The 121896-nt window shown below is 60.4% G+C and overlaps 1 protein-coding gene across 8 annotated transcripts; it reads right to left on the bottom strand.

Moving 5' to 3' along the window:
- Positions 1 to 2406: 2406 nt before the first annotated feature.
- BRSK2 (BR serine/threonine kinase 2) lies at positions 2407 to 61817 on the bottom strand. 8 transcript variants are annotated; one of them, XR_013157471.1, is made up of 22 exons: positions 61714 to 61817; positions 25740 to 25834; positions 25364 to 25449; positions 24805 to 24945; positions 23992 to 24108; positions 22767 to 22800; positions 22542 to 22610; positions 22254 to 22400; positions 19970 to 20001; positions 19533 to 19697; positions 19216 to 19313; positions 18947 to 19097; positions 16515 to 16580; positions 14670 to 14730; positions 13731 to 13938; positions 13096 to 13144; positions 10125 to 10248; positions 8565 to 8745; positions 8389 to 8478; positions 8132 to 8226; positions 6615 to 6662; positions 2407 to 5073 (listed from the first exon to the last, which is right to left on the bottom strand). XR_013157471.1 is itself a non-coding variant. In XM_077115333.1 (21 exons), exons 1-21 carry the CDS (start codon positions 61814 to 61816, stop codon positions 5054 to 5056), a joined length of 2451 nt encoding a protein of 816 aa, XP_076971448.1. In that variant the 5' UTR covers position 61817; the 3' UTR covers positions 2407 to 5053. The 8 variants fall into 8 exon arrangements, 6 of the variants coding, with proteins under 6 accessions (XP_076971448.1, XP_076971454.1, XP_076971451.1 ...); XR_013157470.1 differs by lacking the exon at positions 2407 to 5073 and adding an exon at positions 5397 to 5448; XM_077115333.1 differs by lacking the exon at positions 8132 to 8226 and having other exon boundaries at positions 13731 to 14304.
- Between the last annotated feature and the right edge of the window lie 60079 nt (positions 61818 to 121896).

The raw sequence follows: 121896 nt of genomic DNA, 5'->3' as shown, positions 1-121896 counted from the left end.
TCGGCACCACCATAGCCCTGCAACCTGGCTGGAGGCCAGCAGCCCTTCCTTTCTTTCTCTGCCTCCCACAGTGTGGGCCAGGAGCTGGCCCCTTCTGCTTCCCAGGTGTCTGTCACCCCACTGGGCTCGGGCCCGCCTGCCTTCTCTTCCCCAGACTTTGCTGGTCTCCCTGCCCACTGTCAGCACCTCCCCTCCCACCCTAGAGAGGTCTGCACGCTGATCCTGACCATCCTGCCTGCTCAGGCCTTGGGGGCTTCCCAGAAAGTCCAGGTGTGGGCCTGGCACACCTCATCTTTACAGCCCAGCCCTGCCACTCCTCCTGCGTTTCCTGCACCCTCCAGCCCTCCCTGCACCAAGGGTCAGCTGGAGGCTTTAAACTAAATTCCCCAGTGCAGGCACCAATCCCAGACCCCTGCCTCAGTCCCTGGAGATGGAACTGGCACCAGAATTGTGAAGGCTGCCCTTTTGACTCCCGCACACACTGCCCCAGGGGCTCCATGTACCACCTGATGAGCTGCTCCTGCCAAGAGCCCGGGCTGGAAGGCACCCAGGCCCTCCTCCTTGGAGGCAGGCACCTCGGGCTGGGGGCTCTGGGAAGACGGGCTGTTTGGGTAACTTGTTCCACCAGCAATAGGAAGCAAATGCGGATTTCAGTACCAGGAGGGGGGTGATGATAAAACAGAAAAAATATCAGTGTGGCTTTGGAACGGGGCCCAGAGTGGATGCTGGAAGGATCTTAAGGAGTGTGATGGAAAAGGCCAAGGTGGCCTTGTACAGATTGGGCAGGAAACGGGCATTGGTGCCCCTTCTGGCTCCAGGGAAGCCTCAGTGCCCCCGGAGGGCCCCTGAAGTTATGAAGGGCGGGCGCTCCGAGGGAGCCTGGTGTGGGAAGGCAGGAGCTCAGCTCAGCCACACCCTGCACAGGTGGGTGCCAGGCAGACAGGCAAGTGATGAACTTGGGTATTTAGCTGAGATGACTAAGTAAAAGCACCGGAGGTGAAACATGTTTTTTTGTTTGGTTCCCCCCTCCCCCCACTTTTTTTTTTTTTGATGCTTATTATAGTAAAATGCAACTGGAAAGAGGTAAATTAAGGGCAGAACTTTAAACAGACAGAAACCAGGACTTGATGATTTGAGAAATTCTTGGCCTGTCCAGATTGCATAATGTCCTAAAATTAAGAGATTCACTGTCAGGAAATTGTGCTGTAGAGAAAAAGCCAAGCCGAGAGAGTCGCTGGACAACCTCTTACTGTTCAGGTCGAGAGGCTGGAGCGTTTGGTCACATGAAGTTTCCGGAGAGACACGGCCGTGACTGGTGGAGCCTGGAGCCTGCTCAGCAGGAAGCAGAGGCAGCGGGGGCTATGGGGAGCCCTGCAGACCAGCCTGGCCTCAAAGCGCGTGAATCCCCATGACACACAGGAGAGCGCAAGCTTCTTGCCCCTTGTGCTGCTGCTTTGTGCTTCACGGGATGGAGAGGAGGGAATGAGAAGCTGATGGACCCCAGGTGTACAGCAGGGAACAGGAAGGCAGGCGCCTTCAGCTGCCAGCGTGGCCCCGCGGGCAGAGCTTAGAACCCTGAAGGCTCACCCCTGGCCTTGAGACCTAGTGGGGTCGGCCCACTGCATTTGAAATTGCTCGGGACCCGCAGTTCCTTCTACTCTTCTGTTTCCTGCCTCGGGAGCTGTTGCCCAAGCCTACCCACTGTGGTACCCTGGGAGCAGAATTCTGGTTTCACCAGTTCACAGCTAGAGCCTACCCAGACGGCCCATGCCAAACCCACCCAAAATTTCTATCGTTCAGATGATGGCTTAGGGCTTCTGAAGTGATGGCGTTTAGATGAGGGTTTGGACCTGGGCGAGACTTTGAGGGGCCTGAAATGGGGGTGAGTGTACCTGCCTGGGAATGGAAGTGCATCCAGGAGCCAGAGGGTAGACTGTGGCAGGTGGAACAGTGCGGCCTGGAGGGCTGCCCTGGCTCTCCCCACCGCCGTCTTGGCTGGCCTGGGCGGTGTCTGCACTGCTTGCCTGTGCTGCTGGTCTGGAGGACTCGGGCTTGCCCCTGCACCCCCAGTTCTGACGCTGCTCCACTGTGCAAGGCGAGAGTCTGCGGGCCCCTCTGCTCCCTCCTCAGCACTTAGGGCAGACTTCCAGCACCCTGGCGCTCAGGCTGGGCTGCCCCCTGCGGGCTCCCCCTCCAGCCGGGGCCTCAGTTGCGCACGTGCTGGTGGTCTTCCTCCCCTGTCCATCCACACGGACCCTCCTCTGGTCTGGCGACTGAGCAGGGGGCTGCAGGCTGGACCCACCACTTTCTCCTGAGGCTCCATTTTAGTTTCTACTTTGTGGGAAACATGTAAGGACCAACTTGCTTATGTAACACATGCCCAGAACACCTGGGCCATAGCGAGTCCGTACATGTGCTGTTCATATAAACTTTATTTCATATTGATAAATAGTACTATTCACTGTTGGTCTAGACCAGCTTGCCTTGGTTTCCATTACTTGCACCCAAGAGTGTGCTTGGGGCCAGAGGTGGGATAGGGGTGGTGGCAGTCCCCGAGCCAGAGAGCTGTGGTGACCCGAGCAGATGGGGTGCTGGAGGTCTGTGGAAGCGCCAGCATGTGCCTGTTAAGGCTGACGCCAGACCTCCAGCACTTAGGGGCCCCAAAGAGGAAGTCAGGAGGTAAAGCAGACACAGAACCCTGGGCTGGGCCCCGAGAGCAGGTGAGCGTGCGCCTGGCGGAACTGAAGGTGCCCCCCTCACTCTACGTTCATGCTGAATCAGCTGAGGCGTCCAGTCCAGCAGGTGAAGTAGAGCCAGGCCCTTCCAGTCTCCCCAGAGTACCTTCTGGGCACCCATCTCTCAAGGGCAGCAGAAGCCCCGCGGCCCCTCAGCAGATGCTCTTTCAGCCCTGGCTAGGCAACCACCTGTGCCTGCAGGAGGGCAGGGCTCCCAGGGGCTGCTAGCCTGGGCGCACTGGGCAGTGTCTGGGTACACGCTTGGTTGTTGGAACTGTCAGGGTACTCCCGGCAGCTGGTAGGTGGTCCAGGAAGCCCACCAGCCACCCAGCCTGCGGTGCTGGGGACCGTGGCCAAGACTGGGATCATGGCGCTCCCCAGCTGCTTCACCCGGGAAAGCAAGAGCGTAAGAGGCTAAGGCGTGGCCCAAGGGCGCTGCCTGGCTCTCTGCTCAGACCTGCCAAGGACTGCCACTTGAGGCTGCAGCTGTGGACTTGGGGTACAGGCTGGACCCCTCCTTCGCGCTGCAGAAGTCGTCTCTGAGGGTGTCTGTGGGGTCCACAGCCCTGACCCCAGCTCCTTCTGCAGCGGTGGTGGTAGTGACACCACCCGCCTGGGCCCCTTGCTTCCGGCGCCCCACCCAGCCTCTGCTCAAGAAAGGGGCAGGGGCTACTTCACCCTGCAGGCAGAAGCCCTCCCGGCCCAACACGCTGGGAGTGGACACGGCACCTGGGTTGGTCCTCCTTGCTGGGCGGGGGTGGTGATGTCCAAGGCCGACTGGGCGCTCGCGCCCCTCCTCCCATGCCCTGGCCCGGACGGAGACTGCCTCGGTGTCATTGCCGAAGGAATTTATTGTTCCAGAACTAAAGGTGCTCACAGTTATTTGACAGGGGGTACACTGGATGGGGCTCGTCCGTTTGCGTGGACTTCTGCGTGAGTCCGCGTGAGTCCGAAGTACAAAAGATGGTGGCGAACAAGAGGTATTGCTTTAGGTGCTCCTGGCCACGGGAGCCCCTTCCTGCTCGTGCCGTGTGGCTTTGCTCTCATAGGCGTTTAAATTTGTTCTTGGGACCTGAATCCCAGCCTGTGGTAGAGGTTCAGTGTGACAGAGCATTAAAATCCATACATGAGGGAGAGGAGGGGGCGGGAGGACACCGAAAGCAAGACGGACTCGTCACAGCAAAGCATGCAGCTCGAGCTCGCCGGGCAGCTCGGGGCCAGCGGGGCCTGGCTGGCAGGACAGAGAGGAGAGCGGGCGGGCAGGGGACAGTGCCAACTTTTTTTTTCAACTTTTTTGTTATTTTAATTAAAAAAATTCCTGCAGTGCCCCTGCCCTCCTGGGTGGGCTCCTCCCGCCCCCTGCACTCCTGGGCACATAGCCAGGAGCACCCCAGCCTGAACTGGCTGCTGCGGGAGGCTGTGCACCCACCCCTCCAGGGGCCTAGGGCAGCACTGGCTACGTCACCCTCTAAATATATATGTATTTATATGTGTGTGTTTATAGAAATAACCAAGAGCAGGAGACGGAAACACAGAGTCCAGTCCTGCCCAAGCAGCCCCCCACACCCTTTACCAAAAACAACCAAGAAAAAAAAGTTTATAAAAATATCTTGCAGGAATTCTTTAAAGTTTACAGCAGCTTGCCTGCCTCCCTGCCCACCCCCGGCATGTAGACGGCTCCGTCCGCAGAGCGCCCCTTGGCCGAGACACCGCCCCTGCCCAAGACAGACAGACAGACAGCTGGCAGCACGCTGCTGCCCTGTCCCTGGACAGGGAAGTAAAGGAATTCAGTAGAAGCGGTGAGTAAGTAACACTGGTCTCAGCCGGCCCCAGCAGCGCGGCCGCCCTGGCAGCAGGCAGAGGGTCCTGGGCCGGGGAGAGTGACAGCCGCCCCCTTCCTGCCAGTGCCTGCAGGGTCTCTCTCCTCGTCCCTTGGCCAAGAAGGGGCCTCACACCCAAGCGCAGCCCCCAGGCCCAGAGCAGGCCGGCGGGAAGTGGACGCAGACGACAGACAGGGCGGCGGTGCTGGCCAGGCGGCGGCGAGGCGGGCGGTGTCTGCTCCCACTGCCTGCCCGGGGGCGGCCTGGCCGGGCTGGTCCTGCCGAGCAGTCAGGTCCCCGGGGCCCGGGTCAGCGGCTGGAGGGGCTTCCTCAGGGCTGCGTCCTCCTCGCGGGCCATGCGGAGCTGAGACCGGCGGGGACCGTCAGCAGGCGGGGGCCAGGACATGAGGAGGAGGAGGGAGGGAGGTCGCAGCAGCTGCCTTCGGTCAGCAAGTGTCCGGCACGGAGCGCAGAGGGTGGCCTCGTGGAGGTGACATGTTAACTTTTCGGGATAATTCCTGGTATCAGAGCGGAAACAAGTGACGGCATCAGAGACAGACAGAAACAGAGACCGCGCGAGAGAAAGCGAGAGCAGGCACCGCGCCGGTGCCCCCTTTCCTTTCCTCCCAGGCTCTGCGACAACAGTCTGGATGGCCAGAACCGGGCGCCCGGACACGCGGAGTGGAAGGCGGCCACTGTCAGTGCTTGGGGGGGGGTCTAAGGCTGCTCGCGGCGGGCGGCGGGCGGCCCCGTCCTGGCCGTGTCTTTGCCCGGTGGGTGCTCGGCGTCCCCTCCAGGGCCGAGACCGGCGGCCGCGGAGTCGCCGAGCGGGCCGTGAGCCCTCCGCCTGGCGGGCGTGCTGGGGGCCTGGGCCGCCTGCCCGTTCTTCTCGTCTGAAAAAAGTTGTTTAATTACGTCAAAGAAGTTACCCAGTGGGCTGCCTGGGGACACAGAACAGGAGACAAAAAGAAAAGAAAAAGAAAAAAAAAGGGAGAGAGAGAGGAAGGGGGAGGGAAAGAGAGAAAGAACAAACAGACGAATGAACAAGGAGGCCTTCAGGAGAGAAAGAAGAACCCGCGAGATGGGGCACAGGGACAGGTGCGGCTGCGGGGTCCCCCGTGCCCTGGGGCTGTGCAGCCACGGCCTCTGGCAGGACCCCTCCTCCCTCGCAGGCCAGGCCCAAGCTCCGGGCACGCCCCCGCAGCTGGCCTTTCGGTCCTGGAGCCACATGGCCTGGCTCACCCCGACCCCCTAGACCAAGGCTCAGAGAGTGGACCCCTCAGGGGCTGGTGCCAAGCGGGAGCACAGGACCCACTGCCGGCCACCCACAGCCCAGCACCCAGCTGCAGGCAGGGGGAGGCCCAGGCTCGGCATGGACACGGAGGCCAGAGCAGACAGACAGATGGACAGACAGGTGGACAGTCATGGGAATGTGGGTGTGGGAGGGGGTAAGCAGGAGGCCGAGGGGGCGGGGGCAGTGTGAAGGGAGGCCATGGTCCCAGGGCAGGTCCTGAGGGCAGGAAGAGCAGCAGCGCCTGCAGGGTGGGGCGGGGGGCAGCAGGACCCCCTGTGGACGGGGGCTGCTCAGCCCGATTTCCTGAACCCAGTCAGGGCGGAGGGACAGCACAGGGCATCCCACCCACCCGTGGGCAGAGGACACTACACTTGGTCCCACCCAGCCCGAGGCCAGGGCCCATGGACGGGACCCTCATGAGTCTTTCTGGCAGCGGGCACAGGGACTCCCTCCTGCTCCGAGTACTGGGGTCCCTCTGGGATTAAGTGTGTGCACCTGTGGGTCTGCCCTGCCTCTGCCAACAAGTGGGGACCACCCAGCCACGGGAGCCACCTGGAGGGGAGGGCTGGGTCCCTGGGAAAAGGCCCAATGCCTGGTCCCAGTGTCCAGCAGGGGACAGAAGGGAAGCGGCTGCCAGGAACCCTACAGGGGGGCTCCGGGGACTGCGTGTGCCAGGCAGGCTGGCTGTGCCTGGGTCCTGGTGTGGGAGGAAGCTAGCGCCCAGTGGAGCTGTGGTGGGCGGCAAGTGGGAGGGGGAGTTCTTACCACATTTGGAAAGCCTCCCCGTCATCACCTCCATGCAGTTAGTGGGGTCTGCAGCACAGAACGGAGAGAGGAGGGAGGCATGTGAAAGAGCTTCCTGGGGGGCTGGACAGCTGCCAAAGCCTCTGCTGGGCGTTCAAGGGGCAGGGCCAGGTGAGCCTGAGCAGGTGGGTGGAGCAGGAGGGCCCCAGCAGGGCAGGGTGAGGGCTCCCCTGTGCAGTGCAGCCTGGGTGGTGGGGCCTGGCCCAGCATTTGGGAGCTCGGCCCATGTGCCCTGGGCCCAAGCAGACCTGGCTGGCTCCTGATTCCTGTAACTCCTGGTGCGCTCCTGCCTGCCCCTTTCCCCACACCCTGCTGGCCAGATGCCCCCTGGGCTGCCCCGCTCAGGCTGTGCCCACATGCCAGGGCCTGGAGGGGGCTGGCGGCTGGTGCGGTCTGCTCTTCCAGGAGGGGTCCCAGGCACGGCAGAGTGCCGCAGCTGGCTGTCCTCCCTGGAACCCTCTCCCCTCCCAGACGGTGCTGCCAGCTTCTGCCCACCTTCTGCACCAGACAGGGCTCAGGTCAGTGGGACACGAGTGCTGGAGGGTGGGAACGGGTGCTGGGGAGGGCGTGGGCATGTGGGGAGCACGATGACAGGGACCTGCCGGGTCTCCCCATTCCCAAGGTTGGGCAAAGGTTAAAAGGAAAGTGTCCCCTGCTTTGGGGCAGGGGCAGAAGTAGAGGATGGAGCCCTAGGGCTAGGCCCGCGTCCACCGTGGTTCCCAGGGTGCCTGGAGCTGAGCACAAGGCCCTCGGGGGGCCGGGTGAGGGTGCTTTACAGGGCATGGTTCCTGCCGTGCCAGGCCAGAGGCCTGTGGCTCCCTCCCCGGGACCCTCAGAGGACCAGGAAACAGGAGCCCCTGTCCCCAAACAGAGGGCTGCAGGGGGGCTCACCCACCCATGAGGCGAGAAGGGCCTGCTGCGGTTGGGATGAGGAAGGAAACGAAACAGACAAATGGGATGAGGGTGGCAGGAAGTGGGGGACGGGTGGGGCTGCCCAGGCCTCCGGCACCCTGAAGAGCCACTCAACAAGGCCAACCCCGCAGACTCGACCCCCGTGATGCGTACCCTGCTTTCCCACGCGCCTGCACGGGCTCGTCCCCTCAGGCGTCCTCCCTGGGCCCCTGTGCACACGCACACACCGGGCTCTGCAGCTCCAGCCTGGCCGCCCCTTTCCCTGGGGGCCCCTCTCGGCCCAGGATGAGGACCCCCTGCTCTGCCCAGGGCCTCAGGCCCCCTCTGTCCTGCTCAAGGCAGAACTCCCCAGTGGGGTGGACGGCAAGGCCGTCACAGGGAGTCAGGGCAGTAGGCGCCCCACGGGGGGCCAGGTGGTCCCTGAAGTTGGGGTCGAACATCCAGGGCCAGCGTGGGCATCGGGCCCAGAGCCCTCGGGGCACTAAGGCAGAGGGAGTCCCAGAGGCCAGGCTCAGCAGAGCACCTGCCTGCCTCAGCGCCCGCCCCGAGGTGGCCGGGGGCCTTACCTGCCCGCGTCAGAGGCTACTCTCGTAGCTGGTGGCCACCCTCTGGCCCTTATGCTCAGCGCCCCAGCTGAGTCCTGGCGCGGGCAGGGGCGTGTCTACAGTGGACAAGAGGCGCCTCTCAGTTTGCTGCGCTGAGCCTCCTGCCCCGGGTGCAGCCTGGGGGGCCTGGGGGGCGTCAGAGGGGGCCCCGGGGCCGCGCCACGTCCCTGATTCCCGCACGCTCCACCCCACCTGAGTGGAGCCCGGCCAGGCCTCACCTGTCAACTGCTGGGCTGACGGCTGGTCATGCGAGCTCAGCAGCTGGGCCTGGATGGTCTCCACCACCCTCTTGAAGCGGCGGCTGGGACCTGGGGAGGGGCAGCCGGTGGGTCACAGCCTGCACATCAGCCTGCCCCCACCCCCACCCCGCCCCGCGCCCTGGAGCCCACCACACCTGACAGCAGCGCGAATGTGACCGAGTAGACGCCACTGTCCTTCTGGGCACTGCCACCCTCCGAGTAGGTGATGTCCACCTGGAACTTGACTGGCTTCTGGAACACGGCCGGGCCCCCCGCTGACTTGTACTCGGCCCGGAAGCTCGTCTGGGAGACGACACTGTGGCTGAGGCTGGGGATCTGCGGAGAGCAGGTGGGAGTCGTGGCTGCCCCAAGCCCACCCACCCTCTGCTCCGCGCCCTGTTCCTGCTGTGAGATGGCCGCAGCCCGGGAGAAGGTGCCGGAGCAGCGCCCGAAGACCCCTGAGCCGCCCACCCGGGTTTCTCAGGAGGGCAGACAGGACCTGGGTGCAGGCAGGGGGGACCTGTAGTGAGCTCCGCTGCAGGTGCTGGGCTGGGAGTGGCGGGGAGTGGACGGGGGCGCTAAAATATCCTGCTGTTAGGAAAGCATCCTCCCGCCCGGGAGTGACCTGAGGGCTGCCAAGGAGCTCGCCCCGGCCTGGACGCGGCCAGGGGCCCTTGGTTATGCTTGGCTGCACGGCAGTGGGGATCGCCACTCACAGCAGGCCTGGCAGAAGCCCCCCAGGGGCTCACGGCTGTCCCTGCCAGCAGAGTCAGGTCCCAAGGCCACCAAGGGACAGAGGCCGACAGGGCACTGGCTGAACCCAGTCATGGGGAGCAGATTCTAGAGTCCCAGGATGGCCTTGCCGGAGCTGGGGACAGCAGGGCGGGGCATGGGGGTGACAGGAGAACCCCAGCCGCGGTGGGCAGCAGAGTCCCTGAGGAGGGAGGCCTGGGGCCCTGGGTCACCAGAAGGCTCATCCCTGCCATCCCCTACGGGCACAGCCAGAAGGGCAGAGGCTGCGGGGGTGTGAGGGACCCTGGGTGGATGGCTGCAAGCCCCAGCCGGGGCCTTGGCCCACACGTGGGAGGAGCCCCACAGCAGGCGCTGGCCTCTGCCTGTGGGCCAGGGGTCCGCGATCCCAATGTGGGGGCAGGACCCCTGACCCCCCTGGGCTGCATGGGCACCAATGGAGAACGTGTGCGTGGCTGCTGAGCACCCCTCGGAGACGACAGCATGCTCCCCCCCTTCCAGGCCCCGTGCCCCTGGGTGGGGGGGGGCTGCCCCTCTACCCCACAGGGCCCCGGAGTTGCTCCCAGCCTCACGAGGGACCTTTCCGTGCACGTCTTTGAAGCGTCTCTCTCCTCACAACCCAGAGACCCCCAGTGAGACGAAGGAAGCCCACCCAGGGCCTCAGGGCAGTGGCCCCCTCCAAGGGGCCATGGGGTTCACACCAGCCCACCTACCCTGGGTTCCGTCCTGGAAACCTCGTGTGGCTGCCCCTTGCCAGGGAGTGGGGCGGCCCCTGGGCCTCCACCCCCGCCCCAGGCCCCTCCCTCGCAGACCGGCCCTGCCCTGTGACTGCCGTCTGGGCCCCTCGCCAGGTGGCCCTTGGGGGCCGGAACGCCCAGCTGGGGTCTGTGTGAACAAACGTGGGAGCGAGGGGGCGTCCGCTCTGCAGAGGGCCTCGGGTGCCGCTGGCTGTGCACAGCGCTCACCGAGAGGAAAGCGTGTACAATGTCCGCCTTGATGGAGCTCAGCGGCTTGTCCTTGATCACCATGAAGATCTGCTCCTCCTTCTCCAGGCTGATAAAGTTCCCGAACCATGACTTCTTGGCGAGCCTGGGGGCACAGGAGGGGGTCAGGACAGCGCTCCGCTCAGTGCCTGCAGCCAGGGGCTGGGCCCTCGTCCTGCCTCCCCCCGAGCCGGGCCGGCAGTGCCTTCTGGAGCCCCAGCCCGGAGGGAAGGAGGAAGCCCTCCTGGCAGCTCCCTGCTGAAGCCCCCGGCTCTGCAGGAGAGAGAAGACCCCGCCTGGGCACGTGGCCGTCCAGCCAGGGAATGTGAGGACAGGGCAGCCCCAGCCTGGACTACCCTGCCCGGGAGAACAGGGCGAGCAGCAGCATGGGGGCTGCTGGTCTGCCTCCTCCCTCACACGGGGTTCACGGTGCAGCCCCCGCCTCCCTGCCGCTACCAGGGGTCCTCTTGCGGCCAGGACCCAGGTGGCCGCATCTCCACCACACACGGCCGCAGCGCTACCTCCCCTGATGCCCGGCCCCCAGTTTTCCACGCCAACCATCACCTGCCTCCATCTCATCACCCCTGCCTCGCCTGGGGTCTCCTGCCTGCAGACCTGACTGCCCACGCACTGGCACTCAGGGACCCCTCCCCGCAAGCGTGGCCAAGACCTGGGATGGGCTTCCAGCCACCGAGACCACTAGAGTGATGGCACAGTGTACCAAGCCAGGTTCCAGAGACTGGCTGCACAGACTTAGCGAGCAGCTGTGGGGGACCTAGGACCCTCTCCTTGACCACCAGTGAGCTCAAGAGAAGACCCAGCCTGGTAGAGTCTGGAGGCTGCAGCCTGCGGGATGCGGCACCCGCACCCCTGGCCCGCCGGACCCAGCAGCCAGGAAACCCAGTCAGGGCGGGTCGGCGGCCAGCACACCAGGAGCAGGTGCCATGGGTGGGGAAGGCTGCACCCGCCAGCGCTGGGGTGCTCCCTCGTGGCTGGCTGTGAGGCAGCTTCCTGGTGGCGCCTCCCGCTTCCTGAGCTGACATTTGGGCCACCTTGGCAGCGCCCAGGCCTCCAGTCTTCTGGAAGCGCTAAGCCAGGGCGGGCTCCTCGCACAGGCTGGGAACCCGGCCTAGTGGTGGGCATGGTCCGGGCCCTGAGCAGCCCCGCCGGGCTCCCCGCGTGACCTCTTTGCCATCCTGCTTCTCCCAGGCCTGTGCCCCGTGTGCAGCCCGAGGGTACCGTCCTGCCCTCCTCGCTTGCTGCTGCACCCCACTAGGGCAGGGCGCCCAGGAAGCACTTGGGTAACATCTGTGGGCCAAATTACGGAGTGGCCAGTGTTTCTGGAAAGCAGAGGTGTCCTGTTTCTTCCTCGGTGGAGGATGAGAACTCGGTGACCTGCTTGCCGTCCAGGACCCCGCATCTGAGGAAGGCTGGTAGCCAGGGGGCCATGCTGGCTTCCACGAGCAAGTCCTTGGGGCTCAGTTGTGACGGGGGGACCCGGGGCTGAGAGGGCCAAGGAACACCTTCGAGGGGCTCAAGAATCAGAAGAGCAGGAAGAGAAGGCTGCAATGGGTCAGCTTTTCCAAAATTTACAGAAATTGTGCCACAATTACGTCCACAGAGGTTCTGGGAACAGCAGAGAACTGCACTTTAAGAGAAGCTGAGAGTAGAATTAAAAAACGCTCCCTCGTGCCCGGCCTTCAGGGCTCGTAGCAACACGCACGCCACTCCAGCCAGCAGGCAGGTGAGACCCAAGCCAGGCTTGATGCCAGTGGCCACACGTGGACTTCCGTGGGGTGGGCTGGGCACAGAGCAGGTTCTTCCTTCACAGGCCCACGTGGGCTCACAGCTTCTATACCTGTGCCCATATACAAGGCATGGCCTCGCCTGCCACCATGTCCGTCCACGTGGCTCAGTCAGAAGGGATCCAACCACCAGGAGCAAATGGACGGGCTACTTGGCACAGGATCTCCAGGGATATCTCTTGCCTCGCTGGCACCAGAGATGGGGTGGCCTCAGGCAGCGCCCCGGAGACACGAAGGCCTCTTGGCACCAAGAGAAGCATCTTGGCATCCAGCTCAGCTGTGTCGGGCCAGCCGCAGGCTCAGTGGGCAGACGCCGGCCCCAGTAGCTGCTCCACCTCCCTGTCTTTGGGAATATTCCTGAGACCCTCGTTTTCCATGGTCTCCTGCAGCGGCCAGGGCCGAGCCTGGGCCAGGAGGACGCACTTGCACTGCTGGCTGCCGTCCTCCCACGGTGTCGCTTACAGGCGACCTGTGGCCCTGGCGCTGCTCTCCCTGCTCCTTGGGAGACCCTCTAAGCTCCCGGACTCTCAGCCCCTCAGAGCTCTACTCTGCCTGGGGAGGCCTGGGGCCTCTGGTCAGCTCTGCCCAGGGCAGCCCTCTTGGCTCTTCCCTGCTAGCTTGCTTGGAGCGGCCCTACGGGCTGTGTCTGAGCCCAGAAGGCCCGAGCAGACTGTGCCCAGCCGAGCCTGCAGCCACTGCCCCAGAGCCCTCCCTGGCAGAGGCCGAGCCCCTTGCAGGCCAGTGGCCCTCTTCCCCTGTGACCGTGATGTGGCGGGCCATACCGTCCAGCCAGGGCTCCCCATGCTGCCCCCTCCCTCGTCTTTGGCTCGTCCCGGGTTCCCACCAGGGGCTGAGGCAGCAGCACGAGCTCTCCCTCCTTGGCGCCTGCCCCAGCCCCCCGCTTTTGGCCCCACCCAGACCTTCAAAGGTCAAGGAGACCGAGACCACAGGAGCGGCCCCAGCAGAGGGCGGGGCTCTGAGGGGCAGGACTGGAGAAGGTGAGCAGGCCCGGGTGGCCCATGGGGGCCAGGTGGGCAGGGGTGTATGCTGGAGACCCCGAACACCTCAGTCGGCCCCGCCACGGCCTGCTGAGAGAGAGGTCCGCCATGTCCATGGGGGTCCCATGGGTGTCAGGCAAGGGCACTTACTCTGGGGACGACTCTGGGGTCAAGTTGGACATCTCCTCTGGCGTTGGAACTGCACATATGGCGGACAGGGAGAAAGAAGCCAGGTGACCCTCCACCCTGTGTCCCGCTCCGCTACCCTCTGCCACCCGAGTCACAACAGGGGCTGCACCCCTATATCCTGCTTGATGGGAAGGGCTTCCTGAGGGCACTGCCCAGTGGGCTCCTGTCCACCCAGGAGCCACAGGAGCTGCTGTCCCCACCACTGGTGCTAAAGCCAGCCAGATGGGAGGCTTCTCTGGCTTCCCACTGGCCCCAGGCTCCTGCCACCCCATGGGCCAAGCCCCAGGAGATAGGTAGGGCCCCATCCCATAGGCCTCCTGTACCCCACGCCACCTGCCCCCCACCCCAGGCTGTCCTGCTGGTCAGGCGTGCGGCCCGAGGCCTCTGCTCTGGCAGGTGCGAAGGGGCCAGGAGCAGCCTCAGGCTGTGTGCACACCAGACCACGATGCAGAGCTGGGCACGCGTGGCCCGGGCCACCACCAGGTCCTTCCTGGCCCCGCAGCCTGGCTGGACACACGCCCAGCAGGGAAGAAAGAGAGGGCAGGGCCCTGGGAGGCCCACACAGAGACCCTCGCCTGCCAGCAGCCCCTGCTCACCCTGCAGTTTCCGGCGGTGGAAGCGGGGCGAGCCCAGGAAGCTGTTCTTGATGGAGTTGAGGCGTGCTCTCCAGGGCACCCCTCCCACGCTGGGGCTGGATGGCGGCGTGGGGTTGGGTGTGCCAGCTGGGCTCTCCTTGGGGGTGTGGACAGGCGTCCCCTTGGGGGTAGGGAGGGGGCTGCCCCTCGGAGAGGGGTGAGGGGTCACCTGTATGGTAGGGACAGACCTGGCGTTTGGTTCGGCCCCAGGTGGCGGCAGCTGGGCAGGGGCCGGCAGAGCAGGAGGGCCAGGGGACAGGCCGAGCAGGGGGCCAAGGACCCCAGAGGCGGGCGGCCGGGACTGGGCACTGGCTGGCAGGGGATGGGACCGGGTGCCCTGCAGCGGCCTGTCGGGCAGCTTGCCCTTGCACGGCAAGGTCTGGGTCTTGGGGTTGGGCCGCGTGGTGGCCTGTGCAGCGAGGCCCCGTCCAGGGCGGGTTCCCCGCCGTGCCTCGGGCCCTGCAGAGGAGGCAGGCGGGCAGGCCGCACAGGGGCGCTCGGGGGGCGGCGGGGGGAGGGCAAACTTCCTCACAGGCTACCAGAGGGGCCGAGCGTGCACGGGGAGGGGGACACATGCACCCCCCACATGCACACACGGCACCCAGAGACCCCAGAGAAGCAAGCAGGACCCACGGCAGCACCCAGGGCAGCAGGCGTGGGGGGGAGGCACAAAAGAAAACAAACACACACAAGAAAACAAACAAAACAAAACAAAAAACATGCAGTTAGCGAGAGCAGCCCGTGCCCGCCCAGCAGCAGCAGCCAGGGGTCCCCGAGGGCGCGGATGCAACAGTGCTTGGGGGAGGCCTGAGAACGTCCGCAGAGGCCCTGCCCCTCCCACCAGCACCCCAAGGCCTCCCTGTCCTAGCCTGGGCCTGGCCGCGGGGGTGGGGCACTCACCCGGGGGCTGCTGAGGGGGCTGGTGGACAGGCCGGAGGAGGCGCCGCTGATGGAGCGAGACCTGCGGACACAAGGCGCGGGGTGGTCGCATCAGCTCCTGGCCGTTCTCCCCGCCCCTCCACGGGGGTCCAGCCTGGCCAGGGGCCCCCGGTTGGCCTCAAGCCGGGCCCTGCCCCCCAAGCTCAGGAGCGCCCTGAGGCCGGCCTGCCTTGCAGCTCTCCACGGCCCACCTGAGACCCTGCAGGTCCCCGTGGACTGCCGGGGTCACACAACCCCTCGACAGATGCCCACAAGGTAGCCCCAGGACAGGACGTGCTCCCGGGAGCCCCCCAGCAAGGGCCCTTCAAGAGCGCAGATGGATGGACAGATGGACAAAGCACAAGGGGCTTGAGAATCAGACCCAAACCCTGTGATGGTCCTGTCGGGCCCCAGGAGGGTCCACCGCCTCCGGGCCCTGCCCACCCCGGGCCTGCCTGCACACTCGACTCCAGGGTGCTGGGGCCACCCGAACACAACTCCCTGGGCCCCGCATCCATCCCCCCGCCTGCCAGGCCTTCGTGCCACACCAGCCCAGGCAGGCCTGGGGCCAGGCAAGCCTCAGGGGCACTGGCAGCGACAGCAAGGCCTCAGGACTGGGCCCGCCCAGGGGAGTATACTGACTGGACCAGGAGCCCGGCTGAAGTAATGGCACACGGCTGCCACCCCACATGCCACCCAGCTGTGAGAGAGAATGCAAATGCCCCTCAGCTCTGCATGCTGGCACTTGTCCTTAGACAAAGGGAATTGGAGGGGAGGAGGCCCAAGTAGCCACTGTAAAGAGGACAGAGGAAGGCGAAAGGCTGACTGCACGCCCACACCTGACCGCCAGCTGGCCCAGCCATGAGGGGTCCCCGCTGCCCACCTGTCACACTGGGCCAGGAGAGGCAGCCCCTGGGCCCACATGGGCACCCTGTCCAGCCCCAGCCACAATCCTGAGCTCCTGTGGGCTGGAGCCCTGAGAGCACCCCACCTCCTCTCCACTTGGCCCCAGGCCAGAACAGCACCCCAGAAGGGCAGCTGGGAGTCTGGCCTTGACAAGGGAGCCTGGGAGGTCCCAGCTGGTGCTGTCCAAGCAGCCATAGGCCAGGGGCCTCCCACCGACCTGACCAGGGCGAGCTCCTTGGTGCAAGCAGAAGGAAGGAGAGAGGAGCGGGAAGTGGGAAGCCGCCCCCACAGCCTCCGCTCTGACCAGGGGCCTGCAGACTAAGCTGCAGCTGCGCCAGGCAGGCAGGACTGCAGAGCCCTGAGGCAACCGGCGTGGGAGAAGTGCAGGGAGAAGGTATGGTGAGGAGAGGGCAGGGTGTGGGGAAAAGGCAGAGGGCAAGGAAGCTGGGAGGGGTGCAGGGGGACAGCTCTGCAGGATGAGGCAGGGCTATGGAAACCACCAGGCCACCGGGGACCGGCCCCAGGGGGCGAGGACAGAGCCAGGCCCAGGCCGGAGGCTTGGGCACACCAGGCCCTGCAGGGAGACCCATCGCCACCCCACAGCTCGCAGGCGGGTGCAGGACACTGAGCTGCCGGGGGCTGTCGCTTCAACCCACCCCTGTGGGCAGGAGGCCGCCGCGCACCCCAGGCCCCAGGGAACCCAACAAGGCAGTTCAGCCAGGGGCACAGCCCACAGTGCACCCCAAGGTCTGCAGCCCCGCGGGGTCCTAGGCAGGGAGGCCCATGTACCATGGGATATGAACCCCTTGGCTGGGGCTGTGCCCGCCCTGCCCAGCACTCTGCCTCTGGGCCTCCGCCCAACCTGGCCCAGGCCCTTGTCCTTGGGGCCGGGAGGCATGGGGACGGGGTTAGTGTGTGTACCTGTCTTCTTTGCTGAATTGGGGGTGGGCTTCAGCGATATCCAGGCTTTTACTGAACACTGCTTTACTACAGCAGGAACAAAGCGAGAAAACAGAGTCACTGGGGCCGCTGCCCACCACCCGGGCCGCCAAGCAGGCCGGGGCCAGACTCAGGCGTATGTGTCGCTGCGGCTCGGCCCTGAGGCTGGGCCAGCCCAAGGGCACAGTGAGGAGAGGCTGGGGTGCACCCCCTGAGCCTGAGTGGCGCACAGAGAGGGGGTGTCGGGCAGGAGAGGCTCGAGGGCTGCCTGGGGTGCCTACGGGGTGCGGTGGGGCAGCCAGGTCAGGCTTGGAGGACGCCCAGGGTCAACACCCTGACCCCAACCTGGCATCCCGGAGACAGCCAGGCCAGGAGGGAATCTCAGTCAGAGGAAGGAGCAAGCGGCCCCCCTCCTACCTGCCCCCGCCCTGAGGTCCAGGCGCAGGAGGGGTGCTGTGGGGAGCAGGGAGGGGCTCAGCCTCCCTCTGCACACCCTGAGCAGCCGGAACCTGGCACCTGGGAAGCAGCTCTGGAAACGGGAGCTGGAGGGTCTGTCGGCTACACCAGCCAGATGCTCATGCCTCAGCTGGGGCCATACTTCCCGGAGGGGCAGCTGGGGGCGCACCACGACACGCACATCACAGGGAAAGGGTTGGGACGACACCCGGATTGCTGCCAGGGGGTCCTACTCCCACTCTCTCTGCATCCCGGTTTGGCAGGGCGCGTACGTGGCTGCTGACCAGGGAAGTGGGAAGAGGCTCAGGGCTGGGCACACTGGTTCCTGGAGGCCTGCAAGCGCGGGGCAGCCTCGGGCCCTGAGATCAGCACTGGACACAGCTTCTCACCGTCCTGCCACAGCCCCCAGCGGTCCCCCACATTCCCGGCAAGGTCCTCAGAAAGAAACCTGTCCTGCCCAGCACCTAAATGTCCCATGCAGGCCAGGGCGAGGCAGGGAGGGAGGCCCAGCCACAGGGACTGCCAGGGCCGCTGGGACTTCTCATCACGCTCCAGGGGCCCAAAGGCTGTCTTCAGAAACTCGCCACCCACCACCCCATGGTGCCCCAGGGGACCCAGAGGTGGGGCTGGCGGCAGGGTGAGGGTGGGCCTACTGGAGCCCAGTGAGACACACACCCCTCCCCACAGTCCAGCACGACACAACTCAACCTGGTCACCCCGACTCTGTGGCTCAGTCCAAGCCAGCACACCCAGCATACCCAGCCCAGCCCAGCGCACCCCACTCAACCCAGCCCAGGGCACCCTGCTCAGCCCACCTCAGGCCAGTGCACCCCACTCAGCCTAACCCATTACGCCCCGCTCAGCCCAGCCGAGGGCACCCAGCTCAGCCCAGTACACCAGCTCAGCCCAGTGCACCCTGCTCAACTCAGTGTACCCAGCTCAGCCCAGTACACCAGCTCAGCCCAGTGCACCCAGCTCAGCCCAGTGCACCCAGCTCAACTCAGTGTACCCAGCCCAGCCCAGTGCATGCACCCAGCTCAGCCCAGTGCACCCAGCTCAACTCAGTGTACCCAGCCCAGCCCAGTGCATGCACCCAGCTCAGCCCAGTGCATCCAGCCCAGGCCAGTGCACCCAGCTCAGCCCAGTGCACCCAGCTCAACTCAGTGTACCCAGCCCAGCGCATGCACCCAGCTCAGCCCAGTGCACCCAGCTCAGGCCAGTGCACCCAGCCCAGCCCAGTGTACACAACTCAGCCCAGGACACCAGCTCAGCCCAGTGCACCCAGCTCAGCCCAGTGCACCCCGCTCAACCCAGCCCAGGGCACCCCGCTCAACCCAGTCCAGGGCACCCCGCTCAGCCCAGCTCAGACCAGTGCACCCCACTCAGCCTAACCTATTATGCCCCGCTCAGCTCAGCCCAGGACACCCAGCTCAGCCCAGTACACCAGCTCAGCCCAGTGCACTCAGCTCAGCCCAGTGCACTCAGCTCAGCCCAGTGCACCCCGCTCAACTCAGTGTACCCAGCCCAGCCCAGTGCATGCACCCAGCTCAGCCCAGTGTACCCAGCCCAGCCCAGTACATCCAGCTCAGCCCAGTACACCCAGCCCAGCCCAGTACACCCATCTCAGGACAGCGTACCCAGCCCGGCCCAGCGCACCCAGCCCGGCCCAGCACACCCAGCCCAGCCCAGCACACCCAGCTCAGCCCAGTACACTCAGCTCAGCCCAGTACACTCAGCTCAGCCCAGTACACTCAGCGTAGCACAGTCAAATACACCTAGTTCAGCCCAGCCTTGCACTCAGTGGCCTGACATAGCCCCGCCCGGTTCAGGCCAGGACCCCACAGCCAGTGGAGCAGAAACAGCCAGGCCTGGCCTGGCACAGCCAGGGGAGGTGCCGACGCTGGCCGCCCCAAGGCACGGAGGGCAGGAGGGCGCAGCTGTCATGGGCGCAGGCGCACCTCTGGCTGTGCTGGGCCATGTCGATGGCCCTCCGCGCAGGCACCGGGGAGCCACCGTCTGTCATACTCAGCACCTCCATGGACTTGCGCTCCGGCCGCCGCTTGCCGTGCCGGTTCAGCATCGGGGAGTCCACGCGCTTCCGAGGGGGGTCTGCAGGCAGACGGGCGTCAGCGCGGCCGGTGGCCCTCTGGGCCCAGGGGCTATGGACCCCCTGGACCCCGACATGCTGGACAGCATGGGGTCTGGAAACCACCCCCTGCCCTCGTACCTATCTCGTTCCTGGGGGGCAGGTCCTCGTCCTCGTGGCTAGGGTACCTCTCCTTCCGGTCCAGGAGGAGAAAGTAGATCATCTTCTCCTGGTTCTCCCTGCGCACAGCAAGACGGCCAAGAACGTGTCGCTGCAGGGCGGCTCGGGGCCTGGGGGTGCTCCCAGCTCCCGCCCTGCCGCACCAACCCTGCCCAGGGGGAGCAGTGGAGGGCACCTGGCACCTTGGGGCGGCCTGCTCACGGGCCCCAGAGGTGGCGTGTGGGACGCGGCGGTGGGCCGTGGGCCCAGGAGACCCCCCAGGCGGGGCGGGGACCTACTCCTCGGACAGAAGGTCCTGCAGCAGCTTGTTGCGGTCGCGGAAGCAGCCCAGCGAGTGCATGCCATCCAGCACGTCGGGGTCCAGGTCCTCCAGGCTCGGCAGTGAGCGGATCTGCACCTTGCGCGGGACGGGCTGCTCCGGCTCCGGCTCATTCTTGCCCCCTCTGCGGACGACAGGCCCGCGCCGCCCCGTGACTCCCTCCGGCCCAGCCCGCGGCTCCTCCACCCACTCCCGGGGCGGCCGGGCAGAGTCCTGCCGCTCTCCCTGCGCCCGGCGCCCGCGCACGCCGGCCGGGGACCCCCCAGGGCTGGCCTGGCAGCCCCAAGGCTGGGGGCAGGGCCTGCCCTGGGTCAGCGCCTCCCCCCGCCTTTCCTGGTGGGTCCTCCAGGCCGCAGCAGGCAAAGCAGACGTTAGTGGGGCAGAAAAGCTACTTACATATACCATGTGTGTTTCTGAATGTGCTCTAGCTACAAGGAAAGAGAAACAGGGAGTTAGTACGGAGGAGAGGGGAGAGAGCCCACGTTAGGAGGTGAGAGGAAGCAGGAGGGGTGGGTGGAGAAGGAAGGGAGAGAGGACAGGGAGAGAAGGATGGTGAGGCTGAGGGAAGAGGAGGGGAAGTGGATGGCGAGAAAGAGGAGGGGAAAGGCGAGAAGAGAAGAGGAGGGGAGGGGAAGGATGAAGGGGAAGGAGGATGGGAGCAGGATGGAAAAGGAGAGTGGGGGCGGCAAGAGAGGAGGAGGATGGGTGGACAAGAAGGGAAGCAGGAAGGGAAGCCGACGGGAGGAGTGTGGGGAGAAAGACGGGAAGACAAAGATGAGAAAGGGAAGAGGGAAAAAGGAAGAAGGACTATGGAGAGAAGAAAACAGGGAGAAAGAAGAGGACGAGGAACGGTTGGGGAAGGGGAGGAGGGAAGATGGGGAGGGAGGAGGGGGAGGGGGAGCAGGAGGGTGGGGCAGGGAGACCGGAAGAGTACAGGTGGGAGGAAGGAGAGGGGGAGGGAGGAGGGGGAGGGAGGAGGAGGGTGGGGCAGGGAGTGGGCAAGAGTATAGGTGGGAGGAGGGAAGATGGGGAGGAGGGAGGAGGGGGAGGGACGAAGAGGGTGGGGCAGGGAGAGGGCAAGAGTATAGGTGGGAGGGGGGAAGATGGGGAGGGAGGAGGGAGGGGGAGGGAGGAGGGGGAAAAGAGGCAGAAGAGGGAGGAAGAGATTGGAGAGAAAGAGCCGGATAGAAAAGAAAGAAAATGGGGGAAAAGAGTGAGAAGGGGAGAGGAAAACAGGGAAAAAGGAGAATGGAGAAGCAAGAAGATAAGGAAGAAAAAGGATGGGGGAGGGGGAGGACAGGAAGGGGCTACCTTTCCTGAGGCTCAAGGCCAGCGCCCCTGCTCCCCCCAGGGAAAAGGGAAACATAAACCTAGAGAAGGAGAGAGGCCACGGGGTGGGGATGGGGTGGCTCCAGGCATGAGGAAGGGAGGGGAGAGGGAAAGAGGCAGGAAGAGGAGCCCATCTCCGCAGGTTGCCTTGCTGCCAGACCCGAGCCCTGAGCTCTGTGAAGGGACCCCAAGGGGACGAGAGCAGGTGAGCAGGCCGTCGAAGAAGCCACCTGGATGGCACAGGAGGGACTGGGGCTGCAGGTGTGAGCAGGGGGTGCAGGGGGGACAGCCCCCCGCCCCATGCCACCTCCTGGCTCCCTGGCCTTGGGAATGGGGCCACCTCCGGGGCGTCCATGGTGAGTCAAGGGTCCCCTGCCCCGCCGTCCTGGCCCCTGAGCCTCCTGGAGGAGGCCAAGACCATGTGAACTGGGGGCTTCCCTCAGAGTCCTAGGCAGGCGCCCCCAGCTAACAGAGCTGGCTGTGAAAACTGGTCTCCTTAGGGGCTTGCCCAGGGCGCCCAGCCCAGGAGGTGTTCCCAGGGCATAGCTGAGCCCTCCACCGCCACACTCACCAGCATGGGCCTGCATGGGGTCTCCCAGGGAGGTGCTCACACACCCCTGTACATAACCTGGCCCCCCAAACCCCCTCACAGGCGTGGTGGGGTCTCTGACACCCCAAACAGTCTTCCCGGCCGACTGCTGTTCCCAGGAGGTGCCTGGGCAGAGGAGAGTGGCTCTAGAGGGTTGGAGTGTCACCAAGACTGCAGGACTGCCCTGGGAGGGACAGGGGGGGCTGTTAAAGGAGGCGCCAGGGAGGGGGAGCACAGTGAGGGTGAAGACCACAGCAGACGGGATGAGGATGAGAGGGCCCTGCAGACCCTAGGAGGAGTGGATGTCAGCCTGCCCAGGAGAGCGGAGGCCATGGGAAAGGGCATCGAGGGGCATCAGGCTGACCTCGAGGAGAGGCAGAGGCGTGGGGGTGGTGGGGGCAGGTATCGAAGGACGGTGGAGGAGTGGGCACCTTTGAGGGGCATCAGAGGGCACTGGCGCAGCGAGGAGCAGCACAGGGGAGGCACAGGAGCGGCAAGAGGTGGTGTCAGGGGGCGTGGGTTTGGCGAGGGGCAGTGACGGGGGGCGGGCACTGCGAGGGATGGTGTCAGGGGGCGAGGGCACGGCGAGGAGCGGCCAGCGGGGACATCGGGGGGGCGTGGCATGGCGAGGGGGCATCCGGGGTGCGGGTGCATCGGGGTTGCTGGCGTGGTGAGGCGCGGCGGTGGGGGAGGACATCGGTGGGCGTGGCGGGGGGGGCGCGGGCGTGGCGAGGGGCAGCGGCGGGGGCACCGGGCACGCACCGTGAGGCGCCGCGCTGCGTCCACCTCAATCATGCCGCGCAGCAGGCCCTGGCAGTCGGGCGGGATGAAGTGGGGCATGTGGAACACGCCGCGCTTGACCTTCTCCAGCAGCTGCCGCAGGTTGTCGTCGTCGAAGGGCAGCGCCCCCTGCGGGCCGAGCGAGGAAGGTCAGGGCCCCGCGGGCAGCACCGCGGACAGCTCCGTGCCCAGGCCGCGGGCGGGAAGGAGAGGGTGCGGGGAGGGAGAGGGAGAGGGAGAGGGCCCAGGCGGGGCGGGGCGCGTACTTACCACCAACAAGGCAAACAGAATCACGCCACAGCTCCACACGTCCGCCTTCCGGCCGTCATATTTCTCCCCCTGCGGGCAGAAGTGGGCCATGGGCCCTGGAGCTCGGCAGGGGTGAGGGGCGGGGATCCGGTGGTCCGGGGCACCCACGCCCAGGCGTGCTCCCACCCCCCCTCCCTGAAGCCCAGACAGGGAAGTGCAGCAGGGTGGGGGTGCACGGCTACTCACACGGATCACTTCCGGGCAGGCATAGTGGGGAGACCTGAGAGCAAAGGCGGCAGGTCAGGCATGGGGAGGTCAGGGCTGGCTGCCCGGGCCTAGGCCGGGCCCCCGGGAAAGCCACAGGAGGTCACTGCACGATGAGGCCCCGCCCTGCTCCCCACGTCCTCCCGGAGCTCATCCCTGGCCTTGCCATCCCGCTGGCGTCTCCCTCTCCCTCTCCCCCACCGCACAAGGCCCTGGGATGGCCGCCCAGGGCCGGCTCCTGACACTGCTTCCTTGAGTTCAGGCCAATAGCCGCCACAGCCAGGGCAGGGCGGGGTCATGGCTGCACCACCCCCACCCGCGAGATCCTTGTACGTTTCCTGGAAACAGATCTGGGGCAGGGTGCTGCTGAACTAGAGATTGACCACCCCCCAGTCCGGTTCTAGGGAGCACACAAAGGAAGGTGCTCTAGGGCCACATCCTGGGTCTTAGCCCTTTGGGGATGGGTGGCAGGGCAACCACTGCAGGAAGCAGACACCCCAGAAATCTGAATGAAGTGGGGTACTGTATGCCAACTCTCACTCCTGAGCTGGACGAGGCTGACCGGAGGAGGGCAGGCCTTCCAGGGCTGGGGCCGGGAGACCAGGTGGGGGAGGGGCCTCCCAGAACTGTGTCCCAGGGCAGCGTCCTCCAACGCCTACCCCCTGCTCTACAGACAGGCCGGGGCCGCCCCTCATGCCAGGCAGGGCTGGGCACAGAAACGGGTTCCTGCTTCCCGGCCCAGGCTCGGGGGGTGTCTGGTGAGAGGGGAGACCCCACCCAGTCCACGCCCCAGTGGGAGTCAGGCAGGTTGGAGAGTGTCTCCTCACAGCTGGACTGGGCGCCACAGCCCTGAGCTGCTCCCTTAGTGTCTTGCAGGCTTGGCTCCCGACACCCCAGCCAGCCTAGCAGAGGCATCCCTGGGGGCAGGTAGGGGGCCTTGGGGCTCAGGAGACAGGGCCTCCGCTCCAGCGCGACCCTCCTAGCCTGTCTGGGCTCGGGGTGGGCAGCACAGGGGCCTCCTGAGGGCAGCGGCTGGTGGGGTCAGGGTGGGGTCAGGGCGGTCTCGGGTCAGGCAGGGCGGAGGTGGGCGGGAGGGGCCAGGTGATGGAAGCGGGGCCTGGGGGCTGGGCCTGGGGGCGGGGCCTGGAGGGCTGCCTGGTCAGGGCTAGTTGGGAGCAGCGGGACCCCCGTGGGCTTGCCCACTCACCCGCAGCTGGTTTCCAGCAGGCTGTCGCCAACCTGCAGCGACGCCATGCCGAAGTCAGCGATTCGGATGTTATTCTTCTCATCCAGGAGAAGATTCTCCGGCTTCAGATCCCTGTGGCTGGGGAAGGGAAGCCATCTGAGGTGGGGCCGGGCCCCCTGAGCACACAGCCCCGCCGAGCCCCCTCCCCTCAGCCCCCACGAGGGCCAGGGGCATCGGCCGAGGGGTCTTTGGGGATGGAACGGTCGCGTGTCCTCTTTCTGATGCCCCGGGCTCCCTCCTGATGCCCCTCACAGAAGGGCCGCCTGGTCCCAAGAGGCTCCGGGCCACCCTGGGGCCCCAGACACGTGGGGCAGTGAACACAAGGCTCTCCGGTCCTGGGAGCCTGTGAAGGCTGGGGGCCTCCCAGCACCGGTCAGTGGGTACCCGGCACCTCCTGATGCCCCCTGAGGGCTCACAGGGAGGAAAGGGCCACAGCGGGAGGCTGTGAAGTGGACCTCCTTGTGGAGGACAGGGTGCTGGGGTCAGGGAGTGCTGGGGGCAGGGGGTCTGGGAGTACCTGGGGGGGGAACGAGGGGTATCTGGGGTGACACGGCAGACTGGAGGTGCCAGGGGCCTGGGGTGACAGTCTGGGGGCTGGAGGAGAGCAGATGGGAGAGCTGGAAATACCCACGGAGAAAGGGTCAGGGAGAAATGGGGGCACCTGGGGTCACTTGTAGGGACAGAGCAGGCTAGAGATGCTAGACAGTTGGAGGGCTGGGCTGCCGGGGGCACAGGGCAGGCTGGGTACAGGGTGAGAGGGGAAGCTGGGCGCACCATATGGAGTGGCTATGGCAGAAGTCCAGCGCGGAGATGATCTGCCGGAAGAACTTGCGGGCCTCCTTGGGGGTCAGCCTCCCCTTCTTCACCAGGTAGTCAAAGAGCTCCCCACCAGACACGTGTTCTAGCACCAAGTATCTGCGGAGACAGGAGGGCACGTGGGCAGCCGGAGGCCCCCCCCACCATCAGGTCCCGCCCGCACCCCACCGCTGGCCTCGGAGCCAGGACCCCGCCCGCTTCCGCGTGTCCCCCAGGGCCAGGCACGAGGAGAGGCTGCTGGAGGCCGCCTGGTCCATCACCCCCACCCAGGGCTGGTGCGGTCCAGAACCTCCACCCCGCCCCGCCGGCCCCGCCTCCCCGCCCCTCTCTGCCCTCCCTCCTGCCCTCTGCAGGCGCTGTGGGCAGACCCTGCCCCCAAGCTGTCCTGCCTGCTCGTCCTCACCAGGACAGTCGCCTCAACCCCCCCCCACCCCACCCTGCTGCACCCACTGCCCAGGGGCAGGCTACATGCAGGGACCCGGGCCCCGCCCAGCTCTCCAGGCCCAGCAATACCTACAAATATTTTTTATTTTCATAAACGTCGTGCAGCTTTAAAACGTGAGGGTGTTCTATGAGCTTCAGAATGGCTATCTCCCGCTCCACCTGCGGGGAGCACAGACGGTCATGCCGGCCCGGCCACACCTGGGCACCACGCGCTGCTCCACCCTCCGGGCCCAGCCCAGGGCAGCCGCCAGCTGGGGCTCAGCCCCACCCCCAACCCAGCCTGGCCCTCAGCCTCCCCTAAGGTCCCTACAGACCCCGACGGACCACACACCTGGCACCGCCCACCTGCTGCAAACCTCCACCAGGCACACCTGGCACCGCTCCTGCCCCTCCACTACACGCACACGCGCGCGCACACACACACACACACACACACCTGGCTCTCTCACCTTCATCAGCACAGACTCGCTGAGCTTCTCCCGGTTGACGATCTTTATGGCAACCTTCTGGCACGTGACACAGTGGATACCCAGCTTCACCAGGCCTGCCAGGGGAGCCTCAGACTCAGGCCCGCAGGGGCACGCCCAGCGCCCCCCCTGCCGGCACCCCTCCCAGCCCAGGACCCCCACCTGCACCCCACCCCCGCCCCCTGGGCCCGCCCCCCCACCCCCCCAGCCCCCTTCAGCCTGCACCACTCCCACCCCGCCCAGCGCCCCCCCAGTCCGCACCACCCCATCCCGCCTAGCGCCCCCCCGCCCACCCCCCCCACCCCGGCCCACCCCCCTCCCCCGCCAACACGCAGTGCAGTATCTGCACGGCCGCTGCCTCCCTCCGCCTCACTGTCCAGACTGTGGTGCATGGAAGAGTGTCTCTGAGCCGCCCCCACATCCTTCCGCCCACAAAACTTCCCTCTAGCCTCCTGAGCCCCGGGCAGGCCCTGGCTCTCCCGGAGGGTCTCAGTACCCCCACGGCCCATGCCCGCTAAAGCAGGGCTCCCTGCGCTGTCACATTACCCATCGCCGGGAACTTCTCTAGAAACCCTGGCTATGTCCACCTGTCAGCTTGGGTCACTGCATCTGTCACAGCCCCACCAGTCCCCTCTGGTAGGCCCGCCCCCACTGCACCCCACCCCATCGCACTGGGGAGTCTGTGGGGGACCCCTGCCCTCAGTGGCCTAGGCCAGGCACAGGACGGTGGCACTGTCCTCCCTCTCCCCGTCCCGAGGGCTTTAACAGGTGCACAGAGTTCCAGAGAGGCACTGCCCATGAAAAGTGACACCCCAAAACTCAGCCCCACCCAGGCTGGTCCAGGGCCACCTACGATTTCAGTCACGGTGCCCTGGGCTCCGCCCGACTCCACCCAACACACATGCTTGTGCCCCGTCCTCCGGCTCTGCACCACTGCCTGCCCCGACCATGAAACAAAACAACTTCATCCTCTCCAGGAGCGTGTGCAGGTGGCCAGCGCCTCCGACCATCTCCTGGGTCAGGAAGGGGAGTGGGGCGTCCAGAGTGAGGGGCGCTGGCCAGGGCGGGCCTCTCTTACGCACGAGCCACGCCTGCACTGGCGAAGGACCCCCAGGCACCCACCCTCCTGAATCCTGGACCTCGGCCCCGGGACAGCCACGTGGATGCGCCCTGGCAGGATGGGGGCCACTGTCCCCGTCCTCCATCCTGGACCAGGAGCCTTGGGGGTCCAGCCGATGCCCCAGTTGGGAGGAGGCGGCGGCCCCAGGACAGAGGGGCCCAAGTGGCCGGGGGAGTGGCAACCCCAGGCCTAACTGTCCCTCCCCGCTGTGCGGGGCCCTGTGTACAGGCATTACAGGGTGAGGGCACCCGCACAGACACGTCCCTGTGAACGTGGCTTTATGTGCACGGCGGGCCCTCGAAGGTGAGGCCACACTGCAGGAGGGCCAGCCTGAGACTGGAGGGAACAACCACGTGGCCACAGAGACCGAGCCAGGGAGCTGTGTCCACAAGCCAGGGGCCGCCAGGAACCCCCCGGGCTTCAGGGCGATAGCCCCGCCAACTCCTGATTTGCCCTCTGGGAACTGTGAGGACGAGCCATGGGGCTGTGGCCCCCGTGTGGGGCCCCAGGACGCAGGTTCTAGCGGGGACCCAGCCCCTCACACAGCATCACCGGGCTTCCATGGGGGTCACGACGCTGGGCCCCTTCCCCGACCTCTGCACCCGGGGACGGGTGCCCGAGCAGCAACGCAAGGACAGGGGCACCCCCAGGAATGGGGGAGCAGCGAGAGGGGCACAGCTGGGCCTGAGGCCTTGCTGTGGGACCCCGGGTTGCCCCGGCCTCAGGACTCGCATCTGGTGTTCCTGCCCTGGTGCGGGTTCAGGGGCCCAGGGCTTGCCCCAAACGGCCCCGCCATAGCTACCCACAGGCCAAGCCCTGGCGCCCATGGCGGCTGCTTCCTCCAGGCTGTAGAGTGTGTTCCCAGCGCAGCCCGGCAGGGTCTGCGATTCAGCCACTTCTCCAGCACACACCGACCCGCCACCGGGGATCCACCCCTGGCCGCGCGCACCAGGACCCGCTTCCCGGGCCGAGCCTTCGCGCCCTCTTGTCCGCACCCTAATGCAGCCCCCTCCCCCTGCTGGGTGAGGCCCCCAACCCGGAGCTGCCCAAGAGCCCCCGGGTCCGTCCCTCGCCGCCTCATGGCTGGGAAGGTGGGCCACGTCACACCCAGACGGACGGACACGCTGTGACTAACCACGGGGCGCCCCAAGAGCCCCCCTCCCTGTCTCCAGGCTGGACTTGTGGAGCCCTGCTCAGGCCCAGGCCCGGCCCCCCCACCTGCCCCGATGGCACCTAACCTGGGCCGGAGCGGAGCTGTTAGGCTCAAATGACCCTGACCAGGAAGTGCTGTTGCCACATGTGGGGCCAGCAGGCCAGCTGGGATGGGGTTGGGGGTCTCTCCGGTCCCCAGCCCTGCAGTGGGGATGGAGGGGAGGAAGAGGAGGCAGGGACAGGGCAGCACGGGCCCCAGGGCCAGAGGGGGAGGACAGGGTGGGGCCCTGGGGACCCTAAGCTCCAGGAGGGGACAGGCCATGGGCTGAGGCCAAGACAGCCTGTGCTCACCCAAATGGCCACTCTCCTGACCCCAGACCGGGAAGGGCATGAAGGCCCTGTGATTCCAGGAAGTGGGGGAGGGACAGAGGGCGGTGGGGGCACAGGGGGACAGGAGGGGACGGGGGAATCCCGTCGCCTGTAATTCAGGGCAGGAGCAGGTGGCCCCGGGACCGAGACCAAGGGTTTACAACCTCTGACACCCCCCGTGCCCCAACAAGGGTGCCCCAAGCAGTGCCAGGGCAGCACTGGCCCTCTTGTCGAGCCCGGCTTGCCCCAGCGTCCTCGCCCTGGTGTCCACCCCCAAGCTGGAGCCTGCGTGTGTGCACACACGTGTGGGCAGGCTCTGCAAGAGGCCCAGTGTGCGTGCAGCCCACGCCGCTCGCCCCCGGCCTTTCCAGGAGGCCGCTGACCAGCTGGGCAGCAGCGAGCTGTCTCCTACCCTGCCAAGTCGGGGTGATGGTGCCCCCCAATGGGCAGCGCCTGGCGCAGGCCATGCCCGGTGGGCTCCAGCCATCTCCATCGTCTTCACCAGCAGCCGCAGCCCTCGGCACCCGGCCTCCGGCTGGTCCGGAACTTGCAGTGGCACCTGCCGGAGCATCGTAACCCACTCCCCAGTTCTGGAGGCTGGACCCCTTTTCCCATGAGCATCCTGACTCCAGCATCCCAAGGCTGCCCGTCCACACCCTCTCCTGCCTGACAAGTGACCACCACGTCCACGTGTTCCCTGCGGACTCCCAGGGGGAGGGGGAGGGGCACGCCGATGTCCTCGTGGCCGGAGCCTCTCTCAGGCGGCTAAGGGTGAATGGGGGGGCAGGGGGTCCCCCCGGGCTGTGCACGGAGCTCTGGCCACTTCCCCCCTGCCCCGGCCTCTCCTTACCCGCTGCCCTCTGCCCCAGCAAACCCCTCCCCATCGTCCTCCCTGAGGGTTCCTAACTCCCCGGGGGCCCAGTGTGGTGCTCCCCTCCTCGGGAAGCTCCCCTGACACCTCAGGGGGGGGCTCGGCCCCCTAGTCTGGTCTCCCCCACCCCAGGGCCCTGGGTGGCATCCTGGCTGGAGCGGGGCAGCCCCATCCCCGAGTAGGGCTTGAGCACTGCCTGCCAGCACCAGCCCCCTCACCCCATAGAGGCCTATTTTCCAATAGTGGTTTTTATCTCTAATTATTGTCTTTAAGTACCTCAGGGCAGAGGTGACAGCAGGGGTTCGCCCAGGCGCTGTGCAGCTGCCAAGGGGGCCAGGCTGCTCCCACCCAGAGAACGGGCTGGAGGCAGGCTGGGCTGCAGGGGCCGCTGGGCCCCCCTGGTACCCCCACCCAACTCCCAAGGGTCCCGGGGGCCCAGGAGGTCAGCGGGCAAGCCAGGTGCTCTCTGCAGGGGCAGGCGAGTTGGCTCAGCCCTGGGGGCTGGGGGAGGGACAGGGAACAGGATGAGGGCTCCTCTGCAGCCTGGGCCGCTGAGGTAGGGCAAGGGGAAGTGGGGTGGGGGCTGCAGCCAGGGATGACCCCCTCCCGCAGACACAACGGGATTTCCAACGGCAGCTGTGTGCTTTGTGGACATATGGTTCCATCTCCAGCGATCAGCCTCCAGGTGGCGACTCACCAGCCTGCACCCTCCCACAGACCCGGGCCCCTCCGGCAGACCCCCTCCCATTCTACCCTTGGTTGACGGGGCCTGAGCTCGTCCCGCGGGCCCCACCTCACTGCACCCTGTCTGGGTGCCCAGCCCCGCCTCTGTGGAGGCCCTCTGCACGGCTTCCCGACCTCTGGTGCCACCCGCCCCACCCCACAAGCCACCCTCTTCCTCTGAGCCCCCAGAAAAGGCACTGCACGAACAGCAGGTGATGTGACTGCAACTGGAGTCCATCCGTCCCCAAGTCACGCTGCCCAGCGACCATCTCTGCAGAGGCCCCTCTGCCAGGAGGGGTCTCCCCACCCCTCCCCCAGCATCTCACAGGTTTGAGGGCCTCATGCACAGAACCGGAGTGTGGCCTGCACTGCCCTGCCAGGCCTGACCAGGGGAGGCTCAGGACACATGCCCCCAGGGAATTCTGCCCTTGCACCCCCGTTGCCCTGTACAGATCTGGGGTCCTGGGGCCTGTGTGCCAGGTCGCGGCGTGAGGGCTGCCCCCTCCCCAAGCTGGACAGACGTGGCCTGGATCCCCACTCCGGCTCCTCTGCCAAGTCCGCGGCCTCTGCGTGTTCTCCGGCTTCCCTCTCACGTGTCTTGTCCACGCAGGAGGAGCGGAGGTGTGACCCCAAGCCAGGCCTGGGCTCCTTCACCTCCCACCAGCCCCGGCTGCTCTCACGTTCACGTGTGGGGTCGGCCCAGGCCCCAAACAACCGCAGCAGCCAGAGCATGGGCCGAGGGGGGTGGAGGCTGGACTCGCTCACCCCTTCAGCCCCGCCCGGCCCCACTCCAAGGACCCCCACACCGGACCCTCTGCTGCCACCTCCTCGCCCCAGGACGTGAGTCAGGTACCTCCCCACGGAGGCCCCCGCACCCCGCCATGGCGCAAACCCCCCCCACCCCTCTGGGCCGAGCGGCTGGGCGGGGCCTGAGGTTCCGCCAGGGGTGGGGTGGGGGGAGCAAAGGGCAACATGGTCCCCAGAGCTTTTCGGGGCCCCTCCCCGCTCTGTCTCCTGGGTGACAAGAGCTCCAGAAGCTCCCCTTGCCCCAACCACGGCCGCGGAGGTGTCTCTGCAGACAGCCTGAGGGTCCCCTCGGGTCCCCTCCTCCAGCTTCCCCTCCCGCTCCTTGGTTCCTCCGCTGGGTGAGGCTCGGAGCTGAGCCGGAAGCAGAGAGGAGGGCGTGGGAGCCTGCACGTCACTGAGTGGGCGGGCAGCCAGCGCTGAGTCTGGGGGATCCGACCTTCCCGGAGTCTCCGAGACACCCCACAACTGTGGGTGGGGGAGGGAGGTGGGCTCCCAGCAGGAGGGGGGTTCCCAGCGGGAGGGGGTCCCAGCGGCTGGGAGTAGAAAGGGGTGTTCCAGCCAGGCAGGGGTGAGGTGGGGTGGGGCGCATCAGCTGCTGAGAGCCCCAGGCCTCAAGGCGGAAAAGGGCCAACACAGGTCGCAGTGTCGGAGCTCCCCAGGTCAGCGGGTCGGGGCACGGGTGGGCGACAGCAGTGCCCTCACTGCAGCTTCCGGAGGCCCCAGCTCGGAGCTGACCAGCCCCTCCCGGCCCGCGGCTTCCCCTCGCATCCCAGCTGCCCTTCCCCTCACATCCCAGCCGCCCTTCCCGGACCTGGGCGTCCAGCCCTGATGCTTCCTGAGGCCCCCTGAGAGCACTCACCTCTGCCCCCCTGGGACCAAGCTGACCCCATGCGGCCCCTCCTCCCAGGGCTATGGCACAGCTGCCCGCCCACCTGGGGGCTGCGCAGGCTCCCCCACGGATGGGCAGCGGCACAACGTTGAACCAGCAGGGCCAGCTGCCTCCAAGCAGACCTGCCTCCCTGAGCCCAGCTGCCCACGGGGGCGATGGCGAGAGCCGGAGAGTAGGAGGGGCTGCGGCAGGCAGTGGACTAGGGTAAGAAGAGCTGAGGACCACTCGCTACCGCCAACCCCCAGCAGGAACCCCGTTTCCCAGCCCCGCCCGGGCCCGAGCAGCACTAGCGCAGGAACTCCTGCCTGCCTGGGTGGGTGGTCTCATCTCCTGCCAACCTCACGGGCGACGCCGCTGTCCCTGACACATACGCCCAGCCCCCATGCCTTGGCCAGGCCCACGGGGCCCCCAGCCCAGCCCAGGATACGCTTCCACGGAACCCTCTGGCGGGGGCAGGTGTGTGGCTGCAAGCAGCAGCCCCATGCTGGAGGCAGAATGAAAGGGAAGGGGGCAGGATATCCCCCAACAGCCCCAAGAGGCCCTGCCCCAGGGGGCTTCCTGCAGCGCAACACACCCAGGGCAGCCAGGAGCAGGGGTCCTCCTGGATGTCAGCAGGTTCCAAGGGACACCAAGCCTGAGTGAGTCCAGAGGGGAGTGGGCAACAGAGACCTCAACGCCCCTCCCAGGGCACCACCCCAGGCAGAAGAAAAGCCCAAGGAGGGACGAGGTGTCCCCAGTGTCCCCAGGTGCGGCCCTGTATCCTCAGACCTTCCCCTCCAGCCTCTTCCTTCCCACCTGCCCACCTCCTGTCCAGCTTTCAAGGTGTCCCCCATGTACCGCCCCTCCCCACTGTCCAGGCGGGTGGTCAGTGTGGCCAGGAGAACACAGTGAGGCGAGGGCACAACCCCCAAGGGCTACCCCAGGCCCCTCCTGGGGCTGCCTTGGGTGGAGCAGGGCCTCCAGCCACAGCTGGGTGAGGGAGCCCAGGAAGCAGCCCCATAGCCCGCCATGCCTTCCCGACTGCAGAAGCGCCCAGCACCCATAGGAACTGTGAGTGCCAAGTGTTTGCACTTCACACTGCTGAGCCCTGAAGCAGCATCTTCAGAGTCGAGAGAATGCGTGTGGCCTCTGCAGCAGCCTTACCTGGACTGTCCTGTCCCGGCAATGAGCCATCAGAGAAAGCACTTGACCTCTGGAGCCCAAGTTCCCTCTCCTGTCCAGACAACACGGGACTGTCTGAAGCACTGAGAGCTGAGCAGTGCGTGGAGGGCAGGGCCAGATTGGGTCTCCTGTGCCCCTGCCCACCACATCCAGCTGGCCCTCCCCACCTGGTCACAACCCCCCCACAACCTGCTCTGTTCACCAGGTCCACGGACCAGGGAACTGAGTACGCCCACGGGAGAAAGTAAGGGCTGCCTGGCTACCCCCAGGACTAACTGCTCCCAGCCACTGCCAGCAGGGCAGCCAATGCAGGGCTGGAGGTCTGGAGAACGCAGGGATGGGAGTCAGAGGTGGAGGGCCTGGAAGGCACAGCCTCAGCATTGATCTGGCCGCAAGGGAGGAGCTGCGCGGCCCCCGCCCGGTCCCTGCAAGGGTGCAGTGCAACCTCAGATCGTGGGGAGTTGTTTTCTCAGATACTGGGAAAGTTCTTGTTGCTGGGTCCCTACTCCATGAAAGGGTCGCCTCAGGCCCTGCCCTTCTCTTCCATATAGAACCTTCCTCTTCCTCTGACACAGACCCTTCCACCGTCTGCCCACTTGGCACTCCTGGAAGGGTGGGGGACACCAAGGGCAGGCTGACCGCCCATTAGGAGAGAGTCTTGGGGGTTGGCGTACCCTCATTCCTGCCTGACTCTTGTGGCCTCTCCTCCCTTCACCTGCACCCAGGATCACTCCAGGCATAAGGCAGCCCAGGGTGGGGGTGGGGGGCCCTCTTTGGGTGCCCCAGTAGACTTCCAACTGAGCGTTCCAGCCCCCTGCCATTCCCGGTCAGCTGGCTGGGCAGCTCCCGAGTCCATGGGCATGAACCCCAAGACAAGCTGCAGACACCCTGGCACCCACAAGTGGGGCGTCTTCAGCTCATGCAGGAACCGAGCTTCCTGTCATCAGGAAGGACTAATGCACTTCAGAAGACTTCTGTTCACTCCATGGTGACTTAACATGCAAGCACATCTTCAGTCTCCAGGTCATTTTTTGGTAACGTTCGCTCCACCCTCAAGCCCAGCCCAGCAGCAGGTCTGTGTTCAGCCAGCAGTGCCGGCCAGGCCTGAGGGTCACTGTGGCGTGCCAGGAACCACCCAGGCCCACCATCAGCCCTGCACGCTAAGCACAGGGGTGGGGACAGGGAGGGGCCCCCGCTCTTCCTCTATAAGCGCTGGTGGCAGCAGGGCCCCGGCTCTCGCCCACACCCAGCTCTCCCCAGAGAGAGTGGAAGTGGGCCCTGGGCGCTGCAGGCCCGCCCAGCCCAGAACACGCCACAGAGGAGGCCTGGGCAGGGCAGCTCCGGGCAGGAATCAGGCCTGGAGACAACCAGCTGTCCCAGCAGTGCCACTGTCAGCCAGAATGGGGGCTGCAGGCACCTTCCATATCAGCCCCGTCCTCCCACAGCCCTGCGCCCTTTCCCAGAAGGGAAACTGAAGTGGCCTGGTTAGGCCCTCGGGTGGTCCTGCTAGGGAGCGCTGACCTGGAATCCAGGTCTGGGGGCCACAAGGGCCAAGTTCCTTCTGCTGCATCACCGCCTCGGCCGCACCAGCCCAACCCCGGCCCTGGGGAGGGGGTAATGCCCTGAGTGGGCAGGGCCTGTCACGCCCCACCCCACCCTTCCCTGTTACAGGTGTGGGGCGTCTGCGGGCTCGGCCCCCAGGAGGCTGCTTTCAGCACCATGGACAGCGGCGGTGCAGAGGAAGGGGCCCTCAGGACATGCAGGGAAGCCGGGTGGGGGCCCTGCCCGCCTCACCCGGCAACCCGGACACCAAGAGTAGAGTCCCTGCTCGGGGTGCCTCCCCCAGCCACACCCCTGCTCCTTCCGGGGCTTGGTGCTGCCAAGCGGGTTCTGGGGGTCCCTCCGCACTGCCCCCCGCGCACACCTACAGCAACCTTGGGCTCACACCTCCGCTCCTCCCACGTGGACAGGAAACATGAGAGGGAAGCCGGAGAACATGCAGAGGCCACGAACTTGGCAGAGGGGCCAGACTGGGGGTCCGGGCCACGTCCGCCAAGCTTGGGGAGGGGGCAGCCATCATGCCGTGGCCCGGCACGCGGGCCCCACGACCCCAGATCTGTGCAGAGACTCACTGCGCGTGCGCCAGCACCAAGGCCAGCCCCGGAGTGGGGCGGGGAGGGGATGCGGCCTTGGTCCACCCACGCCGTTGGGGTCCCCCTGCCTAGAGGCCCCCGCGAGGCCCTGGGTGGCTTCCTGGGTCGTGTGGATCAGCGGCCCGCCTCCAGATCCCGGGCGCCCCTGCGCCCCCTCGACTAGCAGCCGAACCCGCAACCCTGCCACCTAACGCCAGTGCCCATCACTGCCCGCGGAAGCCTCCCACCTGGCCGCGTGCTCTCAGGGTTCGTGGGGCCCCGGGATTCGGTGGCAGTGGGGTGTTTGTCACCCTGCTCAGCACCAGGCCAGGCTCGGACTTGGCACAAACAGCAGGGGAATGAAGAAGGAGCGCCCAGGCCAGGCCAGGCTGCACCGTGCACCCCAACCACCACGGGACCCCAGGAACGCCCTCAGAGGTGCGGAGACCCGGGCCAGGGCACTGGAGGGCGGTCTGGGGGTCTCCACCCCTCTCCTCCCCCAAGCCATGGCCCAGAGTTTGGGAGGGGGAGCACTAGGTCCGCGGATTTGGTTCCAGCTTCTGGGTGCCTGGTCCCGGCCGAGGAGGGGCGCCCAAGCCCAGCCCAGCCGCCGCACTTCAAAGACACCTGCAGCCTCTGCCACCCTGCTCAGAGCCCGGCTCCCCACGTGGGCACCAAGGGAGTGGGGCGGGTCTGACGGCGGCTGTGGGGAGGGCTCCCTGAAATTGTCCAGACGTCAAAGCGCAGCCGCTCCCCTCACTGGTGAGGCCGCCCTGAGCTCTCCCCGTGGCTCAGCCTGCGCCCGGGGATCCGCCGCCTCTCCCACCCCAGCTGCGCCCGTGGGCTCCGCCGGCGCCCTAGTTCTCTGGACCCTGAGCTCTCGTTCCCCCAGGCGCCCCAATTCTGCCGCTTGCCCCGCCCCCCCAGTCACATGCACACCCCCGGGCAGAGCGCACATGTGGGCGCCCCTGGGGGAGTGCAAGAAGCCCCCACGGCGTGGACCCCGCTGGCTGAGGGCCGGGTACGGCCCCGGGGAAAGGGAGGATGGGGGCGCACCTGAGCAGCCTCCCTCTCAGCACAGACCCCGCTATCTCCTTCCACCCACCAGCGCCAGGCAGGCCGGAGGGGAGCGCGTCTCTTGGGAAACAACTGTTCACGCTCCAAAACGGAACCTCTCAAATTAAATTAATTAAGCGCTGAAATATCACATGCGCTGCAGCCGCCTGCCTGCCTCTGCGCCCTCCATGCCCCTCCCGGCACCCAGACACGAGGCGGCTGGAAGCCCCAGGGCCCAGCCTACGAGGCACTGGGTGCCCATGACCCAGAGGGGAAGGGGAGCCCGTCCGCCCCGTCCTGCCCACGCCTCCACTGCCGACTCCTTATGTAACTCCTGCCTGATTCCGCCCCAAGCGCCCTCCCGAGGCAGAGTTGAGCTGTCTCGGCACAGTGTGGTGGGCCACGCAGCCAGACGCAGGCCAGGCCTTGAGAGCCGCCTCTCCAGCCTTTCCTTGGCTGTGGCTCTGGTGGGCCCCAGCCTGGGGGGTCTCCTCTCTAACATCCTGACCTGTGGGGGAAGACAGGATGCCAGCCCCCCACACCCCTGGGCAGTGTCCCCAGCCTGGACACCCAAGGGCTGGGAGCTGGATGCCCACCTGCAGGGATCCCCCTGGGGACAGGGTCTAACCTTCAGCACGACCAGAGGTCCCCGGGATGGGGCCAGCCCAAAGGGGCTGCAGGGTGTCAGAAAGAGCCCCCCGAATATCTGAAGACAGTCTCTGGGTGCTCCCCCCCAGAAACCCCACCTCACTTCTGCGCCCAGCTGGAAGGTGCTGATGGCACCCCATAACTGGGGCAGAGAGGTTAAGAATAAGAAGTCCCTTGCCAGGACCCCATGGCTGGGTTGAGGGCCCCCTAGGGGCACAGACCCTCCCTCACCCCAAGAGGCTCCTAAGTTTGCAGGCTGAGCCAGCAGGGGCTGGGCAGCACCCCACTGAAGGCAAGCACCCAGGTCTGCGGCTCGGGCGGGGGCGGACCTCCCCGCCCTCCTGCGGCTGGCATCAGCTAGGACACGGAGCTAAGAATGGGGACAGCGTCTCTGGCCAGAAGGAGCCCTGGAGGCATCTCCCACGCAGGCCAAGACGAGGCTCGGATCTCGTGACGATGTTTCTACTGGGGGCGGTGACAAATCTGGGCAGGAGGCTGGAGGAGAGAGACCGTCCCAGGAAGACCTGGCCGGGTAGGGGCGGCCAGAGCCGGGTGTGTTCTAGGGGCAGGGCAGATACCTCGGGGGGCCACGCAGGCAGAGGAGGCAGTCCAGGGCAGGCTGGGCGTGGGGGTCCGGGACAGATGACCCTTGCTTCTGCCCCCTGCCAACACTCCTGCCATGGATGGAAAAAAGTGGGCACCTTGGCTGTGAAGAAGATACTGAAAACATGGAAACTTCTGGAAGAAGGAAGGTAGAAGGGCCTGAAGTCCACCAGGGACCCTGGACAGACTCAGGGTCAGCCAGGGGTGCAGGCAGACTTGAGAGTGGGGCTGCACACGGTAGGGGCATCTATCGAGGGGTACGCATGGGGAGCAGCCGGGCTTGGCTTCCATTCCTTCCACTCCAAGACAGACGGCCGGGCACAAGACAAGATGCCCTTCTCCAAGACGCGGTCTGGTCTTCACAAAATGGGAGGCGGGCACTGGCTGTGGAGCACAGCGCTCTCATTCCAAGAAGCCGGTTGCCCCCTCACTGCCCATCAGCACACACACGTGTGCTCCTAGCCGCCAGGACACACCCGGGGGAACCGTCCTACTTGGCAGAGAAGAGCCAGTGCGTCCTCCAGCCTCCCGCTCAGGTAAACAGACCACCCAGCTGCAGCTGCGGGACCCCCCGCCACCTGTGGCCCTAAGGTGTTTATGCCTCCGTTGGGGAAGTCTGGTGCCAGCTATTCAGTTTGAAAATCACGACCTTGCATTTACTCCCCTGGGTTTAAACCTAAGAACCTGGCACATTCCTGCTCCCCAAGGGACAGCAGCAGGGGCTTCCAGAGCGACTTTATGTCATCACCCAAAATGGAAATGACGAAACCATCCCCAGGTAACAGCACAGGCAAATCATGAATGTTCACACACAAATGCTACAGAGGACAGCAAGAAAAGTCTTCACACGATATCCTGAACAAAACGGGGGCAAAAAGAATATTAAATTTATGAGTTCATTTATACAAAATTAACACTAATAGGGATGCTTAAATACACATTTTTATACGGTGGCTCAGGTGGGAACACTATAAAGAAATGTGTGGGAGTATTTGCCATAAATAGTGTCAACTTTAGGCAATGGAAAGGATCTTGTCTGAGAGGAAGCAGGAAGGGTTTCCTCGGGGCAGCGAGTAGCATTCTATTTGTTGATCTGCAAGGCGGCCTCTCTGACAGGCCATTGCGCTGTGCATGGTGGTTTTTACGATTAAAAGGAAAAACTTATCAGGTTGAATGAGAAAATATAATGAACATTCCCACAACAGAATTAATAAAAAAGCCACTTAAGATACAATTCACTGTAAATTACTAAGGAATCAATTTATCAGTTATAAAACTACAGTTCATAACTATTTGGAGGAATACACAGAAACCGCATTAAGATGATAAAGTTATAGAGAGACGTAAACAGAATTCCTTCAATAAGAGCTTTCAAGATAGTAAAAAGCAGAAACCACCACCACAACCAAAAAGAATCTTCTACACACGGGAGGTCCCACCTAGAGACACCTGAAACTAGAGCTGGAAAACTCCCGGAGGGACCACCCAGCCAGAGCCCTGGTCATCCCCAAGCTGGCTGGCACCAACACTAAAGGCCGACAGGAGAAAGCCTTTCAGGGAAAGCACTACCTACTTCAGGCTGGTGCGCTCTGTTCCGTTTTTCAGTACATGATGTCCAGTAAACAGTAAAACGTTCTGACCTTCACAAGGAAGTAGGAAAATGGGAGCCACTCCCAGGAGGAAAAGCAGCCAAAAGATGCGGGCTACTGATGACCCGCATATTAAAATTCGCAGAAAAGGATTTAAAATAACCATTATAAATATGTTTTTTAATTGAAGGAAAAGATGGAGAAAGTAGGTGATCCCAGAAGCTCACTGAATCTCCCTAAAAGAAAACCTAGAATTTTATACCCAGCAAGCAGGTCCTTCAAAACAATAAAGTGAAATAAAGACATTTCCAGTTAAACACAAGTTGAGAGAATGTGTTGCAAACAGACTCACAGTAAATAAATTCTAAATGAAATCTTCAGGCTAAAGGGATCCCAGATGGACGCTCAGATACATAGAAAGGAATGAAGTGTGCCAGAAAGGCTAATACAAAAATACATATAAAAGCCTGTTTTTAAAAAAGCATCTCTTTAAAAAATTGATTCTGTAAATGTGAGAGCAATGCACTGTGTGCTTTATAACATGCAAAAGCAAAGTATGTGACAACAGTGGCACAGACGACAGAGGCGAGATGGAATCACATTGTTGGGAGGCTCTACATTATTTGTGGAGAGTCTGCTGCAAATCCAAGGACGCCGTGATAAGCCAAGCACGCACCCTGCAATCTCTAAATCAGGAGGTCAGCTTGAGATTATACTAAATAGGTAATCGGTACAAGGAAAAAGAAAGGCAATTTGGAACTCCAGGAAAATCAAAGGACTCTCTGAGCAAATTATAAAGATGCAAACTGAATATGCTGTGAGTGTAAACAATTTGTGGGGTATCAGAAAAGAGAACCCACTCAATGAACCCGATTTTCCAAACTCCATAAACCAGCTCTCCAAGCAGAGCTGCCAGGCACATGGGCAGGGTGGCCCTTTCCCACCAGGCACATGGGCAGGGTGGCCCTTTCCCACCAGGCACATGGGCAGGGTGGCCCTTTCCCACCAGGCACATGGGCCGAGTGGCCCTTTCCCACCAGGCACATGGGCAGGGTGGCACTTTTCCACCAGGCACATGGGCAGGGTGGCACTTTCCCACCAGGACCTCATCGCACCCCGAACCAGGAGGCTTCCATCCGAGCTGGCCAGCCCCGGGCAGGGCAGTGGGGAGGGCCCAGCTCAGCCAGCAGACAGGAAGGGCACCTGTCTGTGCAGACTCAAACTGAAAACAGAGCCAACTAAAGGTTGGTCTACCAACAATTCTAAAGAATGCCACCAAGAAAATAAAATTTCCCTCCCAGCAACACAATCTCACGGCTCTAACTTCTGAACAATTCCTACTCACTGTTGAGTTTCACACGTATGCAAGCTTCGCAGTGGTACATTTTAAAATTACATGCCATCTAACAAACCCTTTCAAAACCTGGAGAGGTGGGCCCACCACCTAACTCACTCTACCCGGCCAGTAGCCCCAACCGCAAAGCCAGATGCTGCCAGAGAAGAAAGGTCAGACCAACGACTGGAAAGGACCCACCGAACAGACACAAACTCCTCAGCAAACACTAGGGAAAGGCTCAGCAACACACCAGAACCAAGTGGGATTTATTCACATGCAAACGTGGCCAACAAACAAAACATTAGCAGAATGATGGCGGCAAAACCACATGGTCATCCCAGTTGATAAAGAAAAATCGGAAAAAAAAATCCAATACCCTTCCAAGACAAAAACAGTCAGGAAACGAGGAATCGAACTGGGAACAACCAAATCAATAGGCTGAGCCCTCGATCTTGGGGTTCACCCCTATGACACTTATTCCTGCAAAGGACAGGCTGAGCCTACTTAAAATTAGGCCTAAGAGTCACCCCCAGAGAGAACCTCTTCTGTTGCTCAGATATGGCCTCTCTCTCCAAGCAAACTCAGCAGGTGAACTCACTGCCCTCTCCCCTGAATGGGACATGACTCCCAGCGGTGTAAATCTCCCTGGCAATGTGGACAGGACTCCCGGGATGAGCCAGGGCCCAGCATCAAGGGATTGAGAAAGACTTCTGGACCAAAAGGGGGAAGAGAGAAATGAGACAAAATGAAGTGTCAATGGCTGAGAGATTTCAAACAGAGCTGAGAGGTTATCCTGGAGGTTATTCTTACGCATTAAGTAGATATCACCTTTTTAGTTAAGGTATAATGGAGGGGCTGGAGGAAAATGCCTGAAAATGTAGAGCTGTGTTCTAGTAGCCATGTTTCTTGGAGATGATTGTATAATGATACAGCTTTCACAACGTGACTGTGAAAACTTTGCGTCTGATGCGCCTTTTATCCAGGGTATGGACAGATGAGTAAAAAAAATATGGACTAAAATAAACAAGTAATGGGGGGACAAAAGGTAAAATAAGTTGGATAGATGGAAATATTAGTGGGCAATGAGAGGGAATGGTAAAGGATATGATATGTATTTTTTTTCTTTTTTCTTTTTCTGAAGTGAGGCAAAAATTCTAAAAAATGATCATGGTGATGAATACACAACTATGTGATGATACGTGTGAGCCACTGATGGTGCACCATGGATGGACTATGTGTGTGTGAAGATTTATCAATAAAAAATATTTTTTTAAAAAACCTATGAGAGCTAAGAAATGAACTGAAAATACTGTATACTGAAAGTTTCAGTATTCAAAACCAACGTGCAATAATCAGCTGTATTTCTACACACTATTGACAAATAATATGAAAAGGAAATTAAATAACTCCATTTACGGGAGCATAATACTATATATAAAGAACTCCCACAACTCAACACAAAAAGACAACACACTTAAAACGTGGGCAAAGAATTCAAGTAAACATTTCCACTAGAAGATCCCCCCGGCATGTGCCCTAAAGACGGAAGCTGGGCCTCCAGCTGATGTGTGCCCACCAGCATCCACACGGCCAACAGGGGACCCCCCCGAGAGCCCTGGGGTGACCAGTGGGCGGGCGAGGGGCCGCCCAGGAACGCCCGCGGGCAGCCGCAGACACGCACAGACTGCAGGTCGCACGCCAGGGACAGGGGGACGGGACGAGGACAGAGTGCTCCACACACACAGTCTGCTTGGCTGATGTGAAGTTTTGAAAATAAAGGTGATACTACCTTGTGAAGGTCTCAACGCCACTGAATACACCCTTGAAAAGGGCTAAAATGGCAAACTGTACAGTGCACACACTTTACAATAATTTTTAAAAGCAAATGCTCAGGACACTTAGGCCAAACAAAGACCGGCTCTGGGTGTCCAGGCTCGGGCCGCCCCCACGAGGCAAACACCCCGTTCTGAGAGGGGGGCAGGAGGCCATTCTCCAAGGTGTCTGCCCAAAGCGGTGTTCGGGGTCCCTGGTGACCCCCACAGGCAGGACCAGCCCTGCCCAGTGGCCCCCAGTTGCCCTGGCCAGGCCCACCCACATCCACGGCCCCCATTCTGCCTCTGGCCTGGGGCTCCGTCTGTGGGGCCTGCCTAGGACGGCCGGGGCTGTCTGTCCAGTGGGCCCACCCCAGCAGGCCGCATCCCCCTCAGCCCTGACTGGTCGCCGGGGACACGGGAGTAGGGGCTCCCTGTTTCTTATTGGGAAGGTCACGGTGGCTAAAGAGTGCCCCTTCCCCACTGTCACTGACGCCCCCGACAGAGAGCGTGAGAGGCTGGGGGGCAAGGGGAGGGGCTGGGGGTCAAGGGAAGGGGCTGGGGGGGGCAAGGTGAGGGGTTGGGGGGCAAGGTGAGGGGCTAGGGGTAGGATGAGGGGCTGGGGACGAGGTGCAGGGGGGTTGGCAAGGTAAGGAGCTGGGTGGGACCAGGCAAGGGGCTGGGATCCAGACGAGGCGAGGACCAACTCTGGACACCTCCTGTCCTCAAGTTTGTGACCCAGCACAAGGGGCAGATGGTGGGGAGACAGCGGTGCCAGGCCAGCACCGAGAGCCCAAGAGACATGACTCAGGCCCCCGGGACCCCGGCCGGCAGGTGGGGTGGTGTGTTGCAGCTAAAGGTCTCTGCCAGACTGGCTGCGCCCACCTACTGCAGCCGCATCCCACAGTGGGTGAGCAACGGTGAGGGAAGCCTGCTGACCTGCGGCCCCCCAGCCCCAGGAGGGGCCGCCCCAAACACTGGATTCCGGGGAAGCGTCCCTCGGACTGAGTGCGCTGCAGATGCCCACCCCCTGCACAATTTGGGCCCGGGCCCGCGCCCCCACAAGCCTGCATGCCAGTCCCCCAAAACAAGTCACTTCCTACACCTATGACGCCCAGTAGTGCCCTGGTGGATACAGGGGCAGGCCTGGGGGCGCCCCGGTGTCCCCTGCTACTCCCGACTCGCCATGTGCCCCGAAGCTCCTCCTGCTCCAGGAAAGTTTTCTAAGGCAAAAACAGTTAAATCAGGTCCCCCCTAAAGTGGGCACTCCACCAGCCCGGGAAATGCATCCTGCTTCTACCCGTCCAGCCATGCCCCAAGGGGAGGCAGGGCTGGGGGCCAGGCTTTGGGGTGGCTTCCATGAGCCCAGGCGTCCCCACCCATGCCAGGTGCCAGGGGGCTCCCTGCGTCCAGCAGACAGCACGTCCTCACAGGCCTGGCGAAGGTACACACGGTGCCCAGCTTGGCTGTGGGACAGAGAGTCGGGGGGCCTGGCCCAGTGAGCACCCCGGCACCCACAGCCTGCCCAGAGTCCCCTCCAGCCTGGCCTGCACAGAGGTGGCCTTGGGAATGACCAGCCTGCTCTCCTCACCTCTGCCCCAGGGCCAGGCTCTCTGCATGGGGCCATCTGCCTGGGAGCTTGGGGCAGGGGCCTGGGGGGCGGCCAGGGTTGGGGCCTGGGGGGCAGCTGGGGTGTGTGTCCTGGGCAGGGGCCTAGGGCAGTGGCCTGGGGGGAAGCAGCCCAAGGCAGGGGCCTGGGGCGGAGGTATGCGTGGCAGCCGGGGAGGGGGCTCTCACCCCTCGCAGGCACAACGCAGCGAAGGAACTGTGGTCGGGATCATCCTCCCCCCACACACCATTGTAGCCAGCCCCTCCCCTGCCCTTCTGTCCTGGGATGGGACAGCAGGGACACCCCACAGGATGGCTCTGCCCCCACCCTGAGCTCCATCCTGCCCCCAGTGTCCTATCCTAGGTCATGCTGAGCAGAGGCAATGGGTCATGGGGAGAGGCTGGGGGTCTGCATCAGACCTCCTTCCCAGAAACACGCCCAACCCACCTGGCTTCCCCCCATCCAACAGGAGGGACACGAACCCAAAGATGCTGCAAGGAGCCTCCTACCCCTGGGCCCCGAGTACTCCCCTGAGGCAGGCACCCACCACCCCAGTAAGGCCCAGGCAGGGGCTGACACCTCTAACTGGGCTGCCCTCCCCCGGGCTCCTAACACCTGCCGAATCAGCCAGGGGCAGGGCAAAGTCTGCTGGGGGGTGGCTGCTCCCACCCAGGGGCCCTGCCCATCCTGCCCCTGGCCTGCCCTGCAGCGACCTCACGGCAGGGCTGACAGCCAAGGGCCGGGGGAGTGGTGAGGGGGCTGCCGAGGCCTTAATGAGCCCAAGGCCAGGTGGGCAGCAGCCATACCCCACCCTGGAGACTGCAGAGGGGACCCAGCCCTTCCATCTACCCCAGGCGTGTAGGGGAGCCCCCACGGGGGGCACAGGAGGTGGGGTCCAGGCTGGGTGCTCCTGGAGCCCTCTGCCAGGCACTGTGGCCAGCCCCAGGAGCTACTGGTCGCTCCATCCCAGTTCCACTGTGTCCCAAGGAGAACCACTCTCAGGGCACCTGCCCTTGCCCCTCCCGTGAGGAGCCCAGACCCTCCTCCCGACCCTTATATCTAGGTCTGGACCAAGAACAGGAGGCCACAGGAGAGGGGGCAGCATGGGGACCTGAGGGTGAGCCTGCTGCCTGGACAGTATGGCCAGCAGGGTCCTCAAGCCCGGGTAAGTGGCCAGCAGCTGGGTGGCTCCACCCAGGGGGGGACCTGGCCCAGGATGGCTCAGGTGCTGCACTCCTACTGCGGTAGCTCAGCTGGCCTGCCTGGTGGTGACCGTGCATGGGCCGCTGGGGACAGGGTGCAGATGAGGATGCAGAGTGAGCAAGCCTGGAACTGGACAGGGCAGGGGGTGGGCTCAGCGTGATCAGTTTCTCTGTAAAGCCCAGACCCCCTCCACCTTCTCGACCAGAACTGGATACCTTCTAGGTAGCAGAGACAGCCTGAGCACAGGATCAACAGAGCCAGGAAGAGAAAGTGGGCAGGGGGCTTCCCCACAGGCAGGATCATGCAGGGGTGAGGCTGGAATGGGGGATCCTACTGAACCCCGTCTCCGGTCCAGGTGGGGGGGTGGTCCTTGGACCGGGACTGCTGGACAGGCCAGGCCGCGGCCCCTCCCCCACCTGCCAGCTGACCAGGGCTGGAAGGTGTCAGCAGGGGACACCGACCTCCCTCCATCTGTCCAGGAGCAAGGCGGGGAGAAGCAGGGAGGAGGGAGGGAGAGAGGGAGGAGGACAAGCCCAGGCCAGCCCTGCAGTGGGGGTGGGGAGGCCGGGAGTTCTGGCCCAGGCGCCCACCCAGAAGCTCCCCTCCCCCCAGCGGCTCGCAGCTGCCCTGGTCCCACCAGTGGACCAAGCCCCCCACCCCGCCCCCACCCGCCCCCGAGGTGCCCCAGCTGGCCTCCACACCCTGCGCTGGTGCAAGCCCTCCCCCTCTCCTGCCAAACCGCCATCTGTTGCCATGGCGACGGGCGCAGACCGGCAGGCGCATCCTCAGCTCCCCCTTCCCCGCGGCCGGGCCGGGCCGTGGGCTCCGAGCCGGGTGCTGGCCACAGACCCCAGCCCCCACCCCCCCAGCTGGCCCTGCCTGCAAGGCCTGCTGACAGCTCCTTTCACACAAAGCCAGAAGGGCCCTTCCCCCGAGCCCCCACCCCTCTGGCCGCTGCCATCGTGGGCACCTGGCTCACAGCCAGCCAGTCTCTGACCCTCCGGGGTATTGGGGACCTGACTGTGCCCCACAACACATGGCCTGGACCAATGAGGGGCCCCACTCCCACCCGTGGAGAAGCCCCGGGCAGGCCCCACTCCTGGGCAGATTTCGGAAGGGGGAGGGAGCGAGTCCTGCTGGAGGGGAACAGGGTAAGAGACTCCCACGCTGCGAGATGGAGGGCTACACAGCAGCCAATTCATTGGGCAGGTACCTCTGCAGGAGCTTTACACTCCTGGGCTCGCTTAACTCCCAACAACCCAGGAAAGGGGCACCCGCACCCCTCCACAGCGGGACCCCAGCTCAGAGCGCACAGGACCCAACCAAGGGAGCACGGCATGCGCAGAGCAGCCCCCACAGCTCGCGGGGCACAGGTGGGCAGCGTCACGCACGTGCACCCCCAAGGAGCCACCCCACTTCAGGCCGCCCCACAGGTCCCCTGCCTCAGGGCCCTCCCCCGCCGCAGGCCAGCACAGACCTGACACCTGTGCTGGCACTCCGCACACTCTAGAACTTTCTGCGTGTGGAATCCGGCAGAAGGGAGGCTCCCGCGGGCGCCTCGCTGCAGGCAGGCGCTGCTCAGGCTGGACAGGGCAGGTGAGCAGGGGTAACGCGCAGCCGCATGCTTGTCCTGAGCCCTGGTGAGCTCATCAGAACCCTGCTGTCGCCACAACCTCCGTTAAGCAAAACGAGCACCCCTCAAAGTTAGCACCACTGCCCGCCTACCCACACGACAAGGCCCCCCCACTCCAGCCCCCACGGCTCCCCACACCCCCAGAACACAGGAAGCCCTGGCTCCAAGATGTGGGGGAGCCAGAAAGCCACAGCAGGGCTTGAGGAGAAGTGGGGAGACGGAGGGGCCGAGGGCCCCACCCCACTGCCAAGGCGGGGGCCAGGAGGCACCTCAGGGTGGGGGTGGGCAGTGGGCTTGGGCCCCAGACCCACTTGGCGACATGGAGCAAACCCCACACAGAGGCCACGGGGGGTACTCATGAGCCAGCAGAATTCCAGCCATGGCCTAGGACCCCCCAACCTGGCCCCCACGGAGTGTCCCTTGGCAGTAGTGCAGCGTCCCAGGCCTGGGCAAGGACATGGCTGGCCCCAGGGGCCCCTCCAGGCTGGACTGTCGTGCTAAGACCCCTCCCCAGCTCCCTCCTGTGGGGACCCAGGCACCCGGGGTGGACGCAGCCCAGACTCGGCCTCCGGCCTGCCCCAAACCCAGCCAGGCACAGTGGAGGAGTCTGGCTAGGCTGGGGCAGTCCCCTCAGGGGCCAAGACAGGACACATGAGCCACGTGGCCCTGGACACCAGACATAACTCTGAAAGGACTTGGTGAGCCAGACCTGGGGGTCCGTGATAGGCAAGAGGGTCCCTCACATGGGCCAGGCTGAGGGGCGCCAAGCAGGGTGGGGGGCGGCGGCCAGCGGCCAGGGAGACCCTGAGAGGGACTCGCATCCCCAACCCTTGTCACGTGGCTGCTTGCCCCCCAGGGCAACAGTGGCGAGGGGACCTGTCACCTACCAGAGGGAGGGACAGCTTGACCGGATGGGCTGGCCCCTCTCAACCCGTGTCTGGGCAGGGGCCCCCATCCCTTCTCCCCAGGCCCTGCCCTGGCAAATGCAGAGGCAAATCAGAGGACAAAAGAAAGCCACGGCGCAGCACCCCCGAGCACCCCCCAGGCCCTGCACCCCACCCCCAGCAGCCTGGGACCAGGTCCCCAGCCTGGGGGCGCAGGCGCCGGGCATCGCAACCCTCAGGCAACTCCGAGGATTCGGGCATGCAGCCCACACCCCACTGTCTCCAGGACCCCCACTCCTCCAGCCCGTGGGCTGGGGGACACCTTCTCGGGACCAGGCCCCCCAAGGCGAGCGGGAGCCACGTCCCAAATTCCACCTGAGCCCAGCGATCCCGTCAAGCTGACAGGAACGGGTCTTCGCAGCTGAGCACAGGAAAGTGGGCCCAGAGAAGTCTCTGAAGGACCCCAGGGGTAGCCAAGAATCCAATCTGGCCAGCCTCTGTTTTTCCTTTTAAGACTGGTGTCCTAGTTTGAGAGCCCACGCTCTTCTTCCTGCGTCACACAGCGGGGGGCCGTGGGCAGGGCTGGGGACAGAGCCGGGAGCCGGGGGGCAGCAGAGGCAGGCCCCCCCCCCCCCGCAGCAGCGGCAGCCCTGGCCAGCCCCTCGCTCTGCACCGGCCAGCCCCACCCCTCATGGCCCCCGGTTGCCGTGGTGACGAGGTCGGGCGCCTGCTCCCAGGCAGACACGCGCTAGGCGTGCACGCGCAAGGCGTGCACGCGCAGAGACATGCACATGCACACAGACGTGCATGCACTGACAGACACAGACACCGCAGGCACAGGCTGACAGACGTGTGGCCACGCACACACACTGAACACGCACACCACCCCGCCCTCCCAGGGGTGGAGGAGCTCCCTCTGCTGCCCCCCAGAACCTCAGTTCATCTCCTGGTGCTCACCACCCAGGCCGGGACACTTCCCCAGGGACCTGCCCCCTCCAGCCCGGCTCTTGCCCCCCCCCAGGCCCATCTCTGCCCTGGGGTCTCCTGTCCACACCCCTGGCCTAGTCACAGCCAATCACAGCCACGGAGCGACGGGCCTGAGTCGGCTTCTGAGGGCGGAAGTCACCTGTGAGGGCCTCACCTGTCAAAGGACCAGGCAGCACCTGAGCCAGGCGGGGGACCCCCAGGGCTGGGGAGGGCGCTACAGGGAGGGAGGCAGGCCACGGAGTTCTACAGAGAGGGGGCAGCCCCCCCCCGCCCCGTTCATGCTCCCTCAAGCCACCCTGGGAGCCAGAAGCTGAGCAGGGGGCCTGGAGGGCAGCACGAGGGTCTCCCTGAGCAGGCCGGGGGGCTCTGTCCACAGGGCACATCCCCCTGCCCGTTCCAGCCCCCAAGTGCCCCCTGCCAGGTGCCCCTCACCTTGTGCCCAAGCTCAGGGCAGGGGGAAGCCATGGGCAAGGGGCTCTCCGGGCGGCAGGGCTCCCTGGCTCGGCCTTTGAAGCCCAGTGGGGTAGGGAGGGGGCCCCTGAGGCCTCTTCTCCACCCCCCACGGTCCCCCTGGTCAGCAACCCCTGTCTCCCACTAAGAATACAACTCATGTTTTTAAAACACAACTGCTGACTCGGTTTCCCCCACCAAGCGCACTACAGCGCAGAGCCGAGGGTATGGGCGGACAGGAGGCACAGCACCTGTGCCCCTGCACGCAGCCTCCCCCGTCTCACGGGGGGGGCTGGAGGCACCCCTGCATCACAAGTTCACCCCTGGCTCCTCTAGGAGGAGGGGGCGGCCTCTAGGCCCTGGGTCAGAGGTCAGGGCGGGGCCTGAACAGGCAGAGGCAGCGTCAGTGCAGGGAAGGCCAGCACGACACAGCCACGGCGGGCCCTGCCCAGGGTCAGTGTAGGGTGGACGGTCTGGGGAGTGGATGCCAGGACAAGGGGCTGTGAGGGCTGGGGTCTTGGAGAGAGAGGAGGGCGGGGGCCTCTGGGGTGGGGGGAGGGGCTCCCTGGGAGGTGAAGGTGGCCAGCCAGGCCCCCGAGGCCATGTCCTCAGTCAGACAGACCCAAAGCCACGCGTCCCTGAGACTCCCACAGGGAGCCGCATGACTTAGGGGCGAACCCGACAGCGCCACACACTTGGCTGGGGAGGGTGGGGGGTGGAGACCTGCAGCCCTGAGCCCCACCCACCCAGGGGGCCTGCAAGCTCCTGTCCCCTGAGAAGGCCGAAGGTACCCCCAGCGAGTGGGAACAGTGAAAGCTGCTTAGCAGGCAGCTGGGAAGGCCAGGGAGGGAGGCTAGGAATGACAGAGCCAGGGAGCAGGGAGCAGGGGGCCAGGGAGGGGAACCAGAGGGAGAGGACCAGGAGGTAGCCCCCCCATGGTCACCCCCCCCATGACCTCCCAGCGAGCTGTGCCCACCATGCCTGCCCTGCACAGACTAACAACTGGGCCACGCCATGGCACCTGTGTCCCATCCACGACCCTCCCTCCAGGCCCAACGCCCCTCCCATGGGGCCCCTGTCAGGCCAGATTCAGGCACCAGGCCCCCCACGCTCCTCACCCCCAATGCTGACACACTGGCCAGGGCGCCCAACAACAAAGCTGTGAGGGCAGTGACGAGGGGGAGGCAGAGCCGGGTCCACATAGCTCACACACCAAGGCTTCAGAAGGGCAGGGGAGTCACCCCGCCATGCATCCTGGGGGGAACCACCCCGCCACGCGTCCTGGGGGGGAGCCACCCCGCCATGCATCCTGGAGGGAGGGAACCACCCCACCACATGTCCTGAAGGGAACCATCCCGCCATGCATCCTGGGGGGAGGGAGCCACCCTGCCACGTGTCCTGAAGGGAACCATCCCGCCATGCATCCTGGGGGGAGGGAGCCACCCTGCCACGTGTCCTGGGGGAGCCACCCCACCACATGTCCTGGGGGAGCCACCCCACCACATGTCCTGGGGGAGCCACCCCGCCACATGTCCTGGGGGAGCCACCCTGCCACGTGTACTGGGGGGAGCCACCCCACCACGTGTCCTGGGGGAGCCACCCCGCCACGTGTCCAGGGGGAGTCACCCCGCCAAGTGTCCTGGGGGGAGCCACCCCACCACATGTCCTGGGGGAGCCACCCCACCACATGTCCTGGGGGAGCCACCCCACCACGTGTCCTGGGGGAGCCACCCCGCCATGCATCCTGAGGGGAGAGAACCACCCCACCACATGTCCTGGGGGGAGCCACCCCACCACGTGTCCTGGGGGAGCCACCCCTCCACGTGTCCTGGGGGGAAGCCACCCCTCCACGTGTCCTGGGGGAGCCACCCCTCCACGTGTCCTGGGAGGGAACACCCCACCATGTACCCCAGAGACTGAGTGGACACGCTGACAGCCCCGCGTGCCACCTGCCCAGGGTGTGCCAAACTCTATGGGTTCAGGCACAAGAAACGGCCCATCGTACTTAAACATCTGTCCCCTTCCACCGGGCACTCGGCCTCTGGTATGCAGCACTGACTGGACTTCTGGACCCACCACTTTTAGTGACACCCACTCTCCCAGCATCAACTCACTCCATCCCCCCAACCTCCTCCCCGCCAGGCCTCCAGCACTGCCCAGGCAAACCGAGAGGCATCTTCCTGACATTCACACAGTCAGTGAGCACTTAAGATCTCTCGGTTCCAGGAGGAGGCCGAGGGGCCCCACAGAGAGTCTGGAGGAGGCCCAAGTATGGGCGGCTGGGCCCCACCCTGGCAACCTCCCACAGGAGGTCCCAGACCGAGCACCCCGTGGTCGGCTCCAGAGCTGCTGCGCCCTCAGGGCTCCATGTCACCAAGCCCCGCCGGACAGCGCCTCCCCCACACCAGGACTGGGTACTCAACCCTCACCCGGCCCTCCCTGGGCCCAGCCCTGGGTGGGGAGATAGCAGGGTGCAGTCTGCACCCGATTAGGGCTGTGCCGCTGCCCAGGAGAGGCCGCTCATGCCCACGCCCAAGGGGTGCACGCGGCCAGGGGTGGATACGGTCAGGGGCCCTGAGCCCAGGAGGCCCCAGCCAGCTGCCAGGCCACGGAGCCTAGGGTGCAATAGTCAGAGGGGTCCCTGGGGACCCAGCGGGGGTCATCCTGCTCTGACAGGCCCGAGCCCCACCTTTGTGGGGAAGCCCCTGGCTCATGATGCCAACGCAGCCCACCTTCCAGGAAGGGCTCTGCCAGCGCTGCCCAAACGGCACCCTCGCCTCCCTGGGCAACAAAAGGTTCCCCTGGAGGACACGAGTGGGCATGCAGAGGCCACGTGCCAGTGTGGACAGCGGCACAGATGCCCAGCGGGGACAGGCAGACGCCCTCTACAGTCCTGCCCACCCCATGCTCTGCGGGAGGGCAGCCGCGATACAGGCCTATTCCGGTTCCCGAGGGTCCCAGAGGAGCTCCCAGCAGCCTGCACGGCCCCCGGACCCCTAGGGACCAGTTACCCAAGCCCACAAGTTCCCGGGCCCCCAAATGGGCCAGACTCTTCCCAAATAAAACCAGGGGCTCACAACAGTGCAGACACCCGGGGCTCCCCCCACTGCAGTGCGTGAGCTGGGTGCCCTCCTGGCCGGGCCGCCCAGCTGTGGCTGCAGTTGGCTGGACGCTGACAGAGCTACATGTGACGACGGCACTGGACCACCAATGACCCCGGGTGGCCTAATTCTATGGGTTCAGACGCAAGAAATGGCCCATCGGATTTAAACGTCTGTCCCCTTCCACCTGGGCACTCTGCCCTAGAGCTGCCAGGGGAGCCCCTGACCACAGGGGTCCCCTGCTTAAGGGGCAGCCCGGGCAGCCCAGAGCTGCCTGCAGTCACTGGCTGGGGTATAGTAAATCGCCACAGTGACGTGCTACGTGGGGCCAGGGGCGGGCAGGCCGTGGAGCCTGGGGCAGTGGGAGAGGCTGTGAGGTGGGCAGTCCTGGAGGCAAGGCCAAGGCTGGTGGGGTAGGGCCAGGAGTGGTGGCAGGTGTGACGGCAGTGGGCGGGGCCAGGGTGGTAGGTGTGGCTCCCCACCTGCCTCTGCCCAGACCAGGGGGACAGCAACGTGCAGACATTCCCACCCAACCCTGGGCCGCCAGGACAGCACTCCCTGCAGCGCAGCCCCCTGCGGCCCCCACAGGACGCTCCCAGGCCCACCCACATGATCCCAGTCTGAGCCCCCTCACCGCCTCCACCTCCCCTGCACTCTGCCAGTGCACCCTACCCATACCCCTTTGCCCGCAGCTAAAACCCAACGTGGAATGGCCTCCCGTTTAGAGAGAAAGCGGCATCCGCCTCTGCATTTCTGCCAGGCCGGCAGCCCCCAGCCTTCTCCGCAGCACAAAACTCCCAGCCTCACCCAACGGCCAGGCCTCTCCCCTTCAGATGCCCACCCCGTTCCCAGGCAATTTCCCGCCTCGGCCTCTGGTGGGAGATGCCCACCCCCGAGACCCTGGGGTAGCAGCCCCACCTCCTAATCCCAGGCCCAGAGACTGGGTGCAGACTCCAAGACCTCAGAGGCCCTGCCCCTGTGCGGGGCACTCCCTGAAACCGGTCCCCTCACCTGCAGGAGGAGACAGGAGAGCTGGCCAAGGAGGGACCGCCCGGCTGGGGAGCTGCAGGGCGAGGGTGGTGGTAGTCACCCCCAACACTACCGCAGGGCCCTGGGGCTCGGGTATCCAGACCCATCTCAAGCTCACCAATGGTGTGTCCTCCACCCAGGCCCACGGCCCCACGGCCACCCCAAAGCCTCCTGCTGACCAGCTTGCATTCTGCACAATAGGCCACAGTTCACCCACCCACAAGCACCCCACAGCACCAGGACTGACGACGCAGGACGCATGGGCAGTGCAGCCAACCAGCCACCCCAAGGGGGGGGGCGCGTCCCCGTCAGGCCCCGGGGGCCTCATGGGGAGTCCGCAGAGTACTCGGTATTCACAGGACGGGGGGCCAGAGCCTGGATGGGGAACCCACCACAGCGGCCAAGGAGAGCAGGGCGCCAGCTCACCACCGATGGTTGGGGCACGGGGCTGGGGTCTTCCCTCAGTGCAGCTCAGCCAGGATGGGGACACTGGGCCGCTGGGACCCGGAGAACCTCTACCTCCCGCCCTCATCAGCAAACTCCCTCGGCCAGGCTCCCCGCCACACCGGCCGCCGGTTTCAGCACGGCCTGGTGGACAGCTCCGCGGGGACGCCGGTCGCAGCCCCCAGAGCCCAGGAAGGCGCAGCGGCAGCCTGTCCCCACCCTGCCCACCCTGTGCCATGAGCCCCTCCCATCCACGCTCTGGGCCTCAGTTTCCACAACTGCCCCTTCCCAGGGCTGCAAAAGGGCCGGAGAGTTGGTGACCAGGCACAGGGCCCTCCGCTACAGCCAAGTGACCAGGCTGGGCCCCATCCCTCCTGCCCCCTGGACGGGGCTCCACAGGGCCATGCCCCCAGGCAGTGCCCACTGCCGCAGAGGGGCGGGCAGATGCGGGCACATGGTGCCCATCCAGGCGGGGGCCCCGGAGTCCAGCCCACCCTGCCTCGCTTCTGCCTGCAGCCAGCTCGGAGCTGGGGCGTGAGGGACCAGGATGCGGTGAGAGGGACCAGCTGCGCCCTCATGCCTGGGTCAGGTGACGCCCCTGCCCTGAGGCCCAGAGCAGACCCAGGCCAGGAGGTCAGTGCAGAGGCGGTGGGGAGGGGGAGTGTGTGAGCAGCTGGGGCTCCACTCCGGAGACAGCGAGGCCGGCCTTCGAAGCCATCCACCCGAGGTGAGGCTGGTGCTGTGCTCCTGCTCTGAAGTTTCAGCAATGCCAGCCAAACAGTTACAGTCCACCCTGCTTGGGATTTGCTCCCAAATAAGTGGGGCTGGGGTAAGGAGTGGAGAGAAACATGGCCCCGTCCCTGAGGCTGGAGGGCAGTAGCACATCCCCATTTGCTTCCTTCTTCCACCCACTACCAAAAACCCCCAACAAACACTGAGAAAAAACCGGCTTCTCAATGACCAAGGCGACCCCACTACACAGGGCCCCGGGGGAAGGACCCCCACTCCGCGAGTCCCCAGGCAGGGGACGCTGCCATGTGCAATGGTAGCAGGAAAGCCCCAGGCCCCTGGGCTGGACCCGGGGCCCCTGACTGCCGCCCCCAAGCCCTGCAGGAAGCCCCTGTTCCCAGCTGGCAAAGGGGGTGCAGGAGAAGGCAGGCGGCAGGCAGGGCTCCCCAGCAGAGGTTGAACCCGAGCCACGACAGGCCCTGTACCAGAATCACAGGAGGTAGTAGGCACCGACAGGAAAGACGGGGTCCGGGGGGGTCAGAGGTTGAACCCGAGCCACGACAGGCCCTGTACCAGAATCACAGGAGGTAGTAGGCACCGACAGGAAAGACGGGGTCCGGGGGGGTCCAGGCATGGAGAGCCACGCAGGGCCCTGTGACCGGGAAGGGAGGCTGGGCGGCCACGTGGGCATCGGAGCCTCTGAGCCAGAGCCAGACGCGGTGGGGGTGTCAAGGAGCCTGCGAACACCCCACCTGCACCCCACTGGCCCAGTCCGGCTGTGCAGGACCCCTGGGGCGCCCCACGCTCGCCGCACCTTCAGAAAGAACCCACAGCAACCCCAGCAGCTCCTGCATTCCAGCTGTGGGTTTTCCCATCCGCGCCGTGCCCCTCCCCACCCCTGCGGCCACCTCCTGGGCGGGGCACCCCAGCATGGACTGGCCGCCGTCCCGCTGCAGGCTCTCCCTCTGAATTGCAGGGTGCTGCAAAGCCTCGGGGGGCTCCAATCCCAGGGCCCCCGTCATACCGAGGACCTAGAAGCACCCCCCGCCACTGAGGGACGGGGGCTGGGCAGTCGCAGGGCAGTTCCTGCACCCACAGGGGCTGCCCGGCACCAGCGTCACCTTTCCCGGGGGACCCATGTCCACCCTGTTGGGCAACCCCACATCCCACAGGCGACACCCTGGAACCCAGGCCCCCAGCCAAGTCTGCTGACCCTGGGTTGTAGGCCTGCGACCAGACAAGCAGCCTGGTGACAGGCCGGGAGCTGACATTTGGGGAAGGGGCTTCATCGTGCTGCCTGCAGAGCTGGCTGCCAACAACCCCTGCCCCTCCAAGGTCGCCGTGGACATCCACGCTGTGGCCGCGGGGACCTGAGGCCCAGACCCCCGGGGCTCCTCGTGGCTGGCCTTCCCCTGGGCATAGACGCCCTCCAGGCTCCACCTCCCATTGTGGCCATGCCTAAAGCCGGAGCTGCCCCTTCCCTGAGCCACATTCCTGGCGCCAGCCGCCTGTGGCCCCCCGCACCAGCCTCCAGCACGCAGCATACAGCCTGTGCCCTGACCTGCAGCTGCGTCCCTCAGTCTCACAGGGGCTGCTCGGGCTGCCCTCCAGGACCCTCGGGCCAGTCTGGGCCCGGGTGGGTGGCAGTGGGGTGGGGGCCTAGAGCATCACCCCTGGTCAAAGACCCCGTCCCCCCCCCCATTCCCCACCATCCTCAGACTGGCCCATGGGCAGAGTGCGGGAAGGCCCTGTTCTCACCACCAAGGGATAGGGAGCTCAGCCAGGTGCAGGCCAGGAGGTGGGGGGGCTGCATCTCTTTAAATCACTTGACCCCGAAGCCCACTCCTGTCCGGGGGGGGGGGGTGCGGCCAGCTCCAGCTGCCGGGCCACAACACTGGCCCTCAGAGGCGGCCAGGCCCCAACAATCACTGCTTTGTCCTGGCGGCCCCGTCTGGCCCAGCCCCCATCGTGTCCCAGGCTGGAGGCGGCAGGTCCGGGCCAGCTAGCCTGTGGCCAGTGGATGTGGACAGGGGTCCCTGGCCGGGACGCGGGACTTCTGGTCAGGCTCATGAGGCCCACCCACCGCAGGGCCACCACCCACCCCGGGGCCACCATCCAGTGCTGGGTGGCCCTGGATGAGCCGGTCAGCTAGCGGCCAAGAGCCAGCGTTGAGGGAGGCATGTGCAGGAGTACCCGTCACTGGGGGGGCCATCTCGGCTGGCAGCCCAGCCCAGAGGAGGCCAGCGGCTCCCCCCCGCCCAGCTGGGCCCTGACAGGCGCCTGCTGTCCCCCCACCCACACCACGTGCCACACACACGCCCAGCCCTGTGCCCGCTGCAGGAGGATCCACGGAGACCCCACCCACAGCTGGAGGGCCTGGGGCTCCAAGACCCCCATTAGGCTGCAAGGCGGCTGGGAGGGCACATGGGGAACACGCAGGAGCCAGGACTGCCCAGGCCCCTTTTCCACCCAGCACAAGCCCCCTGCCAGCCTGTCAGAGCTGTGTTGGCCTCCCAGCTGCCCAGTGACAGGCCCCTTCCCCCAGCGAGGACACACCGGCCAGTCCCAAGGGGAGCAGTGTGGGGGGCGCGGACAGGAGACAGGCGTGGCACAGCTGGCACCATGCCCAGCGGAGTGGACGGCCCTGGGCAGAGCACCAGCTAGGTGCTGACCCTGGGGGCAGCTAGCCCTCCTAGGTCCCCCAAGGAACCTGCTCCTGCATCCGCAGACAGCCCAGGAGCCCAGGCCCCCCCGAGCCAGCCCAAACGCCTGCCTGAGGCCCCATCCTGCCTCTGGGCGGCCCCCAGCTGGGAGAGGCCATCGGTCCTGTGCCAGGCACACAGGGCATCCAGGTGGGGCTCTCGCCTGGGCACACTGAACACAAGGGAGGGCAGCCGTTCTGACCCCATGGTCATTCCAAAGGCAAAGGCATGCAGCGGAGGGAACAGAAGAAAGCTGCAGGGCACACCACCGCTCTGCCACCCCCTGCCCACCCCAGAGGGCACACTGCTCCAGCCACCACCCCGGGACCACTGCTCCCCAGGGCAGGCCAGGACTGACAGGCCCTGCCGCCCCACAGGTCATCCTGGGAGCCAGCCCTCGAGACCAGAGTCCACACACAGCCACTGAACAGGCAGCCCACCCCGACAGCACAGGACCCACACATGGAAAGGCTGGGGGATCCCCGTCAGGCCCCACAGTGGGCACTCAGCACTCTCAGCGCCCTGGGTGAGGGTCTCCAGGAACAGGCCAGCTGAGGCTTCATCTACAGTGGGAGCTGGGTCTGGTGTCCACACACGATGACTGGGAGCAATGGGCACCTGCCCAGCGGACCCCACTCCACAATGGTTCTAGAGACGACTGTCCACCCTGGGCGCCCCTGCCAGCGGCAAGGTGAAGACCAAAAGTGGGTAACTCTGGAAGGCCCCCCGGCTCAGCCCACACTCTTCCTGCTTCCTCAAGCTAGGGCACTGGTAGTGGGCACTGCAGACCTGATGGCAGGGACAAGCCTGCAGCACGGGGAGCAGCATGGCACCGGGGGCAGTGGCCCCACAGAACACCCCTCCCGCCTCCGCACTTCGCCTGTGCTGTTCCGGTCTCTGCAAACCCTTTCCACCGTGCCTTGGCGGGCATCTCCCCACGTTCACAGACACCTCTGAAGCTAGGGCGGGGCCAGGCCAGGGGAACCTTTTGACTCAGAAATGCCACTCAGACATCCCCGCGCACCCTAGAGGACCCTCAGGACTCCCCCCCGGGCACCTCCACGCAGAGCTGCCCTCCAACCACAGGTCAGTCCACATACAGCCAGCTCTTCAGCACAGAAAGGGGAGCCCCAGGGGGGAGCGGGTTGAGCTTGGCCACTGTGGGGAGGGGAAGCCACACCCTGAGGCCCTACCTGGGGGCCTCAACTGGGGGATGGGAGCAAGCATGCTGCAAGCTTCACTGGTGGTGGTGCTTTCCAATGACCCACAGAGCCCTGAGCCCCTCTGGAGGCCATATCACCTTTGGGGGGATGGGGGCAGACAGGTGGGGGGTGGCCCCTGCCTTGTGCTCTCAGTTCTAGGCACATCTTTATTCAAGGCTGAGGTCCTGCCAGCTCAGACTTCTGAAACCCCAACACGGACAGCAGGCAAGCGACGGCCTTCAGCTTCTCCCCAAAGCAGCTGCCTCCCCTGAGCAGCTCCCCGAGCTGTGAGCAGGCGCGGCACCCCTTTCGCGGAGGGAAGCAGGCAGACAGACCGCCCGCAGGGGTGGGGCCTCGCGAGGAGTGGGGACAGAGGGCAGAGAGTCACAGCGTAGCACCCAGCCCTGCTTCACCCCACAGACACCAAGGCCACTGGGGTCCCACGTCCAGAGATGGGCGCTGCCACGGTCAGCTCAACACTCACCCACCTGGGAGGCTGGTTCTCTGGGCCTTGACCCTCCAGCACCGCGGGCAGGACCCAGCGTCCAGCCCGGGCCCGTTTCCCTCCAGCTGCCAACTGCGGGCCTCCACTGCCTCGAGAGGAGCATCGCCCCGTTACTCCCCTCCCAGCCACTGGACACCAGGGGCCTCCCCTCCAGCCTGCCCCCACCCCCACTGCCAAGTGAGTCCCCGCTTAGGTCAGGGCTGAAGCTCTTGGGGACGGGGCTCCAGTCCTGGCCACCTCCTGCTCCTACCAGCCTGTGACCCCAGCCAGGTAAGCTGGGGGCTGCCCCTCCTTCCCCTCCCTTCCCCGTTGGCCCGTCGCTGGGACCTGTGCCCTGCCACCTCCCCTGGCCTCCTGCCAGGCAAAGGGCTGACCACAGGGCTGGGGAGGGCTGTGCTCCCCTCTCTACAGGTGCTCCTGGTCTCGGGTGCTCTGATCTAGGTGGCAGGGTGCTCTGGGCTACTGCCCAGTGGGGTACCCCCCACCACACAGCCTGTCCTGCACGTTCGCAGCCCAGCCTCCGAGTGACCCCTCCCTGGCCTGTCTTAGCATCCCACAAGGGCCACAGGGGGCCAAGGCCAGAGAAGGGAACAAGGGAGCCTCTCCCGAATCAGGGAATGGCTGATGGAAGCACTCCGGGTGGCTGGACACCATCCCCCCCCACCCCCAGCAACACCGCACCCAGAACCCCTGCTGTTGGCATGACCTGTCCCTCCAACAGAGGCCTCAGCAGCCAGAAACCACAGTCCCCACCAGCCCAGCGATTTCCCAGGGCGGCCGACTGCCAGCTTCAGTCCTCACCCGCACAGAGGCTGCCCGGGGCTGCCAAAGCTGTGCCCAGCAACACACCCCAGCAGACACCCCTGGTGGCCAGGGACACCGCCACCCATGGGGAGGTCAGACCCCCATGAAGTGGCTCAAGCCCAAAGCTACCACAGTAAGACCCCAACCGAAGACCACTGGAAAGATGCGACAAAGTGCCAACTGGACCCTGCCATCTCAGTGAGCCCCCCAGAGGCCCCTTCCCAAAATGGCAAGGGAGGCTGTGTCCCCCACACCCCACCCCTGGCAGGCGACCCCCACCCAGGCAGGGAGTACGCTTCCACCTGAGCACAGCGGCGACCTGCCCTCGGACAGGACCTCCATGGGACATGCCAGGTGGGGTGCCCGGCCCCACCCAGACCGCAGAGGGCTTGGGCACAAGGGACAAGGGCAGAGGACTGCTGGTGCAGAAGAGACCAGGGCTAAGCTGCAAACATAGGACCCGCCACATCATGGGCTCCCCACCTCAGCCACGGCCAGTCCAGCAGGATCTCAGCCAGTCTAGCTGCACACTCTTCCACCACGGGCACCAGGCGAGAAGCTTATCGCCCAGATAAGGACAGAAGCGTATCTCCAGAGCGGAAGGCAGGCTTGGGAGATCGCTGCTGGCTTGGCATGTGGTGCCGGGAACCACCCAGCTAATCTCGGTGAGACAGGGGGCCGGCCCGCAGGAAGGGCCACTCCCGGGCCACACACATGGCCGCAGGGGACTCGCCAGGAAGAGTCGGGGAACACTGGCAAGGCTAAGCGCTGGGCCCCGAGCCCGGGAGCAGAGGGTGCTAGCTTTATACTCGGGTGGAAGCTGTGTCCCCAAACATCACACTGCAGCATGTGGCCCCACGGCAGCCCCTTCCAATCCGCCACCTGCTGTGCCACTCAAGCAAGAGCATGGAGGCAGACACGACCCACCGAGCCCGGCCGCACTGCACATAACTCTCCCTGTCGCCGCGCACGCAGAAAGGCCCCGCGTAATGACGTTTTATCGGTGAGATGATTAGGTTATCGCACTGCCTCCTGCCACCCCGGCCATCCCTTCTGCGGATTCCACAAACTGCCGTCCCTTCCCAAGAAGCAGGTGCACCAGGGCTCCATCAACACTTGCTGCCGCCCCCCCCCCCCACGGCGCTGCCCTCCTGCGAGGCCCCCCATGCCCAGCGGTGGCTCCGGAGGTCACCCAGGCGCAGGGCAGTGTCCCCAGGACGAGAGATGCAGTTCCCTCGGGTTCCGCGGCCAGCACCCCAGCTCCCCGGGAGTGCTCGGCCTTACTCACGTCACAGCCCCCTCCCCCTGCAAGCCCCTGGCCGCTCCACCTCCTTTCCCAAACACCAGCTAGGGCTCCATTTCCCCACCGCCCTGGCTGCTCTAGGAGAGCCAGGGCCTGCGGCCTCACCAGCCTTCCTGAGGCCCTCCACCCTGCACCTGACCCCTGGGCCCGACCCCGAGGCTGCCTTCCCTCCCTGTCTGCCTCCCCAGGTCTAAGGAAGTTCCCGGCGGGAAGGGAGAAACACGGGCGCCGCGGGGCTGCGGGAGCTGCGGAGAGACGGTGCTGGAGAAGAAAGAAAATGGCTGAGCCCCAGCCTCCACAAAGGCAACTCTGTGAATGCGCCTGGCCAGGCCGCTGGGGAAAAGTTGGCCAAATGCAAGGGCGGCCGCGCTCACCGCCGGCCTAGCCGGGCCTCTGCAGGGGCCTCCCCCATCCCGGGAGAGCCGGCCCGTCGCTGCCGCAAGCCCCGCCGCCGCCGCTGGCCCCGGGGGCCCGCGGTCCCGGCCCAGGACGACCCCTCTCCCTGCCGGGGCGCCCCCGGGAGCGCGGTGTCGCAGCGGCGCTAGGTCGAGGCCGCGAAGGCGCTGTCCAGCCCTGGCTGGCCCGGGCAACTCCTGCCCCGTCTCGGGGGAGGTCCCGGGCCCGGCAGGGAGGTGAACCGGCAGGGCCGCGCGCGGCGGCGTCAGGGGGCCCGGCCGGCCGCCCCTGCCCGAAAGGCGCTCACCTGCACGGCGCGGGAGGCGGGGGCCGGCGGCGGGGCGCAGCTGCTCGGGCAGCACGCCTATTAGCGCGGCGCGCAGACAGCAGATGGGCGCCCGCCGGCCCCCGCCGCCGCCGCACAATGGGCCCAGCCGGGTGCACAATGCGGCCTCCGGGCCGCGCACCTGGGCGGCCCCCGCGCCCGTCCGCGCCCCGCGCTTGTCCTTGGGCCGTGCCCGGCGCCCGCAGCGGTGCGGCCTGCGGGTCGTGCGCCCGGGTCGGGCAGGGCCGCCCATTGTTCGCGGCCGCCGGCGGCTGCGGGCCGGGGCCGGGACCAGGGCCGGGTCTCGGCGGCGCCCCCTGCCCCGCACGCTGCCCCCCGCCCCCCGCGGCCGCCGGGACGGCCGCCCCCCGCGCCCCACGCACCTGTCTGCCCCTTGCCCAGCGTCTTCTCCAGCCGGTAGGGCCCCACATACTGTGCGTGCTGCGCCCCGCCGCCGCCGCCGCCGTCCTTCCCCGTCGATGTCATCGCTCCCAGGCCCGGCGCCGGCGAGGTGGGCGCCCCGGCCGGCCGGCGGGCGGGCGAGCAGGGAGGGGCCGGCGTCCGTCCGTCCGTCCGTCCGCGCGTCGTGCGCGGTCCTCCCGGAGCCGGGTCGGCGGCGCCCCCGGCGGGCCGCGCGCTCGCTCCGTGCCCCCCGCGCGCCCCACGGCTCCGCGCCCCGCTCCGGAGGCGGCTGGACGCGCCGGGCCAGCGGGACGCCGCGCGCTCCTCGACACCACAGGGCGGGCGGGGGCACCAGGCTGCCGCCGCCGCCGCCCGCGCCCCCCGCGCACCGAGCCGGGCCGGGCCGAACCGAGCCGAGCCGCGCCGAGCCGCGCCGAGCCGCGCCGAGCCGAGCCGAGCCGAGCCCGAGCGAGCGCAGCAGGCAGCGGCGGCGCCGGCGGAAGCGCCGGGCCGCGGCGGCGAGTGGCGCCCGTGGCGGCCAATCAGCGGCGCCAGCGCGCGGAGCCCCGCCCCCGCGGCCGTCGCCCGTGGAGGCCGGGCTCGGGAGGCTGCGGGGTTCCTTGGGGCTGCACGGTCGAGCCCCGGGCCGGCGCGTCCCGGGAGGCGTGCAGGCTGCGGCGCGGTCGGGGGTGCGGGGCGCGAGGCCACGCTGGGGCCCCGTCTCGGACGCCTTGCCCAGGGGTGCGGGCGACAGTCGGGCCTCCGCCCCTGGGGACCCCGGCCCGTGCCCGCGGCCTTTTCCGGCCCTGCGGAGCCCGGCGGCGGCCGGCACGCGGCTGCAGGTGTCCGGGGCCCGTGACCTTGGGCTTTCCGGGCTGCGCCCCGGGCGGCTGCCTTCCCCCGCCGCGCTTGGCAGTTCCCACGGGCGGAGGGACCTCGGCACAGCGGCGTCGCGGGGCTCGCGTGCACGGACCTCCGCCCGCGGGGGCCTCCCCGGGCCTGCCTTCCGGCCCGCCGAAGGCCAAGAGGTCAGGGAGGGCCTTGTTGCCGCCGGTCCTGGGAGAGGACAGATGGGAGCAGGACGCCCAAAAGAGGCCGGACCTGGGGTCTGGCCCGGGAAGCTGCTTTTGGGGAGGTGGGAGCAGGGTCTGGGGCCAAGTTCCTGAATGTGGTTGCAGATACTCTGTCCCCACCTTCGGCTGCCCCTGGCCAGCTGTCCCCCGTAGGACCGAACCCTGCTCCTGCCCCCTCTTGGGTGGGAGGGGGCTGCTGGGAACGCGGAGAACTCCCAGATCCTTCCAGCCTCCTGCCTGGGGGAACCCGGAGACAGTGCCTTCCTTTGTCCCCCTTCCCCAACCCAGGGAAGAGCTGAAACAATGTTAAAGAAGGACCAGGTCGGAAGAGTCACCCTATCTGGTTTCAAAACTCGCTGTAATGCAGTAGCTAGTCCAGCGGCGTGGCCGTGGCGTGAAGACAGGCACAAAGATCAGACTTGAGAGCCTGGAAATGAACCGCACTCAGGCAGTGAGCTTCTAACAAAGGCACGCGTGGGAGAAAGACTGGGCTTTTGCACAGACAGTGCTGGCACGCTTAGACAAGGAACCTCAAACCTCACCTCACACCATGTACAGATATTAACTAGATTAGCTAGTTGATACTAACAAATATTAAGTAGAATGAATTGTAGACCTAAAGGTCAGGAGTAGTGTAAAGCTTTTAGAAGAAAACATAGGAGAAAATCCTTGTGTCCTTGGTTTACGATGAGACGCAAAACGCACAAACCATCAAATAAAAAAAGATTAAATTGGACTTCATCAAAAATTTAAGTCAATAGAAACTTGAGAAAATGTTCACATTTTCTGACGAAAGGTTTATATCTAGAATATATAAAGAGCTCCTGTGACTCAATAAGTCAAGCAGCTCAATAAAAACTTGGGTAAAACACTTCCCCCAGGAAGAGACGTGGATAGCAAACAGGCTCGTGATCAGGGTTTCAAGTGGGGAAACCGTTAGTCATGAAATGTGTGCAAAGTAAAACCAGAAGTCACGCGGTGCCCACTGGGATGGTTAAAATTCAATATATTGTTTGGGATGAGGAGCAACCAGAACTGGGCTACATTGCTGGTAGGAATGCAAAGTGGTACAGCTGCTTTGGAGCTCAGTTTGGAAAACAGTTTCTCATCAAGTTCACATACACTGGCCATACAGCCCACTAATCTCGTCCGTGGATGTTCACCCGAGGAAAGTGAAAACTGGGTTCACACAAAGATGCCTGTGCACGCGTTCACAGCAGCTTTATTTGTCATAGAGCCAAGCAGGAAACAGCCCGGTGCCCTTCAGTGGGCAAATGGGGCTGGCTGGAGTCACCCTCACTGCAGAAAACTACTCAGCAATGAAAAGGAACGAGCAGCTAGTACTGGCCACGACGTGCGTGAATCTCAAGTACCGAGGAAAGAAATCCCATCTCCAAAGATGAGGCACCATAGGTCCCACTGATGTGACATTATCGAGAAGGCAAAACGGAGTCCACCGAAAACAGATGTCTGGTTGCCAGGTGAGGGGAGTGGCTGCCTGCCCACGGAATCCGTTGAGGAGCTGGAAAAGTTCTGTACCGTCATTGTGTGGCTCACGGGACTGTGCATTTGCCAAACTCGCCCGCTTGCACACCTGAAATTGTCACGTTTCCTTGTATGTGAATTATTCCCCAATAATAATAAAGCTGACCAAAAGAAAGGAGCCAGTGCCCCACCCACCCCCACCCCCGGGAGCCGATGGCCCAGTGAGGGAGGGAAAGTTCAGACCTGCGATCGCAGTGGGGCAGCCCAAGGGGAGCTGAGGCTGGGGCGGGGGGTGAGTAGGAGAGGACTCCCCGGAGGAGGGGGCCTTCGTGAGGACATAAGCAGGGTGGGTGTGAGCAGAGTGGAAAGCTGTGGTCATTCACTCCCACGGGGAGAGGAGGAGACAGAGCGTGTCACAGGGAATGATCCACCCCCATGGTCCTCGGAGCAAGTGTGCCGGTGGCAGGAGGGTGTGAGGCGCCACAGCTCAGCCCCAAGGTACTGGCAAGACCCCACGCTAAGCCTCTCTCCCTTTTGATCATCGCCCTCAGTGCTGACATCCCCAGCCCAAATCACAGGCTTCCTGGCCCCAGCATTTGCCTCCTGAGGCTGAGGACCAATGGATTCATTCATTCATTCACTCATTCATTCCCTGTTTCCAATTCATTCAGCAGTGAGGGTTCAGGCTCTGTCCCGGGCTCTGCCCGTGCAGCTGCTGACCCTGCATGCAGACACCTTGGCAAGCGGCGCTGAGCTGAGGGGACCTGTGTCACCGCCTGAGACCCAAGGGGGGCTGGGCCACCCAAAGGCCCAGCCAGGCAGGTCCACGGGGCAGCCACTGTCTCACCCATGGGGGCAGGGCCACCTGGGGGGCTCCGTGAGGAGGGGTACTGCGGTGAGGCACCCCCTCCTGGGGTCCTGTAGGCCGCACCCTCTGCCGGCACCATGGGGCAGCTGGGGGTGGGGACTGAGGACACACCAAGCCCAAGCCCCAGGCCCCCATGAGAGGCCGCGGCCGCCCAGAGGGGACGCGCTCCAGGGGCAGGCAGGAACTCCTGCTGCAAAGATGCTGCACCCCGGGGACCACGCCGGCCCCCCAGGAGGGCGCAGGGAGCCCACCTGGGCCTGAGCAGGGCAGCTGCTGGCTGACAGCCCTTCCAGACCCGGGTGGGGTGTGGGGCCTGGAGAAGCCGGGCTGCGGGTGGGGGTGGGCCAGGGGGAGCTGGGGCGGGCCCCTGCCCCCCTGCTGCCACCCTGACCAGCCCACCCGCGTCAAGCCCCTCTTCGCTCTCTTGCCCCCACATGTGGGCATCCAACGGCCCCCCGCCCTCTTCACACCTCTCCTTCTGGGGTGCTTGCTGATTTCACCAGCCCAACCGACCCCACTGGCTGAGGGCCTGGCGGCAGCAGCTACACCACATCCCCCCAACCCTGGGGGGTCAGGAGGCCCCGTCCCAGTCCAGCGGTCCAGGGCTCGCTGCGGGCTCGGGGGCAGGTTCCCCCGTCTCCCTCCTGCCCCAATCTCCTCTGGCACCCACTCACCTCGCCCCAGAGACACCTCGTAACAAATCCCAACCCACGTTCTCCTCACCCCTCTGTCCCCTCGACATGTTCCTTCTTTACCTCCCTGGACCCTGGCGTGCAGTCCCCCAGCTGCTCTGGACTGCGGGCTCCCCTGCTGCTCTGTCTCCGGCCCCCCAGGGACCTTCTCCCCTGGACTCTCCAGGGGCCATCTTCCTGGGGCCTCCCTCCGTCCCATGCCCTCCCCCCAACACCCTGCCCAACGCCCCAGAAACGCCGCTGACCGCTGGCTGCCGCTGGCCCTGCCGCCCGCCCCCGCCCTGCGGACACTGGCCCCTCTGCCCCGCCGGCCTCTCTGGCGCCTGCCGTGTCCCTCCCTGCCTTCAAGCTGCTCGGCAGCCCTCACCCGTGAAGCCCACCGTCCCGGGACCTTCTGTGGCCCCATCACTGGCCCCTCCCGGCTGCGGCTCCGCTGCATCATGCTCTCTGGCTGCAACGACCCCCCAGGCCCCCACCTGCCCCCGCTGTGCCCGGAGCTCCCCACTCACCCGTCCCAGCGCGTCTACACTCACCCGGAGGGATGGACACAGGACAGACAGCCCATCTCACACCCTACGCGGAAGGCGTGGGGGGGCACTGGCACGCAGCCGTCACAGCCGCAAAGAAAGTCACTGATACCTCGGATCAGGCCACAATCAAAGACTCAGGACCGAGGACACGGGTCACGGAGGGACACGAGCCCAGCCAAGGAGGGGTCAGCAGTGAGTGGATGTCAGTCCACCCGAATCCACGCGGAAGAGGAGGCCAGCCCCAGGGGAGCCGAGGACGTGGCGCGGTGCCGAGCAGGCCCGAGCACACACTGGACAATGGCTTTGGAGAGAAATTTGGCAAAATGTAACAAAGTCTACGTGGCCATCCAGGGAGGGCGTGTGTGGTCAGGGACCCCTGGCGGCCCCCCCCTTCCCACGCGAGGCCCTGGGGGCTGGGAGAGCAGGAACAGCTCAGGGCGCCTGGAGGCACGGCCACCGTCTTGGGGCCCTGCCGAGACGTGTGGGGTTCCTGGGGGAGAAGGGGGTGGGGGGCGCTGGGTGCAGTCCCCCCCAGCTCCATCTCATGTGCTGAGTGGGAACTGTCAGTGGGAATGGTTCTAAAATCATAATTTAAAAAGGTACGAACACGACTCTTACAATGCCGGGTGATAAGTGCTCAGCCGCAGCGACGAGAAGGGCATGTGGGTGCAGGGGCCAAGGCCCTGGGTGGACACCCCGTCTATGGAGTGGGGGTGGCCCCTCGTGGGTTAGGGGGTAGGCACTGTGGGGGGAGGGCCGGGAGGGGATGAGGCACCAGAGGGCAGGGTGGGGGAAGTCCAGGGTGGGTGCCCCCTGGACTGCCCGCAGGGCAGGGCTGAGTGTAAGAGGGACGAGCTGGCAGGGGCGAGGCTGGGAGTGCCATGAGGTGGCCGGGAAGGGCCGGATCTGAGTGCCTGGAGAAGGTTTGGGGGGGTGCGATGGGGTTCCGGTATGATTCCTGGGGGGTAGGCTGGCACAGGAAGGGCAGTGAGAGACCAGGCAGGCTAAGCTGGAGGTGCCGGGGACCCAGGTGGGGACACCCAGGCTGCCGGGGAGGACGTGTCCAGGCGCAGAGACCCTGATTGAGCACTGCTGTGCCAGGCCTATATGCCCCGCGGGCACTTGATGGGTAAGAGGGCCTGCAGGGAGAGGGAGAGGGGGAGGGAGGCAAGCAGGGCAGTGTGCAGAAAAGGATTCTGAGGCTCAGAGTGGTGATGTGATGTCCTCATTACAGTTGAGTTTAACCTTGGGTCAGTGTGATGCCAAAGCTCCCGCCTCCCCTGCTGTTCCTTGATACCTGAGGCTCAGGGTGCTTGGCCACACTGCACCCCTGCTCCCCACCCAACCCAGCCTGGTACTTTCCCCAGAACATCAGCAGGACCGGTGATGGGCTGAGTGAAGGCCAGGGCAGGTGTGGGCAGAGCCGACTGTCAATCCAGAGCTCCCTGCTCCTGCCCACTTACTAGACGTGGAGTCGAGTGGGGTTGGATGGACATGTCGGTCCCTCAGGTCCTGCGTGTCGTCCACGCAAGCCCCCCAGACACCGGCTCTCAGACTGGACAGTTCAGCCATGTGACTGAAAGGACAGATGTGGCATCACTGATCAGGGAAGGCCGGGGCAGAGGGACAGTCCACCAATCGGACTCAGGGGATGACTCCCTCCTCCCTCCCCCACTCGTGAGTCCTCCTCCCCCTCCTCCCCAGTCCCCCACTCCCAAGTCCTCCTTCCCTCCTCCTCCCTCCCCCACTCCCTAGTCCTCCTCCTCCTCCCCCTCCCCCACTCCTGAGTCCTCCTCTCCCTCCTCCTCCCTCCCCCACTCCCTAGTCCTCCTCCCCCCTCCCCCACTCCCTAGTCCTCCTCCCCCCTCCCCCACTCCCTAGTCCTCCTCCCCTCCTCCCTCCCCCACTCCCTAGTCCTCCTCCCCTCCTCCCTCCCCCACTCCCTAGTCCTCCTCCCCTCCTCCTCCCTCCCCCACTCCCTAGTCCTCCTCCTCCCTCGCCCACTCCCTAGTCCTCCTCCTCCCTCCCCCTCCTCCTCCCTCCCCCACTCCCTAGTCCTCCTCCTCCCTCCCCCTCCTCCTCCCTCCCCCTCCTCCTCCCTCCCCCACTCCCTAGTCCTCCTCCTCCCTCCCCCTCCTCCTCCCTCCCCCTGCTCCCGCCTCCTCCCCTCCCCTCAGCCCCTCTCTCAGCCCAGCCATTCCTGTCAGCTGGAAGCCTCTGACCGGGCAGCTGCCTAGCCCACTTCACCCGGGCTGGCTCATCCCTGGAGTCTGACTGGTGGAAATAAATACAAAGAAGGAAATAAAAATCGCCCTTAATCCCACTGGCCAGAGATTAATCACCACCATTAATAGCTAGCTTCCATGCCCTGCCAGGATCTTTCCACCAACTGGCTCCTGCCAGGTGTGACATTTCATAACCTCCTCCTTTCAGTTATTATTTTTTAACAGCTTTATTGAGATATAATTCACACACCATGCAAGTCACCCATTTAAATTGTTCAACTCAATGATTTTTCGTCTGTCCACACGCAGCCATCACCATCTAATCTCAGGACATTTTTATGATCCCAGAATAAAACCCCACACCCCGGCAGCCGCCCTGCCCCCTCGGCCCGGGCCCCCGAGCGTGCTCCGTCTCTGCACGCGCCTCTCCTGGACGGTGCACGCACTCGGGTACCCCGGGATGTGGTGTCCTGTGACCGGCCTCCCTCGCTGACCGCAGCTTGTGTTTAGAAATACAGCTGACTCCTGCCTATTGATTTTGTACCTTAACTTTACTAAACTTGTTTATTCGAATAGTTTTCAGTGGATTCCTTAAGATTGTCTAGGCTCATGTCATCTGCTAATAAAAACAGTTTTACTCCTTCCTTTCCATTCTGGATGCTTGTTATTTCTTTTATTTGCATAATGGCCTTGGCCGGAACCTCCAGAACATGCTGTGTCATGGTTAGGGACAGGTGTCAACTTGGCCAGGTTGTGGTACCTGTTCAGCTGATTGGGCAAGTGCTGGCCTGTCTGTTGCAATGAGGACATTTCATAGGATTAGGTCATGATCACGTCAGCTACATCCACAGCTGATTCCATTTGTAATCAGCCAAAGGGGAGTGTCTTCTGCAATCAGTGATGTTAAATCCAATCATGGGAAGCCTTTTAAGGAGGACTCAGAGGAGACAGGTTGCATTCCTGCTTTGGCTGGTGAGCCTCTCCTGTGGAGTTCATCCAGGCCATCCATTGGAGTCATCGGCTTCGCAGCCTGCCCTGTGGATTTTGGACTCTGCGTTCCTACGGTCACGTGAGACACTTTCATAAATTTTATATTTGCAAGTGTTCCCTGTTGATTCTGTTTCTCTAGAGAACCCTAACTAATACATCTTGGTACCGGGAGTGGTTCTTAAGGAACAGAATCTTAAAAATGGGTTTTTATGAATGGTTTTCTACTCTGACTGGGCTCAGAGACACTAAGGACTCTGATTCCCGTAATCAGAATGACACTCCCAATCCATGGACTGAGTTGGCAAAGGAGATAGTCAAAATATCGTCATTCGATTCTCCTAATGCTTCGCTTGTACGAAGCCAGACTCTGGGGGATAATGTTTTTGACACCTTTACAGAGTTTTGTAGAAATAAGAGTTATAGAGATGTTGGTTGGTTGTTGTTAGATACACTGTCTACATTAAAGGGTGAAAGGGATGGGCTTAAGGCTTCAAACAAGAAGCTTAAGTGCTGTCTGAAAGATGTAGAGGTTTCTATGAGTATCCTGAAGGAAAATTTTATTTCCTGTAGCCGTAGACTTGAGATCTCTGAAAATCAGACTCAGAATCTTATTGTTAGAGTAGCAACTTTACAACGTAAACTGAAATCTCAGTCTTGCATGGTGTCTGCCGTTAAAGTGAGGGCACTGATTGGAAAGGAGTGGGACCCTGAAAAATGGGATGGTGACATATGGATTGATAATGATGTTGGGGGTGAGGTTGAAACCCTAGACCATGCTGAGCCTTCTTTAGATAACCCTGTAATAGTCTGCCCTGAGGACATAGCCGCCCCACCTCCAGCCTGCCTTGAGGAATTGGCCACCCAACCTCCTCCTGAAGGGATTAGCCCTACAGTGATTAATCCTGTTTCACCAGATGAAACTGCAAATGAAAGCCCTGAAGCAAATGGCTTGGAAGATATTTCTAATTCTTTTCATGACCCACCCCCACCACCCCTCATTTCTTCTAGACCTATAACTAGACTGAAGTCCCAACAGGCCCCTAAAGGTGAGGTACAAAGTATCACACATGAGGAGGTACGTTATACTCCAAAAGAACTGTGTGAGTTTTCCAATTTATATAGACAGAAATCAGGGGAATATGTGTGGCAATGGATTTTAAGAGTGTGGGATAATGGTGGGAGGAATATAAGGCTGGATCAGGCTGAATTTATTGATATGGGCCCACTAAGCAGAGATTCTGCATTCAATGTTCTAGCTCGAGCAGTTAGAAAAGGTGTTAACAGCTTGTTTGGGTGGTTGGTTGAAACATGGATCAAAAGGTGGCCAACATTACCTGAGGTTGAAATGCCAGAACTGCCCTGGTATAATGTAGATGAGGGGATCCAGAGGCCTAGAGAGATTGGGATGTTGGAGTGGATTTATCATGCAAAGCCTGCTCTTACACCCCAGGAATGTCCAGAGGATGCACCTTTTACCAGAACAGTGAGAAATAAATTTGTGAGACTAGCACCATCATCCCTCAAGAGCTCTGTGGTTGCACTTCTCTGTAGGTCAGATATTACTGTAGGAACTGCTGTCACTGAGCTGGAATCCTTAAACACAATGGGGATGACAGGATCCCGAGTTGGCAGAAGCCAGGTGGCAGCACTTAATCACCAAAGACAGGGTAGACGTGGGTATTATAATAGACAGCAAACTCAAAGGAGGCATCAAAATTATATGACACGCAGAGATTTGTGGCATTGGCTAGTAAATCATGGGGTGCCTAGAAATACAATAGAAGGGCAGTCTACTAAATTCTTGTTGGAGCTGTATAAACAAAAGAGTTCTAGGTCAAGGGAACAGAAGTCTAACCTGAATTACAAAAACACAGAGTCACGGCCCCTTAACCAATTTCCAGACTTGAAACAGTTTACAGACCCTGAGCCCCTTGAATGAAGGGGAGGCCAGGTCCCTATGGGGGAGAAACCTGTTACACTGCCACAAATTTATACTGTTAACCTTCCTCTAAGTCTTCCCCAAGGAGACCGATGGCCTTTTACCAGGGTAACTGTGCATTGGGGAAAAGGAAATGATCAGATATTTCGGGGATTATTAGACACTGGTTCAGAAGTGACATTAATTCCAGGGGACCCAAAACGTCACTCTGGACCACCAGTCAGAGTGGGGGCCTATGGAGGCCAGGTTATCAATGGAGTTTTAGCTCAGGTCCATCTCACAGTGGGTCCAGTGGGCCCCCGGACCCATCCTGTAGTTATTTCCCCAGTTCCGGAATGTATAATTGGCATAGACATACTGAGCAACTGGCAGAATCCCCACGTTGGTTCTCTAACTCGTGCAGTGAGGGCTATTATGGTGGGAAAGGCCAAGTGGAAGCCACTAGAACTGCCCCTACCAAGCAAAATAGTAAATCAAAAGCAATACCGTATTCCTGGAGGGATTGCAGAGATTACTGCCACTCTTAAGGACTTGAAAGATGCAGGGGTGGTGATTCCCACCACATCCCCTTTCAACTCTCCTATTTGGCCTGTGCAGAAAACAGATGGGTCTTGGAGAATGACAGTGGATTATCGTAAACTCAACCAGGTGGTAACTCCAATTGCAGCTGCTGTTCCAGATGTAGTATCATTGCTTGAGCAAATCAATACATCCCCTGGTACCTGGTATGCAGCTATTGATCTGGCAAATGCTTTTTTCTCAATAGCTATTAGTAAGGACCACCAGAAACAGTTTGCTTTCAGCTGGCAAGGTCAGCAATATACTTTCACTGTCCTACCTCAGGGGTATATCAACTCTCCAGCCCTATGTCACAATCTTGTTCGCAGAGACCTTGATCCTTTCTCCCTCCCACAAGACATCACACTGGTCCATTATATTGATGATATCATGTTGATTGGACCTAGTGAGCAAGAAGTAGCAACTACTCTAGATTTACTGGTAAGGCATTTGCGTGTCAGAGGATGGGAGATAAATCCAACAAAAATACAGGGGCCTTCCACCTCAGTAAAATTTTTAGGTGTCCAGTGGTGTGGGGCATGTCGAGATATCCCTTCTAAGGTGAAGGATAAATTGCTGCATCTGGCCCCTCCCACATCCAAAAAAGAGGCACAACGCCTAGTTGGCCTTTTTGGATTTTGGCGACAACATATTCCTCATTTGGGTGTGCTGCTCCGGCCCATTTATCGAGTGACCAGAAAGGCTGCTAATTTTGAGTGGGGACCTGAACAAGAGGAGGCTCTGCGACAGGTCCAGGCTGCTGTGCAAGCTGCTCTGCCACTTGGGCCATATGATCCAGCAGATCCAATGGTGCTGGAAGTGTCAGTGGCAAATAGAGATGCTGTCTGGACCCTTTGGCAGGCCCCTATAGGATAATCACAACGCAGACCCTTAGGATTTTGGAGCAAAGCCTTACCATCTGCAGCAGATAACTACTCTCCTTTTGAGAAACAGCTTTTGGCCTGCTACTGGGCCTTAGTAGAGACTGAACGCTTAACCATGGGCCACCAAGTTACCATGAGACCTGAGTTGCCTATCATGAGTTGGGTGTTGTCTGACCCACCAAGCCATAAAGTTGGGCGTGCACAGCAGCACTCTATTGTAAAGTGGAAATGGTATATACGAGATAGAGCCAGAGCAGGTCCTGAAGGCACAAGTAAGTTACATGAAGAAGTGGCACAAATGCCCATGGTTTCCACTCCTGCTGCCACATTACCTTCTCTTTCCCAGACCAGAGCTATGGCCTCTTGGGGAGTTCCTTACAGTGAAATTGACTGAGGAAGAGAAAACTCGGGCCTGGTTTACAGATGGTTCAGCACAATATGCAGGTACCACCCGAAAGTGGACAGCTGCAGCATTACAACCCCTTCCTGGGGTGTCCTTGAAGGACAGTGGTGAGGGGAAATCCTCCCAGTGGGCAGAACTTCGAGCAGTGCACCTGGTTGTTCATTTTGCTTGGAAGGAAAACTGGCCAGAGGTGCGTTTGTATACTGACTCATGGGCTGTTGCTAATGGTTTGGCTGGATGGTCAGGGACTTGGAAAGACCATAATTGGAAAATTGGTGACAAAGAGGTCTGGGGAAGAAGTATGTGGATAGACCTTTCTGAGTGGGCTAAAAACATGAATATATTTGTGTCCCATGTGAATGCACACCAGAGGGTGACTTCAGCAGAGGAAGATTTTAATAATCAAGTGGTTAAGATGACCCGTTCTATGGATACCAGTCAGCCTCCTTCCCCAGCAACTCCTGTCATTGCCCAATGGGCTCATGAACAAAGTGGTCATGGTGGTAGGGATGGAGGTTATGCATGGGCTCAGCAACATGGGCTTCCACTCACCAAGGCTGACCTGGCTACAGCCACTGCTGAGTACCCAATCTGCCAGCAGCAGAGACCCACACTCAGCCCCCGATATGGCACCATTCCCCGAGGTGACCAGCCAGCTACATGGTGGCAGGTTGATTACACTGGACCACTCCCTTCATGGAAGGGGCAGCGATTTGTTCTAACTGGAATAGACACATACTCTGGATATGGGTTTGCTTTCCCTGCACGCAATGCTTCTGCCAAAAACTACTATCCGTGGGCTTACAGAATGCCTTATCCATCGTCATGGTATTCCACATAGCATTGCTTCAGATCAAGGAACACACTTCACAGCAAATGAAGTGCGGGAATGGGCACATGCTCATGGAATTCTCTGGTCTTACCATGTTCCCCATCATCCAGAAGCAGCTGGATTGATAGAACGGTGGAATGGCCTTTTGAAAACTCAATTACGGTGCCAACTAGGTGGCAAAAACTTGAAAGGCTGGGGTAATGTTCTCCAGGAAGCTGTGTATGCTCTGAGTCAGCGTCCACTGTATGGTGCTGTTTCTCCCATAGCCAGGATCCATGGGTCCAGGAACCAAGGGGTGGAAATGGGTGTGGTGCCACTCACTATTACTCCTAGTGATCCACTAGGAAAATTTTTGCTTCCTGTCCCTGCTACCCTGAGTTCTGCTGGTCTACAGGTTTTAGTTCCAAAACAGGGTGTGCTTTCTCCAGGAGAAACAACAGTGATACCACTGAACTGGAAGTTAAGATTGCCACCTGGCCACTTTGGGCTACTTATGCCTCTGGATCAACACACCAAGAAGGGGATTACATTATTGTCTGGGGTAATTGACCCTGACTATCAGAAGGAAGTAGGACTGCAACTACATAATGGAGGTAAAGAAGAGTTTTCTTGGAATATAGGAGATCCCCTGGGGCGTCTATTAGTACTGCCATGCCCTGTGATTAAAATCAATGGAAAACTGCAACAACACAATCCAGGCAGGACCACTAATGGCCCTGAGACTTCAGGAATGAAGGTTTGGGTCACCCCACAAGGCAAAGAACCACGGCCAGCTGAAGTGCTTGCTGAGGGGAAAGGGAACATGGAATGGGTAGTGGAAGAAGGTAGTGATAAATATGAACTTCGACCACGTGATCAGTTACAGAAACGAGGACTGTAATGCTGTTTTGTTTGTGTTATACTATCTAAGTTGTAAGATATCAAGTTTAAGAATGAATGTTGCCCAAGGATTTGCACCCTATTCTGGAGAGATTTAATGTGTTTCCAGTTATATGCTGGACAGTTGAGTATTGTCAGGTAAAAGAAAAAATGTGTGCTTATTTGTTTTCATTTGGAAATTAAGTATGGTTGAAGGTGATACATATATATATATATATATATATATATATATATATATATATATATATATGCCAAGTTGACAAGGGGTGGACTGTCATGGTTAGGGACACGTGTCAACTTGGCCAAGTTGTGGTACCTGTTTATCTGATTGGGCAAGCGCTGGCCTGTCTGTTGCAATGAGGACATTTCATAGGATTAGGTCACGATCACGTCAGCTGCATCCACAGCTGATTCCATTTGTAATCAGCCAAAGGGGAGTGTCTTCTGCAATTAGTGATGCTAAATCCAATCATGGGAAGCCTTTTAAGGAGGACTCAGAGGAGACAGGTTGCATTCCTGCTTTGGCTTGTGAGCCTCTCCTGTGGAGTTCATCCAGTCCATTGTAGTCGTCGGCTTCGCAGCCTGCCCTGTGGATTTTGGACTCTGCATTCCTACGGTCACGTGAGACACTTTCATAAATTTTATATTTGCAAGTGTTCCCTGTTGATTCTGTTTCTCTAGAGAACCCTAACTAATACATGCTGATAGACGTGGCAAGAGCAGGCGCGCTTGTCTTATTTCTGACCTTCAGGGAAGGCATCAGTCTCTCACCACTGAATGTCATGTTAGCTGTGGTTTTCTCATAGACGCTTTTCATCAGGTAGAGGGATTTTACTTCCATTCCTAGTTTAATGAGTGTCTTCAACAGGAAAGGGTGTTGGATTTTGTCAAATGTTGTTTCTGCCTCTATTGTGATGTGTGGTTTTCATTTTTGTAATTTTTGTTTCACTGATGTATTTTATTCCATTGATGGATTACATTAATTGATTTTCAGATGTTAAACCAACCTTGCATTCCTGGAACAAAGCCCACTTAGTCATGGTATGTAGATCCTCTTATGTGTTGCTAAATTTTGAGGACTTTTATGTCTTTATTCATAAGGGATATTGGTCTGCAGTTTTCTCTTCTTATGATATCTTTGTCTGGTTTTAACATCAGGGTGATTCTAGCCTCAGAGAATGAGTTGGGAAAATGTTCCCTTCTCTTCTATTTTGTGGAAGAGTCTGTGAAATCAGTATTAATCCTTCTTTATATATTTGGTAAAACTCACCAGTGGGGGTGGTGCAATGGTGGCTCAGTGGCAGAGTTCTCACCTGCCATGCCGGAGACCCAGGTTCGATCCCCAGTGCCTGACCATGCACAAAAAAAGAAAACAAAAATTTCACTAGTGAAGCCAATCTCTACTTGTTATAGGTGTATTCAGAGTTTTTACCACTTCTTGAATCAGTTGTGTAGTTAGTGTCTTTCTAGGGGTTCACCCATTTCCTCTAGGTTGGCTCACTTGGGGTACATTTCATATCCACAGTTAAAAATGCTCTGCAGCCTTTACTTGACTGTGACCCTTGACCTCAGTATTGGGTTGAACTGTGGCCTCCAGGATTCACTTCCACCCTGAACCGGCGGGTGTTACTGTATCTTTGCAGGAAGCAGTGTCTTTCATTGCAGGCGGGTCAAGTTAAGACGAGGTCATGCTTTTTTGGGTGGGCTCAAAGTCCACCATCACTGGGTGCTCACGAGAAGAGGGAAACTTGAACACTGGGAAGCAGAGTCGGTGGAGGCTGCGATGGAGCAGGGCCCAGGACGGCCTGACTCTCCCCTGGAGCTCGGGAGGAGCTGGCCTGGCCTACACCTCGATTTCAGATTCCCACCACCCGAACTTCGAGGCAGTAAACTGCTGTTGCTCAAGGTGTGCGGACTGCAATGGGTTACAGCCACCCCAGGAAATAAGACTTCGGTTACGGGCTGAGTGCAGTGTCCAGGGGGTCCTCTGAGTATTAAGCCAGATTCCATTCTGCTGTCCCACCCTCCTGTGGCCTCCGGCTCCCTCAGGGAAATAGCCAAGGTCCTCCCCGGGGCCTCAGGCCCTGCCCCCGGTTCTGACCGCTTCTCCCACCCGCTACCCGGCCCCGTGGGCTCCTGCAATTCCCGGGTGTGCCCAGCACACGGCTTCTCGGGTATTGCCCTGCTCTCCTCTCTGCCTGGCAGGCTCTTCGCTTCACCCTCGCCTCACTTCCCGGTTCACCACTGTCGGCCACCCTGCTTAGGCCCGGTGGCAGCCCCCACTGGACCCCCCCCATCACCCTGCTCTGCATTTCCTTTCCCCTAGCACCGCTCCACCTTAGGTGTTTGCTAGTGTCTCTGTTCTTCTCTGATCTGTCCCCAACCCGGGAGCTCAGCCCAGGAGGCTGGAATCCTTGTATCATCTCTGGATGACTCTCAGCAGCTGGAGCCCAGCCTGGCATGCCTGGGTACCCAGCGACCTGTGCCCTGAGTGATGTGGCACCGTCCAGCACCATCCCCAGAGCTGCAGCGAGCAAGGCTCCCAGCACCGAGCCCGCTGGGTCCTTGTCCTGCGACCCATAAACCTGGTGGCCCTGCCTTGGGCACTTGGACCTTGCATTTTGCCTGCCTCCCCGTTTATCTTCCTAGGGTCAGCCTGCAGTGCAGGGCTGGCAGGGAAAGGACACATGTTCTTCTGAGCGTCACTGCCACACTGCCTCTAAATAAGTCACACTGATTCACTGCCACCCTCATCTCTGTCCGTCCTCGCACCCACTGAGAACGTCAGCGAATGACCCCCTTGCCATCATGGACCTGGGCGCTCAGAAGTATGGACGTGTGGACATTTCCACTTACCGGAGAAGATGAGCTTCCCTGCTGTCTGTTTAGTAGCCACTTGCATTTCTCTTGAATGAATTCCTGACTTGTGTTTTCTGTCTGTTTTTCACAGGAGGTGTTCAGGTTTTCAATATTGATTTGTAAGGGTCCTTTTATGTTAAAGGTGCAAACATCGTGTCTGTCTTACAGGCTGCCAGGGCTTTTCTGTGGTTTATGATCTGAGTTTGATTTCGGTTACGTGTGTGTGGGTAAGTCCTTTAGTGTCCCCTTTTCTGGGTGCTGTGTCAGCAGCCCCTCACCCCAGGCTGGCCGTGGGTCACGCTGGTTTGGGCCCCCGTCCAGGGCAGTGTCCGCTCACGCGGGGCCAACTGGACACCCTGCCTGCTCGTTTGGGATCCTGAGATGCCCATCAGACCACACTGCTTGTGTGAACTGAGGGCACAGAAGCTGGACATGTGAGGGGGCCGCTTTCCCAGGGCCCCGGAGAGGTTTGTCTAGATCAGGTTGCTAAGAGACCGGGAAGGGGAGAGGGGGCTGCAGAGGCGGGAGGGGGCCCGGGTGGCAGGTGCACCGGCTAATGGAGAAGAGATGGCGCCGCTGGGTCCCGAAGGCGTCCCAGCCCCAGCCCCACGCTGCACGGGATGTCCCCAAGGTCACTTCCCTTTTTCGCTGCACTTAGCTCGGTGGGTCACTTGCCGCCCTTGGGGTATCCAACCCTGTCTCTGTGGGGTGTCCCTCCCTGAGCCCTCCCACAACCTCCCCATGCTCTCCTGGGGACCACCCAAGTGAGAGCTCTGGGATCTCTTGTGTTGCTGGCTGTGCCGGCTCCTGAGTGCCCACTGTCCTGCTGGCTCCCCAGCCCCCGAGCTCAGGGTGGGGAGGGCGCGGTGGCCGCAGGAGGGGCTGGGGCAGGCTCCCACTGGCTCTGCTGCTGGCTGGTCCTCAGAGCTGGGGGCCCACCCAGCCCTTCCCACATGCCTGCCTACCCCGGGAGGGGCTGCTGGGGGACAGAGCGCTGCTTTCTGCCAAGCCCTGCAGCCCAGGGGGGAAGCCATGCCAGGGGCCTCAGACTGAAGGGGTGGGCGTCGGCCTCCGCGGGGCGCTGACTCCTTCCGCTTTTCTGGCGTGGGAAGGAGGGCTGCAGGGGCGGAGTGGGGAGGGGCCTCAGGGGTCTGTCGGCCTCCACCTGCTCCGCTCAGGTGGTCTTGGGGGAACATGGCAGCCATGTTCCCAGGCGACCCCCAGACAGGAACGACGTCTGGCCTCAGGATGCGGGGTGTGTCCAGCAGTCCAGAGGTGGGGTCTTGTGCTCCGTCAGCGCCTGCCCACCCCTGGGGGAGGGGGAGTCACCACACTGGTGGAAGCAGGTGGAGGGACATCACAGGCATCAGCGAAGGACATTGCGTGCTGCAGGGTCAAGGTCCGATCAGGTCCGCGGCCTTGCTCATTCTGGGGGGCAGTTGGGCCGGCCCACGCTGTGCCCCCGGCGTGTGTCTCCACCCGCTTCTGAGCAAGGAAGGAAATGGGGAGTTCAAAAGACGGGCTGGGGAAAGGATGCGGGGTCACAATCTTACAAACGGGACTCTCATGGGCCCCTCTCCCCCTGAAGAGCTCGCCCCGAGCAAGGTCCCCACGGGGCTGTGCCCTGGCTGGTTTGGGGCGGGGCAGCGCGGGAGGGGCCCGCAGCGGGGGCAGGGGCGCGGCGCCAGGGCGTCCTTTGCCGGTGGTGTCTCCGGGGCTGGCGGATATTTTTGGCGGGAGCTGCAATCCCACTCGTCAAGACTCGGCTCCACTCCCGTCCGCCCTCCTGCTTCTGGCCGCGGGCGCCACCGCGCCCCACCGAGGAGAGAGCGTGCGCCCCGCGCTGCGGGTGGGGGGTGGCAGGGGGCTGGAGGGGGCGGGGCGGGGCCACGCGGGGGTTACTCTCGTGAGCTGCGCGCGGGCGCGAAGGCAGGTGCGCCCCCGCGGGCTGTGCGGTGGCCCCCGCGCTCCTCCCCAGCTCGCCGCGGTTCCCGGTTTCCGTGTAAGGATCTGTCCAGGGCCCGCGGCCTCGCCCACAGCGGCTCTATCAAGACGCAGCGATGTTTGCGTCCGGGGAACCGGGGAACCGCGGCTTAACATCCCGTGACTTCCTAGGACTGACTTTGTATTTACTTGTTTGATGAAATGTGGCTCTCGAGGCGGGGGCGGTGAGGCGGCGGCAGCCCCCATCTGCTCCTAATGAGACCACTGATTTATGTTTTCAATTTGTATTTTTATTGTTATTATTATTTGTTTCTCAGAATTAGGAGAGACACATCAGACACTTTTGCCCTTAGAATCAGGTCCCGCGTCTCTGAAGCTCGGGAAGGGAACTCTGTAGATGCAAGCCGAAGAAAAATACCCAATAATTAGGTTGACTATTAATAATTAAAGCTAATAGCGCTCAATGGATCGGGCGGATATTTCTCAGAACGTGCCTCCCCATGGCGAGGCCACCGCTGCGTCCATTCTCCACAGTAAACAGCTGGGAGGTTTCCAGTTCTGCCAAGTTGTCGTTTCCCACGGAATTTGGGTTCAACACTCCTGGTTTTGTAGGGGCCCTTGCACCCCACGAGCGGCCCCTTGGTCTTGGCCTCACCTTTTCCTGCGTCACAGGACAGGGTGGGAGGGCGTGGGTCGCTGTCCAGGTCTCTTGCGCAGCGCGTGGGGCGACTGACTCCCAGCCCCTATGGGCCCACCCCCACTGGGCAGCCTTTGGTCCTGAGCCCAAGCGCCGACAGGTCCCCAGCCCTCCAGGGAACCAGGTCCCCAGCCTCATCTTCGCTCCTGCCCCAGGTGAGCAGGGGCCCTCACACTCTCAGCAGAGCCCCCAGCCCCAGAGGCAGCTCCACAGGGCCCCCCACTGCCCGCCACTGTAACATCCAGAGGCAGAACCTGGGGGGCCTGACCTGAGCGTGGCCCGTGCAGCTCTGACTTCCTGGTTGGGTAGAGGGGTCGTGCAGCTCTGACTCCCTGGTTGGGCAGAGGGGTCGTGCAGCTCTGACTCCCTGGTTGGGCAGAGGGGTCGTGCAGCTCTGACTCCCTGGTTGGGCAGAGGGGTCGTGCAGCTCTGACTCCCTGGTTGGGCAGAGGGGTCGTGCAGCTCTGACTCCCTGGTTGGGCAGAGGGGTCGTGCAGCTCTGACTCCCTGGTTGGGCAGAGGGGTCGTGCAGCTCTGACTCCCTGGTTGGGCAGAGGGGTCGTGCAGCTCTGACTCCCTGGTTGGGCAGAGGGGTCGTGCAGCTCTGACTCCCTGGTTGGGCAGAGGGGTCGTGCAGCTCTGACTCCCTGGTTGGGCAGAGGGGTCGTGCAGCTCTGACTCCCTGGTTGGGCAGAGGGGTCGTGCAGCTCTGACTCCCTGGTTGGGTAGAGGGGTCGTGCAGCTCTGACTCCCTGGTTGGGTAGAGGGGTCGTGGGGGCCTCCCGAGTCCAAGGCTGGGTCTGGATCTGGTCAGGGTGGCAGGAGCTGTGCGGGGCTGACCCGGAGGGGCCCCTTCCCAGGGAGGAGGGAGGAAGGGATGGAGCTGGCAGATTGAGGGCTCCCAGAGACTCTGCCCCCCGTGCAGGTGTGCTTCCCCTCGGGCCCTCCACCCCCTGCCCCCCCAGCCCCCCCACCTGCTGGCTGTGTGTGGCAGCCATGGAGCCTCCCCATTCCCTGTTACCCCAGCTTGCCGGACCCTCAGGACAGACCCCAGGGGTGCAGCCTGGGGCTCTGCTCAGCACCCTCCCGTGCTCGGTGCCCCGTGGCCCCCATGGCCAAGCTCCTGCCCCACCTCCTCATGCCTCACAGTAAACCTAAATGAGCAAACACTGGGTGGGAGGAAGCCAGAGGGAAATTCTCAGGAATTCAGGGAAGCAGAGTGGACTCAGGGGCAGGCCCAGCCAGAGCCAGGTCGGGGCCTCTCCTGGGACAGGCTCTGCAGCAGGTGGAGCGGGCTGAAGGCTCGGGCTCAGGCTGGGCCCCTGGAGCTGGGACAGCAGGAGAGCTGGGAAGGGGCCTCCCGCTGCCCTTCCCAGCAGGCACTGGCTGGCAGGCTGGGGCCCCCATTTCTCCACCGATTGGGTGCCCAGAGGTTCCGCCTGTCCCAGCAACCTAACTCACCGATAGTCCTGCTTCTGATCAGCTTCTATATCCCTGTGACCCTGGTCGTTACTTATTTAGATTGGTTTTTATTTAGATGAGGATTTGACACCAACTCTGGGCTTACATCGGAGGCCCTCTCCTTCCCCTGTCCGCGTGACTGGCCCGAGCTGATTTTGCAGCCCTTTGTTTAGTTAGTTTTGTTTTCCCCACTGCACGAGATTTTATGTGATAGCTAAACTTAATTTTATTCTTACCCCTGGGCCTGTCGGAGGCAGGTGGTCCTCCCTGGCCAGGCACCTCTGCAGGGCCTCCCCGGGAGTAGGCGTCAGGGCTGGACTTGGCCGTGTGACTTTCTTTGGCCCACAAATGGTGGGTCGTGCTGTCCCCAGCCAGTTCCCGAGTGCCAGGAGGACAGCCCATGCGGCCAGCTTCTGTCTCAGGCTCTGAGAACCCCGAAGCCACTGGCGGTGGGGCCGTGGCTCTCTCTGCCCGGCCATCGCCCCTGGAGTCCCTCGCCTGGGCCCCTTACAGGCCTGCCGAGCCCCAAGCGACGTGGCTCCTCGCACGGACACGTTGCCAGGTCAAGCCGTCCCACTCGAGAGGAGAGTCCCCCCTCTCCCTTTGCGGGGCTCCCTGGGGCTCCTCCCTGCCGCCACGGCTCAGGGAAGTGGCCACAGAGCTTCCATGGCCTCATTTCAAGCAGGGGCTGGGCGCTGTCACTGCAGAAGGGCCTGCTGGGGGGACCCTCGGGCTGGGGGCACCCTCGGGCAGCAACGGCCTGTCCCCAGTGCCTGTGGCTGAGCCCTGTCGCGTCCTCAGCAAGGAGAGACTCGGAATAACGGGATGAGTGACCCTTAACTCTCAAGGCCATCAGGCGGAGGAGGGGGAGGGCAGGCGGGGGCGGGGGCTGGGGGTCTCCCCTCTCCAGCTCTGAGCTGCCGGGCTGCAGGTGTCGGGCCGGCCACTCTGGGGCAGCCGCCGGCTCTGGCTTCACCAGGACCTGCTGCATTCTCTGGCCGATCTTGATTTTCATGGCAGTCAGGCCGTTCTTCATCTTTTGTGTCTGGCTTCTTTCACGTGTAACGATGCTTTTTAAACATTTTACACCTTTATCGCTGTATAACGGTTGACGCAGGGTTGACAGTTGCAACATGAAATCACGCAGAAGGAATACATTTTAGGGTGCAGTCTAACGAAGGGCCTTCGAAAGCTCAGAGACGTAAAGCTGCGTCAGGGGAGTGTGGATGTCCCCAGGACAGACAGCACAGAACGCTGGCGGGAGCGGGAGGGGCTGCAGGACTCGCTGCTCTGGGGGCCGCTGAGACCCCCGGGAGCCGCAGCCACAGGGAGGCCTGGGAGGGGGTCTGCAGGCCATTCCCAGCTCTGCAGATAGGAAGGGGCGGGAGTGATGCCGAGCGAGCGGGGACGCGGCCAGCGTCGCTCCCCCTGCGCGTCCAGAACCCAACCCCTCATGGACACCTACCCTGTCGCCCGCGGTCAAGGGTTGGGGGACAGTCCTGTCATCCCACGCTGTGGCCAGGGGACGCTCACCAAGCACACGCCTGTGCAGGAGAGTGGGGAGGCGCGGATGGACAAGCCGCTGTGGACACCCGCAGGCCTGGAGACCTGCACCCCGGGTGGTGCCCCCACAGCCCAGCCAAAGTGACCTGTGTCCCCGCTGGGACCCCGTGGCTGGGAGGGGGGCATGGCTTCCGAGGCCCAGGAAGGACACATGGGCAGCCTGGAGGAAGCGGCCGCAGCGAGAGGTGCCGTGGCCGCCCGGGGGTGAGAGCTCCGGGAAGTGGGCCTCAAGCTGTCCCAGCATCCCGGGGACCTGCCCCCGGCTGAGCTGCCCCCTGCCCGGCGCTCAGGCGCTGAGGCATACACAGTCACCAGGCAATGGCAAATGAGACGGAGTACAGGCCGTGTCTAATGGGGGGACGTGACACGCGAGGAGCCAGGGGCTCAGGGCTGCTGCCGACCGTGGGGCTAAGGGTGGTCTCGGCAGCACCCGTCCTCCTTGGCCGCTCCCTGTCTGCCCGGCCAGCTGTCCCTGGGCGTCGCGCACCTGCGCTGACTCTCACGCCTGCATTTCACAGGGACCCCATCCATTGACATCCTGGGTTGTCCTTTTCCATTGTTCTTAAATTTTTACACAGAACACCCAGTGCCTGGGGTAAGGAGCAGAGAAGATACCAAAAGGCTGTGCACAGGACAGACGCGCTGGGAAGGGGCAGCTGTGGCCGTGGCTGGGGCTTGGCTGTGTCCAGGCTCGTCCAGGGTGCCCCGGAGGCCAGCACTGCGGGGGTCTGGGCGTGACCTCCCTGACCTTCACGCCCCAAATTTCTCAGCGTTTGTGGAACTCTAACCCCGTCTTTTGACTCCGAATACCTAGGGTGACTTCAGTTTTCCCACCTAAGCCCCACGCCCACCCCAGCCCGACTTTCCCTGACCCAGGGTGTTTCCAGCAAAGCAGAGCCTCGAAGATGAGAATCCAGGATGAGATGTCCGCCGGGTCAAGTTCATGACCAGATTGCCCGAGAGAGATGGGGTACAGTTAGCCCCTGGATACCGTCACCCATAACATTTTCCCCTGTAATTGTCTGAAATGAAGTGCCTACCGGCAGCCCGACTTTTAGAGGCCCACGGGCTCTCACAGCAGAGCATTTCGACGGAAATGATGGACTGGAGAACTATAGAATGGGATGGCTATTTCTGAATGCACTGGAGAATTAACAGGAAAAATAAATGACAAGCTCCAGCCTTAAGCCCTCAGCTTAAGGCATGGCCAGAGAACCAGGTTGTTCTATGACTGCCTGAAAACATATTTTATCTCTTGCAGCCACAGGGCCAATGTTTAAAAAAAAAAATGACCTTGAATTCAACCTTGCAGGTTAATAAATTATAATGCTAGTATAACTCGATGCCTATTTGGGTTTCTTCAGTGAAAGTCAGGGCATTTACTTGAAAAGAATAGAAGGCTGGGTTTTATCAAACCCGAGGACCTCGCGCCCTTCCCCCCGCCCCGAGGGTCCTCTCCCGGTGCCCAGGGGTCCTGGAAAGCCTCAGCTGATGTGACAGCCTTGCAAGGGGCTGAGAGCCCTTCCCAAGACCCACCTCTCCCAGCTCTCTGTATTCCCAAACCCACGAGCAGAGTCGAGCCCCAGAGCAATGAGCACAGACCTCAAGCTAGGGGAGACGCGGCCCACGCTGGCGACACAGCAGGGAGGGGGCCCTGACGGCGTCAGGGTGAAACGCGTTGGGCAAGTTTCGGGTCATCACTGCGCTCAGTCCCCACAGGCCTGGGGGCAGCAAGTCTGCTCAGGGCATGGCCAGGAGGGGTCCTCACTGGTTTCTCCGTGGCCTGAAGCTTGGATGGAACCCTGTGTTGGTGGGAGACGCCAGAGCTTCCCCCGGGTAAGGGGGAGAGGATCCAAAAGTCCAGGGCCAGCCATGCTAGAGGATTTATGGGCGGACCCACCCAGCCACGTTCACTTGGAGGAAAAGGTGTGAAGGAAGGCGTCGTTGGGGAGCACCGGCCTTCTCAGAAAGTTCTGTTGGATGCCGTGGGCTCCCCAACTTCAGCGGGGGGATGAGTCTTTGAGTGGTAGGGCAGCCGCCAGAGCCCGAACAGAGCCAGAATCCGAGTTCAGAGGCCCTTTGGCAGTGGCTGACTGGTCTACATGTCCCTAGGATGGAAATGGGTGAGACACCCGCCAAGTTTTTACTGGTGTCCTCAGGCAGGACAGCCTCAGCCCTGGGGGGCCAGGAGACGACTCACGTCCATGCAGCCAGGAGTCAGCCCCTCACCCTACCCTGGAGCTGAGTGGGCACAGGCCCAGGGCCCTGCAGGAAGGAGGCCGATTGGCTCGTGGAAGGATGCTGAGCTACGTGACAGGGGTGGTGCCACAGCAGTTCAGGGGCACTGCCCAATGCCCCCCAACTCCCAACTCTGCTGACCTCCCTTTCTTCGGCCATGGCCTCTAGGGTAGGCTAGGAGGACTTGTGGTCCACACTAGTGGTTGTATGCCAAGCACCCATTGCTTTGCCTTTACCTCGTCTGCTGGGTCTGGGAAGGAGATCGGTGGATGTGGAGAAAGACACTGGATGCCGTAAGCACGCCAGGGGGTGACTCTGCTGCGGCTGCCCTCCCAGATGTGACTTACGTAGTGGAACATCAGTACAGTCCGAGAAGAAGCTCTTACCTGGCAAGTGCCGTCCCTCTGCATGAGGCAGCGGAAATGGCCAGAAGTTTTCTTTCACCTGGCAGGGACAGCAGAACACCTTGGCTCACTCACCCCAAGGTTTCACCAGCTCCCCATGGCACGGACACCATGCAGACCTCGGGAACCATCTCAGAACTGATCACCTACGGGACAACGTGGAATCCCTACTCTCTTGGCATGGGTACGACAAGGCGTCAGCTCCAAGATGCTCTGTCTGTACCATGCACAGCCTGAGAGTGGCACAGAGCTTGGCGGGTCTTTCTGGATGGGGAAGGGATCACGTACTGTATTCAAATGTGTTTCCTGGGCCCATTTTCTGGAAACCCAGATGACTGGAAGGTGTTTCTTTCCCCTTTTTTATTGTGATAAAATATATCATTTAAAATGTCCTATTCTAACCATTTCAAGTGTGTAATGCAGGGGCATTAATACCTCCATAATGTTGGGTAACCATCCCCACGACCTCTGGGTCTTCTCCTTCCCTCCATACAGACACTCTGTCCCCAGCCCCAGTAACTGCTCGCGTACTCTCTGTCCCTGAGAACTCGCCTCTTCTAGATGTCGTGTGTAAATGAAGGATAGGGTGTGTGTTCTGTTGTGTCGGGCTCTTTCACCCAGCGTCGTGTTTTCAGGGTTGGCCCACACTGTGCCCCTTTCATGGCTGAAGAGCACACCTCGCTGTGCTTATCTGTGGGGCTGCCACTGCTTCCAGATGGGCCCGACCAGGGGAGGCCCGAGCAGGCCCAGGGGCGCCACGGTCCCGGTGGCGTTGGACGGGCCGTGCAGAGGGAACCTCATCTGGGCCTCTGGCCAACCTGGTAGAAGCACCACACTGCAGGACCTTGTGTTCTGGAGGAAGTTCTCCGCCTCCTTTGGAAATAACCACGCTCCGGTTGAGAGGCAGCTCCTAGCTTTCTGTGGGGCCTCTGAAGACACGTATGGATCGCAGGTAGTGGTGGGACCGGGGGCCTCCCCGCCCGTCCCGGGCAGAGGGTGCAGGCGCTCGGACCCTGCGTGTCGGCCCTTCCCGGCAGCTGCTACCACCACGTGGAGGTGCCTCGGCGTCCCGGAGGCACGCGCAGGTGCCTGTCGGATGCCCACACCCCCACGCCAGCTCCTGCCGCACTGACTTTGCCCCCCAACGGGCACTTAGGGCCCACCGGGGAATTCCCTACAGCCAGGTACTGAGGAATGAAATCCTCCAGCCGGGCTTTTTTTTTTTTTTTTTTTTTTTAAGATTTCAAATATATTTTTAATTATGGAAAATAGATACGACATAAAATGTAACATTTTAACCATTTTCCAGCGTGCAATTCAGGGTATCAAGTATATTCAGAATGTTGGGCCCCATCACTGCTATTTTCAGAACGTTTTCCTCATCTCCAATCAAACATATTTTAAGAAAAGTTTTTGTGACTTCTAAAAAGTTGAGTACCTCTCTCCACAGAAAATGTATTCTTTGCTTCAAGTCCTGCCGGGAGTTTTCTTGTCCCCAGCAAAGCTTCCTAATCTATGAGGGAACATCCTGACTAGAGAATGTAGCTGAGAAGTTAGGAATTGACCAATGATTATGATTATTAAGTCATTGTAAAGAAAGTTCTTCTTATTTCTAAGTGTGTTAGCCCAGCCGAAGGAAAAACCTGAAATTGTCACACTGTTACCAAGTTGCCTCGGTGTGAGGATTGCTGGACTTGATCTTTGATGCCTGTATAACCTCCGTCTTGGGATTGTGAAAACCTTGTGACTGACCCTGATTTGGATCCACTTTATCCGGTTTTGTGACAGCCGGATTTTCAGATAGTCCTGCACAAGCTGCAGGCACCTCCTGAGTGGACCGGTGCAGGGCTGCAACCCCAGGCAGGGGCGGCCTGGGGTGGAAGGAAAGGAGGACTGGCCCAGGGGGCAGAGCTCTGCGCTGTTTGCTTTGCTTGGAGAAGAGAGGGCCAGAGGCACAAACCCACCTCCGTGCCTGTGCCGTGACCGCTTTGGAAAGATAGTGAAGGGCTTGAAGGAAGCAGCACATCTGAAGGCGGAGGGATAAGATCGGAGGGGGAAATGTGGATGAAACTTCCCAAATGCGCACAGAGCATGAGGATGTCGGAGGCCCAGTAGATGCCACCGCAGTGCCGGCTGCAGAGGCGGCTCGGGCCCAGGGGGCAGGCCTGTCCTGGGGACATCGCCAGCCACCCCCGCTGCCTACCCAGTGGGCTCCTGAACAGAGTGGTTGGATGGAGGTCATTCGTGGGCTCACACATGGACTCCCCTTCACCTAGGGTGCCTGGTCCCTGCCACTGCCAAGATCCCAACCGGCCAACGGCGGAGGCTGTGCTGAATTCCCAAAGCGGCACCAGGTCCCAGGGAGACGAGACTCACCAGGTGGCAGGTTAATGCCACTGGCCATTCGATCACGGAGGGAGCAATGGTCTGTCCTAACTGGAGCAGAGGCTTCCCCCTGGCTGCCGTCAAGGCTGCACGTGTTGCCGGAGGAACTGTCTCCCTCACAGCATCACTTCTGACCCGGGTCTCCTTCCACAGTGAAGGGAGGGAAAGGGGGCTCACAGGCAGGGGACCTCCCTGCTTTACCTTGGCCCACCCCAGCCACATGAGTGGGGCCTGGGGCACAGTCCTGGGTGCTCAGACCAGTGACCGGTGCATGGCGACGTCCCTCTCACAGCTGGAACGGGCGGGTCCAGGCTGGGTCCTGTCACTATCACCCCTGATCAGGCACCAGTAAAATTTCAGGCTTTGCTGTCACGTTGGTGCCTCAAACAACCGAACCAATAGATCAAATGAGAGGGTTAGTGTTCCCGCTGGGACAAGTGGTTCTGATGGTCAGCGGGAGGCAGGGGGCAGGCACAACCAGGGCTGAGCCTGAGGGGCTCCCCTTGAAGTGCCACCAGGCCCAACGATGTGAATGGATTAGTGCACGACCCAAAGATAGGACCAGCGACGGCGTAGAGCTTTTGAGAGGGTGCGAAGCTTGGGGCACCCCCTCCCCACACTTCAGAACGGATGGAGGGCACACAGGCATGGGAAAGAAGAGTGACAAAAATCCAGCTCCCCCAATTAAGGTCTACATTCAATGCAGCTCTGATCTAAATTCCACCAGGATTGTTGGGTTGGGGAGCAGGAGGGGAGTTGATAGACTGACAGAAAAATGCCAAAAAAGAAAGAGGTGTGAAGCGTATTGTTCGGTTCCTCTCCTCTCCACCCTGTGGGCGAGTGTCCCCTGGCCAGAGCCCCCCTCGGCCGGAACAGCTGATCCCATCCGGCCCCCAATCGAAGAGGGCTTCAGTTCCCTGCCGGCCGGCAACGCTATTCACACAGCCGACATAACCTCTTCTGACCGCAAAGCCTCCATCTCACAGCCCCGGGGCGCGCTGTGCCCACCTCCCCTGGCCGCGAGCGTAAGTGACCGTACACCGCTGTCGGCCTCATCCGTCCATGCTGGGTGTCCTGCACTTGACCATCCCCAGAGCCCTGGGGTGCGAAACCCTCCCGAGCGATGGGTGGAGGGGTGGGAAAAGGACACGGGGTGCTTGGGGGCCTGTGATTCAAGGGGCACCATAAATAGCACCCCTCTTCCTTGCCTGAGTTCAGGGCCACTGAGAACCCAGGTAAAGACCAGGCAGATGAAATTGTCAGAATTTGCCTTTCTGCTGAGAAAACCGAGCAGAGGGCGTGGCTCATGCAGGGGGAGCCGAGTTTCCTGACGCCGGCTCCCGAGTCGGAGGCCTGCACCTCAGGTCTGTGTGGGTCCCCTCGCCCGCAGGGCCTGCCCCGTGGGGGTTCCAGGCTCCGGAGCAAGCGAAGGCCTGGGGGGGGCCTTTGGGTCACATTCAGGAGGGACCTGTGGGTGGCCTGCGAGGGGGCCTTGGGGAGGAGCAGGTGGCCGCCAGGCCCCGCAGCCCGTGCCTCCCCTTCTCCCAGCCCCGAGGGAGCCCCTCCCCCTCTGGCTTGACCTGGGGTCCGACCCAGGGACCTGACCTGGGGCCGGGGGGCCAGGTGGCTGGGGGGGAGCTGAGCAGCAACTCAGCGGTCTCAGGAGCAGAGCCAGGAGGGCTGGAAGGTGGCAGGTTCCCTGGGGTGAAGGGGTGGGGCTCGGACCTCAGGACAGGTCTGAGAGGCCCCTCCCTGAGGAGCCTGCCCCGGGAGTCTCGTCCTGGGCAGCGGAGAGGAGGGGGTGGAGGGGCTGGGCAGGGGTGGTACTGCCTCAGCCTCTGTCCCCTGTGCATTAACACAACCTCGCGGGGCGGATGGCATGTGACTGTGGGGTGTCCTCCACTCTGGGCACTGGGGCCACCCCAGCCTGGCCTCCCAAAGGCGCCCACTGCAGGGAGGGATTGTGGGGGGTGTGGGGGTGCAGGGAGAGATTGTGGGGGCGTGGGGTGCAGGGAGAGATGGGGAGTGTGGGGTGCAGGGAGGGATTGTGGGGGGCATGGGGTGCAGGGAGGGATTGTGGGGGCATGGGGTGCAGGGAGGGATTGTGGAGTCGTGGGGGTGAGGCAGGGATTATGGGTGGGCGTGGGGGTGCAGGGAGAGATTGTTGGGGGTGTGGGGTGCAGGGAGAGATAGTGGGGGGCGTGGGGGTGAGTCAGGGATTATGGGTGGGCGTGGGGGTGCAGGGAGGGATTGTGGGGGGGGGTGCAGGGAGGGATTGTGGGGGGCGTGGAGGTAAGGCAGGGATTATGGGAGGGTGTGGGGGTGCAGGCAGGGATTGTGGGGGGACGTGGGGTGCAGGTGGACCCTGCTGCGGTGCCTACCTGGGCTGGTCACGTTGAGTGGCTCATGGGACGACCGTGGCTGCCGCGTCCCGGCCTGGCCCAAGAACGTGGACCCCGAGTGGCTCCGTCTCTGATGGAACTGAGACAGTCCAGGGCTGGGGGGGCGGATAGGGGGAGAGCCCAAGAGAGGAGGGGGAGGTAGGGACACCAGGAGCGTCTGCGCACATGTCACGCAGCAGCGGGCGGGGCCCGAGTCCCCAGAGCCAGGGCCCTCACCTGTGCAGAGGCCGCACCTGTGGGAGCGAGGGGAAGGCCAGGCAGGCGCCTCCAGGGAAGTACCGGCCTGAAGACCCTCTGAATTGGACACGAACGGGGAGGATGAGACAGATGGTCAGAGGGATCTTCTGGGAGAGGAGGGGGCACGGAGGAGGTGTGTAAGCACAGGTTCGGAGGGCAGCGGGCAGGGCTGGCCTGTGGCTGCGGGGCCAGGGGTTCACTGAGCCGTCTGGAGAGAAGCACGGGTTGGGGACAAGCAGGGGCCACGGTGGGCAGGGCTTCAGGCTAGCGGGATGCCCACGACTGGGTCAAAGCCGGGGTGCAGCCCGCACGCCCACACCTGAGGGAGGCAGGAGACCTTCGGGCCCATCCTGGTGGCTGGGGCGGGACTCTCCCCCGGAAGATGCCGGCCCCGCCCCCCGTCAGCGGCTTCTTGCAGCGTTCATGGCCAGGCCGGGCGGACCCTGCGCGCGGCGACAGCTTGGGGAAGGCGAGGCGGGGACAAGGGAACAAAAGTGGCAGCTGGGCAGGCGCCCATCCCGTCTGGCCGCGCAGAGCAGGGGCCCAGAGCCTTTGTGTGCTGCCCCATGAGGCCATCGGTCACCACCGAGCGGAGCGCGTTTGAGCGCCCTGGGGGGGCGAGGGGGCGTTCCAGGGGCTGGTCCCATGGACAGTGCGGGTGTGTCAGAGCGCGAGAGACAGTGAGAGAGCGAGAGAGAGAGTGTGCGGGGGGGGGGGGGGGGGGGGGAAGCAAGAAAGAGAGAGGGCAAGGGAGAGAGAGGAGAGGGAGAGAGGAGAGCGAGAACAGGGAGAGAGAAAGAGGGGGGAGAGAGGGGGAGGGGGGAGGGGGGAGAGGAGGGGGAGGGGGGAGAGAGAGCGCTACAGGGAGCACCCTGTCCAGGCCAGTGCCGTGGGTGTGCCTGCAGATGGGGTCTCCGTGGGAGAACTCGGGTGGCGGCTTCCAGGACTTCTCGGGCCACCTGCCCCCGTCTGCCCGCAGTGCAGGGCTTCCCTAACTCTGGCCTGGACTCACATGTCCAGAGGCGGCGGCCAGTGGCTTTTCTGAGGGGCCCTGTGAGAGGCGACCTGCCTTGAGTCGCCTCCTTTGCTGCCACGGCTTGTCTACAGGAGTTGACAGGTCCCTTCCTGGAGGCTGGGATGCAGCCCCCACCCTGCGCCCCACGCTGGGTGCATCCGTGGGTGTCGCTGGCCACAGGGCGCCGCTCCAGCCCACGTGGCCCAAAGACGAGGCCCTGGAGCCTCCCAGCAAAGGCCGGTCAGATGGTCCAGCCAGAAACTCGGGGTCGGACGGTCCCCCCTCTGCCCGGCCCCCAGGGACTGAGTGGAAACGGGCTAGGGAAATGTCACCCCACCTGTCTGCTCCTCCTGCTCAGACGCTGGTTTCATTTCAGAAGTGGGGTGTCTGGGGCCCTGGGGAGAGCCAGGCAGGAGCGACTGCGATGGGCATCAGTGACACGCGTGACAACTGCAATAGACCTGGTCACAGCGAACGTTTTGCGTGAAGCCACGTGCTGGGCAGCCCTCAGCATCTACAGCGTTATTCCCAAGGATAAGGAAATGGAAACTCATACGCATTAGGGACCCCACAAAACATCCCTGAATGTAAGGGAACCCCCGTTTCCTTCATAAAATAGAGAACCCTCAGAGATGGAGAAGGAAGGACAAATGCAGTGAGAACGTTCGCTTGCTTGCTTGGCCACGCACCCCTTTGGAACTGTCGATTTACAAACCCTCCCGTCCCCACTTCCTTGCGTCCGGATTTCACGCATCTCATTGTCCCAGCACCACCTCAAGTCTCTGCAGGGGTCTGTGAGCACCTGGTGGGAACAACACCTGTTCATGGACACGGGCCGTGGCCTGCGGGCTGATGGCCGCATTCAGAACCTGGTGCCACGGGGGTCAGGGGTTGGGCACTGGAGATGGGCAGGGGTGCCTGGGAGGCTGCCAGGTCCGGAAGCCCCGAGGGCACGGGACGTGATGTGTGCTTGTCGTGACACCACGCCTGCTGTCTGAGCAAGACGCCACAGGCCGCGCAGTGGCCTCCCCTCCCCACCGGCCCGGCCTGCCACCCGGCCTCTCAGCTCCTCTGTGTCTGGAGCAAACGACGAAAGGGCCACCATGCTGTGAGTCCCCCTCGGGATCGCGTGCAGGTGCAGCCTCTCCTCCCTGGAGCCCAGCGCAGGGGCAGCCTGACGTGCAGGGCATATGGGAGTGACCAGGTCGGGGCCCGTGCTTGCAGTGCAGTCCCTTTGCCCCTTCCCCCTAAAGCTGGGGGTCTTGAGCAGCGTCCCCAACCCGGCATTGCAGTTCCCTGGAGGCCCTGCCAAGAGCTCAGTCCCACGTGCTGGGTCTGGCACTGGTCACCTGGCGGCAGTTGAACTGGGGGTCAGTGGGAAACATGGTGCCAGAAGAGGGCTCAGGGGCAGTGGCTTGGGGTACAGGGGTGCAGCAGGGGGAGCTGGCCCTTGAGGCAGGGGCAGCAGCAGGCCTGGGAAGCAGATGCTGGCCTCAGGGGCTGACCGGATCAGCATCCTTCTCCCCGGCCAGCAGATGACCTGTGGAAGCCCCTGCGCTGCAGCACACCCTGCCTGCCAGGGCACTGGTCAGCCTCCCGGGTGTGGCGCCTGGCTGCGAGGGGCCCTGCACCCTGAGGAGACTGGGGGTGGGGTGGGTGTGTGGGGTCTGGGAGCCCGGAGCAGCCTCCAGACCTGCCGGAGCCGGGCAAGAGTGAGGCTGATCAGGCCCCCGGGAGACCCCCCTCGCCTGCAGCCAGGGCTCCTTTGGTTTCTGGGTTGGGCAGAAGGCCACGTGGGTCCTGCCGGAGGCTGCAGAGACTCAGAACAGAAGGAAAGGAGAAGCGGCCGGCTCTCCGGGCTGCTCGGGCACAAACGTGGGTGTGGCGGGGGCTGGGTGAGGCGGGGATTCGGGTCCCCCCCGCCCTCCGCAGAATGGTGCGGCTGTGGTCCCGGCCAGGACACCCGAAAAGTAAAAGTGCTTCCGAGAGGGCGGGGCATAGTGAGCGCGGGAGAGGGGGGGGCGCGGGTGTACCGCGGTCCCTGCGCTGGAGGAAGGCTAGCTCCCGGCCCCTGAGCACACCCCACCTCCAACACATCCCACCCCCGAGCACACCCCGCCCCCGAGCATACCCCAGCCCCCAGCACACCACACCCCCAGCACATTCCACCCCCGAGCACACCCCACCCCCAGCACATCCCACCCCGGAGTACACCCCACCCCCAGCACATCCCACCCCCAGCACATTCCACCCCCGAGCACACCCCAGCCCCCAGCACACCCCACCCCCAGCACATCCCACCCCCAGCACATTTCACCCCCGAGCACACCCCCATCCCCAGCACATCCCACCCCGGAGTACACCCCACCCCCAGCACACCCCACCCCCGAGCACAACCCACCCCCAGCAATTCCACCCCCGAGCACACCCCACCCCCAGCACATCCCACCCCCAGCACATCCCACCCCCAGCACACCCCACCCCCAGCACATTCCACCCCCGAGCACACACCCATCCCCAGCACATCCCACCCCGGAGTACACCCCACCCCCAGCACATCCCACCCCCAGCACACCCCACCCCCAGCACATTCCACGCCCGAGCACACCCCCACCCCCAGCACATCCCACCCCCGAGCACACCCCCATCCCCAGCACATCCCACCCCGGAGTACACCCCACCCCCAGCACATCCCACCCCCAGCACACCCCACCCCCAGCACATCCCACCCCCGAGCACACCCCACCCCCAGCACACCCCACCCCCAGCACATCCCACCCCCAGCACATTCCACCCCCGAGCACACCCCAGCCCCCAGCACACCCCACCCCCAGCACACCCCACCCCCAGCACACTCCACCCCCGAGCACACCCCACCCCCAGCACACCCCACCCCCGAGCACACCCCACCCCCAGCACACCCCACCCCCAGCACATCCCACCCCCAGCACATTCCACCCCCGAGCACACCCCAGCCCCCAGCACACCCCACCCCCAGCACATCCCACCCCCAGCACATTCCACCCCCGAGCACACCCCACCCCCAGCACACCCCACCCCCGAGCACACCCCACCCCCAGCACATTCCACCCCCGAGCACACCCCACCCCCAGCACACCCCACCCCCGAGCACACCCCACCCCCAGCACATTCCACCACCGAGCACACCCCCATCCCCAGCACACCCCGCCCCCAGCACACCCCGCCCACGAGCACACCCCACCCCCAGCACATTCCACCCCCGAGCACACCCCCATCCCCAGCACATCCCACCCCGGAGTACACCCCCACCCCAGCACACCCCACCCCCGAGCACACCCCACCCCCAACACATTCCACCCCCGAGCACACCCCCATCCCCAGCACATCCCACCCCGGAGTACACCCCACCCCCAGCACATCCCACCCCCAGCACACCCCACCCCCAGCACATTCCACGCCCGAGCACACCCCCACCCCCAGCACATCCCACCCCCGAGCACACCCCCATCCCCAGCACATCCCACCCCGGAGTACACCCCACCCCCAGCACATCCCACCCGCGAGCACACCCCACCCCCAGCACATTCCACCCCCGAGCACACCCCACCCCCAGCACATCCCACCCCCGAGCACACCCCCATCCCCAGCACACCCCGCCCCCAGCACACCCCGCCCCCGAGCACACCCCGCCCCCGAGCACACCCCAGTCCCCAGCACACCCCACCCCCAGCACATCCCACCCCGGAGTACATCCCACCCCCAGCACATCCCACCCCCAGCACATTCCACCCCCGAGCACACCCCCATCCCCAGCACACCCCACCCCCAGCACACCCCCATCCCCAGCACATCCCACCCCGGAGTACACCCCACCCCCAGCACATCCCACCCCCAGCACACCCCACCCCCAGCACATCCCACCCCCGAGCACACCCCCATCCCCAGCACATCCCACCCCGGAGTACACCCCACCCCCAGCACACCCCACCCCCGAGCACACCCCACCCCCAGCACACCCCACCCCCGAGCACACCCCACCCCCAGCACATTCCACCCCCGAGCACACCCCACCCCCAGCACACCCCGCCCCCAGCACACCCCCCCCCCGAGCACACCCCACCCCCAGCACATTCCACCCCCGAGCACACCCCCATCCCCAGCACATCCCACCCCGGAGTACACCCCACCCCCAGCACATCCCACCCCCAGCACACCCCACCCCCAGCACATTCCACCCCTGAGCACACCCCCATCCCCAGCACATCCCACCCCGGAGTACACCCCACCCCCAGCACACCCCACCCCCGAGCACACCCCACCCCCAGCACATTCCACCCCTGAGCACACCCCACCCCCAGCACACCCCACCCCCGAGCACACCCCCATCCCCAGCACATCCCACCCCGGAGTACACCCCTCCCCCAGCACACCCCACCCCCGAGCACACCCCACCCCCAGCACATTCCACCCCCGAGCACACCCCCATCCCCAGCACACCCCGCCCCCAGCACATCCCACCCCGGAGCACACCCCACCCCCAGCACACCCCGCCCCCAGCACACCCCGTCCCCAGCACACCCCACCCCCCCTCCCCCGAGAACACCCCGCCCCCAGCACACCCCGCCCCCAGCACACCCCACCCCCCTCCCCCGAGCACACCCCGCCCCCAGCACACCCCGCCCCCGAGCACACCCCACCCCCAGCACACCCCGCCCCCGAGCACGGGGCTTTGAGCGAAGGGAGAGCCCCGAGCTTTAGCCCACGGGCCTTTTGCCGGGAGGAGGGAAACTGCAAAGCAGAACCGCGAAGCCGCAGCTCTCCAAGCCCCTCGGCGAGTGGGGGACGTGGGCAAGGGAGACCTTCAGGAGGCCAGGAGACGCCTGGCATTGTAAAGCCCGCCACCCTTCCCCCAAGTGGGCCGAACCCCATGGGGCGCAAACCCCACGGCGTTGATGTTTGTCCTGCTGCTGGAGAGCTCAGTGCCCTTCGCCCACGGTCCACGGGGTAGGGCCACGGCTCCTGGGCACTTAGAAAGTCCGCCCCAGTCGCCTCCGGCCCCCTCGGGCCTTCCCCGGACAGCGGGGCGCGGTGGAGGGAGCCGACAGGATTAGAGGAGGGGTGGCCACGGTCGGCCGGGGTCACCTCGGGTGCGCGCCCGGGGCCACGGGAAATCCACCTAGCCGCGCAGCCCCCAGCCCCTGTCTCTGGGGCACAACCCTCCCTGGCCAGCCCTGCCCTTCCCCACCCCAGAAAAGTTCCCCCTCCGACAGGGCTTCCGAGGCCATGGAGACGGGGTGGGCAAGAGCTGGGGGTCGGCGCTTGACCCGGCCACGCCCCGCTCAACGGGGTTTCCCAGCACGGTGCCCGCCCCCCAGAGGCTGACAGCTGAGACACTGCTGCGCCCCCGGGCCCTGCGGCTTTCCTTGAGGGAGAGGACAGCAGCGCGCCCCTCTCCTCTGTCCAGGCTCCTGGGGCACTGCGGAGGGACCTGACTCCTTCCGTCCCGGAGCCAGCCCTGCGTCCAGGCGTGGGCATGGCCACCTGCCCCCACCCTCCACCCGAGAGCACAGGCGAGCCCCTTGCTGCCCCCCCCACCCCGTGTTCGCTGGCCGTCCCCATAGATGGTCACCCCAGCCTCTGCCGCCCTATGTCCGTCTGTCTTCCCTCCTACGAGGACAGCTGTCCTGTTGGATTTTAGGGCCTCCTGCCTTGTGAGTGGGCTGGTCCCACCTGCAGCCCCCTTTCCACACGGGCTCACCCTCCCAGACACTGGGGTCAGGGTTTCAGCCGATCTTTATGGGGACACAGTTCACCCCACGGTAATCTCAGACCCACTCAGAGGGACCCCAGTCGGCTTCTGACAGGGTGGTGTGGCCACCCCCGCCCCACTGTGGCCAGTGAACAAGGGGTGCTCTGTGAGGGGTAGGCACTGCCCAGCAAGGGGAGCACGAACCCGAGAGAGAGGGCTTGCGAGTGGAGAGGGGGAGAGCTTGGACCTGAAAATGGGGCTCAAAATGGGTGGACAGATGGGGAACACGGGCCCCACGGGTGGAGAGATGGGGGGCACAGACCCCGAGGACCGCAAGAAACAGGGGTCACTGATGGAGAGGCAGGGAGCACGCCCAGCCAGATGGCACCCCCTGGGCCCTGCGGTGGGAGCCTCTGGACTGCGCGTGGCTTAGAGGTAGGCAGGGGCTGCACAGGGCAGCCCTCAGAACCACAGGGCCGTCCAAACCCCAAATCCACGGCGTAGGAAAGCCACGTGAGGAGCAGAGCAGGGTAGGGACCAGAGAGTCTCGCGCAGTTGCCAGTGGGCTTGAGGACAGGCCCAGGAGGCCGAGGGGTGCTGGGCTGCGGCGGCTGGAGGGGGGTGCTCTGAGACGCTGGCAGCCTGCAGGACCACCATTTGGGGGCCATAAGCTGGAGGGTCTTCGGGCTGCAGCAGGAGCCGGGACCCCTGGCCGGCCATCCTCCCCGAGCCAGTGCCCCCCAGCCTGCCCAGTGCCCGCAGCAGGGAGAGGCCGCGGGACCCCCGGGCCCCAGGAGGGCCCGCCCGAGAGGATCCCTCCACACAGGAGGCTTGTGCGGACCAGCTCACCCCTCTGTTCCTGGGCAGAGCTGCAGGGCAGAAGGAAGATGCGTGTTTATGGGGTGTGAGGACAGGAGGGGGCACAGTCACTGACCTGGGAGGATGCTCTGGAAGAGGCTGGAGGGGGGCCTCTGCCTCCTTAACATCCCTGCACCTAACATCTAACCAGGGCAGGTGGAGGCAGGAGTGAGGTTGGCCCTGGATTCTCGCCGTTTGGGGTGCACGGAGGGGACCCCGCTCCCTCCAGGGACAGGGAGGGGAGGCTGTGGCTGCAGAGCTACACCCCCCGCGGGGACTGGGCAGTACAAACGCAGGAGGAGTTAGATGTCTCTGGACTTTTACTTGTGGAGGTGAAGACAGTGGGGTTTTGTCCTTTATTGCTGTGGGTTTTGACCCTTGTAGGTTTGCTGTGGGGGCTCGATTTGGGCTGCTGCGGTCAGGACTCGGTCCAGGAACCGTCACGGGCCCCCGTGAAGGTGGACACGGCGGCCGTGGGCCAGTCCCTCCCGGGTGGGGGTGCAGAGAGAAGGAGGTGGGGGCCGCGCGTGCCCCCTTCCACATGGGGTTATGGAGAAGGGGCCCTCGCCGTGGGCACGCCACCTCACCCGCTTGCTGCCCAGGGTGGGGCAGCCGCCCACGGGGAGGCTCTGAGGGGTCCCAGGCAGGCCGGTGGCCGTGTGGGGTGTTGGAAGACCCCCTCCCCTGCCGACCCTCGAGTGGGTGGAGCCCCTGCACATGCAGCCTCACGAGATACCCTGAGCTCCAGGACCCGGCCGAGCTGCACCCCGATTCCTGGGCCCCTGAAACGGGGAGAAGGTAAACTGTTCGTGATGTTGAGATACTAAGTTTAGGGGCACGAGACAGCAGAGGGCACTCCTTGAGGCTTAGAGCGCTCAGGGGCCCCATGGCAAGGCTCAGCCCGGCACAGGTGGGGGCAGGTCTGCCCCGCGGGGGTCTGGGGAGCCCGTCTGTGCCACGAGCTGCCTCGTCTAACTTCTGCCTCTGTGGGTTCACGGCTGAGCCCCCACTGGCAGCCGGGGCCCCTGTGGTCAGTAGGGCCAGTGGTCGGGAGACCTGAACACAGGGCGGAGGAGAGGGGGCCCCCGGATCCCCGGCACCTCGGCGTCCGGCTCAGCGATGTGGGTTTGGCAGCTGCCACGGGCCCCCTGGAGCGGGATTGCAGAGCAGGCGCCACGCGGAGAGGAGCGTTCCCGAGCTGGCCGCCCAGGCCCCACGGCGCCCCACTCTCTCCCTGGGAACCGCGTGACCACAGGGGCCTGGTCTTCAGCTCGGGGATCCCGGCTCTGCAGAGGTGGGACTCCCAGCCCCAGCACTTACTGCTTGCCGGCAACGTCCACGTCTGGCCCAGTTATCTCACCTGTAGAACGAGGGTGAAAACTAACCCAACCCTAGGAGTCTTCAGAAACCTGAACAAGTTAATACCCATAAAGTGCCTTTAAAAATAGCTGCTTTGATAAAATGGTATGTAAATATTAGCTCGCATTGTTTTATTACTGAAGCGTAATTGTCCATTTAAAGGTTGGACTGTCTATGCTGTCGTTTACTCTCTTTGCAGACTCTCTGACAGCCTGTGCCATGGTGGGGGAGGGACACAATAATTTGGAAAATAGCATAGAAGCGTACATGCAGCCTCAGGTGGAGAATGGCATGGAATCCATTTAAGCCCGGTTCTGACCCATTTCAGGACCTTCTAGTGGCCAAATCGGCGCACCCACCAGTGGTCCCAAGAGGATGCCCAAAATAGCAGGGTTGGCAGGGAGGGGTAACTTCCCCATGGGCAGGGGCTGAACTTCCCTGAGAGGTGGCACACGGCCAATCCTGGGGGTCCTGGAGTTAAGCCCAATAGGCGAGTGGACAGGGGGAAGCTGGGGAGAGGGGACGTTTCTTCCCCATTCCAAAGGCCCTTTGGCGAAATTTCGGAGAGCGCCGGGCAGCTGTCTCTGCTTCCTCCCTGTCGCCACGCCTTCATCTCCTCTGCTCCCGGCCTGGCAGCCTCTGCCCTCGGGAGGCGGCGCTTGCCCTGCTCCAGCATGGCCCACGCTGGGGGACATGTCTGTAGAGTCCTGGGGGTCAGCATTAGAAAGGTCACTTGTGCCTAGATATAGCCATATTCTCCAAGTCATCGCTATCGGTAACCAAGAGAGAATGTGGGTGGTCTGCTCTGCAGATGCCCCACTGTTTTGTCTTCCTTCTCAACTGGTGCAGAAGCCCCCAGAAAAGTGAGGGGTGACTGATGGGGCCTCCCCAAACCCTATCAGAACGAGCCACAGCTTTTTCATCAGAGCCCCAGACAAAATTCTGGGGGCATCCAGCTTTCTCATGACCCTGGATGAAAACGAAAATCATCTGCATGGCAGAGTACCAGGCTGACTCTGACTTTTCCACATCGTCCGATGTTGGAAGCAAAGTTATTAAGGTTTAACTTAGCTATAATAAAAGGTTCCTGCTTAAATGTACAGTTCCATGAGCTGCAAATTAGGTACACATCAACATAACTATCTCTCCAGTCAAGAATAGAACATTCATCTATGGTATGGACAGATGGGTAAAAAATATGGATAAAAAATAAACAAACAATCGGGGGACAAAGGTTAAAATAAATTGAGTAGATTGAAATACTAGTGGTCAATGAAAGGGAGTGGTAAGGGGTATGGCATGTTTGAGTTTTTTCTTCTTTCTTTCTTTTGCTGGAGAGATAAAAATGCTCAAAAAAAATGATCATGGTGATGAATACACAACTATGGGAGGATTGTGGGAGCCGTTGATTGTAACCACGTCAAGGATGTTTGTGTATCAAGAATGCTTACATGTCTGTTCGTTGTTTATAATAAAAATATCAGAAAAAAAAAAAGAATAGAACATTTCCATGACCCCAGGAAGTTTCTGCTTGTCCCTTTCCAATAAAAGTCTCTGCTTCCCCATCCCAGGTAAGTACTGATCTCATTTCTGCAACAATAGATCCATTTTGCCTTTTCTAGAATTCATGTACATGGCTATGCTCTTTGTGTCTAGCTCCTTTCCTGCAGCATCATGTCTGTGAAATTCGACTGTGCTATTGCATCAAAGACAACCTTTTCAAACATGCACATGCCAAAGCCCTTCTGGAGGAAACTGGGACACAGTGTCCTTCGCCACAATGAATGATCATCGTGGATGACGGATCCACTTGGGGTGGGAACGAGAGCAGAGTAGGGTCCTCGCATGTCTGTCACGTAAATGAATGAAGAAGGAAAAGGAGATGCTGATGTGAAATGAGGGATGCTGAGTCTTGGATCAGTTGAGGCTAAGCAAAGCGAAGAAGAAGATAAGTGCTGCAAACCTTGACAATATAGAAATAATAAAACGACTGACAAGGACTGGGAATTTGAGGGGAGAAGAGGAGATGAGTTTGGCAGGGCTTCTAGAGTGACTGAGGCAGGAACTTGGCAAATCCTCTCTCAAAACAATGATCCAATTGTGCAGAATGGTCAAAAACACGCTTTAAGGATTCTGGACATTGCCCAAAGGCATACAACAAATGAAGAAGCATTTATTCAATAAAATCTACTGACTCTTGCTGTGAACAGAAAGTTGCTGCATTTTTTCCTGGGGCTGCCCTTATCCCTACCACTGCCCTCCAGCTCCATGGCAAGGAAATTCAACCCAGGCTGGGAGGGCAGAAGGACCAATACCTGCAGAGGGTGACTTTCTTTGGAAAAGGGTATGGAAAATCCCATTTCCAGGGGTATTGCCGCAAACCATAGCAAGCCATCAAGGAAGAAAGGCTGACAGCCCAGCCAGCCTGAGGCTCCTATGATGGCTGGGGCCGGTGGTAAACCAGCAGACCAGACCGCAGAATGGGGAACCACATGGGCATCTAGGGGTGGCTGGGGAGATCGCCACGCACAAGGCTGCACACACTCGGGAGGAGCCAGCGTGGCTCTAGTGTGTGAACACGGTGCCTTGTGCACATAGAAAATAAGAAAACAGGTGGACTTGAAAACTGCCTGGATTTTAATGCATTTTGCAAAGCACTCATAGATCCATCAGCCAAGGGTGGAAGCTGCCTCGCTAAAGGGTTTTAAACATAGCCATTGGCTGTCCACCAAGTGGCTGACGCAGGGGTGACCCTTGGGAAGCAAGACTCAAAATGAATCAGGGTGCACGGGTGGTTCAGTGGTAGAATGCTCACCTTCTATGCAGGAGACCTGGGTTCAGTTCCCAGACCATGCACTCCCCCCCAAAAAAAAGAATCAGAAATTAAAAACACAAACCAAAAATCTGAGCAGACATCAGCATCTGTACCGTCGGAGGACAGCCTCCATAGGCTTAGTCCAGGTAATCGCTAAGCAAACAAACAAACAAAACAGCAGCAATAATCACTCCCAGGGAGGGGGTGGCAGAATCCAGAGCGGCTATAGTACGTTGTCTAAATGTCTCAGTTTTTAAAAAATAATTATGAGGCACGCCCACAGAAACGGGAAAATGTGACTCATACACTGGGGGAAAAAAAAACAGTAAATGAGAGGATGTTGGACATATCATATAAACCTGTCAAAGCAACTATTATAAATATATTAAAAGAACTAAAGGAAGGCATGTTTAAAGAATTAAAGGGAAGTATGATGAAAATAATTCATCTAATAGAGAACATCAATAAAGAGATTTTTTTTTTAAAGAAAGGGACAAGATGGAAATCTAAATGAACTAAAATGAAACATTTCTCTAGAGGTGATAATCAGCCGATTGGAGCTGATGGAAGGAAAAAATCGGCCAACCTGAAGACAGTTTACAGAGAGTATCCAATCTGAGGAACAGAAATAAAAGAGGAGAAAAGTGAAAAGAGCCTCAAAGACCTATGGGGCACCATTAAATGAACCAGCAGATGTATAATTACCATCGTAGAACGAGAGGAAAGGGGCAGGAAAAAATATTTGAAGAAATAACAACTTCCCAACTTTGTGGAAAAGCCTGTGCATCCAAGAAGCTCAATAAACTCCAAGGAGGGCCAGCACAGACGGAGGTCTGTTCCTGCTCACACTTTGTGTTCAAAGACAAAGAGAGAATCTTGACAACCACAGCTCATCATGTGCAAGGGAACCAAATAAGATTAACAGCTGACTTCTCAGTAGAAACAAGAGGCCAGAAGGCAATAGCATGACATATTCAAAGTGCTGCAAGAAAAAATAAATTGCTAAGCAAGAATTTTATATCCAACAAAAGTATTCTTCAAAATATAAGGTGAAAAAAAGACCCCCAAATAAGCAAAGGCTGAGAGAAGTCATTGCCAGCAGACTTGCCCAACAAGAATTACTAAAGCAAGTTCTTCAGGCTGAGAGGACGTGTCACCAGGCGGTGACCTGAATCCACATACAAGAAATAAAGACATTGGTAAAGAAATTGCACAGACAATCATAAAAGGCAGCATAAATGCATTTCTGTTTTCTCCTAACTGATTTAACAGATAACTGCATAAAACAATGATTATAAAAATTGTCTGTTTGACTAGTGCGTTTCCAAATATAACTTATGTAGATAGTTGGTTGAACACCATAAGTACGTGGAACCTTGAGTAGGACATGAGATTTTGTTGATTTGTCCAGAGTGATGCCCCAATGAATCTCCGAGTGATTTGAACAGTGAATAAAAAAGTATTTGCAAAGTCCCTTTCGAGGAATGTTGAGAAAGGGGGAAAATTCAATTTCCCCAAGTTGAATTCTTGATATTCTCACAAGCAGTGGGGACAACCAAAGCAATAGGCTGAGCTCCCAATCTTGGGGTTTGTTCATATGAAACTTAACCCCACAAAGGATAGGTCAAGCCTACTTAAAATTAGGCCCAAGAGTCACCCCCAAGAGAGCCTCTTTTGTTGCTCAGATGTGGCATCTCTCTCCAGCCAACATGACAAGCAAACTCACTGCCCTCCCCCTGTCTACGTGGGACATGACTCCCAGGGGTGTGGACCTTCCTGGCAACATGGGACAGAAATCTTAGAATGAGCTGAGACTCAGCATCAAGGTATTGAGAAAACCTTCTCAACCAAAAGTGGAAAGAGTGAAACGAGACAAAGTGTCAATGGCTGAGATTTCCAAACAGAGTCGAGAGGTTATCCTGGAGGTTATTCTTACGCATTAAGTAGATATCACCTTGTTATTCAAGATGTAATGGAGAGGCTGGAGGGAACTGCCTGAAAATGTAAAGCTGTGTTCCAGTAGCCGTGTTTCTTGAAGATGATTGTATAATGATACAGCTTTTACAGTGTGACTGTGTGATTGTGAAAACCTTGTGTCTGAGGCTCCTTTTATCTACCTTATCAACAGATGAGTAGAACATGTGAAATAAAAATAAATAATAAGGGGAACAAATGTTAAAATAAGTTTAGATTGAAATGCTAGTGATGAATGAAAGGGAGGGGTAAGGGGTATGGTCTGTATGAATTCTTTTCTGTTGTCTTTTTATTTCTTTTTCTGAATTGATGCAAATGTTCTAAGAAATTATCATGATGATGAATACACATCTATGTGATGATATTGTGAATTACTGATTATATATGTAGAACGGGATGATCATAAGTTAAGAATGTTTGCATTTGTTGTTATTTTTTTTTTTTTAATTTTTTAATTAATTTTAAAAAGTCAGTAAGGAGGGAAAAAATTGTCTGTTTGAACTTACATAAGCCATAATAAATAAGGCAATAATAGCACAGAGAAGTGGGGAAGGAATGCAGTTAGACTGGAGCAAGGAAGCGACACCGTAGGATAATTTGAATCCGCAGGAAGATATGAAGAGTACCAGAAATGGTAAATATTTAGGCTAATACAAAGAACTCTATAAATTTATTTTTCTCCTTTCTTTACTTATCTTCCTTAAAAGACATGAAATTGTTTAAAGCAATATTTATAACACTGTATTGTTGGATTTGTAGCATATGTAGCTGTATCAGATTAGTCTATTCTATCTATTAATTCTCATTATAGAATAGAGAATGGACCTACCTTGGAGTAAAATTTTTACATTTTACTGGAATTAAGTTACAATTCATCTAAAGTATGGGTTTACCTCATTGTATTCCATGCTGTTTCATTTCTCTACAAAGATGCTGCATTCTTTACAAATTGAAGGTTTGTGGCAATCCTCTGGCAATCAATTCCATTGGCTCCATTTTCCCAACAGCGTGGGCTCACTCAGAGTCTCCGTGCCACATTCTAATCAGGGTTTTATACTAGTCAGGATTTTCTAGAGAAACAGAACCAACAGGAGATACCTGTAAATATGAGATTTATAGAGGTGTCTCACGCAACCTTTCAATATTTATGGGGATGCAAGAGTCCAAACTCTGTAGGGCAGGCCGTGAGCTGGCAGCTCCAGTGAAAGTCTGCGATGGGCTCCCAGGAGAGGCTGGCTGAAGCAGAAAGGGAGGTTCTCTCTTTGATTTTCCTTAAAAGCCTTCGGGTGATTAGATAAAGTGCAACTCATTGCAGAAGACTCTCCCCTTAGCCAACTGCAGATGTAATCAGCCATGTATGCAGCCAACATGCTCATGATTTAGTCCATGAAGTGTCCTCAAAACAACAGACAGGCCAGTGCTTGCTGGACCAGACAACCAGGCACCACCACCTGGCCAAGCTGACACCTGCACCTGACCATCACAGGTGTGTACACTGGGTTTTGTTTTGGTTTGGTTTGGTTTTCACATGGGCAGGGACCTAGAAATGAACCTGGGTCTCCAGCCTGGCAGGTGAGAACTCTGCCATTAAGCCATTGTTGCTTGCCCTCTACGCTGTTTTTTTTAGACACTTAGGTTTGCAGGCTTAATAGTATAGTATAAGCAGAACTTTTATATGCACTGGAAAACCAAAAAAATTGCTTTATTGCAATAGTCTCTTTATTGTGATGGTTTGAATCGTGATATCTCCAAGGTATGCATTTAGAGAGTGATAAAGATGTGTATTTTAATTTCTAGTGTAACCACTAAGAAAAAACTGAAAATATAAAATTAAAAACAAAGGAAACATTGCCTTAGATATCTAAAGCAGAAGAAAGTGGTAAAAAACACCATAAAAACATAAAATACATGAAAAACACAGATGAGCTTTGAAGATCTCATATTGTGTGAAATGAGCCAGAAACAAAAGGACAAATAGTGCACCATCTCGCTGATAGGAAGTAATTAAAATAAGCAAATTCAGAGGCAGAAGCTAGAATTTAGGTGACAAGGGGGCGGGGTAGGAGGCGGAAATGGGGAGTTAGGGTTTAAATTGTATAGTTTCTCTTCGGGGTGATGGAAGTGTTTTGGTAATGGAGGTGGTGGTGGCAGCACAACACTGTGAGTGTAATTAACTCGCTGAAATATATATTCGAATGTGGTTAAAAGGGGAAGCTCTAGGCTGTAGATATGTGAATTTAAAAACACACGAGACAGTACAACGCAAACAGTGAACCCCATTGTAAACCATGGACTATAGCTACTAGCACAATTATAATAACATTCTTTCATCAATTCTAACAAAAGTAGCATACTAATGCAATAATAATAATAACACCAAACTAATGCAATAATAGTATTTGCTGCATATTTTTTCCTAAAAAAAAAAAGTTATTGGAGAAGTTTCTACAACAAAAATTTTCTTAAAAACAAAACAAGAAACAACCCAAGGCGCAGCTATATGCTAGCTACAAAGAGTGCACTTTCTATTCAAAAACAAACAAGAACATTGAAAGTGAAAGCATGGAAACAGATTGACCATGCAAGCAATAATTGTATGAAAGCTGGAGTGGCTACACTAATATCAGAAAAACTAGATTTCAAGACAAAAAGTGTGACTGGAGATAGAAAGGAATATTTTATAATGATTAAAGTTTCAGTTCTTTGGGAATATATAACAACCATAAGCACATGTTCACTAATAACAAAGTCCCAAGATACATGAAACAAAAACTGACAGAATTAAAGGAAGAAATAAATCATCAACAATGATAGTTGGGGCTTCGTACCCCGGGCAGAGCAGCAGGGCGGAAGGCAGCGAGGACTCAGAACCCGTGAACGGCGCTGCCATGGCGGCGGCTGGGTCTCAGCGCCCAGGGGAGCCTGTCCCTCAACTCCCTCCTGCGGGTGTGAATGTTGTCGCAGGACCCTTGGGTGAGGTCCCTCAGGGAAGCTGTGGTCCAAGTGAATCAGGTTGGGTCTCAGTCCTACTACTGAAGGCCTTTTAGAGGAGCTCACCGAGAGAAAAAGAAAAGCCAAGAGGGAGCCCAGAGAGTCCAGAAGCTGGGGGTCAGTGAACCCATGAGGGAAAGGAGTGGCTGGGAGAGCCGCCATGTTCCTCCCATGTGGCAAGAGCCCAGGACCGAGGGTGTCCAGCAGCCGGCCCCAGAGGCCAGCGCTCAGGAAGAAAGCACCGCCTGAGCACCCCTGGATTTGGACTTCTCCCAGCCTCAAAACCGTGAGCCAGTAAATTCCCATTGATGGATCCAACCGTTTGCACAGTATTTGCTGCAGCAATGAGGGAACTGAGACAATTACCAATCACTTCGACCTAACTGACATCTGCAGGGTTCTCCACCCAGCAACGGTGGAATATACAGTCTTCCCAGGAGGGTTGGACGTTCGCCAGAATAGATCACACGCCAGGGCATGACACAAGTCTTCATAAATATTAAAGGATTAACATCATGTCAGGAATATTTTCTGACCCAAATTGAATTACATTAGAAATTGACAATGAAAGAAAAATTTAGAAATCCACAAATATTTGGAAATTGAACAGCAATTTTCTAAATAACTCATGAGGCAAAGAAGAGGTCACAAGGGAAATTAGAAAGTTTGTGAGTTGAATGAAAATAAAAACACAACATATCCACATTTATGGGATGCAGCTAAAACAGTAAGCAGAGGGAAATGCATAACTTTCAATGCCTATGTTAGAAAAGAAAGATCTCAAATCAATATTCTAAGCTTCTACTTTAAGAAACAATAGAAAAAAGAAGAGCAAACTAAATTTAAATCAGGCAGAAGGAAGGAAACAGTGATGACTAGAGTAGAAATCAATAAAATAGAAAACAGGAAAAAATATGAGGAAATCAATTGAACTGAAAGTTGGTTTTTAAAAAAGACCAACAAGATGGACAAACCCTTTTCTAGAGTGACAAAGTAAAAAGGAGAGAAGACAGAAATAGCCAAAATTGGAAAATTGGGAATGAAAGGGGAAATATCCCTACATCCTTAAAGAAATTAAAAGCATTATAAGTGAATACCACAATCTAAAGCCAACCAATTAGACAACTTAGACGAACCACAAAAATACTGAAAAAGACACAAATCCCTAAAAGTGACACAACAAGAAAACAGAAAATCCAAGTAGATTTGTAACAAGCAACAACACTGAATTAGTGGACAAAAATTGTCCCACAAAGAAAAGCCCAGGCCAGATGGCTTCACTGGTGAAGTCTACCAAACTTTTAAAGAACAAATACTACCAATCTTTTATGTCGGGAAATAGATGAGAAGGACATGCTTTGCAACTCACTCTGTTAGGTCAACATTATCCTGATACCAAAACCAAACAACGACAGCCCAAGTAAAGAGAACTACAGACTAAGGAAGGAGAGAGGTCGCCATGTGTGCTGGTTTGAAAGGATGTATGTCCCCTAGAAAAGCCATGTTTTAATCAAAACCCCATTTCGTAAAGGCAGAATAATCCCTATTCAATATTGTATGTTTGAAACTGTCATCAGATCATCTCCCTGGAGATGTGATTTAATCAAGCGTGGTTGTCAAGCTGGATCAGGTGATGACATGTCTCCACCCATTTGGGTGGGTCTTGATTACTTTCTGGAGTCCTATAAAAGAGGAAACATTTTGGAGAATGAGATTCAGAGAGAGCAGAGTAGAATGACATAACCACGAGAAGCAGAGTTCACCAGGCAGCAACCTTTGGAGATGAAGATGGAAAATGCCTCCCCGGAAGCTTCATGAAACAGGAAGCCAGGAGAGGAAGCTAGCAGACGATGCCGTGTCCACCATGTGCCCTCCCAGATGAGAGAGAAACCCTGACTGTGTTCACCATGTGCCTTCTCACTTGAGAGAGAAACCCTGAACTTCATCAGCCTTCTTGAATCAAGGTATCTTTCCCTGGATGCCTTAGATTGGACATTTCTATGGACTTGCTTTAATTGGGACATTTTCTCGGCCTTAGAACTGCAATCTAGCAGCTTACTAAATTCCTCTTTTTAAAAGCCAGTCTGTTCCTGGTATATTGCGCCTGGCAGCTAGCAAACCAGACCACCATGTGATGGAGGCAGAGACCCGTCCACAAGCTGAGCACACCAAAGGGTCGTGGCAAGCCGGCACTGCAATGCCACAGATGCCAGGAGGAGGCGTGGCCTGGCAAGACGGTGACGCTGGACGCCTGGCGTCCGGCACAGGAGACGATAAAGCCCCACTGTTGAAGCCCCTCGTCCCGAGTGGGGTGTGTCGGAGCAGTCCTGCGGGCTGAGACTCCTTGGGCTTTTGCTCTCCGAGTTATGACCCAGTGGTACCACAATTTAGCTCTTTCGGGGGGACTCTGTGTCCCTTCGGCACCCCCCACCCTTTTTCAAGCATTCCTTTACTTCCTGGCACCACAACATGTTCCAGGCTCATCTTGTATTTTCCCTACCCCAATCCTGGAGTCACGCTTTTTACTTTTTCCCAGCCTCATGGGTGGGAATGGGGTGTCGGCGATGCTCTACAAGTGCAGACAGAGAAACTCCGGAAGAGCCTAGAGGTGGGGTCAGCATGGAAGGTCAGTTGTTGGCCTGCCACCAACCAACCGCTGGGAATTGAATTTGGAAACTGCTTATTTCTAACAGCATCAGAAATATCAGATACCTGTCAATGAACCTAATAGAAGACGTGTAAGATCACTATTGTATAAATGATGTTTCGAGGGAATTTAAAGATTGCCTTTAAAAATGGAGAAATGTACCTGTCTGTGGGTTGAAAAGCTTCACACTGTTAAGGCGTCCATTTGCCCCCACGCCCTATCTCGGACCTGGCCAGGATGCCTCTGATGCTCCACAACCAGGCGGGGCAGCCCCTGTGGGACCCGGGGACAGGCCTCGTGAAGCTGCGGGGTCCCTGTCTGCCCCTGGCTCCCCAGAACTCGCAGCTTTCCGCTCGCAATGCACTGAACTGTATCAATGGACTCGGCGGCATGTGGCCCCTGAGCCTGCTGGCGTGTCGCCGTTAATCCCTGGCTGGTGTTATTTAGAAAAGTACAAAACCGCAGTAACTATTCCTCCATGTACACAGAGTGTATAATTACAAGTAATGAAAACAGCAGTTAACTCTCAGCGGGGAAGAGGGGTTGGGGCTGCAGAGAGTGCAGTGGGGGGGGGGTGGTTTCAGCCTTATCTGTTTGTGTACAACACGTGAAAAAACCAACCCTGGAGAGGAGAATTACAGGATTTTTGTGTACGCATCCTTACCTGAGCCTGTCCTGTGGTTTCTTCCTCTCCGTTCTGTTGGCGTGGACGTGTGAGGCTGTGATGACTGTGTGCAGCTTTGGGTTTCATAGAACATGTCTGCTTCTTTACTTTCCATTGATTAATTTTTATAACTTATTAATTAATTATTCATTTCCATTTTGCCTCTATTAGTCTCTTTCCCCTACTTTATTTGGGTGTATTTTGCTGCTGTCATTCTAGCTGAATTGTTTCGTCTTTAATATTCCTTATTTCTAATAAAACCTCCCAGTTGCCCTCCGAGCTCCACTTTGGTTGTGGGAACTCATGGCATCGATAACTTCTAAACGGCTGGTCATGGAAGTTTTCACTTTCTCTTCAACCCGAAAGTTATTTAGACACATTTCTTAAATGTCAAGGGTACTGATTTTTAAATTTTACTGCATTTTTTTTTCAGAGAACATGGTCCACGTGTTCTCTGCTTTGGGAAATGTGCGGAGATTTTCTCCTCAGCACTCAACAGGGTCGACTATTTCCCCCGCTCGCGGGTGTCTGAGAAAAGCTCTCTTCTCTGCGTCCGAGGTCCTGCACGGCCTCTGCAAAGCCTGCCAAGGAGGGAGCTCAGTCTTTAGGTGTCGATTTATTTTTGTCTACATAATCTGACAGCTTCTGCCAGAGATGTGTCACCAGGAGAGCGGATTCATTAAAGCACTAAGAGGTTTTGCTTTCCATGTCTGAAAGGTAAGTTTTTTGTGCAGGATTCACGATTGTTTTATCTTTTGCAGGATTAACCCTTCAGTCAATATGAAACATTCCCCTGTTCCTCATTTGAAACTTTTACTCTGGGCTTTTATTTTAATTCACTTACACACAGCTATAATGTTCTAACTCTTTTCTATTGGTTTGGTTTCTGCATAGTGTCTTTTTCTTTACATGAAGATACTTTGTTTCAAATTGTGTCTATTATAAACAGATTGTTGTCTCCCCACCCCCTTCCGCTGACTGGCACATCTGGTAGAATCTTGTCCGGAATTTCACCCACTGAGACTTTTCTGCACCATCAACAGCCGTGCACTGGCCTGATTTGCCACCTGATTTGGTAGCTCCTGTTTCCCTGGCTTGGTATCTCCCATTTGCCCGGTTTTGATCTCCATCCCCTGCCCCCCTTTCAGGATTGCATTATCTGTGTCCCGTTTTCTCTCTCTTCCCCAGGTGGCTCGCCTTAACATCCTAATGGAGGAAGTGAAAGCTACCCTCTCCCCATACCTGGAAGCAGTGCCCTGCGGGATCCGGGGCCTGGGGGCTGCAGAGGCGCCTCCCAGTCATTGCACCGCGACCCTGTTTAGAGCGCTCAGAGCTTGGGGATAGCACTGGCATTTGCGGGGCTGGGGAGCCCTGTGAATCCTCTTATGCTGGCTCCTGCCCGGGCGCCCCAGCACCCTCAGCGAGCCGCTGTTGGCAGGGCCCAGCGCCCTGCGTGCTCCTCGGAAAAATTACCACAGCCCTCTGACCTGGGTTTGAAATGCCAGTGAGGAGTCCGCATGTACACACATGTGCATGCATGCTCGCCCTCCCTGCACACGCACACATACCACACACAGGCACAGCTGCACTCACACACACGCAGACACACACCTACGCACCAAATGCACAGCCATGTTCACACACAGAGAGACACATGCACAAATGCACATACACATGCACACACACCCTTCTCTCCCCCCACACCTGCCTCAGTTTCACCCCAGGGCCTGCCCCCTCTGGTGGTGGGACCTGTGTTGGCCTGCGTTGGTTTCAGGGGGCCCTGCGGCCCCTTTCGCTGCTGCTGCATCCCAGTGCCGGGCCCTGGATGGTTGTGTCCACTCGGAGGGTGTGTGAGCCCCTGAGGGTCTCCGGTTGGTGGCTGGGCAGCGGGAACGGGCCCACCCTGTAGACCATTCCCTGAGGTGCAGGCGTCCCAGGCCCCGGCGGGCAGTCAGTGCGGGGATAGCCCCCAGGACAGTCGCCAGCCTGGGGCCCCTGAGAAGAGGGCAGAGGGGATGGCAGAGCGGCCGCAGGGCCTGGGAGTGGACAGAGGGTGGGGAGAGGTGGGGACACAAACCCAGGGAAGGAGAGGGAGAAGGGGGGGGAGAAAGGGGGGATAGGAGGGAGAGAGCGGGGAGAGGAGACAGGGCAGGAGGCAGAGAGCAGGGACAGATGATGTGAAGAAGGGCTCAGGGGATGAAGGCTTGGGGAGCAAGTGCCACGGGCAGCTCAGGGACTGGGCAAAGTGCAGGACGAGAGGGGATGGCTGTGGGAACAAGCGACTGGGGACAGCTTGGCCGCCCCTAGTTTAACAGGCCTACAATCCACTAGGCCTAACTGCCCGCCGAGCATTCCTTTGCCTTCCCCAGGATGCCGTCCTGCCTCCCTGCACCAGGGCAGCCGGCCCTCCATCCGTCCATCCGTCCATCCTGGCATACACCCTGGCCACATGCTTCCTCAGAGCTGCCACCAGATGGCGCCAGAGATGCTGTCCAGAGAGCAGGGCGCACCTGCCCCGCTGCCCCAGGGGGTCTCCAGGGCCCCTCCCTCCCTCACGCTGTCTCTGCTGCTCTCCGTCTCCTTTCTTTTTTTTTTTTTTTTTATTAATTAAAAAAAGAATTAACAAAACAATTAGAAATCATTCCAATCTACATGTACAATCAGTAATTCTTAATAACATCACATAGTTGCATATTCATCATTTCTTAGTACATTTGCATCGATTTAGAAAAAGAAATAAAAAGACAACAGAATAAGAATTAAAACAATAATAGAAAGAAAAAAAACAAAAAAAACAAAAACAAAAAACCTATACCTCACATGCAGCTTCATTCAGTGTTTTAACATAATTGCATTACAATTGGGTAGTATTGTGCTGTCCATTTCTGAGTTTTTATATCCAGTCCCGTTGTACAGTCCGTATCCCTTCATCTCCAATTATCCCTTCTCTCTTTTTTTTTTTTTTTAATTAACGGAAAAAAAGAAATTAACCCAACATTTAGAGATCATACCATTCTACACATGCAATCATTAATTCTTAACATCATCACATAGATGCATGATCATCATTTCTTAGTACATATGCATCGGTTTAGAAGAACTAGCAACATAACCGAAAAAGATATAGAATGTTAATATAGAGAAAAAAATAAAAGTAATAATAGTAAAATCAAAACAAAACAACACAAAACAAAACAAAAACCTATAGCTCAGATGCAGCTTCATTCAGTGTTTTAACATGATTACTTTACAATTAGGTATTATTGTGCTGTCCATTTTTGAGTTTTTGTATCTAGTCCTGTTGCACAGTCTGTATCCCTTCAGCTTCAATTACCCATTGTCTTACCCTGTTTCTAACTCCTGCTGAACTCTGTTACCAATGACATATTTCAAGTTTATTCTCGAATGTCCGTTCACATCAGTGGGACCATACAGTATTTGTCCTTTAGTTTTTGGCTGGATTCACTCAGCATAATATTCTCTAGGTCCATCCATGTTATTACATGGTTCATAAGTTTATCTTGTCTTAAAGCTGCATAATATTCCATTGTATGTATATACCACAGTTTGTTTAGCCACTCTTCTGTTGATGGAGATTTTGGCTGTTTCCATCTCTTTGCAATTGTAAATAATGCTGCTATAAACATTGGTGTGCAAATGTTCGTTTGTGTCTTTGCCCTTAAGTCCTTTGAGTAGATACCTAGCAATGGTATTGCTGGGTCGTATGGCAGTTCTATATTCAGCTTTTTGAGGAACCGCCAAACTGCCTTCCACAGTGGTTGCACCCTTTGACATTCCCACCAACAGTGGATAAGTGTGCCTCTTTCTCCGCATCCTCTCCAGCACTTGTCATTTTCTGTTTTGTTGATAATGGCCATTCTGGTGGGTGTGAGATGATATCTCATTGTGGTTTTGATTTGCATTTCTCTAATGGCCAGGGACATTGAGCATCTCTTCATGTGCCTCTTGGCCATCCGTATTTCCTCTTCTGAGAGGTATCTGTTCAAGTCTTTTTCCCATTTTGTAATTGGGTTGACTGTCTTTTTGTTGTTGAGATGAACAATCTCTTTATAAATTCTGGATACTAGACCTTTATCTGATATATCATTTCCAAATATTGTCTCCCATTGTGAAGGCTGTCTTTCTACTTTCTTGATGAAGTTCTTTGATGCACAAAAGTGTTTAATTTTGAGGAGTTCCCATTTATTTATTTCCTTCTTCAGTGCTCTTGCTTTAGGTTTAAGGTCCATAAAACCGCCTCCAGTTGTAAGATCCATAAGATATCTCCCAACATTTTCCTCTAACTGTTTTATGGTCTTAGACCTAATGTTTAGATCTTTGATCCATTTTGAGTTAACTTTTGTATAGGGTGCGTCTCCTTTCTTTTTAACAACATTTCTCAATATTTTATCGAGTGACAGTGAGTGGAGTCAAGTATTTGCTGGGAAGGGAGTAGGTTGGTCAGGAGAGGCGAGCTCAGGGCAGGAGGCGGCCTGGGGCGCAAGTTCCCTGTCCCTGCGCTTGGGGTTCACGGCGTCCGGACGTCCTGGGCTCGGAGAAACTGCGGCCATGCTTTGCTCACCTTGGCGGTGGTGATCTCTGGCCGAGACCCCCTGAGAGCGACTTCCTGAATGGCCTTACCCGGAGTAACTCTATTTCGTTTTATTTCTTTTCACATTTGAAACTAGTGACGTGCTGGTAAATGGTTAAGTGAGACGCTTCTAAAAAAGGACAGGTGCATGTGTGTGCTTTAATTTCACAGATAAAAAGGGTGTACAGCACACAATTAACAAATAATCATAAAATATGGAGTACTCCTTGTTGTAAATTCCATGCAGCTAATTGCTTTTCATTGAATGCTCTTGTGGATGTTTGGTTTGCTCCGGAGTCTTTGCCAGCCCACAGTGGCAGCTGATGAGTGGGCGTGGTTCCGATGGCAGTGCGAGCTGACAGTCACATCCCTAAGACGACAGCAGAGCCACAGAGATGCGTGTCAGAGCTGCACTCTTCGTCGGTGACAGGAGCCTTTCCTTTGTGAACTGGATCCAAGGTTTCCAATACTGAAGAACTCCCCAAGGTCATGGCATGGGACACAGCCCAATTTAAAGTCCAATCTGTATTAACGCTCTCTTGGTCACCTTCCTAAGTGCAGACAATCAACAAAACGATGCATGGAGGCCTGGTGTTTCCGTCAGGGTGCTGTAGAGAGACGGAACCAGCAGGAGAGAGCTGCAGATATGGGATTTATAGAGGTGTCTCATGCAACCGTGGGAAAGCAAGAGCCCAAGCCCTGCAGGCCAGGCTGCGAGGTGGGCAGCTCCGATGAAGCATCAGGACCAACTCCACAGGGGAGGCCGGCTGGTTGAAGAAGCAGGGAAAATTCTCTCTTCGCCCTTAAAAGTCTTCAGCTGATTGGATTATCTCATGGTGGGACATACCCTTGGTAGCAGATGTGATCAGCCGCAGCTGCAATCAACTGACTGATGATTTAATAAACCAGCCCTCTGGTTCATCAGCCAGCCAGGAAATTGTCCTTGTAGCGACCGTTAGGCCAGCGCTTGCCTGACCTGACAGCTGGGCACATCACCTGGGCCAGGTTGACCCCAGAACCCACCATCACAAGTGGGCTGCAGACCTGAGGCTCCACACGCAGACACCCGCTGCTGCCTTGGTGTCCCCGGGGCGGGGTCAGAGGAACTCCACAGCCCTGGCCCCTGAGCGCCCAGGTCACAGCAGAAGGCAGCAAGCTGTGGGTACCCATTACCTGCATTTTACCGTCATCTGTTCAATGCTAAGTGTGCGTGATCTAGTTTCTAAGGATGGCTTAGCACGGCAGGGCAGAGCTCCGGGGCCTCCGCCTTGGACCTGCCGAGGTCAGATTTCCCACGAGTCAGCACCAAGGGCAGCATTTCTTACAGCCAGTCCGCAAATAAAAAGGAGGCCGGGAGAGGAGGCTGGAGAGGAGAGCCGGCGTCCAGGCCTCTTCCTGCCGCATCCCGGCAGTGGCCGTGGGAGAAGCGCATCAGCCTGCTGGAAATGCAAAGGACAGTTACTGAAACTAGACAGGGGACAGCAAAACCCTGTCCTGGAGCCGGGACAGGCAGCCGAGCTACCCTGAACCTCGAGCGGAGGGGCCTGGTCTTCCTGACCACTGGAAAGGGTCCTCACTTCCAACGCCCCAAGGCAGCGTCGCTGCCCTATCCCCAACACAGGACCCTGTCCTACCTAGGACCTGTCCCCTACCTAGGACCCTGCCCCTGCCCTAGGACCTGCCCCCCGACCTAGGACCCTGCCCCCCACCTAGGACCCTGCCCCCCACCTAGGACCCTGCCCCCTGCCCTAGGACCTGCCCCCTACCTAGGACTCTGCCCCCCTGACCTAGGACTCTGCCCCCCTACCTAGGACCATGTCCCCTACCTAGGACCCTGCCCCCCTACCTAGGATCCTGCCCCCCACCTAGGACCCTGCCCCTACCTAGGATCCTGCATGCCTGTCATGTCCTCTCCAGGCCTCTGCGAAGTGGCAGGAAAAGCTCCCAGGAGGCGCAGCGGGAACCAGAGTGGGTCCGCAGGACCCCCCCCCCCCAAGACCTTCCCCCTTGGGACATGCCCCCCACTTCCCCTGTACCACCCCCAACCCCCGTGCCTCTCCTCCAGGGCTTGTCCCCCGGATGTTGGCTTCACCATCTCCCCGTGGGCGGGCATCACTCCCCCGGCCATTTCCTCAGCAGTGCAGCACCCCCAGCCCCACGGCCCACCCCATCACTCCCGAAGCTGCTCCTCAGTCTGGGTCCACTCGGCTCCTCAGTGCTGCCCCTGGCAAGACCCCCGGGTCCCTCAGGGCCGGAGCCCACAGCCCTCCTCGGCCGTGCCCCATCGCTTGCCCCTGGCGCTGTCTCTACTCGGGAGGCCCCAGGGAGGGATGGAGACACCTTGTTCCTCGACTGCCCAGCACTGGGGCTCCCACGTGCCGTCCTGGAGGGGGCAGGGTCCTAGGTAGGGGGCAGGTCCTAGGGCAGGGGGCAGGGTCCTAGGTCAGGGGGGCAGGGTCCTAGGTGGGGGACAGGGTCCTAGGTAGGGGACAGGGTCCTAGGTCAGGGGACAGGGTCCTAGGTAGGGGACAGGGTCCTAGGTAGGGGACAGGGTCCTAGGTAGGGGGCAGGTCCTAGGTAGGGGACAGGGTCCTAGGGCAGGGGGCAGGGTCCTAGGTGGGGGGTAGGGTCCTAGGTGGGGGGCAGGGTCCTAGGTCAGGGGGGCAGGGTCCTAGGTGGGGGACAGGGTCCTAGGTAGGGGACAGGGTCCTAGGTCAGGGGACAGGGTCCTAGGTAGGGGACAGGGTCCTAGGTAGGGGACAGGGTCCTAGGTAGGGGGCAGGTCCTAGGTAGGGGACAGGGTCCTAGGGCAGGGGGCAGGGTCCTAGGTGGGGGGTAGGGTCCTAGGTGGGGGTCAGGGTCCTAGGTCGGGGGGCAGGGTCCTAGGTGGGGGGCAGGGTCCTAGGTTGGGGGGCAGGGTCCTAGGGCAGGGGGCAGGGTCCTAGGGCAGGGGGCAGGGTCCTAGGTGGGGGGCAGGGTCCTAGGTGGGGGGCAGGGTCCTAGGTGGGGGGCAGGGTCCTAGGTCGGGGGTCAGGGTCCTAGGTGGGGGGCAGGGTCCTAGGTTGGGGGGCAGGGCCCTAGGTCGGGGGGCAGGGTCCTACTGAGGGGACAGGGTCCTGTACTGGGGACAGGGCAGCAACACTGCCTTGGGGGAGTTGGAAGGGAGGAGCTCCACAGAGGGCCTGGCTACTTCCAGTTCCTGGGGGGCCATCACCCTGCCACCCGCCGGTCAGATGGCTGCCGGCTGTGTGGGGCTGTCCTGGCCGGCAGCCATTGGCCCAGGGCCAGGGTCCAGCAGAGGGGTATGGACCGCGGAGCGGCGAGGACGAGTGTCTGTCCCCCCGAGGCCCTCCAGGGAGCCCCTGGGGCTGGTGCCCATATGCGACCCGGGAGAGTGTCTGCAGCAGGGGCAACTGCTGCTAAAACAGCGGCCACGCGGCCCGGGCATCGTGGGGCAACAGCAGGGCACACGGTGCGGCTCGGACTAGGCACTTCAGGTACCGTTCTCCCCATCACCCACACATCGGTGCGTCGTTGTGGGTGTCCCCGATGAGTAAACCGAGCCAGGGACGCGCGGGGCAAGGCGGGCTCCCGGGACGCACCCATGCATCTGAACCAGCAGTGGAACAGGCTGCGGGGCGAGCTGAACTTCATTTCCCCAGAGGGAAAAGGATTTTCAGAGTCCTGCAGCCCAGGCAGGCCAGATCCTCTAACCCTCATGCTGTACTGCTGGGTGGGAGCTTTTTGATTGTTCCCGTGGAGATGGACCCACCCAATTGTGGGTGGTGGTTTCCACGGAGACGCGTCTCCACCCACTCCAGGTGGGGTTGCTCACTGGAGCCCTTTAAGAGGGAGCTGTTTTGGAAAAAGCTCAGAGCCCGCACAGCCAGAATCCTTTGGAGATGCCCACACAGCCAGATGCGGGAGATGTGAGAGGAAAATACCCCCGGGAAGCCTGATGACACAAGGAGAGAAAGTTAGCAGACGGGGCCATGTGCCCTCCCAGCTGAGAGAGCAACCCCGAACTTCATCTGTCCTTTCTTTGGCGTTAAGGAATCATTCTCTGGATGCCTCCGTTTGGACAGCTCCATGGCCTTAGAACTGTAAACTTGCAACTTAATCCCTTTTTAAAAGCTGTTCCACTTCTGGTGCATTGCATTCCGGGAGCTTTAGCAAACTAAAACAATCTGCTTTTTTGTTTTTCCTACCGCCTAGTATTCCACAGTGTATTCATCCATCGCATTGTGTTTACTCACTCTCTTAATGATGAATAATTAGGCTGCGACTTCTGCTAGACAAACAACTGGGCAACAAACAGCCTGAGCATATCCCCTTGTGAATCTATGGAAGTTTCCAGAATATATTCTCAGGAGGGAGCTCCCCGGGCATAGTTGGTCTCTCTGAGCCCATCCCAGGAGTTTTCAGACTTTGTCTTCCTTCATATATTGTAGCTATTAATCACTTGTTGGATTTAAACATTGTTGATATCTTAATCTGTCATCTCTTTACTTTAACTATAGTGTCCTTCATTTTGATACAGTCAAACCAATTAATTTTTGCTTTCTGGTTTGGGCTATTTTCTTGTTTAAATGGTCTTCCCCTACTTATTATAAGGATGGTACAGATTGTGGAGATTTAGCTGTATAAGGTGAGCCAGTTTTCTCAACACTATATACTCACCTAGACTTCATTTTTTAAAATCATATATCAAATTACCATGTAAAGCATCTTGGTTGATTTCTGAGTTCTGTGTCTGTTCTATTCATCTTTATTCCTGCACTAGCCATGTGTTTTGTTTGTTTGGCTTTGGTTTTTTTGCATGGGCAGCTCTGGGAATCGAGCCCAGGTCTCCAGCATGGCAGGCGAGAGCGCTGCCACTGCACCACCGTGGCCCGCCCAGTAACCATGCTTTTATTTGGGTTTTGTTTTACCATACGAGTTAGTAGTATGTAGTAGGGTGATTTGCTCTTCTTGTAAAAAACTGACTTTATTTATGGGCCATTTTTTTTTCCAAATAAATTGTTGAATAAGTTCTTCGGAGTACAGCTGGGGTTATACTGAGTTTTCGGGTTGCTTTGGGAGAGTGAGCGCCTCACAGCATTCAGCTGTTCCCTCTGTCCACATGGCATTTTTCTCCACATATTCAGATTTTCTTTTGTATCATTTCATAGAGTTGAAATTTTTTCTCTGTACCATCTTATACATTCTTTAATTCCTACATACTTTATAATTTTGTTACTATAGTAAATCATATATTATGCTATATTATATCTTTATTATATATTTAATTGGTTGTTATTGGTATATTTGTAACAACAAATTTACCAATAGTTGTGTAAGCTAATACTGTATTTTGCAATCCTATCAACCCCTGCATTACTGCTTAGTTTTGTCTATGATTTGGTTGGGCTTTCTATGTAGAATGTAGGTGACCATAACTTCTGCAGACAATATACTTTCATATCTTCCTTTCCAGTTCTTAGGCTGGCCCTGCAGGTCTGGCAGCAGAGCCCTGAGACTAGGGGATGATTCCGCGACCCCCAGAAGCTTAGTGGAAGCTGCCTCACTGGGTGTGCTGGTTTGAAAGTATGTATGTCCCCTAGAAAAGCCATGTTTTAATCAAAATCCCGTTTCATAAAGGCAGAATAATCCCCACTCAATATTGTATGTTTGGATCTGTAATCAGATCATCTCCCTGGATATGTAACCCAATCAAGAGTGGCTGTTAAACTGGATTAGGCAGAGGCATGTTTCCACCCATTTGGGTGGGTCTTGATAAGTTTCTGGAGTCCTATAAAAGAAGAAACATTTTGGAGAATGAAGGAGATTCACAGAGAGCAGAGCAGAATGACATAGCCCTGAGAAGCAGAGTCCCAGGAGAAGAAGCTAGCAGATGACGCTGTGTTTGCCATGTGCCCTTCCAGATGAGAGAGAAACCCTGAACTTCATCGGCCTTCTTGAACCAAGGTAT

The sequence above is a fragment of the Tamandua tetradactyla genome, chromosome 9 (assembly GCF_023851605.1).
Source record: "Tamandua tetradactyla isolate mTamTet1 chromosome 9, mTamTet1.pri, whole genome shotgun sequence".
In the NCBI taxonomy this organism is placed as follows: Eukaryota; Metazoa; Chordata; class Mammalia; order Pilosa; family Myrmecophagidae; genus Tamandua; species Tamandua tetradactyla.
The sequence above is the reverse complement of the archived record's forward strand: the minus strand, read 5'-3'. Positions and strand labels throughout refer to the sequence as shown.

What these genes read in the sequence shown, in the direction of transcription:
- BRSK2 (XM_077115333.1), bottom strand. Translation starts at nt 61,816, where the DNA reads ATGACATCGACGGGGAAGGACGGCGGCGGCGGCGGCGGGGCGCAGCAC. An exon ending in GCTGGGCAAGGGGCAGACAG is followed by an intron (nt 25,835 to 61,713) that starts GTGCGTGGGGCG and finishes CTCCCCTGGCAG; the next exon opens with GCCTGGTGAAGCTGGGTATC. An exon ending in CACATTCGCGCTGCTGTCAG is followed by an intron (nt 8,479 to 8,564) that starts GTGTGGTGGGCT and finishes GCCCCTCCCCAG; the next exon opens with GTCCCAGCCGCCGCTTCAAG.